General features: G+C 40.0%; 4 protein-coding genes and 1 long non-coding RNA gene across 7 annotated transcripts in view; 3 read left to right on the top strand and 2 right to left on the bottom strand.

Annotated features, from left to right (window-relative positions):
* The first annotated feature begins 13,981 nt into the window (after window positions 1–13,981).
* Window positions 13,982–37,403, top strand: cables1 (Cdk5 and Abl enzyme substrate 1). Of its 2 annotated transcripts, XM_022191138.2 has the most exons (10): window positions 13,982–14,701; window positions 23,396–23,467; window positions 23,622–23,714; window positions 24,939–25,016; window positions 29,347–29,452; window positions 31,295–31,451; window positions 31,568–31,671; window positions 34,262–34,368; window positions 34,526–34,733; window positions 35,529–37,403. In XM_022191138.2, the coding sequence occupies exons 1-10, from the start codon at window positions 14,142–14,144 to the stop codon at window positions 35,667–35,669; spliced, it is 1,626 nt and encodes a 541-aa protein (XP_022046830.2). In that variant the 5' UTR covers window positions 13,982–14,141; the 3' UTR covers window positions 35,670–37,403. The 2 variants fall into 2 exon arrangements, with proteins under 2 accessions (XP_022046830.2, XP_022046831.2); XM_022191139.2 differs by lacking the exon at window positions 24,939–25,016.
* Window positions 37,404–47,036: 9,633 nt separating this feature from the next.
* npc1 (Niemann-Pick disease, type C1) lies at window positions 47,037–66,212 on the bottom strand. Its single transcript, XM_022191119.2, has 25 exons — window positions 66,051–66,212; window positions 63,639–63,767; window positions 63,367–63,473; window positions 62,765–62,925; window positions 62,321–62,488; window positions 61,942–62,191; window positions 61,711–61,793; window positions 61,232–61,602; window positions 60,785–61,011; window positions 60,269–60,369; window positions 59,333–59,435; window positions 59,040–59,229; window positions 58,612–58,794; window positions 58,279–58,393; window positions 56,124–56,251; window positions 55,650–55,784; window positions 55,429–55,518; window positions 54,957–55,147; window positions 54,606–54,721; window positions 54,041–54,170; window positions 53,693–53,878; window positions 50,166–50,397; window positions 49,675–49,788; window positions 49,253–49,415; window positions 47,037–49,161 (listed from the first exon to the last, which is right to left on the bottom strand). The coding sequence occupies exons 1-25, from the start codon at window positions 66,126–66,128 to the stop codon at window positions 49,079–49,081; spliced, it is 3,834 nt and encodes a 1,277-aa protein (XP_022046811.2). The 5' UTR covers window positions 66,129–66,212; the 3' UTR covers window positions 47,037–49,078.
* A 14,456-nt stretch (window positions 66,213–80,668) lies between these two features.
* On the bottom strand, window positions 80,669–129,916 carry egfra (epidermal growth factor receptor a (erythroblastic leukemia viral (v-erb-b) oncogene homolog, avian)). The gene is given in 34 exon segments (XM_051953436.1): window positions 80,669–82,674; window positions 85,410–85,503; window positions 85,628–85,675; window positions 88,845–89,012; window positions 89,100–89,197; window positions 89,785–89,931; window positions 90,783–90,858; window positions 92,343–92,498; window positions 92,960–93,145; window positions 94,377–94,475; window positions 95,109–95,231; window positions 95,388–95,547; window positions 95,691–95,729; window positions 100,430–100,587; window positions 101,297–101,387; window positions 101,818–101,950; window positions 102,101–102,300; window positions 102,444–102,531; window positions 102,613–102,686; window positions 102,793–102,921; window positions 104,919–104,955; window positions 104,958–105,032; window positions 105,627–105,686; window positions 105,689–105,713; window positions 105,715–105,732; window positions 105,734–105,772; window positions 106,140–106,199; window positions 106,202–106,237; window positions 106,239–106,261; window positions 106,956–107,024; window positions 107,150–107,281; window positions 107,357–107,543; window positions 108,488–108,639; window positions 129,642–129,916. Coding segments are annotated over 34 exon segments (3,597 nt in total). The 5' UTR covers window positions 129,715–129,916; the 3' UTR covers window positions 80,669–82,330.
* On the top strand, window positions 96,416–99,442 carry LOC110949232 (uncharacterized). Its single transcript, XR_002595572.2, has 2 exons — window positions 96,416–97,265; window positions 97,568–99,442. It is a non-coding gene; the product is annotated as an uncharacterized LOC110949232 (long non-coding RNA).
* Window positions 129,917–140,163: 10,247 nt separating the features above from the next.
* Window positions 140,164–144,179, top strand: part of mmp16b (matrix metallopeptidase 16b (membrane-inserted)) — a 17,774-nt gene continuing 13,758 nt past the window's right edge. Inside the window, exons 1-4 of one of the 2 annotated variants that reach the window (XM_022191144.2) lie at window positions 140,164–140,623; window positions 142,609–142,757; window positions 143,019–143,033; window positions 143,386–143,502. In XM_022191144.2, coding sequence (XP_022046836.1) covers window positions 140,495–140,623; window positions 142,609–142,757; window positions 143,019–143,033; window positions 143,386–143,502 — 410 coding nt within the window. In that variant the 5' untranslated portion in view covers window positions 140,164–140,494. The remainder of the gene's footprint in view (window positions 140,624–142,608; window positions 142,758–143,018; window positions 143,034–143,385; window positions 143,503–144,179) is intronic. The other variant, XM_022191145.2, reaches the window with a different exon arrangement.

The following is a 144,179-nucleotide window of genomic DNA, read 5'->3' as shown; positions in this document are numbered from 1 at the left end:
GTTCTTTGGTATAACACTCTCGAATGTAGAAATCAAATGGTCATTGTTCCCAGTCACCATGTTTACATTCTTCAGCATCATAAAACACATCGTAAAGAAGAAAGGGAAGACATGACACAGTATTTTTATGAGGACTTTACAAGGTATCCTAGTTTTGCAAAGTGCCTCCAATGATGTCCTAAAGTTCCCACACAAACAATTTCTCTGTAAAACTAGGCAGCAAAAAAAGGAGCAATACTGAAAGACGAATCCTCTGGTTTCATGAGGAATTGCTGATGAGATTTCCTAGAAGAGGTGTCAGTAGGAGTCAGACTCAGCATGTGAACAGACCTGGTTGCTCTTTGCACAACGTCTTCATCCCTCCCTCCCACTGGAATCTGATGACAAACTAGGTTTAACCTCGCAGCTATGAGGAGCTGGGTTCAGCTTCTTATTGCTCCATGTGGAGGAGTAGCTTGTCTGGTGAAGAGATGAATTCTAGTGGTAGGCTGTGATTCAGGGCAGAAGGAAGTTGATATTCCTTCCAGCATAAGATGATTTGAGTCACAAGCAGGCTTAATTTTCCTAACAGACGTGTTAGCGACTTCACAAATTTTAGAAGTGAACTTAAACCCCCAAATGAAATAGTTTTTCTTACTAAATATGGGTGCAGTGTCCTGAAGAACATACAAATCCTCTTTTGGAAGTGAAATCTGCATGAATTGCTTTTGTTTTGGTCACTTTAGGGTAGCTGAGGAGGCTGCAAACAGACCACTGATATGGTGATCAACAAACATGTCACTAAAAAAGACACAATCAAGCACAAATTGTACATATATACACTGGTGCTTTGTGAGGTTGGTGCAGCACAATGTCATGTTGTCAGTCCGTCTGTCTGTCTGTCTGTTGGTCTGTCACATTAAAAAGCTTAAGAAAAATACTCAGGATCTCATGTAAAATTTCAGTTGAAAGATGTATTTAAAATATGGAAAGTTACTGTATTTTATGAGATTTTTTTTGGTGCCTGGCTGCCAGAATATAGACCTTTTTTTCTTACAGTGTATCTATATTATATGAAAGTCAATTTAAAGAACTTTGCATCCATCAGAGTTTTTCTTATTTTTATTTCCTCTTTATTTGCCATTGTTCAGGGTCGTTAAAACTTGTGTAAACCATGTGTAATGGCTGCGACATGCAAACCACTGCTAAAAGTGCAGCATTCATTATTTGTTGTTGTTTACAGAGCTGCGGCCACTCATTCGCTTGCAAAATCTAAATGATGCTGGCCAGAGCACGCTGGTTTAAATATAGTCTCAGCAGGAGATAAAAGCTAGTGAAAGCTCAATTATGTGTACTTCAAAGCAGCCAAATTGTCAATACTTTCCCATGGTAATTCAAGTTGTGCCAGTTCTTTCATCTTTGTCTATGGTCCTTGAGGACCAGGCACTTAGATGGAGTCAGGAAGTCATTGGTACTAGCTGGCATTCTGAGATGTAGGAGGACTGGGAGAGTACTGCATGGTATATAGAAACAACCATGCTCAGTGGAGCATTTACTCTATGATCTAATGTTTTTTTTTTTGTCAGAGGTAACTCTCCTCTCAGCTTCACTGACTCTCTGAATTAATGTCTTCAGACAACAGTAAATCCTGCTGTACATTATCACTGCCAGGGGATAAAACCCTGACTATACAAAAACCTAAGCAGCTTTTTCTCACAGTCACCACTCGGTGCCATGAGCTACACTTTCACATGACAGATCATTCACGTTTCCAGCCTAGGTGTTTCCTCTGAAACCATTTCAGGAACAAAAGAAACACAAAAGTGCTGATGTAGCATGAAGGATGGTGTTTTCATAAGTGGTTCGGCGTCCCTGTCACAAAGCCTGCCACACACCACCATCCATTATCTTTCTGTGGGACAGGGGAAGTTATCTTGGGGACCTATTGTGCGTTTGCTGTGGCTTTGACTGTGTTTAAGTGTGTTGGTGGCTCCTCTACAGTGCAGTTGTGGAGAACAGGCCTGCAGTCTCAGATCCCAGAGGGAAGTTGTGGCTCCAGGGGGCCCGTCCTCCCCTCTGTCCCATCCTGGGCTGCTGGGGAAACCAGGCGTGGAGACAGTAGGATGGAGGTGGGGGGCAGCATGGAAGCAAACGAGAAGAGGAGGTGCGGGGCTGGCTCTTGCCCTCTCACTGACAGGATCTGGTCAATGTCCTGCCGCCGAGGGTCGCGGCCCAGCTTACGCACACAAACTTATCTCCAGTGCATCTGCTGGGCCGCCTGCGCAGTCAGGCTGTCTCCATTGCGGGCCACGAGCGTTTTCCTGCTGGGGGGTGAGAGAAGCATGGTGGGAGGATAAAGAAAGGGTGGGGGGGGATGCAGGGGTGAGAGTGGAGACTGAAGCAGGGAGGAAGAGGGGGGCTCAATGTGAAACTGCCCCTGCAGAGGCCTGCCAAGTCGCTGAGCTATATGGAAAACACGAGCCGCCTCCAGGGTAACAGGACCACTTCTGAATTTCTACAAACAAAAATAGCTCTGATGTCTGGCTACGACCTCTCTGTACTCTGGCCCTCGTCGCTCTCTGTGTGTCTGTCACATTCGAATTCCCACACCAAGACCAAGCTCATGTTCGAACCTAAACAGCCCTCGAGAACAACTTCATTTACTGTTGAGGGGAGAAAATAACACAGAAATTTAATAATTGTGTGGAGCCATGCGTATTTATCATTCCTTCTCTTCTCTCGGATGGAGATGACCTCGTGGTGACCAATCGCGTGGACCTCAATTGAGGTCCCTTTGGTGAACCATTTCATCATTTAAACAGCACAAGTTCCAATTCTCATGACCTAATGCATTGTAGAATGCCTGAAATCTGCTGCTTGTGTTTTCTCTTCTCTCCCTCAACTCTTTCTCATCAACAGCAGCAGGGATAACAGGACAAAGTGGTTGGCAGCTCTGAATTGTTGGGACAAGGTGATGAGGCATAACATGTAACAAAGATCCCCAACTACAACCCAACTCTGCATGGTCTCTTTATGAAATGCATCTTAACCACTGAGCATCCAGGAAATCCCTAAATTTAAATCTTTAAATGATACGTTTGGTTAATTATGTTTGCATCTTATTTTTTTATCACTTTGGTCTTGATTCTATGGATAACAGTGATGTTGTACTTGACAACAATGGTGCAATAAGGTTAAGGATACAACAGGAGCACTCATACAGCTAAAGGGTCTAAAGAAGCCCACAGTGTGACCAGATTATCTACTTTTTAAAAAGCATAACTGAAAGTGAACACACCCTTTGGGTCTGTAATTAACTTGCACATAACAAGAAGACTGTATGCTGGCAATTAGTCAAAGTTGAACAAAGACATAGATATTTAGAAAACGACAGAAAAAAATGCCTGTCAATCCACTTTCAGCAAATTCTATTTTTGTGTAATGAAATTTGATGCTGTTTGAACAATAATACCAGGAACTATTAAGGATAAAAGTTTGAAATGTTCACTGTTATTGATTTAGAGTCTGCAATATTAGATTAGATCACATTATGTCTGATTATCAGTTTGCATGGAAAGTAAGTAAATACCATTTTTGAGCACACGATAAAAAAAATGATGATGCTGAGGTCAACTTGTGACATTTTCTGAACAACACGTAGTTCCATGTCACAATAATTTAAAAACAAAACATACGCAATAGTTGTGGATGTTAGATACTTGATCGCGAAAATAGATTAAAGGGTATTTTTGCTGAACTTTCAAAGCTGATTGAGAAGATGTGACAAATTCTACTGAAAAACACTAAACTCTGGAATATACAGAGGGTAATTTTAAGCAAAAATCTCTGAAAGTGCTTGACAGAAAAATCTAAAAATTTAAAAATAGCATTTTAAATATCCGTAGTTTATGATTTTAAAAGAAAGTTTAACTCCAACACAGATAGTCAAACATACAGCCCCTGGTAATCTGACATAGAATAACCCATTTGTCTTCCAGACTATTGTCGATGCTTTGGTTAAAACACCACCCCCTACATTAGAATGGAACACTGAATAAGGATTTTTCTGGGTTGAGTGTTAATGTTACCAGGAATGATGGCTAAAAGTTCAGAGCCAAAATTCTAATAAAGTAGAATTATCTTCTTACAGTTGCCAGAAATTTACACGGCGCAGATCCTACATTTCAGAAGTGTTCTAATGGAACAGTCAGACTGACCTTTTGGTAGTCTTTCTTGGCTCTGCATTCTTCTGCGGTTTGTGGGTCAGTTACGTTTAAGGATAATGTTTCACATTTTGGCAGTAAAACAGAGCATTATTCCCCCCCATACTAATCCTAAACTCCCAAGACCTGCAATAGATCCTCTGAGTCCCACACGACAGCACACCTGACACTGACACATGCACACCTATAACCCTTACGCACACAACTCCCCTCATCTGCTACTCATTGGGTTCACTGTTAAAGCAGGACCTTTAACACAAAGGTAAAACCCTCCAATGGGTGTTTACAAGGCAAAGTTTAGCCATGTGACCTCCAGCGCTGTTTGACGGTGACTGAAGGAGGAAGGGCGCAGCAGGGCGAGGGCTTGATTATGGCGAAGTGCTCTTCAACCTTTAAACGCTCCCGATGTTAAGACGCAAACCGTAAAATGGTAGCAACGTCAGCTGCATCATAATTGTCTTGATGCAGATCCTCTCTGGGTTTCTCTGACATGCGTGCAGCAAGACGGAACAAAGTTGCACAAAATGAGGAAGATCTTTTAGGGAACTTTTTAGACTCTCTGTACAGTTAGGATGGAGTTTGCAGGAAGAGAAATAAGAAGAAAAGGGGAGGAGAGATGACCTCCTTAATGTACATTCTGTTCTGCTTTGGCTGTGATTCCCAAGGTTGCCTGTCTAGTGTGTGTGTGTGTGTCTGTGTGTGTGTGTGTGTGTCTGTGTGTGTGTGTGTGTCTGTGCCAGGCACAGCGTCTCCTCTGGCTCACACAGTGTTGACCCTGCCCTGTACTCTCCTCCTACTATGGGCGAGGCTTGGCGGTGCAGCACGTAGCAACACTGTGCTAATACTGATATGTGCATACACAGTAAGGCGTGTGCACTCAGGCCCACAGACAGACAAACACAAACATACACGCCTACACCCAGTCAGAGAATAAGGATTGTGATATTTACTCACTGAATAAGTACATTCAAAGTTCAGAATCTGCTTCTCATGATACTGCGGCTTTAACGCAAAAGCGTGCTTGCGGTCCCTCATCATGCTCACTGTTATCTATGAACAAGACAATGACTGCCACTCAAAACAACGTGGTAGGTTTAATAATGATGAGCTGTAAAAAAAAAAAAAGGTTCTATGCTTTGTAGTTATTATGGATTGACTGCTTTTGAAGAAAAGAAGAAATCAAATAAAAGTCATTTTTTCCCCTTCATCTTACTCCATTAACATCACCAGACACTCTCACCACTGATTTTATAAGTGAGACAAATATTCCCATGTGAAATGAACTGCAAGGTATGTGAAGCTACATTCCTGGGAATGTTTTACCCTGATTTAAGGCCTTCTTAGCTCATTTAAAACCTACACGTTCGTATGAAAGAGGCCACGCCATCCCCAGTTCCAGCGCCTGATTGTATCTTGCCACCAGCCCACTTTGTCTCTCACCCACTCAGTTCCAAATGAATATAAATGAGTGTTTTCATTGTGAGACAGACCAAAAACAGCAAAGTATGTTACCGAAAACACAGGCTAATACTCTTAAAAGGAGCAAACTCGTGTAAAAGGAAAACAAAAGTCGGAAATCGTTCCAAAAAAATGGAGCTAAATAGTTTTTCGTGTCTGCATTTAGTGCAAACTGCAGAACAGCTGGTAGACAAGAGGGACTTGAGGAAGACAGTTGCACTAAAACAGGACAAATTCATAACAGCAAATGTTCACAGTATTATCCACACGAAACTCTACACATTCGAGTTTGTCTGCTGCATTTAGCTGGTCAATTTTCCAAAGTATGTTCGCAAAAGTGCAACAGTGAAACCAGCCTGCATTCCTCCACCAAAAACATTACAAAGTGACTAATAGGGAGGGAGTGCAAAGGTCAAAGCAACAGGAACAAGTCACTGGATGTGACATAAATTTGTACAAAAGCGGTTCAAATTTTCACGTACATGATTAACTATAGATCCCAGCTTACCATTTAAAAAGGAAACAGGAAAAAATAATGTTCCCAAAAAGCGATTTCGTCATTGCTGTGGAATCCTGAAAGATGCCAGAAACATGTCAGAAATATAAAGGAGGTTTTGAATAACTCTGCCGGCCTTAGTGTCTGACAGAAAGTATGTGCTAATGTGATTATAGTGCTAGATGATATTACTGTACATTTTCCACAATGTATACATGTAGAGACCCCTAATTTATCAGTCGTGATATGAGTGTCAGCGAGACAACTGCTAACTGAAGTTAAGGCACAGAGGTTGAAACGTCTTCTTCTGGGTCTTAAGGTTGTCTCGGTTTAAATCTCTCAGTTCAGGACCTGGACTGACCCTCAGAGTTAGTCTTTGTTTGGCAGACGCCTTGGCCTCCTTTAATCTAGTCAAGAGATAAATCCTTTGATGGACCTGCTCTGACTCAGTTGAAAGTGCTGCCCAGCCATCTCCATAGATCAACATAATACGGCATGTTTGATGTTGGGGGGCTGTGGCACATGGGTGGGCTTTCTCTCTGCGACCTGTAACAGAGTCATCAATCCTGGGACACAGTCACAGATCCCACCGCCACCTCTCCATGCCTCTGACCGCCTCCTCCTCCCTCCTTCTCCTCCTCTAACCGTGTACCCGACCACAGCCAGCTCTGCCCTCTTGACCACAGAGCATTAACACTCAACCAGGATAGCATATCTCTGTGTGTCAGGCACAAACAGGCAGACTGCGAGACGGCAAGCTTCTGACATACAGACACACATTCCTGATTCCATATAATCACCCTTTGATGGAATAGCGCAACTTTTTGGGGCATACGCTTATCTACTGTCATGCTCAGAGTTAGAGAAGTAGTTGCCCGTCAACTTCATGGCGGCAAGATGACTGCACCAGGACAAGAAATAATCCGGAGCACAATCCTCTGTAAAACCAGTCTTTATGCACTTCTGCTTAAATAAACACAATATTTGTATAAATTGCAGAGCTTTTTGGATGTTGGTTTGTAGCTTTTTTTTTTTCATATCCATGGACAGAGTGCTTGGACTGCTTCTGTTTTTTGTTTTTTTGGGTGTGTCTCAATTTAGATGGCTGCATCTTCACATCTTTTGAAGAATAAATTTGAAAACTAAATGCATCACAATGACACAACCCGCCCCATTGATATTGCATATATTGTGCAACATCCTTTATTTATTATGTAGATCTCATTCTTAACACCCACTTCTGTTTATAGTATTCATTCCGCGTATCTTTTACTCTGTTGCACATTTTATTGTGTGTTTGCAGTGCATCGTAGTTTCGTCCTGTGATAGCATCTGTGATGAGTACTGAAGGACAATAAAGGAATCTGAATCAAAATTTTCAATACTCTCTCAAATTCAGCTCACAAGCTTCTTTTCCCAGGCATCGAAGGATTCCAGGCACAACCTATCCAGAGATTTGCTCCACGCAATTGGATTTTTCTCAAATATAGTTGATTTCCAAAATGAAGCAGTGATCAAAGAGTCCCAATTTTCAAAATCAAATGGCTAATGAAAGCTGACAGGTGGCAGGAGTGGCATGATGAAGGGGTTATGGCGGTGATGCTAAACAGAAGCCCTGTAGGCCAATCATCGGTCTATAAAAGGCTGCCACATTTAGACAAGCATTGGTGCTCGGCTGAGTGAATTGTAAGCTGGTTCTAGTTTCGTACTTACAATACAAATTTATACACATTTTCCCACCAAAAGTCCAACCATTAGCCTAATATTTGTAATGATTCTCCCACATAATGTTCCTCAGAGATCCATTTTCATTCTCTAAATAAGTGAAAACATACATTTTTCATCTATATGTCACAAAAATTATTCCCCATGATCCTTGCCCTTGTGAAAGTGAATGGTCCTCACCCCTATATTCACTTAGCTATGTAAGTGTCACCCATAAGCTTGCGTTAAACTGAGGTGAACTTCAGTGAGCTCTTTAGATTCCTCTGATAAGTCGGCGGTCCCATTAAGACGGGTCGTCCCTGTTTGAGAGCTCAGTCGGCCTCACACACTCACTCTTAACTAAGTCCTTCATCAGCGCACACCTAAACTGATCACAACTGTTAACGTTGATAGATTTGAGCATCCACTGGGAATATAGGATAATTAAATATCAAAAATCACTTCATAACAAACCATTTCTGTTGCAGATCAGATTAAGTCTTGTGCTTTGTCAATTTAAATGCATTTGGCGTTCATAGTTGTTTTTTTTTTGTTGTTTTTTTTGGCTTGATAGCACTGTAGAGGTGATTCTGACACGATTTCTTGCCTCTGTGTGTGTGTGACGTATACATGTTAAGAGTGTGTCCCAGCAAGGCCAACTAAGGCAACCACCGACGTTAGCACCCCTGAAATAGCTTGGCAGGCATTTTAATTGCTTTACCCTGCAATGCCTCAAAATATTACTGCAGTAAAAAAACAAAAGGGTGAAACCTTTCTCAAGCATAGACCTGTACCAAAAACACTAAGGACAGGACCTTTCTCCCAACGAGAGCTAAATTCCACGATTTTAATAGAACAATAAATATCTGGATGACTACATTTTATATCTCTATTGTTGTCTCGGATCTTTGCCCTCTTCCTTCCACATTCTGCCCTGTCACCTTAATCCCATTTCTCTTCCAGGCCTCTCCTTTCATTATTGGGGCCATAATTATTATACTACTGAACAATGCCGGTTCCATTACGAGTCAACAGTGCCGTGTTCCTACCTCTCCGGGCAGGCAGAGAAAATGTATGATAGGTGCTGGCATGTTTGTCTTTAATCATGAAAGTAATAGCAGAGCCATGTGCCTGAAGCCTCACAATGAGGTGCTGAAGTACTTCATGAGTAGGAAGCTTCACACAAACACAGGAAGCTCGGTGTTTCTCACCAAGGGCAGGAGTCTTTTGCTGTGGCGCTGCAGGGCCTGATGGGCTGCTCAGATTAACTGGGGCCAAAGAACCTGCAGTTCCTACTCGTTATTATTGCCCACACTGTCTAAGGAAAGACACCAGATCTGTAGGGTAATCTTAACAAGAGCTAAATGTTAAATGTAAATGCACTGGCTACTGTAATATAGCAATTTGGTTTTGCATGTTGGGAACACATTTATTTTTCTTACTATAAAAAGTATTTAAGAGAAAGGTTTTGGTGAGCACAGCTGAATAAAAATAGCTCTATTAATAAATGAAGAGGTGTGATCATTAATCACGTCTCCGTATGCGCCATTACCATACACTAGCAGGATGAGTGATTCAAAACACTAAAGAGTCAATATAATCAAAATCAGTGCCTCTAGCCTTCAAAATCTGCTTATTTCAGAAATAAAATACACTGCCAGAGGTTCAGTAATGATGTTATGATATACATCCACCCACAGGCTTCATAAATATCAGTTACTATGTGCTCTTTTATGAAATGCAGCACTGAAAACATGCAGCACAATGCAGCTCTGAGGTGCAATAGAGACCTCTAGTGGTAATGAATTCACACCTCCAGTATGTCTATTTTAAATTACTGGTATTTAATGAAGGTGAATGCAACATATTTTCCTTTTTTTTTTTTTTGAGTATCAATCGTGGGAAGAAAGTTTTTGTGACGTACACATGAAAAATAAGCTGACTTAGAGAGTGACAATGGATCTCTACTAATATTAGTACGGTTGTTTGACTTTTTAGCAAACGCACTTATTTAATTTAATGCTATGTTAGACGAGAATACTTGCAACCAAAATGTAAAACTGCTGAAGTCATACAGATACAGGTTTAGACGTCAGTCGTTTAACATTTTGACTGCAAGTGTTCTATACCAGAGCATTTACTCACAAATTGTGCATACTGTAAACTGAAGATAGACTTGAGGTTTGGGCACAATATCACAATATAAATAGTAAATTATCCCAATAATGTTGGCTGAATTCAGCTTGGTGGTTCAATGTCCCAGTGTCGAGGCTTCCTGAGACTCTCGAACAGAAGTCAGAGTCATTGCTAACCTTATAAGAAACACCCATTCTTTTTGAAAAAGATCTTTTGTTACCTTTTTTAACCTCAGCAGTCAAGTAGGTTATCAGCTCCTGAACTAACATGACTCAGCTCTACTGACAGCTTCCATTCAACAGGGTTATAAATGACAGAACTTGGATTCTTGACAAATCAAATTGTAGCAATGTTAACAGATGCACACATTATGCACTGCATTATGTTGACGTCAGATTCCTCAGATATCCCTACAAGATTACACTAACCTATGTTTGCCTGCAAAATAGTGCAGAACAACAAAATGAATGTGGCAGCTTTTAGTTTTAATGATCGAAGCCTTTGGAAGAGTCTGCTAGAAGGTAGTAGAAGAGCTTAAAGGAGAGGAGAGGAATGTTGTTACCTTTAAAGCCTTTGTTTTTAGCCAAGCTTTTAACTAGAGAGCTTTGCGGACATTACATTGATTTATTGCGTTCATGTCAAGGCCGACCAGTTCCTGGACTGGCCAATTATCACATCTCATATCCAGCATTTTTTTCAGTTAACTGTATCATTATTTCTTTCAAACTGATTTCCATCCATCCATCCAGTATCTATACACACTTAATCCTCACTGATGTCATGAGGGGCTGGAGTCCATCCAGCTGACTTAGGGTGAAGGCAGAAGACACTCTGGACATTTCATCAGTCTATCGTGGGGCTACATATAAAGACAAACAATCACACCTACGGACTATTTAGAATCACCAGTTAACCTCGGCATGTTTGTTGGACTGTGGGAGGAAGCCAGAGTGCCCAGAGAAAACCCACACATGCACAGAGAGAACATACAAACTCTATGCAGAAACATCCCGTTCCCAGGCTGGGACATGAACCAAGGATCTTCCAGCTGCAAGGCAACAGTGCAAACCACCGTTCCATTGTGCAGCTCAAACTGATTTCCAACAAAGTTGATTAATTTGAAGAATTTGGTTCTGATGCAGCTGCCTTTCCCTGTCTGTGGTCACTATGTGCTCTCCAACAATATCCCGCCCACAGCGCGATCTGATTGGTTACACATCATAAGTAACAGCCTATGAACAATAACCAACTTATGTTCAAAAGTTCTATTTTAATCAAACATATATAAAACATGTGACCAAATAAACTAATTTTTATCGGATTTTTATCGGTTTTACATCTCGGTTTCCAGGCTCCTTATTCAAAATCATATTATCCCCATTGAAAAGACCACATTGGTTGACCCCTATGTTCGTATTTCAATACTTGCTGTGTGTTCATTTTATTCTATCTTCTTCTACATATACAAATCAAGTTGTCAAGTTCTATTTTATATGTTTTATCATTTAGTTGTCATTTATTTTAGTGAGCTTTTGAATTAATATTAGTGTCACTGAACAGCTTGTCTGTAAAGCACTTTGAACTATAACCTGTGGCCATAATAGCTGTTCAAATCATAAAGCTAAATTCTGCTTTGACATTTGACAAAGCTCAGCTCACTTTGCCTGGGATTTCCACAGGGACATAAAATTCATCAGGCTGGTTGCTGCAGAGATGAAGAGGTGCATGACATGAGGTTAGTAATGTTATCTGTAGTGTTTGTGCTGATGTTGCTCAGAGGTCCCTGTATTCTCGGTGCTGTCCTCCTCTGATTGCAGCTACCAATAACTGGTCAAAGTCAGGAGGGAGATTGTGATGATTCTGGGAAACGAGCATCCCTGGAAAATGAGATTAAATCCCACATTGTTAAATGAGGATCGCAAATAAGGCTGCATTACAAGCCACAAAGGCCTAAGGACCTCTCGGTAATTACATGAATGGCAGATTTGTTTGGAAATTAGCATCAGTGGAGCTGCTTGTTACTGGCATTAATCATGTTGTGAGTTTTATGTGGTTTTAAGGCCAGATGTTTTAATACCTTTAGGGCACATTGCTCTCACATGATTCCTGATCCTCAAAAAATTTGTGTGAACATCAAAATACAATAAAGTATTTGGCTCATTGAAAATCCCATCCACCCCTTCCTATCACTTATTCAAATACATGGCTGCAGTATTAAGAAAAATCTGTTTGAGTTATTGAGACAAACTATTTCAGTTATTATTTTTGGATGGGTTGTACTGACATAATAATCTTGGCACCTGCAACAACTTAACATTGTGCTTAATTTAAACTTAAATTTCTGCATGGGTTGACTTAAAACTAAATCCAAATTTAAGTAACATCATAAAATTGGCTAGATAATTACATTTTTCTTAACTTTGAATGTAGAATTTAAAATCTCTTCCACTATATGAACATGTCTAGACAATTTCATTTGGTTAAGAAAAGCCGATTCCCATATCTCAGTGTCATTTGTTAGTTGAACAAAATTTCAATAAAAGTTGTCATAGCTCAAGAAGATTGTTTCAAAGTGCTGTATTAGCTTTCTGTTGAGCCCAAACATTTTTTTTTTACAGTGTATTGTAGTGGCACTGCTTGCATTCTGAGTGTAGAATGAGAAAGCTGTTGTGCTACATGCATGGCACTTGGTCTGACACAATAGAGTGTATCATCATGTGTTTTATTTAAAACCCCTGAGAGCACACATTTTCAGTGGTGCAGACAATAACTGCAGACACGCTTAACATCAAACATTGATAAAAGAAGAACACGTGTTGAAGTCAAATTACGTTCAACACTGCTTTAAAAAAAGTGCAGGAATTAACAGAGACAAAAAAACGTGAAGATTGTTCTTTTAAAAATGAAAGCATGACAGTAGCAAATCAACCTTTATCAATGGGGTCAAGTTTTTTTGGCGCATATTTTATGTTCGCTGAGTGTATAACCAAAAAGCACATTGGATTAACAGTTCAGTCTGACCTTGGCAGAGTTTATTTCAAGAGCATAGACAGGACAAGCCACAGACATGTTTTCTCAGTGCTGTGACTTCTTATTTGTATGTTCTGCTCAAATGCAAGTCTTTTATAACACAAATATCTATTGAACCGGATAACTTGCCCATGAGGTGCAAATCTGAGGCATGCAGAACATATATACATATATACTTTATTATCTTCAGTTAAATCACCAAATCATGTCTTTTTTAAACTAATATTGTTTGGCTTTATTAGACAGGTTATTTGAGGGGCAGACAGGAAATTAGAGGACCTTCTAAATGCCATGAGCTGGAAATGAACACAGACTGCTGCATCGTGGACTATATCTATTATTCAACCGGGTAAACTACCTGGGCACCCAATCCTGTCTTTTTAGAGCTCGTCTTCAAAATATGCTGACTTCCTTGCATAGACTGCTAAGACTCGCCTAAAAAACGCCCGCGAGATGGCATATCTAATGGGGCTGTGGCCAAAAACAGCATACGTAATACATGTCAAGCAGACAGATGGCGCAATTCCCTCAGAGATGCTGACTCGGACGGTTCACAAAAATGATCTATTTTCTGAAAACAAACAGAGCCAGGCCCCATTCTGTCAGCGGCCACTGCGCGTAACATTTGTGTCTTTTGCGCACTGAAGAGGCGACGAGCACAACATTAGAGTGGAATCTTTAAGTATGAAAAAAGCTGATGTGAAAGTTTCCACGCCACTACATTAAACACGTTTTGTTATAAAATGATGCATGAGAAAGGAAAAGTTGCTGGTAGGTTATAATCACGCACAGCTCCAGAGGCAGCGTGTGGGTTTATGTAATTTGGGCAATGCACTGTCACAGGAGGTAGTGGAGGCTTCAGCATTCAGGAAAAGGTAAAAAAAAAAAAAAAAAAAGGAAAAAAACACACATGTATTCCCGACAGCTCATTGGTCCACATTTTCCCTGTGCTGCCACAATACTGCGCACACGTGACCTGCCTGTTTTCCCCCAGTTAAACGCATGTACTTAAAAGACGGCCACCACCATTCAGCAGCACAAGCACGATTAGCTCGTTATTAATGTGGACGAGCTGAGATCGCTGCTGCGGGGACTCGGATCACGGGAGGTGGACCATGGCGGCTGCCACGAGCAGCAACACATCCACGGCCACGCTTCAGATAAAGCACTCCAGCATTGAGCATACGCGGAAACGCATAGACCCGAGGAGGAGGCAAGCGGCGCTGTCTTTTCTCAGCAACATTTCTCTGGATGGGCGACCCGTGCAAGACGATGCAGACAATCAGAACGAGGAGGATAACTCGCTGGAGGCTCGGACTAGACACAGCCTGGTTTACCCGGAGCGCTCTGCGTACGGAGCCGCCGGAGCAGCTGCTGCTGCGGCCGCGGCGGCGGCGACGGCGACCACCACGGCCGCCCAGGCGCTCGCCTTCGCAAACCAGGCTCTCCTCGCCAGCAGCCGGGCCAGCCTCGGGACGGGTCCCACAGCTGGCTCAGACACAGAGGGCGACGCTTTCATGCCCTCCACGTTCAGCTCGCCTTTCTCCGCGGTGCCAGCCTCGACCAGAGGGAGGCTGCAGACGTACACTCAGGGAATCCTACCTGCCCCCTACTCCAGGCAGTCCTCCCAGAACTACTGTCTGGAGGGCGGACAGATAGAGCTGCAGAGGTCAAGGTAACGGTGTGGTTTGGCTTCTCTGTGCTGTTGGGAACATCAAGTCCAGTGCTGGGTGGTGAAATGCAGGGTGAAGGTTCACGTGTGTCTCTGCAGGATCTGCACAGTCAGGTCAATAAACTGCACACTGGTGGGATCAGTGGAGGCAAACAAAAAAAATGTGTTTGGCTCTCTCAAAATTATAAAAGCATGCCAGTGCATGGACGCACAGGAGCAGTCAGTCCTGCAGGCACTTCTTTCAGTATGTGTTGAATATTTCAATAAACTGGCACTGAATACTAGCAAATTCGCAGATTTCCTTGAGGATGTTAACACAGTTATGACATTAAAGGGAAAAAAACTTTCAAGTGTTTTGTTTCTTGTTCAGCAAGAGGCCTAAATGAATGAAAACTATGAGCAGTTTTTTTTTTATAGTCAACTGTTTCAGTTCTAAGCAACACCATCAGCTTGGACACAACAACACACAGCAGGAGGAGAAAGTTCAGCCGTTTGTATATTTACTCCGTGCAGGTGGTTCCACCGTCCTGACTCACCAGGTCCTGATATGATATATATGATCTCCTGGATAACAACTATCTAGTTTCCCCTCAAAGAGAATCCAGCTGAGCTCACCTGATGTTTCCTTTTCAGTTTTTTCATTCTCTTTGTATTGCTTTCTGTGATTGGTACATAAATGTTCCTCGGCACTTGCTCTGATTTACTCCACCTCCAATTATTTTTAGTGAATGTCATTCCAAAACTTGGCACACACCTGTTTTCTCCTCCTGCTGTGTGTGTAACGTGCACATCCTGTAACTGTACACCTCTGTTCAGCTCCGCATGCAACAGGGCCTATGCTATTTCGTGTCTTTTATTTGCCGTCTTTGTCTGCTTCATCTTCCCACCGGAGCCCTGCGAGGAGCGTTGGGAGGGTCTCACCTCTCAGCGGGACGGCTGTCAGAAACAGTCGTCTCATGGGTTTCTCACCGTCAGAACCTGCTGTCAAATCCTCTCTGCTTTCCATTCAGAGAGCCTCTCTTACCCAAATCCTCTCCTCCCTCCCACGAAGCTTTGCCTCATGGTGAAATACTCAATGAGTGTCTAGTTCCGCTTCTCGGCCTCCTCAAAGCTGCGCTGCCACACTAGCAGCTTCTGACAGCTTTAGTCTGTGCTTTTTTTTTTAAGCTGAAAAAGGTGCAACCTAATACTCTATAAATCATTTTGCCCTCGAGAGAGCCACAGAAAATAATCAAAACACACACTCTAGCATCTAGTAGAGTATGATTGACTGCAGCTTTAAAAATAACTGCATTATATCTATACACAGCGTCACAATAAAGTGGACATTATAAAACAAGCAGCCATAAAATAAAATGTAATTAAAAGTGGAAGAATTGTAACTTAAATTAAAGCTGACCTGTAAAAGCTGGCAGCGGCTGCTTGTCAGCTTGGACGACTTGTCAGTTTTCAATATTTTGTACTAAGGACACATTCCAGTTGGCACTAAAAACAAACGCCTGAGGTTCTATACTCAGCCACAGTGTTGCATGTCTGGCATCCCGTTGCTGCTCAGCCGTCCGGCTAGTAAATACAGTATGAAGTTGTTAAACCCTGCCTGTACCCTGTCTTTGGTATGTGCTTGGAGGACGTCCACATAAAATGAACTCTAACGTTGAGAAATAAGCAACCTGCTGATGGAGCGAGGCCATGTTCCTCCGCCGTGCAGACAGACGAGCGCTCCGCACAGTGCCTGGTTTGTTTTCGGAGGGCAGCTGGTGGAAACGTGTCCAGAGGTCCCTGGCTGGGAGAGGCAGGATGCCCAGGCTTTCTGAGAAGCAGCCTGGCTCTGCGCTCTGTATTTTCTGTCCTCCACTTCCTCTCCCAGGGGCATCAGAGACACACTCTCCCCTCAGACTTTTTGGCCTTCAGTGCTGCTCCCATTCAGGAAGTCGCAGAGCCTCTGATGTGCCGCCAGAACAGACTCTCAGAGGCCAAAGCTGCTTTAGACCGTGTCCTCATCAGACTCAAATGCATGAAAATGATGGATAATTTCACATTCAGTTTTGTTTCCGCTTCTCAGCGCTCGTTCATCATGAATCAGCACACCAAGAGCTGTGCTTTAAATATAGCATACCTATTACCATCTGGGCCTGTCTGCCTGAGGTGTAGAGCCATTTTTATTCCCTTCCCCCCTTAAAACACCAACAAGCTAAGTCTTCTCATGCCCTCTTTTTAGTTATGTTACAATCACCGTTCTGCGTCCAGAAATATGCACTTTACAGTCCTTTAACGTAACGAGGCAGCAAAGACTGTGGCCGGAAAACAAGCGGCACAAGCCAAATTAATGGTCCTCTGGAGTTTTGTGCGATTGGGTCACATACTTCTGGTTATGAGGTTGATTGTTGTTCGCTGAGGTCATTGTTGGCATAATCGCAGGATTATATAAGAATGCTTCATTTTCCTTCACAGAGGCTTTCGATGTTAAAGCTGTCAGCAAATTCCTAGAAAAGCCCACAAGCTTTGACTGGCAAAGAAAAATTCTACAAGTTTGAGATGAGAGTAACAAGGCTCAGCATGTGTTTAACTGTATACAGTTTCAAATTGGCCCCCAGATTTAAATTTCCACATTATCACTTGTTGTGTTTCTGCCTCTGAACAGGCAGCAGGGCCATATGTTGCTGTTACACACACAAGAACTGTTTTGTTAGTGTTTATCTCTCCTTTTTTCCCCTCATTTATTTTTCAAATCTGCTGATACATCCCATTTGTGCTCCTGGTGCCTTTGAGCCTCAGAGGATCAGAGAGGCTGAACCACCCTGACTGTTGTTGCTGTTTTTTTTAAAATCACATTTCCGTTTGTCTGGACCATATTTGTGTGAAGAAGCCCAGAACATTACATTTATTTTGGCTCAGCGACTCTGCCGCAAAATGGAAGACTGTGTCCTGTGGCGAGCTGCCAATGGGTGGTACGTGTGAAACTGTTTAATCTCCACATCTAAATAGTCCACTTGACTTTTATGGCTTCGTAGCATGGCACTGCTGGGCAGGATTATCAATAGCTTTTTGAAATATTGTTATGGCACATGGATGCGTATTTTGTTTGCAGTAGAAATAGCTTAATGCTGTGTGAACTGCATTCATAAATGTGCTAAAACTAAATCACTGGAGGCAGTGATAGTAGGAATTGTTGCAGCGACACTGAGGGATGCTTGTTGTTGCTGATTTATACTGAGGCCTCTTTGAAGCTTCTAACTGGGCCCCGTTAATGTCAAACTGGACAGAAACTGGATTGTTCTAACCCTAGTTGGTAGAGTGGTGTCTGAGGTGAATGAGTGGCCTGGCCTGTGTTATTGTTTCCAAGGTTTTGTACCGAAGTGGAAAACATCTTTTGCATTAAAAGCACGTCCCGCTGCTGCTGTTCATCTACAGAGGATGGATCAAAGTCCTCATGAGAACAGTTCAGTTGTGTCCTTATAAACTAGAAACATGCCCCACAGCTAACTGTTGGATGACTTGTTGAAGGAAAAACTCATTGAGAATTGAGATGGAAAATGACAGAGTGGAGACAGATAGAGGTCAAGGAGTTTAAGAATAGGTTTGTCTGTTCTAAGTAGTTTTACATGCACTGTAACTGTCAATAGAAGGGACATTAGGGGTTCAAAATTTGTGAAAAATGAACCTTCTCTTTTACAATTTTCTGCCCCATATTCATCAATAATAGGTAAAAAACTACCAAAGGCTTGATTGGCTCAGCTTACACATCAATGGCACCATTTTTATTCCATGTTTTATTTGTTGTTTGCTAACCGTACTCTAATCACAGTAACAAGGTTGCTAATCCATGCTAATGTTAGCTTTTTCTCAGGAGTAGAAGCTAGATATTTAGCTAGCTGTTACTGCTGACCAAGAAGACAAATGTACTGTTTTTTAAAAAAAGTAAAAAAATAATTAGTCTTATCCTGATAATATGCATAACAGGGTTGCATGAAGTCGAGTGAGACATTCAATCAAGGCTGACAATGTTACAAAAATATGAAAAATAGAAGAGAAGACATAGCTTTGCACTACCCATTCTATTGGAAAACTGTGATGTTGTTAATTCCAGCGTATCATGTGATTCACTGTCATGGTTATGCTAATGGGAGTTGTTGTGGGACACACATTATAAGAATTATTATTAAAAATGTTAAGATGGTTAAAAAATGCCCTCCATAATTACAAGATATGTCAATGAAAAATAATTAGATGAAAAAAGGAGGTTTAGATTTCATTTTAACAGTCAAATTTGGTCATCAGAGAGATGAGGAAAAATGTCACTTTAGGGGAAACTCCCGACTAATTTGGTATATTTCCAAACATTCTTTTATTCTAGTTTTTTAGATCTGGTCTCAGGACAAGTAAATTTACACAGCAACTGCACGTTTTAGTGTTTTGTACGTGGATTATTTGAAATTTGTTGGCTGGGATGTAAAATGTCCTCCTATTCTGGAATGAGCCATAAGCTGTAACACCATCATTCTACAACAAAATCTATAGTCCTGTAAAACCTGAATATGTTCAAATATCACGCTCCTAAAGTTGGTGGCTTTTTAATGTGATCTTTGTGCCACTGTTGGCCTGCAGCTCTACAAGGAAACACTGTCTGGCGAAACATGAAGAGGGTTCTTTGTGCTAAAAATTAGTGATACACGATGATATCGGCATGCTGTTGGTGACGTTTAAATGAAATACTGACATTAGCCCAAAATGAGCAGTGACGGGCAGATAAGATGATGCTGACTAATGCTCAGCGCTGGTTCCTGGCACGTGGGTGTGCGTGTGGACAAAGATTACGTTTATTTACTTGTTTTGCAACTTGTGAAGTAGGTCACATTTGCCCTGGTTGTGGAGATTCTATGGAATTTCTCATAGAGAGCATCACCCAAGCCTTTTAAAGTAGGATAAAGTTTAGTTTGTACATGTATCAATAAAATATGGCATGCTCTGAAAAGCATTATGTAATTTATGTCTGGCCTTGCCAGTGCACTTTTTCGATAGGAATTGGGATAATAATGTGCTAGTTCCATTACAGGAGAGACCTGATGTTTCCTGAAATTAGAGGAAGAAATATGTGCATATATCTGCATCAGCAATGAGCCAAAATGAGTTGAGAAATCTGAGCATATTTGATATCGGCAGCAATCCAACATCTGGCAACCCTGTTGAAGAGTCTAACTTTGAAAGAGGCCTGCTAACTCAAGAATAAGGCAAGGCAAGTTTATTTGTTTAGCACAATTCATACCCCAGGCAAATCAAGGTTCTTTACAATGGCAAAGAAATACATTCTGAAAAATGATTTAAAGGTAGACATACAAAGAAAAAACAATAAGTAGACATTAGGATCAGAAAAGTGCATTAAAAGACAAGAAAATAGATTGGCCATCCAAGAGAAAGCTGCAGTAAACAATATGGTTTTCAGGCCTCATTTGAAATAATAATAATAAAAAAAAACAAAGTCTAACTTTACAGTGATCTATTGATGTGTGGATTTTCTCTTTTTCTGTCTTTATGTATTTATCTACACTATTGTTGAAAAGTTTGGAATCACTTAGAAATGTCCTTATTTTTGAAAGAAACATTTTTTTTCAATGAAGATAACATTAAATGAATCAAAAATCCAGTCTAGACATTTTTAATGTGGTAAATGACTATTCTAGCTGGAAACGGCTGATTTGTAATGGAATATCTCCATAGGGGTACAGAGGAACATTTCCAGCAGCCATCACTCCTGTGTTCTAATGCTACACTCTGTTAGCTAATGGTGTTGAGAGGCTCATTGATGATTGGAAAACCCTTGTGCAGTTATGTTGACACATGAATAAAACTGTGAGCTTTCATGGAAAACATTAAATTTTCTGGGTGACCCCAAACTTTTGAATGGTAGTGTATAAAATTATACTGGTTTAAACATACCAGATGTCAAATACGAAATAAGGAAATGTTTGTTGAGAGACCTTAATAGGAAGGAATGTTTTTTGACTGCTTCTAGTACTAGACACTAGTAGACATGAAGACTTCTCAGTAACGTATGTGGTTCCTTAGTTGCTAAATGTTGCCTGCTGAAGTTCAAAAATGATGTTGATGGAAGTGGTGAGTGTGAAGCAGAGCACTCATTTGTGGGCTGTGAAACCAAAACAAAGAGCTGAAAAACACTCTGGGAGGGAACTGCACTGCCGGCTGATCCTTCTCTGCAGCTTCATTAATATAAGATGCCTTTCATTTTGCACATAGTCATCTGAGTCATTGCTCATATAAAGCTTGAAGTCAAGTCTTCAGTTAGAAGCATAAAATTCTAAATATTAAGATTAAGTTTTCTGCTCTCTCAGTTATAGTCTAACGTCCCATTTCACAGCTAAATACATCAATATATGGAGGCGAGACACCATTGAGATGTTTTCCTCTAACCAGAAGTGCTCTCAGTGCTTCAAGTAGCATAAAGTAGTTTAATCAATGAAGTGATGCACCATCAGAAAAGGGGAAAAAAAAGACACAAGAGGCGTCTTGTCCTCTGAGAAAACCTGTAGTCATAGATCCTTATCCAGACAATCCGTCTCTCAGTGTTGTCTCTGAAGCAGACCATAAATCACATGATTCCACTTGTCTGACCTTCAGGCAGAGGTCAGGCCAGACCCTTCATCATGGTCCTTTCAACTCCCACAAGCAGAGACACAGCTGATATCAGTTACTAATTGTTCTAATTGCCTTGACTCAGAACTTTATTGTTTGTGCCTTCTATCAAAGCTTGACGTTCTCCACTCCTGTTTATGGTCATAAGGGTCATAACACACAGTTAGTGCTCTCGGTGTCTTGTCTGCTTCAGTGCTCTGGCTGCTCATGTAAACACTTAACTCATCTCATCTCCTCAGGTGTACAGTGCTCACTCGGCCTGTGTTGTTTTAAACTCGGGGAGATCGTCAAGGACAGAGTCATCTTGTGTTAATTTGTCCTCATGCTCTGTCGTTTATTAACCAGACACTTCACTTTACTGTCTCTGCCTTTGGCTGAAACGCTGAGTGAAGGAGGGGTGGGTCGACTTAAGTGTCCTCAGCTTATCTTATTGCTGCAGGGTCGAAAACATCAGAGTATGTTTGAATTTGTGAAGAGAATCAGATCGTGCACGGCCACATGTAGCATCCACAGAGTCGCTTGTTTGCCCACTTCCCTGTATTTTCCAAGTAGTGACACTGCTGCAGGTTTTTGTTTATTTCTGGCTGACGGATAGGCCCTTTGGGAGAATGTGTCAGCTTTGTGTTATTTGACCACTAATGTGTTAATTGTCTACCACTTTGTACGGCTGACTAATGAGTTGGATTATGCTGTTATTGTGGTGCTAAACGTGCCATTATAACCTAATTTTGGAACAGCTCAGGCATACTTAAATAAAACATGTGGGTTTGTTTCCGAAACTGGCAGCTGATCGTATAAAAGTGGTCCAGCAGAATTAGCCTGTTGAGTTGAGCAGCTAAAGTGTGAAATAAAGGCCATGTGTGACAAAATGTGTTACACAAAGTGCTCGCAGAGCCAAATCGTTATCCTCTTAGCAGCTCTGATCCTGGAAAATTCTCTGTGATCTGTGCAAGACTGAGGAGTGGTCAGTGATCACACAGGCACGCTGTGTTGTAGATCGATGGCAGTCATAACTGTACCGTCCAAAGCTAGTTTTTGTACGTTAACCACAGAACAGATCCAGACAGGTGTCAATTTGACAGCATTGTCTGACTTTTGTTCTGAGGCCTTCAGTGAACACACGCATACTTGGTTCTATAGCTGAGTATCAAACCTTAAATCTTTTAAATACTGACTGAAATATAACCGATGAAGATACTGGGGTCTTAAAATGTTATTCTTTTTGCATGATTAAGGGCTGTGAATTAATTGGTGTGCTTCAGTAGACTTTTAAGATCTGAAATACTCTGTATCTGCAGCATCAAGTATCAAAAACTGATTTTTAAGGGCATGTTTTTTTGTTTAAAAAAAAATGAACATTATATGATTTATCCCAGACAGAGACTAAACAAAAATAAATCTTCCAATTTCCACTTTCCAATAGGCCTTCAATGATGTGCGGTTAATTGGGATTTTAAGCTTAGATTTATTAATTCACTTTATTGTACATGTCTCATTTAAAAATAAGTCAGAAATAAACCATTTGCTCTGACCAGAATGGCTTTAAGAAGAAGAAAAGCAAACTGAATTCTGCACAGTTTAGCGCAAATTTAAATTGAAGAAGCTTTCCACTAAAGAGCTATGTTTTCAAAAAGCTGATAGGAGACATGTATAGAAGCAAACTGAAAATCTAATAGTGAAATATCTGTAGTGTGTACAGTCCCTTTTTTTTTCTTTTTCCCCCCAGTATTGATATCACCTGTGGGTGCTTGGAAACTTTTGTACACGTTCATTCCATGATTTTGTTTTGTGTGTTTTTTTTTTGTTTTTTTTTAAATGTCAATAAATTTTCAAAAAAGTTCAACTTCTTTACATGTGCTACCGGTCAAAAGTTTTGTACATAACCAAGAAAAGCTGGGACACCTGTAGGATTTGGTAGCACCGACTTTCAAGGCTTGATCAACCACCGGTTTTGCAAAATGACAGTTGGTCCGGGGAGGTTTTTGGTGTGATCACAATGTTTCTTCACATCCCCCTAACTTCCAACTTCCCCTCTGTCTGTCCTCCCAGACGAAGACTCATCTCGCAGCGCTCTTCGCTCGAAACTCTGGAGGACATAGAAGAAAACGCTCCTCTGCGCAGGTAGTAAACGGCACAGAAACGCCCCCTCATTCACACAGCTGCTATACTTCTGTGTCTAAAATAAGACATTCAGCTCAGTGTAATGCATCCCAGTTGGCACAGTTTGTCTGTTTTTTTCAAGGTGCTGATGCTTCACGTTTGCTTTTCGTTTCAGGTGCCGAACCCTATCGGGTTCACCCCGACCAAAGAGCTTCAAGAAGGTCCACTTCATAAAGAACATGAGGCAACATGATATGCGCAATGGAAGGTATGAAGGCAAACAACGGCATCCTAACAAGTCCTCACTGAATAATGGCAGGCTGCCCCAGTCAATGAACTGCTGTTTGGATGTTTCTCACATTACAGCCACATTGCAGGCGAGCAGGCCTGGCCCATCCACAGCATGCATTCTGACCTATAGAGAGAGGTCTATTTACACACAGGATAATCTGATACATGTTTTTTTTTTCTTCATTTGAACACAGTTGAAATTTTGCAATCACACCACAAATCACTCACTCCTAAATTCTACATCACACATCGTTGTGTCACAGGTTACATAAGCATGTGTGTAGCGCACAAATCCCTGATGACAAACCAGTTTTGTTGTGTTTAAAGGTGAAGTACTGATTATTGTGTAGTCCAGACAAGGTGATGGATGGAGTGTTTCTGAATAATAAAGATCTGGTGACTTTGATTATTATCACTGTCACATTTTTTTTTTTTTAGATTTGAAAGGTAATTCAGTTAGCTTTTTTTCTATGATAGTTTATCTCTGGCTCTTTGTGGTGGATTTAGTCATTTTGGCTTTTTTTTTAAAAAAATGTAGCCATATTAATCTTTACTTTCCTCTTTATTATTCAGCATTTGGTTGATAATGAAATATAGATCTCTTGTGTAAGTTAATGCAGCATTTCTTGTGTAGACATCAGCGTAGCATCTTGAAAAGTTTCACTCTTTAATAAGGTCACTTGGAGTCATTTTTTTCTCATATCCAGGTTTCATTAACTGACGCTGGAACAGACAGCGTTTCATGACTTGTGGTGTTTATGTCTTGATGTTGATTTTGGCCGAGTATTTAGATTCATCATGTTTCTGTGAGGTAGAGCTGTTAAAAGAAGCAATTACGAGGTTGTTGTAGTGCAGCTTGAAGTCAGAGCCGTTCTGCCCTCTGTGCTGTTGACATCTGGCGACTGGAAAACCTCTCTGAACAGATATTGTTTGGTTTCTACTCAAGTACAAGGCAGTCTAATTTAAAATAGCACATACTATCTTAAGTTATTAGAAAAACAGTCTTATAACAAAAATGCATCATTGTTTCCCACCAACCACTGACTGTCTTCGCTACACAACTACAACACAACACATGCTCACACTGAAGTTTCAGTTCATTCTCTTCACTCTCAATTTTTACTGCAAACTCTCCATCTTTAACCTGTGGATCCTGTCAGATAGATGTTGATTGGCTTGTTTGCCATTTTTGTTTTCATAGGATAGTCCTTATCAGTGGCAGAAGATCCTTCTATAGTGTATTTTCTGTCCTGCCCTATCGAGATTGTAGCCAAGCAGGGTATGTATCCTACAGCATGCCAAACTTCGTCCAACCTGTGCTCCCTCTTTCCCTTTGTTTTCTCATCCCTCTTTTTCTGTGGACACACTCTTCCCTTGAAGGTTTTGTTTTGGTGGATGCATTTTTCGTAATAGGTTAAAAAATACCTGAGGACTGGGCTGTAAGGGGCTTTATAGGCTTAATTTTGTGTATAGCAGGGCTAGACTGTAGCCCTAATGCTTGTTGCTTGCATTGCTTTTTCCATTATGGCTCTGGTGGCTTTTGGGCACTCATCCTTTTTCGTTCAATTCAACTCATTTTTGTCTGTTGCGACTGTTGCTGGCTTTGCTGTTTAGCGTTTAATATCCACCTCTCCTGAGGGACTCACTCTTAAATGTAGAAATTTAAACCCTGAAATTATTTGGCAGACTAGAGTTTCTGTTGCTTGCACAGTTATGACATGTTATTAACCATTTTTGTTCTCAGTCTGTGCCAGGGTTTACATTTCTTACTGCCCGATAAAGAATAATCTCTGGCTTATCTGTAGACAATGTCCGTTTCCTTTTTGAAAGCGACATAAAGCTCTTTGTAAAGGGGACCCACCTGGCTTGCATGAGGACCGCTGTGGTATGGCCTTGGTCCTGACCCTCCCCCTCTCCCACCAACCCACAGTCACATGAAATGGTGTGTTTTGGAGGAAGTGAAAGGGAAAGGGCACAGATAAACAACGGGGGATACAATGCGCAGAAAGAAAAGCTCCATACCAGGGCTTAGTGAAGAGCATGAAAGGCTCAGTCCGTTTGTGGAATTTCCTAAGCCAGCCAATCAGTGCCAGGTCAAGGGTTAATTAAACCCCCCAGGGATATCCAATAAGCACATTTGACTGCTCATTGCTGCTAATTGACAGTTTACAGTTAGACTTTGGCTGACTCAGTCAAGTGTTGCAACTGCAGAAGAACATTTCACTCGTCACAAACGGCTGATTGCATGCAGTTGTTTTTCTTCCCATCCTCCTCTCTCCTCTGTCTTTATTCTTATGGTCACTACTGCTGCATGAGCTAAAGCTGTACGCAGCAGACTGGCACGGTCCCAAACAAGTTTCTTCTTCTCATACCACTGTTGTATCTGTCTGGTACATCAGGGTATATTTAGCGTAGCTTAGCATAAAGACTGGAACTAAAATAGCATGTCTTTGTCTAAAGGTAAAATATCTGCCTACAAGCAACTCTGAAATCAAACTCACAATTTTCCCTCTTAAACAAGTTGAAACACAATAATTATTGCGCTTTAGAGAGGCTGATTGGCTGATATTTCAGCCTCTGTTTATGATTTGGTTCTGGGGTCAAACCTGTCAGTTTTTTTGTGGACTTTGCATGTTCTTCCTGTGCTGGTAGTCTAACACAAGCACATGTACACTAGCAGTCAACAGTTTGGACACAACTTTGCATTTAATGTTTTTTCTTTATTTTCAGGCATAAAAACTATGAATGAACACAGATGGAATTATGTAGTTTAAAAAAAAAGTGTGAAATAAGTCAAGACATGTTTTTTTATTTTTAGATTCCTCAAGACAGCCACCCTTTGCTTTGATTACTGCTTTGCACACTCATGGTATGCTCTACATGAGCTTCACGAGGCAGTCACCTGAAATGATTTTCACTTCACAGGTGTGTCTTGTCAAGGTTCATTTGTGGAATTTCTTGCCTTCTTAATGGGGTTGGGACCATCAGTTGTGTTGTGCAAAAGTCAGTTTGGTACACAGTTGACAGCCCTATTTGATAACTGTTAGAATCCATTTTATGGTAAGAACCAGTTGGCTAAGTAAAGAGAAACAACAGTCCATCATTACATTAAGAACTAAAGGTCAGTCACCCTGGAAAATTGCAAAAACTTTGAATGTATCCCCAAATGCAGTTTCAAAAACCGAAAACGCTACGATGAAACTGGCTCCCATGAGGACCGTCCTTGGAAAGGAAGAGCAAGAGTCACCTCTGCTGCTGAGGATAAGTTAATCCGAGTCGTCAGCCTCAGAAATGTCAAGTTAACAGCACCTCAGATCAGAGAACAGATAAATGCATTTATCTCTACATCAACTGCTCAGAGGAGACTGCACCAATCAGGCCTTTATGGTCAAATAGCTGCTAAGAAACCACTACTAAGGGAAAACAAGAAGCAGAAGAGATTTGTTTGGGCCAAGAAACACAAGGAATGGACATTAGACCAGTGGAAATCTGTGCTTTGGTCTGATGAGTCCAAATTTAAGATCTTTGGTTCCACCTGCCGTGTCTTTGTGTGATGCAGAAAAGATGAATGGATGGTCTCTACATGCATGCTCATGGAGAGAAAACCAAGAGTGTGCAAAGAAGTAATCAAAGCAAAGGGTGGCTATCTTGAAGAATCTAAAACATGAAACATGTTTTGACTTATTTCACACTTTTTTGTTTATTACTTAGTTCCATATGTGTTCATTCATAGTTTTGATGCCTTCAGTGAGAATCAACAATGTAAATAAGTCATGAAAACAAAGAAAAACCATTAAATGAGAAGGTGTGTCCAAACTTTTGACTGGTAGTGTCTGTTAGATAATACTCCTGGCATTAAAATGTGTTAGAAGTTGGTTCTTGGGTGGAAATATTACTTGTGTCAAATGCAGAGAACAAATTTCCTCTCTGGGATTAGTAAACTAAAAACTTACAGATGCTCATAAGTTCAGTGTAATAGGTAGAGTTGGGCAAGACTGCAAGGGAATATTATTACAAGGCAGTCAACCCGACTCTGAACTGTTTATGTGAGCTGTAAAGTATTTAGTACTAAAGCAGCCCACAGAGGTCGAGATTCTTTTAGTCATGTTAATATTTATTCTCAGCTTCCCTAATGTTACATTTAGAACCTTTTGGTAACACCACTAACACAGAGATTAAACAAGCTCTCATTCATGCATGTTACTAAGCTTGTCCTGTTGTTTCCTTTCATATTCTTAGCAGAATGAAGTCTTATTTTCTGAATGGCTTTAAAGAAGAGCTGTCTATAGAAAGCTTTCCGTCTCCTCTGTTTTCCCTGTTTGGTTTTTTTTTTTATTGTTGTTTTCCACTGTTCTCTAAGACATCCGCTGCCTGAGGATCTTAGTGTCTGTGATGCATCTGTCAACATTGTGTCCTGATGTGCCCGTCTGCCAGATAGCACTGTTTTTATTACAACGGGTGGGGCCAGAATGTCACCAAAACACTGAGAGAGTCATGTGAAGACTCCCTGTGTCGTTTATTTCATCAGTCTGAACATCAGAAAAGCAAGAGCAGTCACTGTAAATTTCACTACCAACATCAATATAAAACCAAAGTTATTCTACCCCTTAAACATGTGGTTATTTGAATGTCTTTATTAGCACTATCTCACTGCTGTTTCAGCACATAGAAATGAGGGCAGACTGATTTCTAAGTTTGGAAATGTGAATATCAGCTTTGCCTTTTTGCTTTGAGCGTTTTCATTTTCCGGCAATTTTTTTTTAATCACAAATTTTAATTGGCTGGAAAGTACTAGACTTCAGCTTGTCATTACATGCTTGCTATCAGTTATTTGTTATGACAGACTGTGACTAAATCGACCTGCAAGCATGAAATCTTCTCTGTCAGTGGAAACACGGTAAATTAGACCTAAGTGACAGTTACGTAAAACCATCAAGTGAAGTTAAATCAGAGCGGTAACCTATGTTTGGTAGTGAAGTGTGTACATCCTGCTGCTGCTGTTCTGGTGGATATTGGAGTTTCATCCTCGTATCCAAATATTAAATGCCAATTAAATTTGACTTCATGGACACACAGTTTAATTCTGCTTGTGTCGTCCCGAGTGTGCTGTAAGTTTACTGCAGCAAACATGAAAAACAGAAATATTTGGCCCGTAGAAGTGTGTGTGCAGTCCAGAGCTGCCCACCGTTTGCTCCACTGACACAATTTACTCTCCAGCCGTCTGTTTTGTGCTTCAGGAGAACATTTGACCTCCTGCAAATCTCCCACAGCAGTGTGGCATTTCAGGCATTGGTGAGGCAGCAGCTGAGAGTCTGGCCTGCTAGAACGAAATTATACTCTCCTCCATCCTCGCTCCCTCCGTCCCTCCCTCCCAAGGGCGCACTTTATTTCGGATTGCCCTGAGAAGGACCCAAAGGCACAGGCAATTACAGAAACTAGGCCAGCTGATGAGTGCAGATCGATACAGGGTCTATATCTGTTGAGTAGAGTGTGTGCGTGGAGAGATCAGCTAGAACAGGCCTCAGCAAGACTGTTTAGGGAATGTGTGGGAGTTTCAAGAAGCTGTAGCATAATTTGTATGAACGTTCTAAAAGTCTTGTGCTCATTAGGGAAGTGAAGCTGGAAGGAGGCCGCCAGCGGCATCCGTCAGGAGGCGTGAGTGCCAAAGAGATGGTGATTGGGCTGGAGGGAGTGGAGCTGGGAGCTGATGGAAAGGTGAGGAACAAGAAAAATGTCAATGTCCCTGTCTTCATTGTATATAACATGAATGAAAGTTGGATGGTATGTTAGTGTGGCTATTAAAAGTGTCTGAAAATGCAAAAGTACTACTAATGTGTATTTAAATGAGGAAGTGTCCATGTTTTAGCTTTTAATGTGCAATGTACAACAGAAAAAGACAAAAAAAAAATCCCCGAACTGGCTACAGCAAAACTTTGGACACGACAGTCTTTGAACTACCCATCTGTCACATATGTTGAATTTAAATACTAAACTTTTATGTTCTCCATAGACAGTTTTATTTTTTTTATTTTTATTTTTTTCATTAGACAACCACAGAGTAAACGACTTGTGTGTTTAAATCTCTGAACCCTAGACAGCTTACTGAGCATCCTATTGTCATATTTTTAGTCGTTGTGGTCTGGTACTGCAATATAAAGTCCTGCATCTCTATGGAAACAGCATAACCATAGCCACAAGTAGAGAGAACTCAAACATGTCTGAATTAATTGAAAGACCGTTATAGTGCCATAATCATAAAAAAATGAAAGTTACATTTTATAAAAATTGACAAAAAACAAAATTGGAATCACAATCGTCATTTTTCCAATTGGCCATAGGTGACTCTACGTACTATAGATTTTTTTTTTTTTAAACCTTTTTTTATTCTTAATCTGTTTCCATACTGGGCTGCACAGTGCCTCAGTGTTTAGCACTGACACCTTGCAGCTAGAAGATCCCCGGTTCGCGTCCCAGTCTGGGATCTTTCTGTGTGGAGTTTGCATGTTCTCCCTGTTCATGCATGGGTTTTCTCTGGGTACTCTGACTTCTTCCCACAGTCCAAAAACATGCTGAGGTTAATTGGTAACTCTAAATTGCCTGTAGGTGTGAAAGTGAGTGTGCTTTCTGTCTCTGTATGTAGTCCTGTGATAGACTGGTGACCTGTCCAGGGTGTCTCCTGTTTTCACCCTAAGTCAGCTGGGATAGACTCCAGTCCCTCTAACAACCCTAATGAGGATTAGACAATGGATGGATGGATAAACGTTTCTATACGTGCCACCTTTCTGCTGTGTATAAACACAGACTGCATTTCAGCCCAATTCACCTGAAAAGTGCTTGAATTTTGTAATGTTACTGTTGGTCATAGCTGTGTCAATGATAGCTTTATACTTGTACCAAGCAGCACAAACCTTTCTGCTTTTTACAGAGTCTGGTTACAGAAAATAGTATATTTTAAACAGATTTTTAAATGAGATATATACAAGAAGGAGATTTAAAAAAAAAAAAAATTAAAAAAAAAAAAGGAAGCATGATTTGGTTTAGTGTCCGAGATGTGAAGGGTGATTAAAGAATCAAAATCTATTAACCTATTTTTGTTGTTGTTGTTGCTACAGTTGAAAAACAGTGATAAATGGTGTCATTTTGGTATTTTTTAATGACCTGCTTTTCAAGCCTGCTAATGGGTTTTTGGGTTCCAGAGGGTTCATGTTTTGTATTTAATAAGGTAATTTCTACAGATGAACACACTTTTTAATGCATTTGAATTACATGCAGTGAGCTATATTTTCACATGTCTGGGCAGCAGGAAAACTGCAGGTATATTTAACAGCATTATTAACAACTACATTCCTCTTAGCCCAGTCAGTTCCAGTCTCCTCTTATTGTTCTCACTGGCTCACTGGGATGATAAACTGGAACGCTGTTGCCAAAGTTATCGGTGTGTTCCCTGCTTTGACAGCATGTTGCTGATCTCTTAATATTACCAGGGTGAACAGGTGTAATGTAAAAGCAGAGGTTTCAGACGAACAACAAACATTCTAACTACACCTGTGTTTGCAGACTGTGTCCTACACCCAGTTCCTGTATCCCACTAATGTGCTGGGTGGTCGGAGGAACACCATCGACTCCACGTCATCCTTCTCTCAGTCTCGTAATGCGAGTCACCGCAGCCTCAGCCTGGGCCGGGCCAACAGCAACCAGAGCAGCTTAGACACAGGTCAGTCGACTGCCGGCAAGTATTTGTTCTAAATGTTTGTAATCTTCACTCTGTTTTTCATTCTCTAGTATATTAAAAATGGAAAAGAAAACAGTTGTTGTTTGTGACGGTGACAGGGAATGATTTGGGGGACTTTCGCGAGTATGACCCCAATCTGCTGGATGACCCACAGTGGCCTTGTGGAAAACACAAGAGAGTCCTCATCTTCCCCTCCTACATGGTGAGAAAACTCTGACACACAACCACCAGCAGCTGCAGCCTTGTCCTCTCCACAGCAGAATGGATAGGTTGTTTTCATCAGGCAAAATTTGCCGAAAGAGATTCATCTCTCTTTTGACGTGTTTTGTTGAAATGTCCTGCGTTATCTCATTTTAGAGGTTATTTTTCTGCCATAATGCTTCTTTTATACTCAGCTTTCCCACCACAGTCAACAGTAATAACATCGGAAAGATCTGTCTCCAGTTTCTTCCTAACAGAAAAAGCCTCCTGACTTTTATCAGCTGTTTTTGAAAAGGGGCCAAGCGGACAGTTTAATCAGCGAGGTCACTGGACCAGTCTCTCTCCCACCTTTCTGAGCCTAAATGAATACACATACTTTATCCCTGTGTAGTGGGCAGAAGATATTAAACAGCCTCATGTTTGTGCCTCAGCACTTATCATTCTCACACTTTTCCGGAGCAGAATGGATGTTTTATTGTGGTTGGGGGGAAAAGAGGGGGGGGAAAAAACAACTAAACTCCCACCTCATTCTTTCCTAGGCTCTGTTTTTGCTACGGAGACTGGCAGAATACACAACAAGGACTGACATAGTTGAAATGTTAGTCAAGGCCAGGGTAGTGTTTTTTTTTTTGTGTGTGTTCTCTTCCTCCAATTACAAAACCTAGCATCCGACAACAATAGCCATTGTGTTTACTGGAACCAGTACATTCTCAGCATTTCAGGAGTTCTACACAGTCTGCCTGGAAGTTGAACTTTCAAGTTCAAGCAGGGGATAATATTAGCACTCGCCGTGCAATTGAGGAAACGTGACCAAGAATAGAAATATGGCACAAGGAAAACTTCCCTAAAGTCATTGTGTGGGTTAAAGAAGCATTTGTGAAACTGTATTTTCATGGCAAATCATAGAATAGTGAAATGTTTTATGTGGTGCCATGTTTAAGACTAGACTAGACCAGGTTTTCTGTCCTTTTTAATGTTAATTTGTAAGGGCTGCAAATTATTTATAGGCGCTTCTTCTCCTTCATGCTTCATGCTCATGGTGTTCAGGGTGGATTACATTATTCACAGACTGCACAGTGAAGGCAATACCATACATGCATGTTAGGAGTCATCTTTATATTTTTAGCTACACGGCATAGTGTGTCCTTATTGCCTTGTAGTTAGTGTACACTTAAAGTACAGTTCTTTTTTCACATATTTGGTCTTATTTTTGTTCTTTAGGCATCATTTCTATAGATTCTAAAAAAACCCTATTTGTTCGCCTAAATCTTCAACTCACTATTTATTTTATTAACTGCTAATCTCCACATTAATAGAAAGGAATCTAAAGGCTCTTATTCCAACTCCAAACTCTGAGCTTGACATTCAGCTCTCCTAATGTGGCTCACCCACCTAATTCTCGAAGCATGCTGGGGCAAGCAGTAAGGATCGTTTAACCCTCTGAAGCCCAAAAACTGCAGGTTTGAAGGCATGTTGTGTTTACACAGTCACTAAATGCACCGTTTTTTTAGATCTAGAAACTGTAAAAACGGAAGAGAAAATTGCTGGATTTTTAACTTTCCAGCAGTCCTTGAATCACTCATCTGTGACGGCCATTTAGGCTTGACCCTTAAATGCGTAAACATTGTGATAATTCTACAAAATCACTTTGTTCTTTTTTTCCTTTTCTTTTTTGTCATACATGTGTTATTTGGAAACAGTGACATGTAGCAATACTGTACATGCGTTGAGCTCTGTATTTCCAATTATTCATATATATGTGTGTGTGTGTGTGTGTGTGTGTAGCTATATACACGAATGAAACAAATGGTCAATTACCATTCACCAAGTGGTCCAATAACCCCCCCCGAACATAGCGTACCCTCCCTAGAAGGCACAATACAATCCGGTTTATATTAGCACTGTTACTAAACAACAAAATAAAAGGTAGTCAAGGTCAGTGGATATGAAAAACCATATTTAAGCATAGAAGGGTTAGGCTATACACACTTGCAAAGGAAAGGATATTAGATTTAAAAACTTAGAAAGACTAGATATAAAGAAAGTATACAAAATTGGAATAATTGGAAAACTTTCTATGCACGCAGTCATGATTCACAAGAGTTAATGTAATGGTTGAAAAGCTCAAATAGTGTCAGGTACGGTTCTGAGTTTGCTGCAATTTATGAAGGTCGGATCCCAGATAAAATAAAATTTGTGTTTGGACCCTCTATCTTTATCTTTTCCAACTCTAATGACATGTATCAAGTCACTCAACCACAGAGACGCTTTCGGGGTATTCGTTGATTTCCAATGTAGTAAAATTCTTCGGTGTGCCAAAGTATTATTCATGTATGTTTACTGATACTTTACTTATTGTGTTGCAGAAGAATAGGTTTGGGTTTGACTACACACACTAGTAATTCATTGTTGGATTTGGTCTTTTCAAGGGATTTGTCACACCTATCCTTAAAGCTACACGGGTAACACCAGCACTCAGTGAGCCTTATTATGAGACTGTGGAATCCAACACTGGGGTGTGAGGATCCAGCCACTTTACTCAGTGATGGAAGTGTTGTCATCCTGACACCACCTCTGGTTTTCTCTTCCAGACTACAGTCATCGAATACGTCAAACCCTCTGACCTCAAGAAGGACATGAACGAGACCTTCAAGGAGAAATTCCCACACATAAGGCTAACACTCAGCAAGATAAGGAGGTAAAACGGACAGAAAAGTATTGGCTTTGTCTAATTTAAGGTGAAATTTAACCCTGACATGAGCTGTTTTACGTGTTTTCTTCTGACTGCGTTCTCCTGGTCTCGCCTTGTCTCCTCTTATTCCTCATTCTTTCCCCCCCCCCCCCACTCTATACAGTTTGAAAAGGGAGATAAGAAAGCTGGCGCAAGATGAATGTGGGTATGAGGAACCGACAGTCGCCATGGCTTTTGTCTACTTTGAAAAACTTGTTCTTCAAGGCAAACTAAACAAACAGAATCGTAAACTCTGCGCTGGAGCTTGTGTCCTTCTGGCGGCAAAGATTGGCGGTGATCTCAAGAAACATGAAGTTAAGCTTCTCATAGATGTAAGTTTCCTCATGCACACCTCTCAAATCACTGCTTTGTGTCCATGACATTTCTAATTAAGCAACCAGATTAAAGGGTCAGCTAATTCGAGACTTTACACAATTGTCCATTGTGAAGTATCCGTTTCAGTACTGTGAGTGCCACCAACAAAATTCCACTAAGATTGGTGAAAGACTAATCAATGCAATTTGTCTGACTAGATAGAAAACAAGTGATTATTTAGGAAATCCAATCTTTTTATGCGACAACTTTCAAATAAAAGAATTTTCACACATTGTTTTCAGATCTTGAAAACCTGATTCAGAAGATATCAGGCACATCTGTTAATAAAGCTGATTTATACACTACCCTTCAAAAGTTTGGGGTCACTTAGAAATGTCCTTATTTTTGAAAGAAAAGCATTTTTTTTTCAATGAAGATCACATTAAATTAATCAGAAATACAGTCTATAAATTGTTAATGTGCTAAATGACTATTCTAGCTGGAAACGCATGATTTTTAATGGAATATCTACATAGGGGTACAGAGGAACATTTCCAGCAACCATCACTGCTGTGTCCTTATGCTACATTGTGTTAGCTAATGGTGTTGAAAGGCTAACTGATGAAAATTCTTGTGCTGACACGATTACACAAGAAATCCCTTGTGCAGTTATGTCAGTACATGAATAAAAGTCACTTTTCTGGCTGCTGTGAGCAGAGCAGAGCTGACTTATGAAATTCAGGTTTAAAAATGTGGGTGTGGTTTTTAGGAGCTTCTATTGTTTCATTCAAACTTTTATTTTTTTTTGGCAGAAACTGGAGGAGAGGTTCAGAGTGAACCGCAGAGAGCTGATTGCCTTTGAGTTTCCCGTCCTGGTGGCGCTGGAGTTCAACCTGCACCTGCCCGAACACGAGATCATGCCCCACTACAGACGCCTGCTGCAGACCTCCTAGCATTAGTGACCCATCAGGAGGATGACCACCGGGCTCCTCCTGATCCTCTGCTGTCCATCCTCCAGCTTCTCCTTCTCTGCATTGGACCACTTCAAGGTACGGCCGGCTGCCACTGAGCTGCAGCCGTTCATCACTACTGACAACACTCTCCCCCCCTCTCATAGAAGTGAGATCAGCCAAAGGGACACACATTTTTAAACAAACTTTTCTCCATTGTTTGACTTCTACATCCATCATCACGACATGGACTTCTGAAAGAAAGGGTTCAACTGTCCGCAAACAAGTCGTTTTTCTAGTTTGCATGTTTCACATCTCCTTATCCTCATCACTTTGTATATTTTACTCCTCTCTTGTTGATTAAGAGAGCTCTTTCCTTTCAAATCTGATGGTGAACTTTTTTCTCGGTTAAAACAACCAGTGATTGTAACATTTTTATCATGTCTTTTCATTAATCTCCTTCTTGTAAACTTTGGTATGATTGGTTGCCTCATGACCTGCATACAATTTAAACAAAGGCCTTTTAAGTGGCTGGTTTTGGCTGGACTGTTATTCCTCAGCGTGACTCATTTTCTCGCAAGTCATCGTCTCAAAAGTGCACTTTTGAATATTGCAAGACATGTTGGCAGGGGGACACTTTTTCAAACTAATGAGCTTGGGAACTAACCGTGAAAAATAAGCTGTGTTCATAAAGCACCATAAGTCATTTTGAATGCACCTTTGATTTGTTTTTCCTCTCTCATGGTTTCTTGACACTTTTTCTAGCCACAACTATGTGCATGAAAAGTGACGATTGTTTGTACACAGGTACTTGCAGAAAAGAAGTGATTTCCTATTTTCACTGCAGTATTCCATTCATTTTCTACCAGTCAAATGCTTGCTATGGACGTCTGGACACCAGACCTACTTTTATCAGTGTCGAATTTCCTGTGCTCTATGTTAGAGTGTATTGCTAGCACATTTACAGTGCTTTACTAGGGTCAAGATGGTTGATCTGAAGAGTTGTTCACGATCGCAAACATGCCATGAAGCAGTTATCAGTATCAGCATCAGGAGTGGCAGCAGGGTGCTCAAGGGTTGAGAGAAAATGCCTTCCGCCTGAAAGATATGGGTTACGACCCTGTGCCAGTAATTATCTTCCCTGCTGAAGTGTCCTTGAGCAAGACACTGAGACTGTACACACTTCTCTTAGCAAACCCTGACCTCTATGAGGAGAGGAAGAATCAAAACAAGATCCCAGTGGGGATCAAATCACAGATCAAATGTTTGCATATAACTTGAATTACCATTTGTTGATTTTTAAATCTACATTGTTTAATAAAAATGGAGAAAATTAACAACTGCAGATGTGACCACTTAGAAAATATATAGTCCGTTTATTCGGCTCAAATCTCAACCTTGATTTGTTTTATTTCCTTGAAATTGTCTCACACACTACCACAGAGTATTGAGGCCACCAAGTCAGAGACCTACAGTAGGCCTACTTGAAATTAGTATGTGATGCTGCTCCCACATATTGATGGATTTGAGTTGATGCGATCACAAGACTAAACCAAATTGTCATAAGGAAAGCATGGATTGTGTTGATTAAGGTGAAACAATACTGAGCTTATTTCTGTTTGCAAGCCCAAAGATTTTGCCGTAGATGCACACTACTCTGTGAGGAAAGACTCATGGCGACACTTAATACCTGTGTATGTTTGTAAATAAATTGCTTTGCTTGTTCAATCAAAACAAGACTCAGACTCTTTTATTATTATTAGTAGTAGTAGTATTTTAGCTTACCTGAATCTAGACTATACTAATTGAACAGAAATTGATATGCTAATTTTAGGCTACATGTGGCTCTGTTAGTCCACCACTTGGACAAAACTGAAATATCTACAGTCAGTAATGGTTCCCAGAGGATGCAGTGGATGATATTGATGATACCTTGATTTTAACCTCTTTGGGAGAATCTTCAGATTGGTTTGTACAAATGTATACATTCATGGTCACCAGGGGGGCGCACTAATGACTTTGATGATCCACAGGTTCAAGGTTCAAGGAATCTGTATTGTCCCCGTGGGCTAATCACTATACAGCAGCAGAGCAAGTCGACCAGCATTGCAGAGTACCAGTTACATAAAGCCTGACAATAACAATAGATAGCACGAACAGGTTAATCAGTCACTTGTTTAGCAGGACAATTGCAGCAGGGACAAAGGAATGCTTAAGTCTTATTTGTCCTGCATCTTGGCAGATGTACCTGTGGCCGAGGGCTGTACTACAAAGTGAGGTTAGAGGTACACTACCAGTCAAAAGTTTGGACACAGCCTTCTCAATTTAATGTTTTTCTTTATTTTCATGACTGTTTACATGTTAGATTTCTCACTGAAGCATCAAAACCATGGATGAACACATATGAAATTATGTAGTAAACTAAAAAGTGTGAGATTTGTCAAAACATGTTTTTTTATTTCAGATTCTTCAAAATAGCCACCCTTTGCTTTGATTACTGCTTTGCACCACTCTTGGCATTCTCTGGATGAGCTTCATGAGGTAGTCACCTGAAATGATTTCACTTCACAGGTGTGCCTTGTTAAGGTTCATTTGTGGAATTTCTTGCCTTCTTAATGGGGTTGGGACCATCAGTTGTGTTGTGCAGAAGTCAGGTTGGTTCACAGTTGTCAGACCTGATATGACAACTGTTAGAATCCATATTGTGGCAAGAACCAATCAGCTGAGTAAAGAGAAACGCCAATCCATCATTACTTAAAGAACTGAAGGTCAGTCAGTCTGGAAATTGCAAAAACTCTGAATGTATCCCCAAGTGCAGTGCAAAACCATCGCGATGAAACTGGCTCCCCATGAGGACCGTCCTTGGAAGGAAGAGCAAGAGTCACCCTCTGTTGCTGAGGATAAGTTCATCTGAGTCACCAGCCTCAGAATGGCAGTTAACAGCACCTCACATTAGAGCCCAGATAAATGTCACACAGAGTTCGAGTACAGACAACATTTCTACATCAACTGTTCAGAGGAGACTGCACCAATCAAGCCTGTATGGTCAATAGTAAAAGAGATTAATTTGGACCAAGAAACACCAGGAATGGACATTAGACCAGTGGAAATCTGTGCTTTTGGTCTGATGAGTTCAAATTTGAGATCTTTGGTTCCACCTGCCATGTCTTTGTGGTACACAGAAAAAGTGAATGGATGGTCTCTACTTGCATGATTCTGACTGTGAAGCATGGAGAAGGAGGTGTGATGGTGTATGGGTGCTTTGCTGGTGAACCACTGTTGGGGATTTATTCAAAACTGAAGGCATACTGAGCCAACATGGCTACCACAGCATCCTGCAAGTGACCTGCCATCCCATCTGGTTTGCGTTTAGTTGGACAGTCATTTATTTTTCAACAGGACAATGATTCCAAACACACCTCCTACTTTACATTATTTCATCAATGGCGTGTTTTTACGACATGTTGGAAAAAATTTTTTTCGACATAGTATACTATGGCGCTTTGTTTGGACAGAATTCATGATTTTTTTTTTTTTTTTTAAATGCTCTATAGTGTTTTTCACGGCCTAGTTTACATCATTTCTTCAAATGGCGTGTTTTAAGACATGTTGAAAAATGTCATTTTTTTCGACATAGTATAGTATGGCGTTTTTTTTTTTTTTGGACAAATTCATGGTGATTATTTTTAAAGAAAACTGCTCTGTAGTGTTTTTCATGGCCTAGTTTACATTATTTCTTCAAATGACGTGTTTTTACGACATGTTGAAAAAAATGTCATTTATTTTCGACATAGTATACTATGGCGTTGTTTTTGGACAAAATTCATGATGATTTGTTTTTTCCAAAAAAGTGCTCTATAGTGTTTTCACGGCCTACGTTACATTATTTCTTCAAATGGCATGTTTTTACGACATGTTGAAAAAATGTCATTTTTTTCGACATAGTATACTATGGCATCATGGAGACTGCATCGGACCAGACGAGTGTGCATAGATATGAATCAGTAGATAGGACACGCCCTTTGAGCTGCGTGCTACGGAGACGTTAAGTTCGTTGAAGCAAAGTTTCAGTGCATTCCGTGGATGTAGACAGCGTGAAAATGGAAACGAGTATGCCGTCTCACTGTGCTGCATACAATTGCATACTACATCGTATGATCGAAGGTCATCGAAGGTTCACACTCTTCACCCCGAATCTCTCTACACTATAGCTGTACATGACCTCTCTGATCATGTCCAGCTTTCTTTCCACACACCCTTTTCAGACCTTCTAGGAGATGGACGAGGTCTGTTTCAGTGGTTCCCACTCCTTTTTCTGGCAGGATTTCTGCCACAAGATTAGGGGCTTTCGCCCATTCATCTTCCTCTCTACTGCTGTCTGTGCCTGGATGGGCTCAGGCCTCATGTCCGTTGGTGGATCTGTGCTTGTTTGAGTTTCATCTGGGGTTCTGCTACCTGTGGACTGTGGTGAATGTCCTGCCACTGGGCTTCACTCGACTGATTTGCCTACCTCTACGGAAGTAATGGTCAATGCGAGGCCGAAGAATGACATCGTATGGCCTGTAGTCATAGTATAGCATGTCAGCAAAAAAAAAAACAGATTATTATGTGGTTCAAAAAGTGCAAAATGATAGGATGTTGCCTAAAACTGTCATGTATGATATGTGGTTCAAAAAATGTCATAGTGCAGTATGTTGTCAAAATAGTCATTCAAGAAAACATCAGAGTATAATATGTCATCTAAAAATGTCATAGAATAATAGTTCATTGCACAAGTAAAAGTATAGTCACTTTTAAACCTGTTCAAATTCTTATATGTTGCTAACAAACAACAACAAAAAATAAATAAAACAAAAAATGTCATAGTAATATGTCAATTAAAAAAGCCTACAGTATAGCCTTGGTTCACAAAATGTCCATAGTATAGCAGGTCGTCCAAAAAACATCATAGTATAGCCTGTCACTCTAAAAACATCATGGTATAGTATTTGGTCCACAAAACGTTGTTGTGTCCCGGCTGTCTGAAGTAGGTGAGGAGCACACAAACACAGTCCAAGTACTGGTTTCCAGAGGGTTAGACGAGAATTTATTTGAAAAAGTAAGTTTACAACAACACAACATGGAAGCAAATGGGTGTTAGTAAAATAAAAATAAATCAACAAAACTAAAAGTAAACTTCACGTTGATATGATGGGCATTCCAACCAGGAACAAAGTAAAAGATCATCAATACAAAAAAACCTCTTCCTGTTCACCTCTTAAAACCCAAGAACACATCCCAGTAGCACCCTAAACTAAAACTATCAAATGGGTTCCCTGTTTTCCTTTCTGAACACTTCAAGGTCCCTCTCTATCTCCCCACACATCTACCAACCACTGGAACACATCTCCAAAGTTCTGCTGAAGCTCAGCTTCCCCTCAGAAGAAGTGATGCCAGACGATGGAGCCTTTTGAGAGTTAGCTGGCATCGTGACTGGACTGTACTTTGGTCTGTTCCAATCTAGCTTCAGCTCCAGATACGGCAGGTGGGATGAGTCAACAGAGGGCGGGTGGACGAAAACATGCAGCTGAGTACAATCCAGAAAACAACAGAGGAGGAGTGCAGCGGCCCAGGGAACTCACTTCAGCAGAGTCCGAAGCTTTCCCACTTGATTTCCCGGGAGAACTTCAAACGTCTTTTAAACACGATGGAAAATCATCTTTTAGGACTTGTTCTTCGTGTTTTTGCATTTTAACTTCATTGCTCGGTGCTTTGCACATCCATGTTAATGCCTATGTTGTGTTTTGTCATGACCCTATTTGTCTGGAACTCAGTGTTGTATTGTCTAGTATAGGTCCCTAGTGTTGTTTGTCAGTGACTCAATGTTGTGTTGTTATGCTATTTAAGGACAGGTCACTCTTGAGAATGAGACTCAGTATCTCAATGAGATTACCTGTATAAATTAAGGCTAGATAAATAAAATAAAAACAGAGTAGCATAGTATGTCTCTTAGAAAACATCATAGTACAGCTTTTTGTATGAAAAAATGCCATCAACTCCAAGATTTGAAATACTTTCATTTATTACAAATGAATATCCTCTTCAAATGTCTCACCAATAATCATTATCAGCCTTAAAAACCCACAAAACACCCCTCTATACTTGACCACACTTAGCACAGTCCGGTTCCCCTTCTATAAATCTGCTTGGAATCTTCCACTTCCTGTTTGTCAAAGTGGTCTTCTACCTGGACAGGTTTTGTTGGAGCTCATGCAACAAACATTTTGGGTAACTGCTCTTTAATATGGATGAATGACACTGAATTAGAGTCTGTTTTAATGAGACTGAGTTCAGATATGTAGCTCTGTCATTAAATAGGACATTATTTCTCAGAATTCACAGAGAAAAGTCTGAAATGTTTGCTAGGTTAGTGTCCCACATGTTCTTTGGCTCAGCTAAAGCTAACTCCCTCCAACTTCTGGATCTCTTCAGTTGCTTGTTAAAATATGTTGCTCGAGGCGCTGAAGCTCAGAAAGTCTGAGATGTTTGTTCAAAATAAGCTCATTCTCAAGTCTTATCTGAACTGTCCTCTTTTGTTTGAACTTTCCCTAAACTTAGGAGTTAATGACAGAGCAGCACAGTCTCATTTATGTAGAGATTAAACTTCGGTGTCATTCATTGATGTTACAGTGCAGCTTGTCAAATGTTTGTTGCACATGCTCCCGACCATCCATTCATTCTCTATACACCGCTTTATCCTCATTAGGGTCGCGGGGGTGCTGGAGCCTATCCCAGGTGACTTGGGCGAAGGCAGGGGACACCCTGGACAGGTCACCAGTCTGTTGCAGGGCTACATATACAGACACACAATCACACTCACACATACGGGCAATTTAGAATAGTCAATTAACCTCAGCATATTTTGAACTGTGGGAGGAAGTACCCAGAGAAAACCCACGCATGCACCGGGAGAACATGCAAACTCCATGCAGAAAGATCTTTTCGGTGCCCCCCACTAAAATTAATCTGGATCCGCCCCTGCCATGCAGTTACTGTATGCAAACTGTATGTGTCATGTTGCCACGGGAACCGACATGCATTCAGTTGGGGATGCAGAAAAAGCAAACGTGTGTTTTAAATGCTCGGTCCTGATTTTTTGCCAAATCCGATCACACAGCTGATAGTGCAGCTAATAGCACAGAATAACACAGATTAACAAACTGATTAGTGGATTGGTATTTATCACAGAGAATATTCCATCTATAACATTAATTTCAGTTCAATGTGATCAAAAACTAAAGTGATGTTCATGTATCATTCATTATGGGACAGTGTCAGATCTAAATGCTTTTTTTGTTGCTGAGTATAACGTTGAAAGAATAGAAGTTTAGAGTTTAAAAGCTCTAATGTGCAACTGTCAGTTAGAAATAAAGCATTGAAAGTTCACGGAGTGGTAATATATACATATTAACTTGGATCATCAACAACTTTCTGAAAGCATTTCTCTGTAATGTTTCACAGTACAGGCCTCAGTTATTGGTCATGCTAGTTTTCAGGCTCTTTGCTTCAGTTTGAACCAGTGTTGTCGATCCATCTGCAGGACTAAAACGGTGTTTTTGTTTTTTTTAAAAAACTTTCTTTCCTTTGATTGCGATAAAATGAACGACATGTTTGGGTCTTCATTGATGCTTAAAAGCCATTTAATGTCCTGCTGTTCCTATACATTAGCTTCCATCACACACGACACTGTACAAAGAAGCATGGCACTCAAAGCTCAGGAACAAACTGAACAACAGATGAGTTCAGAGCGGCTGCACTACTTATGCCAGAATTTGCTCACTGCTGCTCTTTGGCTCCGCAGTTGCAGTGGTTTTGCTTGCTTTTGTTTCATTATTTATTCTGCACTTCATACATTTTAATATCGTATGCTCCTCAGCCAGACTTTTGTCTTCACATCTCCTTTTTATTGTCTTTTCTTTTGAACTTGATGCCTTCAGTCTGTGTTTTTAGAAACAACTTAGTCAAGACAATAGTTTCTCAATATGTCTCTCTGAGCCACATTTATGAAACAACCCCTATGTCTTACAAGTGCATGGCTCAGGTTTTTTTTTTTTAGTGCCAGGACCAATCACTTCAGTACATTAAACCCTGTTTGACTTCGGGAGCTTTGCCTGGAAATGACTGCACCTGTTGCTCTGATGCAATCTGGGAGGTCAGTTTGTCATCAAGTGGGAACTGTCCTCTGCCTGACACATATACAACGTAAACAAGGCCTGCAGTCACGCCAGTCTCGTGCTGCCATCAAAACAAACAGGTCAGGCCTGAGTGTGGGCACATGGCATACATGGCTTAGTCCCCTCCATTGAAGGCCTAATTCCCCCCTCACCATCTCATAAAGGGGTCTATTGACAGCCCTTCCTGAGCCCTGCTCACACATAAGTGACCCTCATTGTGAAAATATGTGTACCATCGTTTGGGGCAAGCAGCGGTCTATTGCCCTTCCCTTTAAAATAACAACATTTGGCTGAAACTGCATTTTGCCCCTTTCCTGTCATGCTACTGTGACTCAGGGCTTTTCCACTATTTACAGTTTGTAAACAAGGAAGTAGAGAACAGTGGTGATTGCGGCGTACTTAGTGCTAAAATAGCTGATTTTCTAAACCTTGAGGTCGAATTAGTGTCAAGTTTAGGTGTGCTTGCTTGACTTTTGTGTGAGTTTATATACACAAAGCACAGACAGATTTATAGTGTCCATCAGCTCACATCCAACAACTTGTTTCTTCACTAACTACAATGTTGTGTTTTTTCCTACTTTGGTCAGTGGTCGGGGGGGGGGAGCGCTGCAGGCGACTTGAAAATCCGATCCTCATTTCGTGTTTGACGAGGCTACCTAATCCCATTTGTTCCACCCCAAGAGTCCATTTCAGAGACAACTGAGCCCACTGTAATAGAAAACCAGTGACGCAAAGCAGGACATTAAACACTTCTTACACTTATTTATTGATGGATGTTTGAAAAATACACAGATCAACTTTTTAAGTAGTGGAAGTCCCAATGTGAATTCAAGGATACTATGCTGTATAGACCGCACATAGCATTAGATGTTGTACCAGTATTTGGAAGCAGAGCTGTTTTTGCACTTCTGTAGCAAACATCATTCAAGCTGAAGAGTGTGTGGTTGTTGATATACACACTACTACTCAAAGGTTTGGAGTCACTTACAAATGTCCTTATTGTTGAAAGAAAAGCATTGTTTTTTTTCAATGAAGATAACATTAATTAATCAGAAATGCAGTCTAGACATTGTTAATGTGGCAAATGACTATTCTACCTGGAAACAAATGTTTTTTTTAAAGTGCATGGGGTACAGAGGAACATTTCCAGCAACCATCAGCCCTGTGTGCTAATGCTACATTGTGTTAGCTAATGGTGTTATGCAGTTATGTTGGCACGTGACTAAAAGTGTGAGTGTTCATGGAAAACATGAAATTGTCTGGGTGACCCCAAACTTTTGAACAGAAGTGTATATCTTTATAAAAGTGCACCTTTCTCTTTCTGTCATATCTGTCACTTTGTGTTTCTGTGGAACATTTAGTCGTGGTTTGCTCTTGAGCTGTATTTGTGAACAGATTATTTTCCAGATTAGTTCAGTTATCTAAGGAGGACAAACAAATTAGATTCCAGGGATTGATAATCCAGGGTCACCGTCATTCAGACAACAGATATTAGGTGGGAGGGAGGCATATCAGTACACATTATTACACAATGAGATGCTCTTTGGTAACAAAATCATCCAGAGTGGTTTTGTATGTGGGAGATTACACATTATTCTGCAACCTTTTCACATAATTAAACCTGCTTTGAGGGCATATACTTATATATATATATATTTGAGGGCATATAAATGATGTGTGTCATGATGCACAAGTACGAGGCTAAGTTAAGACTCCACAATAATTTGTCCTACCTTACCTGGTAAAACATAATGCTAATAAAACAGTATACAAAGGCTTTACAATCTTCACTATATCTGCTGAGTTTAGCTCATAAATCCATAAAAATGTGGATTACTTTATCATTATCATTATTACTGCAATTTAATTTAGGTTAATTCTCTCCTGTTGTGCTCCTAGCATGTTCCTCATGCCTTACTGAGCTACAAAGCCCTGGCTGTGCAGCTCTTCTGTGTCATAATGAAAGATGGGGACAGGTCAGGCTAGTGAGAGGCGAGCCCTGCACATCTTACGCAACAGCACTCTGACAACCTGTATATCCTCCCCTGCAGACAGCACAGCAGACCTGCAGAGGAAATTAATATTTTAATCTCTCGGCCAGATTCAAAGAACAGCTCCCGTTCTCACAGGGCAGCGGATAAATAAGTCATGAGCTGGAGGTTTGTGTGACAACAGGGCTGGACAGACAGTCACAACAACACATGCTGGGAGGAAGCAGACAGCTCTGGGTTTGGCAGCTACTCACAAATGGGATGTGAGTGACTGATGGCCTCTGAAGTTTTAGTGTAAATATCCGAAAGCTGCCAATTTCGATGGTGAACAAACACGTCACTTCAGATGTTTTAGTTAACATGCTCTGTTCATTTTGTGTTTGAAACATGACGCGCTGCAGATACATTCATTCACTGACAGAGTGAAAGCAACACAAGGCTGCTTCTCTTGAAATCATAAAATTAGGTCACTCCCACTACATTACTACCACGGAGCATGATGCAGACGGAGCTTTGTTAATGGATTCAGGCGCCACGCTGTGGTCAGTCTGAACAATCGCAGCTACTATTCCATGTACAGTTTCTGTAGAAAGCACAGAATTTCTTCATAAATAAAAACAATTACTGCACATTTTGCTCCAGGAAGTCCTTTTCAGGCAGGAGGTGAAAAGTAGTGAGGCTAATTAATCGGTTTCTTATTCCAACAACACTACTTCAGATTAATAAAACATCTGCAAATACCTTTAAAAAAAGCCCAAAAAATCGAGTATGGATTCATGGAGGTACACCGCTGTTAAAGTTTGGGCTCATTTAGAACCTTTTTTTTCAAGTGAAGCTAACATTAAATTAATCATAAATACAGTCTAAGCATTGTTAATGTGGTAAATGACTATTCTAGATGGAAACAAATGATTTTTAAAGGAATATCTACATAGGGGCACAGATGAACATTTCCTACAACCATCACTCCTCTGTTCCAATGCTGCATTTTGTTAGTTAATGGTGTTTAATGGCTAATTGCTGATTAGAAAACTTGTGTCATTATGTTAGCACATGAATGAAAGTGTGAGTTTTGATGGAAAACATGAAATTGTCTGAGTGACCCCAAACCTTTGAACAGTAAAGTATATTCTTTGAGAAATAAGGGGGAAAAAATAGACACTGCATTTGTTTTGAAGTACTATTTAATATTTAATAAAATTGTTAAAACCTAAAGTATCAGAATGCTTTGTTCAGTCTCCACAATGATATTCTTCCATGTCGGATAGGATTTTTCCTTGTCAATGCACAGCACTGTTAACAAGCACAATTCTTTGTGATTCATGTTATAGCTGTTGTGTGTAAGTTTTCTTCCACGTCCAAGTTTAAAGTCTGCTTTGACAGAGTGCATTCTTACATTCCAGAAAACATCACTGCATCGGAGGGGAAAAATGCATCAGGAAATTACAAATCAGGAATGTTAGGAGTCTCTTAAGGTCCCAGCAGAACACACCTTGGGGAAAATGTTCACATCCTCTACCTGTGATGCCAAAAACCCAATCAAAATTTAACTAGTGAGCACACCACCTCTATCCATAGATACAATCTTAGATATGGTGATACATGTGTGATGTAAGTGAATAAAAAGTTGTTTTTTCTGGAGAACCAAGTGATTCTTTGAAGGGACTCTTGAGAGGACACTAGAGGGAGTTTACGAATATCAATACATGGTAACAATGTTAATAGTTCACAAAATAAAAACAACAATAAATTACAGGTGAAGGAATGAAAAACTCAGGACTGTACCTTTATGCAGTCAATTCCACAGAGTTCTGCATCAACATACTCCAGATGACCGAGTTCTGTGCAGTCCTGTATAAGCTACTTACAGTTTTACATAAAGCTTTGTCACTCTACCTCTTTATGCCACATTTTGTTCAGTAACTGCAAAATGTCTCATTTAAACTCCATTGTAAGACCATTATTAGCACCGCGGCATCTTCAACACCTGGCATCAACGTGTATCTTAACTTTTGTTGGACTAGTTTAAAATGGCTTTACAATCCAGTCCTGCAAACACCTTGAAAGGACACTTAAGAAAAATTAGCTAGCTCTAAATTACACGTGGCACTGGATATTAAACACAGCATCCACAGTGGACATAAAAGAATTCAGAAAAGGCTGGAAGCAGCTTGGTAAGAAGTGAACAAGACGTAGAATGCAGATTGAAGGTACATTAAACATTTTGGCTTTGTGTCCCAGTATCCTGATTTTCAAATAAAACAACTACTGTGAGGTTAATGGGTTTATATTCATGTCCACAAAGAAACCGTAATCATATTATACAGCCAATCAAAGGTAGAGCAGGCAGCTGTTCTTGCACTGCCCTGAAGTGGACACACCCAAAAACCCATTTAGACGGCACTTGAACCTCAACGTCTTTGTTAGCTTTCAAATCCAGTGCACTGGGGACAAAGTATGACTGTCCAATTAGTCATAAGCTGTGGAGGACAAGCCCTGCAAAAATGCAAAATCAGCTGACTGAGTTATAATGTAGCATGGAGACATAGTCCAGGATGTGACTCATGTTAATGCCAGGCATTGTAAAAGCCAGGGATGCTGTTACTGTTATCCATTGGTTCCAGTGTGTGCTCTGTTCCAGTCAGCAAATGATTCATAATAGCAAATAGTTACACAAAACGGCCACTTTCATATTATCATATTCAAAAAAAAAATCCTATTTAATATTTGTTTTTTGATCTAAATATATTTGTTTGTTTATGTATAAAAACTGACCAGTTTTACCCTTTTGAGTTTTCCCAAATTAAAATAGCTCACTCTGACTGATAGTAACTGATAGGTTTGTCTGTAAACTCAGGTTTAGAGTGACGTTTCTCCCACTGCCACGCTGTCAGTGTGACTGTTCTGTGGTATGTTGCTCATGCTTCAAATACTGAAGGTATGCTTGTCCTGTAGTGTGAGGAGGAGGAAGAGAAAGAGGAGGACTGGTAGGGGTCCAAAGTCTTCTGAGGAAAAGCCGTACGTACGCAGTTGGACAAGGCCTCCCTCTGGCACTCCTATTCCCAAGTATTTTCCTGAGTTAAGTTCATGCATAGTAGCGGCAATGACGATGAGTGTGTGAGCGATGACAGAAACAGCTTGCTCTCTCACCCACGCAGTCACTCCCAGACAAACAGTTAGTTCATTGTTCACTGTCCCAAAAAGCTCTCTAGTAGATGAGAAGGCTCTCCCTTTCTGTACCGGCGTGGTGATTGTTAGCAGCAAACACCTTGGCTTTGTTCACTGATGGACCTTTGAAAGGAGTCAAAACATATTCTAATCAGTATAAACTAGCTTTAGATTGATGTTTAAATCTTATATGGTAACAGTTTTCTTTACTCACCAATATAGCTGAGCAGTACAGGTAGGAAGATGAGGCCGTGCGTCGCCCCCAGCAGCACTATGGCCAGGTACATCCTAAAGTAGAAGACCTGGAAGATCTGTGACTTGGAAAGCGCCAGGATTAAGATACCTCCAAACTTTGTTAATGTGATCCCACTGAATACCTGCAGAAAGGAAACGCTGTTGATAAATGTCACGTCATACATAAATGTATGATACCTTGAATTAAACTTATTGTACAACTGATTTTACATCAAAAAAGTATCAGACTTGACCTTTGTTATTTACTGCAGACATGCAAATTCTGACTATCTTATCTACATTACTGGCATGTCAAAATTAGTTTACACACAACAGGTCTAGATTTATTTAGCTACTTCCTCGTATGCGTTTCCTCTTGTGGATGTGCTAAAGCAAACTTACAGAGCTTCCCATGTGAGCCAGTGCCTCCTCTGCCCGCTCCACTCTGTTCTTCTTCACACTGATGGAAAAAGCTCGCACAATGTGACTGCAGAACTCCACTGAGATACCACAGCTCTGCAACAGAGGACAGGAAAAGTGAAAACTGGGAACTGAAAGCCAACACAACTTGAGTATTTTATCGGTGGTATTAGGGGATTTTTTTTATGAACTTGCAATTTATTGCTAGTTATTATGACAACATATTACCACTGACAACATTCAGGGACACTCTGACTTTTCTAGAACAAAGTCCCTCAAGTGAGGAGATATACAGCCAGACACAATGCAAACACATCCCAAATTACATTTGGTAAAAGTTATTTACTGACAACACGATGAAGTTTGTCAGCTGTTGCTTCTTGTATTGATGCTGCCAGACTGACAATTAAAACTGCAACTAAAATGTTGTCAGAAACTTGAATTTTCGTAAACCCCAAACCGGTTGCTCTTACCATAACTAGGTTCACAAGGGATACTGCATTGAGGCTGATGCTCCACAGCCACATAACGCCGAACATGTTGACCAGGATCATGGCGATGGTAATGCTGATCATCACAGCTGACCACAGCTCGAAGCCCAGCAGCACCGTCGTCACCACGAATATGGATGCCAGCGACACGCTCAGGTTCAAAGCTGTGTCGTACGCAATGGTGAGGTACTGCTCGTAAAACACATAGAAGACGCTGTGAAGGAGGAAAATATGTATTAGTGGACATCTGTTCAGAAAAGTGACAGCTGTTGTCCGGCTGCTGTTTTAAAACAGACAGAACAGAATGAGATTAATGTGTACTAATCTGCTACTTCATGCATTTTAACTGAAAACTCTGAAACACAGCATTTCTAATACTGCATCTATAAATCATATATCTGCTGAAAATTGAGTTCTACTTTCACATCTAAGGTTGTGATCTACATTAGTGGTGGTAAAACTGTTCTGTTACACAGGCTGCAGGAGACAGAAACATTGGTTCAGTACTTGGAGTCAAACATCAGCCACATTGCCATTTATAATGTCTTCTTTGCTGGTGCTTATCTGTGACCTACTTTTCCTCAGTGATACCCTTGAACCTTGAGTTCAAAACAAGCAAATGCTCAGATAAATGTATGAACTTGCACAGAGCACCCTAAAGCAAACACTGCTTCATTTAAAACCAGCTCTATTTCACAAATATACAATTATTTATGCAACATAAATCCCTTGAGATTAAAAACCTGCTGATGGGTTTTAAAAGGCATGTTATACCTTTAAAAAAATCCAAAATCACATTTGTAAGAGTTACAAAGTACAAAAACTGAAAGAATCATCACATTTGGTCCTTAAATAAATTATGTGTGATGTGCTGTCTGATCAGAAAACTTAACAAAATCTGTGTTCAAAGTCATGAACCTGATCCTGGAAAATTCTCTGTGATCTGCACAAGGCTGAGGAGTGATCATTGACCACACAGGAACACTTTGTTCTTGACTGACGGCAGTCATAACTCAACCATTCAAAACCTGTTTTGCAAGATAACCACAAAACAAATCAGACAGGTGACACTTTGACATCACTGTTTGACTTTTGTTGTAAGGTCTTCAGTGAACACACACAATTAGTTCGACGGCTGAATATTGAGCCTTAATGCTTTTGAGTTAAGTTAAAATATAAAGTTTAGCCCGTTTGAACAACTGAAGTCTGGAACCGATCAAGACTGAATCAATCACTGTGGTCCAGTCCCCCTTTGTGATCTTAAGGACAGTATATTTTCATTATAAAACAGCAAAGTCAGAGGTAAGAAAATTTGGAATCAAATGCCCGGTCAAGTTTTTAGGCTTGCTGAGATGTTTTTGAAAAGATGTTTCCGAATTTACAGTGTAAACAATTTTTTATTTTTTAAGACCAGGCTTAAAACGTTCCTTTTTGACAAATCTTATAGTGAGGGCTGACTGGGTGACCCACAGGGGTTCGGCTTGTGTCTTCATTTGCACAGCTGACTCCCTCTTGGACGTCCCTTCGTTCTGCCCCTAGTCATGCTGCTATAGGCCTAGGCTGCTGGGGGACTTTTCTTGACGGACCGAGCCCTTCTCTATCTATCTTTACATTTAATATGTATACCGTTATTGCAGTACATTCACTCTGTTTCCCCCTGTGCTATTTCTCTGAGTGTCCCTGGTCCCAGAGCTGGATGCTTCAGATCTGCGGTTGATGTTCCACCAGCTGGTCCAGTCTCCACCATGTCCACTGTGGGATGCTGCTGCTGACCTTCCTTCAGCCCTCCGCTTCCAGCTCCCCTTTTCCACCAGTCAACTCTGCATTGCCTTCACTATACTTGTTATGCTAACTTACATACTGTTTGAATTTACTGCTAGCTATATATGGAGTATGTTTAATGTCAGAGCCGTACATCATAAGAGTAAATTATGAGTCAGTTTTCAATGTTAGCTTATACTTTGTCTGTGTCACATATTTTGTCATACATGTATCCAAATGTGTGTTGTACTTTCCTTGCTTTCCCACCCCTCCCTCTCCTCCCATCCCTTCCCCTTGCCCTCCTCTGTCCCTCTCAACCCGCCCGGCCAGCAGGCAGATGGGTCCCCCTTATATAGAGCCGGGTTCTGCTCGAGGTTTCTTCCTTGTTAAAAGGGTGTTTTTCCTTGCCACTGTCGCCTTTGGGCTTGCTCTGGGGTCAGGCATATGGGTTCTGTAAAGCGTCTTGAGACAATTTGACTGTAATTGACGCTATATACCGTAAATAAAATTGAATTGAATTGAATTTTGCTAAAAGTAAAAATATTTTTGAATCCTCCGAGCTCAAAAACTTGCCAACTGGTTTAAAAACATGTTCTCAAAATAAACAAATAAATAAATACAATACAATATCAAGCAATTTAAGAGAGCAGAAAAACTGTGAAAACAGAAATAATTGTAGGATTTTAGACAGTCCCAAAAATAATAATCTGAGTCTTGTCAGGAAACTTGACCAGATCTAAACTTAAAATTCCGATATTTAATCAAAACTACTTTACATGTCTGGTGTAGACATTTTTTAACATAAACAGTTTGCTCTAACCAGATTCAGCAAAAAAAGAAAAAAAATAATTAAAAAAATTCTATGTTGCTTCATGTAACCAACACGGCATTACTGACTCAGCTGCGATCAACATTCACATGACAAAAATTCAGGAACTGTGACTGAATTGCAACGTATGCTTATGCAATGCAGATAGGAAACATTCAACAAGAAAAGCCCTCAGAGAGCGCAGTAGAAGGCCTCCCGGTCGTTGTATGATTTCTGATGGATGAAGTTTTTAAACAATTCGGGATCCGCAGTGGTCAATTTGTAATAAGATCGCAATCATGTGATCGTCAGCAGGGAACTGACGTAGTGTTCACTTGTTGTCATAGTTACAGTGACACCGTGCTGCTACCTCGCAATGATACAGAAATCTGTAACACATCTGTGGATCCAGACTACAAGCCACATCACTGCCAAAATCTAATCACTTGGTTCTTGTGTCATTTCTGACCTTCCCTGAAGATTGAATCCAAATCCGTTATTCCGCTTTTTGAATAATGTTACTCACAGACAAACCAACGCATATCGTCACATAACTCTGCCACGCTTCTTGGCGGAATAACAATCAAGTAAAAATGTAAGTAGTGAAATGTCTGTAGTATGCAGAGCCATTTTTTCTAGTGCTGGTAACAGCTGTGAGTGCTTGGAAACATGCTGTACACACCGATTCTGGGTTTGTTCAGTCTTTGCAAAATGAGTAATTAAAAAAAACGTAACTTTGGCTTTTTTTCCCTCATTTTGTGAATTATGGCATAATAAATGTACCATACTGCACAAAAAGAGTTGTGGATGTCTTTCTGCTTCTACCTATGCCTATAATGTTTTCAGAGATGTGAAAGGAGCAAAAAAATGCAAAGAAGCTGCTTGGGGATGAGTGTTATGCAAAAGCAAACGCGCTCTAAGCAGCACAAGCAGGACTTACCTATAGGCAAACACTTTATGGTCGATGGACTGACTGATATTCTTAGCCAGGACTCGAGCCATTTTCAAAGCATCTATAAAATCTGGGGACTCCTTTAGGATGGTGTGGTACGTCATGAAGTAAGTGGCTCCGACCCCTGCGTTGTTCGGATACAGCTCAACTGCCGTGGCGTAAGCTGCATGGCCACTGAAAGAGATGAGGAACATTACAAACCACAACAAAACTGGTACACAGTGATGGGTTAATTTCAAGCGCATGGAAATGCAGAAGTAAAAGGATTCAATGACATGTCATGTGTTTTAAATAACAGCCTCAAACAGGAAGATTTGCACAGAGCTATGACATTACCCTTTCCCACACTTGACGTTGGGATTGTCTGACAGGAACATGGGGAGAAACCGCATGAAGTCTTCTCCTTCAGGTCTCTGCTTTCCACTGGGAGTCATAGGCCGACAGGACACACAGGAGGAGTTCACCACTGGAAAAAAAAAGATCAGGCATCCATTTTATCAATACGTTTTGAGCAGAAAACAGCAAAAATAATGAATAAATAGCATAATTTAAAAAAAAAAGAAAGAAAATCAAAGTAGCACGATAAGTCCGAATTAAATACTGAAGCAACATATTTAACATATTGGTAACTAAGATAATGTATGTCTCCACAATGCCCTTTAATAATTATTAACTATACTGATTACTGCTACAATAATGTGATACTGTTAAACTTACATTACTTTCATATGATGATTCCCGTGAATATTAATTTATACACTTGAATTTCAGTAAACTTTAACCACTGTAAAATGTTGTTTCCTATCGCCATATTTCTGCTATTTTCACACACATTTTCCAATTAGTGTTATAGTTTTACTGCATTTTGCATATGAAGAACTTGACATTGGGGAAAACGTACCTGAGGCATTGCAGAAGATCTCAGTGTTGTTGTAGTACCGACAGCAGGTGGACTGAGGCTTCACCCAGTCAAAGTAGTCATCCAGCCAGGAGGATGGTGTGTAGGCAATGGAGGTACTTGGAGCAGGAAAAAAAAAGGTGAATTTAGTAGATTATACAATCACATTAGATATTTGGACAGACTTATCATTTTATGACCACTGCCTTATCTAAGGAAGTCTTAGGTTGCCACGTATCACTGCCACAGACTGACATGTATGAAGATGGTTTATTGCAATTTCAATTACATAACTTGTAAACAGCTTCTCAGTTATGTTCAAATAGGGTTGTTTTGTTTCGAGCTGAGACTTACTAGTTGCTTATGAGTGAGGCCATGTAGACCTGCTGGACCAGCGAGTCATTGTTACAGCCCACTCCTCCACACACAACATTCTGGCCCTCTGGACTACTATAGTTGAGACCTTCCTCTACCACAAAGTACACTGGAGCTCCGGTGTGGAGGTACTTGCTCATGTTCTTGAAGTAGTCCAGCACATATGAGTCCTAGATGGAGGGACAAACTGTCAGAACTTCAACAGGAAGTGGAACGCAAGCTGCAGCTATTAAACATGTCGTACAACAAGAGTGCCGTAGAAATAAAATGTTAGGGGAATTCAGTAACCACACCCCATGACGTGCAGTTAATTTGGATTCCTGGATGACTGACAAAGCACTTAAATCCAGTGCAAAAAAACAGACAACACACATTAAATGTTACTACAAATATTCAAAATATAACAATTCTGACTGTCGACATCTGTGAAAAAGGCTCAAGTTACACTTACATCAGGCATGGATAATTTCTGGTCCAGTCCGATCTCAACTTTATTCACCACCGCGATACTGAAGGAGAGCATTCCTACAAACACTGCCACCTATACAGAACAACATGATAATGACATGCCAACACAGAGCAATATTCTGTTGGATCAAGTCCAAACAAGTCCATCAGCACATTACCAACAGGCGGATGTGCATGACTGCCAAAGGACATTGAGGTACTTACTACGATCGGTCGCACCCACTCTTGAAGGATGAATGGAGCATAGACTTTCTTGAAAAAACGGAAGAGGCAGCCATCTGTCTTGGTTTCCTGGCCTTCTGGCAGTTTCACACAGCAGCAGATGTCAATTCGATTCCCCTTTTAAACACGAGAGACAGCAGAGCATTTGAAAAGTGTCTGATTATTAGTTGCTAAAACTGTAACTAAGTTGAAGGTAAAATCAATTACGTTGTGTTCTCAATCGTATGTCGTTAAAGCTCAACGGCATTCCAAACATTCACTGAACTTGGAAAATTCAACTATTTGCAATCAACTAGAGAGGAGAACTGATGGCTTAAATTAGATAGTGCAGTGATTGGCAGCATTAAAACTTGCAGCTGTTACATCCGTACAAAATGTCTTCTAGTCACCCTCACAGTGTGTGAACATCTGTAACTCCTCCATCATGAATGTCACAACCATTTCCCTCAGTCTCACCTCCTGCCTTTTGGCATCCAAGCCAAGCAAGCTGACAAAGCAACTGATCTGTAACAGGAAATCAATAAAAATAGCCAGGCCAGCGAACATAGAGAAGGTCCTCACTGCAGGCATGTTGGACAGGGCTCCTAGATAAGAAAAAGAAAAGAAGTATCAGCATGTGACTCACCAGGGCACTGTGGTACATTTTGGGCCACTGTGTCAATCATATGTGCACAAGCACAGCTGATGAGATTAAAAGGCATGTTAAATGCATGTGGCTGAAGGTGAACCAGTCTTGTGACCACTGACCTTAAACTTCTTTGTGTACACTTTGTAATGCCCTTTTATTGTGACCTATTGTCCTTTTATTGTGATCTATTTCCCTATGTTTTACTGTACATTTCACTGTTATGTTTTGTGTACTTTCTGCAATGTGCTTTTATTATGACTTAAAGCTCGTGTCCGGAGTTTGAATCGCAGCGTCTCCCAAAACACTGTTGGTCCCACCCTCCCTCTGATTTCGTCCCTTTATTTGTGCACGCGCGCAGTACCTGAGAGGAGTGCCCGGAGTGCTGCAGCATCTTGCCTGTTTTGCTGTTTTCCACTCCTCTACATTTAGTACATTTAGTAAATAATAAAGGAATTACGTTAGAATTCTGTATTGAGTCTAACTTGTCCTAATACCAAAATAACATGAATCTGCTAGGACGAACGAGTAAAGTTTCAATATGTGATTACACTCATGTATCCCTCTCGATGACGTTGTTTATCAAACTTTGTGTGTTTACGCGTGTATATGTGTTACATTGTTTATTTATTTCTATCTAGAGTTCAGAATTCCACGACTCCTCTGACGAAGAGTACGTCCCAGACGCCCCAACATCTTCCTCCAGAGATCAGGCATCTAAACGAAGCCGTCAGGCGGGCTATGGAGGCCGTGGTCGGAGAGCGACGCGAGCACCCCGAGCCAAAAAAACGTCCTGCAGTCTCTTGGCCTGACAAGCCGTGGGATTGGTAACTTTTCTGGAAGTTGCTGATCCCTGATGCTCTCTCCTCCACAAGCAAAACAAATGTGCGCGCGGTTGCGTAGTGCGTAGCTCGCCCACCTCTGGCGCGTAACCGTTGATTGACAGCATGACAAAGCTGAAGCTCGAACTTGATTGGTCGGCAGCGACTGGCGCTTTTTGGAATAACATGGGGGTCTATGAGAGGAAGGCGGAGCTCAGGAATAAATTTTCATATCGCGTCATACTAACATTATATTATAGTATCAAACTAGACTAACACATTTAAGCTTTGTTAAACAATGATACATAAATTGAAAACAAACGGAAATTCTGGACACGAGCTTTAATGTCCTACATATTCACTGGTATGTCTTTTTCAGTTTTTTTTCCTTTTTGCCTAGGGACTGCGGATGTAAATTAGCATTGTTGGTACAATTTTGCATATGTACGTCCATTGCTGAATAAATAGACGTTTATTAATGAGCACTGTCTCTACCAAATAAAGAAAGAAATTAAAACAAACAAAAAAAAAATCATTTATCAGAGCCTGAAACTGAAAAAACAGAAAGAATCATCGTATTCTCGAACTACTCAACTAAGATGTATAGTTTTGTTGGGAAAATTAAAGAAATCCAAGTGAAATTCAAATATTTACAAAAAACAACTGGCACTAACCAGATGCTGTTTCAAAAAAATCTAGGATTTTTCCACTGAACTGGACTGAACTGCATGCTGTGTTTACACAGAGCAGATCGGAGACAAGTAGGGAAATAAATACAAACAAAAACAAATAATGATATGCATCATATGTAAATAGTAAAATCTCTATAGAAACTAGGCACCATTGTTTTCCCACTATTGGTAACACTTGTGGACACTTGGAAAAATTTTAAACGGTTCATTGCATTGTTCTTTTATATTTTTGAAAAATAAATATTCAACAACTCAATTTATTTTATTTTCTAAAAATGAGTTATAGCATCCTGACTTTATTTTATTGAACAAATGACACTTTTCAGATCTCTCTACAACTACCTATGGCTGTGCTGATGCAGGACTTAATACTGCAGCGGAGGAAAAAAAAAAGTGCAGTTAAGAGGATTGTGATTAAATGTGTGTGTGCATCGTGTACATACACAGTGCATTAAATAACTGATTTATTTTACCCAGGAAGAAGGCCACAGTCTCAGAGAAGGAGGAGAGAAACAAGCTCGGGGCTATGTCTCCAAGAATGCGACCAATCTGCTGATGAATTTCTTCCTGTGGCATCCGCTCATCCCTCTGTTTAAAAATGCAAATGGAAAACTAATTTAGGAAGCTTAACAGGTAAGTGGCAGAATACAAAGAAGGCAATCTCTCTAAAATCTTTTTAAATACAAGTTTTCTGAGACAAAAATGTCACGATTCAAGTAAATATATAAATTATAGGTACTAATAATTTACATGACATATCAATGAGTCCGTTTACCACTTTACTGGACTGGGATGAAAGAAGTTACCTGGTATGTCTGCACTATGATAAAGATGTTGTCCACTCCGACAGCCAGCACAAGGAAGGGAATGACCTCAATCACAATGAGTGTGAGTGGGATACCAGCATAGCTAAAGAGCCCCAGTGAGGACGCCACAGAGCTCAGCACAATCAGGATACCTGCTATACCCAAAGAAATCTTTGAGTCCACCTGTATGGGCAGAAACATAGAAGATCTGTCATCTTAAGCCCGTAAGTGCCACGTTTTACACATGAGTACGCTAAAGCTGTCAAACTGGTCGTTCCAGTTTTGTTGCAGCTCAGAAATTCTGAATGCTCTTGCGTCACAAACAAAACGAAAACCATTTCAGGCACGGATGACGCTGCTTGGAAAAAAATGCACCAACACATTGGATAAAAATGTTAATGACACTGAGTTATGACTCCATCTATTACCAGCAGTCTCCTGAAGCTGTGGATGTGACCCAGGGCCAGAGAGATGTAGACGAACATAATGACATAGCTGATGACTATAGTGGAGATGTCGCTGTTGCTCTCTCTGTCGATTTCATCTTCAATGCTCCTCTCTGCAGAGAAGGCTATGGTCAGGTTGGGGTTGTTGAAATTCTTCATAAACCTGATGAATCTGAAATGAACACAAAAAGCACAGTTTGTACACACAATGACGACAACAACATGAACAGTAACTCTTGGCCTTTTGCTAGCTTGTGGATTGATTGTTGTCTCACTCTTTTTCCCATGCCAGAGTTTTGCCTTGTCTGACGCTGTCATTCAGGTAGTTGTTTAGTGGAAACGTGATCACAAGAGCTGTGGCATTGTTGAAGTTTGAGTCTGTAGTGAGAAAATAAAACGCATGTATTAAGTGTAGAAGTGAAACAGTCCTCATTTATCAACCAAATCAATTAAGACTATTGAACCGGTGTGTATTTTTCTAAGTATTTCTTTAAAAACAGCACATGCACAAATTCTACGGTCAAGCGTGGTTCCTCTTTCTAAATAAAAAATCGTTCCAGTTGGTTGCATCTCTTGCAATTACTAGAGAGAGATGTGTGATTGTCCTCATTTTGGTTTCATTTACAGGCAACATTTCAAACAGCACATGCATCTTTCTGCTGCATTAAAGCAAATACATTAAATCTACCTTTTAGAGATATGTATTGGAATAAATACTTGGCTGATGTAAAAATGATTACTAGCCGTTTTAACGCAGTACTTTAAATTTAAAAAGGCAGTTATTACAGATGGTTAATATACAGATGGTGAGGGACTAAAAAAAAAGAATATAAAAGTTTCTTTAGTGCAATACAATTAACAAATGATTGTAAGCTAATTATGTAACTGCTACAAAAAAAACAACTATTTTTTTTTCAATTTCTGCGCCCGCCTGGAAATGTTAAAGCATTCATACCAGACATCTTTGTGCAATCAGTTTTGAGACAATAACAATAAAAATACTCCTGCATAAAACAATCTAATAGGATTTTTGCATTCACCAAAAAGAAATCCAGATTCTGAAAATATGTAAACAGTTTAAATTTTAAAAGTTTCACTACTGGACACAAAATGGCTTCCCAGCTAATTTGGATTCAAAAACTTGTGCATGTAAAATCCATACTCTCAGATTTGAATTTAGCAGAGATTAAAACAGCCACTTGAAAACTCACCATCATAACCTCCAAGTGCCAGCCAAGGGAAGACAGGACCACCGAAGGTGCCCAAACAGGGATCATGAAGGAGAGTGGTGTCATTGAGGGATGCTGGTGCACTGCAGAAGGAAAAGACAAACTGAGTTAAAAGCCTGAGAAGTCATTGCTAGAACAAAGCAGTCATCAGGAAGAGTTTTTGCCACAAGCTGTATCTTGTATTACATTTAAAAAGAACGGATAAAAAACCACTTGACACATGACAGTTTTTGAGGAAGTTTGAATGCACTATTTTGGGAAGACACTTTCCCCAAAGCATTTCTGAAGAAGCAGTCGAGCAGCACAAAATACATTCTCGTGAGGTGCAGGTGTTTCATTTAACCACTGATTCTCATTTGGTTTTCAACTTTGTACTATAAAAGTTCCTACACCTCTGTGAGAATTGAGATATGTCTACAAAGAATGTCAAACCACATGAGTGCCAACTTATTTGTAAACATAAAACAATGGAAAGTGAGGAAACTTTAGAAAAATCACCTGACACAGTAGAGGAAGTGGCTGTGAAAGTCAGCATAGACATAAAACTCGTCTCCTTTCATGTGATCCAGTACAGCATGGCTGTTCTGGAAGTAGTTTAGGACACTCAAGATGGTACAGTTGTCATTGTAAGGGGCCAGCGGAGCCAAGCAGAGGTCCTTCAGAGTGACGTTTTGGCCCTCGTATGTGGCTACAAGGCCTTCGATTTCAAGTTGCAGATCGAGCACCTGGTTGGTTGAGGTTAAAAAAAAATAACAGAGTAGAAAAAGAAAGAAGAACCTTTAACCACAGTTTCAGAGATACAGCTGCTCATCACAATCAGATTTTCCATATTATCTGGTAGAAGAAAAACTAGTTCATTGTACAGAACACACAGCAGCTCTAATGACAGCAGGCTATTCAACACAACCTATGATTTTCACAAATTTACATCTCTCACTAACGTACCTGGTGCAGGATGTTTATGTCCAGAATGGCTCCGAATGGGACGTCTGATCCTCCAAAGTATGGGGAGTACAGGAAGGTGTCATTGAGTGGAGTGGTTATAATGAGTTGTGCGGTTCTAAAGAAAGGTACGAAGTGGCTGTCAAAGTAGTTCTTCTCTTCACGAGCTTGGCTAGTGGGAGATGACCACAACTCGACAGGGTCAGTGGTGATGCGCATGTAGACCAGGCCCGCAGAGGAGGCCCCGATCACAATCAGGCTGCTCAGTATGACCAGAAACGGATGCCGCACACAGAAGGAACCCCAGGAGCTGAAGAGGATCCGCAGGCTATTCTCAAAGCGTTCACCCAGCGTTTCACAGCATGATGCATCGACTGAGAGGAGAAAAATACAGGAAGTTCATTTAGATCTCATGACAATCATAGAAGATGCTTCCATTACGATGAAAGTGCAACGCAGCTGTATGTCATGCACAGCTGTACCTTGGTCAGGATCATCACTGTTGAGAGACAGTGGGTTATTGCTGCTGGTAATGGGCTCATACTCAGACATGATTGTCCTTTTCCTGCAAACACACAGAAGCACACTAGGCAGTTAGATACTAACCTAAATAAAGCAAAATTTAGAGCCTAAATATTTTATTATTGTAAATACACTATGTGCTGTATGATACAGGTCAAAGTAGTGCATGTTCCAAGCAAAAAGTCCATTACCTGTAACACCAAGCTCCGAGTACAACTCCAATAAAGATAAGCAGGAAGGCTGTGTAAGAGATCCACATGATGACAGCCATGGCATCAAAACCAAGGATCGTCCAGGGTGGGGGGAGAGGAGGAGGTACAGGTGTGGGGCCACAGGCCTTTGTGCAGTCCTGACAGGAGCAAGGACCTGAACCATCCTCTAAACCCTCAGTGCAGTCGTATGTTTTGTTGTTCATGGGAGTGTACCCTGACGCCGGATCATCTAGAGTAAATAAAGAGCAAAACACAGAAAAACAGATGAACTAAAGAGCAACAGATGAAGCAAAGTTCTTAGTCAAAAATGTCGATCCACCTTTTACTACAATAAAGAAAGTACTAAAAAACAATTTACCAGAGAATATTGGGATGATGGGAAAGGGAGTCTGTCCATTGTCGATACTGAACATGTACTGGATCCAGTTAGTAGCATTGCAGTCCTTTGCATCCTTCCCACACACAAACGATAAGGCCTTCACATTGCTAGATGGTGCCTGGACATCCTTACAGGCGTTGTACATGGCTGGGGAAAGTCAAATTAGATTCTTTCAGGACCATAAAGTAAAACTACCCAGTCTCCATTTTTTATTGCCTCAGAGCATAGCAGTTATGACCATCAGTTACCCACAAAATTGCAAAACTGACCGCATGACTTTATGTTTACGTAGGGAACTTATGAAGTTTACTCAGCAGATTTTCTTTTGCAAGCAAAATTTGACAGTTATTCACATCTGATCTCAGTTCTACATCCAGTGAAGTCATGTAAAAAGTTAGACAAAGATGAAGTGGATGAACTCACCGTTGGCAAATGTTTGACCGATATAGTACTGCACTTCCACTACGTTAGTGGCATTGGGTGCAGTGGCATTGAACTTGGTGGCATTGACAAACTGACTCTGGTGCGGACTGCATGTCAGCTCACAGAAGAGGTTCATCAGGTTGAAGAAACAAGCCGGACACCTGCATGAAGAAACAGAGCGTCAAAACCGGAATTGAAAGAAAAAAAGAGAAGAAAAAGCAAAATGACATTACAGCATAACTTGCAGAATAACAAAACGAGTTAAATTTTAAAAGTTGCAAAGAAAAACACAAGGCAATAACAAATATGGTGAAATAAAAGAAACCTACAAAGATAAGAAAATAGGCCACCTTGGCAAATCACATTATTTTGGTCTTTGGCTTTTGAGTTATTCCATCGCTAACTCATTATTTGAAACAAGCAACGCTCAGACTTGCATGTTACAACAACATTAACAGTAACACCTTACTGGCACGTGGTGGCAGATGGAAAAGCTCAGATAGTCCAACGTTTGTGTTCAGAAATTCAGAAAAGGGGGATGATAACGCGCCTCTAAGTATGTCATGTGCTTCATTAGTTAATGTTATAACCTCATTGCATACCGAGACAAAAACTGAAGGGGCAGCTGGAGACTGCCTTTGAGGGTGCGCAACTGGTCACCGTCACAGCAGAGACTTCGGTTCCCATAGTCATATCCAGGACAAAGCTCCTGCACATAAAAAAAGAATAACGTCACTAAAAGTGTAACTTTTATAGATTCTTCCACAGTGGAAAATAAAGTACAGCTGTAAAGAATAAATAAGTTACAGGAGGTTGGTTTGAGTATCAAATGTCAGCGATAACAGGGGAAAAAGCATGAAGATATTGTCTGTACCGTGAGGAGCTGGTAATCTTCAGAATCCAGCGGTTTAGGGGGACCAGTGTAGTCGCAGTTGTACTTTTTTTCAGGCACCTTTATCGACGCTCCACACTCACCGTACCACACACAGTGCTGGGCCTCAACCTGATAGTAAGACAAGAAAAACACAGATCATTTGTGCTGTGTTCACACAGCAAGTTCATTTGACCTTTAAACTTCCCTATGCTGGTCTGCCTACAGTTTATTCGTTTCTTCTGTAGAGTCTTGTTGAATCATGTGGAGTTTTTTACTCATATAAGCCCACTTCTATTTTTATCTAGTGAGAATGACGACAAAGCCAACAAATGAAAGACAGACTGTCCAAACACACCAACTTCCTTTAAAGGCTACAGTGGATCCTGTGACTTGGTTTGAGCTGCTAAAAGGATGAATAATGCTGATGCTAAAGATGTATATCTTTGATCTGAAGGGTTTGTACGAGTTGCATTTCTTTTGTTTCTAGCATTTTGTGCTTTCAAAGTCTGAAAATAAGATTTTCACTTCTGCATCAATGTTTCTTTGAGGAAAAAGCTTCAAACAGAGAAGCCGTTAGTTCAGTAATTGTTCTTGATCAACATAGATGGAACATGGAACAAAAGCGAAAGCAAAAAAATATATTTTTATCTGTCTGTTCAGCATCAGTGCTCTCACGTGCTCTTTCATGGGGAGGGCTGACCTAAGGAAGTTAATTCACTTACTCTCCAAACAGTTTTTTAGAGGAAGCCCAGTGGCACACTTTGTCCTACTTGTGCCTTGTGGGACTGAGTTCGCAGACAGGATTCAGATGTCATTATTTCCTCAGCTGGAGATTTATAAAGCTGCAGGCATGGCAACCATCTAACTGTGACAAGTTTATCGAGGAAAACAACCAGAACTCTGCAGGGTTTGTTTAAAATGGCCTAGTAATCCACATATGACTGTGACCATACAGAAGACACATGCAGACTCACAGTTTTTTTGTACAATTCTTTCTGCTAATCCACAGCAATCTCAGAATAATCAGTCTTTACTGATTGTCACATTCTTGCTGTTTCTATTAGGACACAGATAGCTTATCCTGAAAGAGTAATGATTAATCAGATTCAGATGTTTTAGCAAGGTTTCAGCATAGTTCTGTGCACTGCAGTGGACTGACCTGATTACATCATGAACAAAGAGTTGGAGGCTAATCAATGAAAAGAGAGCACTATCTATCCGATTAAATCAAAGTAAAACTGATGGAGTATGGACCAATTTTACATATTTATTTGCCTATTTCTGCAATACTCTAAAAGTGACTGGAACACATTGAAGACTGTGATCCATGTAAAAATAAATTGATTTTTACATTTGAACTCAGTGCCTCAGATAATCTTTGGACAGCCCAGCATTGTCATAATTTTGTTTTCATCATTGGACTACTGACTATACTCTCGATGAGCACCCAACTTCCCATTTTTTTCACCTTTAAACCACCAACTTCACTGCTTCTGACTCAGTGAAGCACTCCCTATTTGTTCTCCATCTTTTATGGTATCGCCGTGATGGCAAGAAAAGCATTCTCCACTAGGACTGCAACAGGACAGCTTTAAAATATATTTAAAACTTTTACCTTGTATGTTTATGACACCTTTTTACAAATTATTTGCTTAATGTGAACCTTTAGTGGGGCTGTGAACATCAATAGAATGAAGGATTTAGTTGCGTCTCTTTTTAAGTGCTCACTTTGCTTCTTTTATTATTACTAATATAGTTCTTACCCTTATCCTTCGACGTTTTCACCCATTGACTAGCTACATGATACACTGCCTGGGTAAAACAAAATAAACAGTGAATGCCACTGCAGCTTGACATGGAAAGTAATAGTCAAATTTATTCGGCTTGCTAAGTGGAAACCATCAAACTTGCCTAACATGTCTGCTAGCTGAATAATTTGCTAACGCTGCAAACTAAACTACTAACGTTAGTGTTTCTGACTCCACTTTAAAGACCACACAGCGAAACTGGGTAAAGGCAAGGCTTGCAACAATCAAACCACTGACTGGAATACATTTTTTACATTTACTGTACTACATAGCGTCGTGTTTTCCGGTTGCCATGACACGAAAGTTGTTTCGGCTCCAGCTTTTAAGTCCACGATAAAACCTGTACCCGCACTGTCAGGCTAGATGTCTAGTGTGACCCATTATTGTTTTCCACTAACATACCGAGGCTGGCGTTGTGTATTAGCATTGACTCTAGCTGTATATTTAGGCCAGTATTTAGCCAATTAGTAGTTAACGCTGTCTTCAATCTAAATAGTTAGCAGCTAAACCGAGTTTCGCTAGCCGCCTCAAATAAACATCACAATAGCAACGGCAGCTGAGTCACGTAATAGTCACGAGAACGCGGACGTTAAGTTACACTCACCCATCGAAAATATCCCTCCGACAGCAGCACAAAGAAGAAAAGTGTAGATAAAATGCTTCTCCCTGCTAAGAGTCCCATCCCTCTTAGTGAAATGATCAAATCGAAGTGACAGTCCAGGTAAAGTTTCGCATATCTAATGATTCTTCTTCGTCTGAGCGTTTCTTTGAGGCGGAGACGAGCTGTCGCCTCAGTGCTGCTACCAGGCGAACATAGGACACACTGCACCCAAACACCCTGCAGCTTTACCTTCTCTACAATAGAGGTAGCAGTTGTTAGTGATTTGTTCAGGAAATATAACACACCCAACTTTTTCATGGAAATTTAAACAAGCTAATCCTTTCACAGGAAGAATATGTGATGAAAATCATGGAGAAATTACCTTTATTTTGAAAAATAATGTGTGGGATAAACAACAGCAACAAAATAATAATGCAACAGTTTGCATTACTTCTTTTGCATTATGACAACTTCCAATTAAATTATTGTCATGAAACACACTACACTTAGTTGAGGGAATTGTGTTTTCCTCTACAATCAATTGCATTTTTAATTACTTAATGACTGGTAGCATAAATGCAGAAGTTTTTAACATTAGTGTTCTTAAAAATCAAGTTGTGTCAACAAGTATTTCCATGTTATTTGATTTTTAAAAAAGTGCTATGGACTTAAATACCATCACCATCAAATTTTTATGTTAGAAAAGGGGACTTGAAAACCTGATCTTGAGGTGAAGAAAAATAGTTATCATGACAAATTCATGAAGTTACATTAAACTGAATTTAGTTTTAATCAACTAATGCCAAAACTTTAGTTTAAATTACACACAGTGTTAATTCGATAACATCATTATGTCACCCCATCCAATTAAGAATAGTACTTGCAACTTAAAAGGTTTATCTACATGAGTAAATAAGAATTTTAATCTCTCAACCATGCATTTGACTGGTGGAAATAAGGCCCCTAAATTACTTTTAGGTTAAAAAGGCCCAAGAGAGTCAGGGGACGTTTATGTCGAAACTTTTGCGTGAAATAAATGTTACTATTTCACACTTTAAAGTAAAAAAAAAACTTTACTACTGCATTGGCATTAAACCTGAATGGTGCAGAGCCTATACAATATCATTACATTATAACAGTAAAGTAAAATCAGTAGTACAAATTTAAACAGAACAGCATAAAACTCTCATTTAAAGACAATAAAAATGCAGTTTAGACTATCATTTACCATCTTCTGCACTATCTTATCTCAGGATTTAACCTCGCCTTGATACAAGAGCTAATTACTTTCTTCAGTACACAGGGAGGAATCACGTTTGGTAAACGAGCTATCATGTTTTAACCATGAACTTTCCCCTACTTATAAATACGATACAATAAGATTTTAAAAAGGAAGTTATAAAAGCAATAAAAAGGAAACAAAACAGCTGAGTATTTACAACTGAAATCATACTAGCAATACTTCATTCAATATTAGTAATATAGTTACTATTCAAATAAATTCATCCGCATGATAATGATACTGGTACAACGCCAGGTCCACTGTTAAAAATTCATTAACGAAGGACAGCTTTTAATGATTAACCTGTGCTCTTTTATGATGTTTTCATGTGAAGTGTCCTTGAGTTACATATGTCTATCTAATACACTTAAGACTTTCGATTAAGCATTTCAAGTATTTATACCCAAGCTAAAACAAAATATTTAAGTCTAATGTACAAACCATAGCATTTAAAACCTCATCAAACAAGATAAAGGTTGACCTGAAGTAAACAATGAAAGCCTGACCCTCACCTATGCCATAAATCATTTGGAAAACAAACCCTACTTCCTACAAATGACCTTGGAGGGAGCATGTTGCCCTTTTACAAAATCCTTGATCTGAGGTGGAATCTGCTGTAGATATCGTTGCTATGACCTATATGCCTCACTTTATTTACTATTTGTCTTGTGCTGCTTTTAGGTATGTGATTTTTGGATTTTTCCGTGCCTTACATAAAATAATGTGACCCGGATTCCTTGGATGAAAAGCTGTAGTATCTTAATGGGAGCTTAAATAAATAAAGGAAAGATATATAAAAATGTCTAATAAATAATCTAATAATCTCTTTTTGATAACATAACACCTTTTAATTTAGCATACATTACAGATAATGCTATGTAATAATTATGTTCTCCCATGCTGAAATTGAAAGAAATAAAACAAAAACTGCTTTTCTTTTAGCAATCTGTCTCTTCAGAATCTCTAGAATTACACTACCGGTCAAAAGCAGAAGTGTTCAGAGCACCCCAATTTTTCAAGTTTTTTATTGGAAATTATGCGTGTTAATGTCTCACTGCACTCTGAAATGAAAGCACTTAACAAACAAACAAATTAAGTTAAAAAATCAATCCAGAAACCAAAATGTATTCTAAACATTTGACACATCAAAGTAGCCAGTTTTGGCAGATATACAGTGACAGCTGAACACACTCGTGGCATTCTTTCCACAATGGAGGTCAAATATTCTTCAGAAAAGTCTTGCCAACTCTGTTGCAGAAGTTCCCATAAATGTGTGGCACTTGTAGGTTGCTTTGCTTTCACTCTTCTGTCCAGTTCATCCCAACCCAGCTCCATAAGGTTTAAATCTGGAGATTGTGCTGCCATTCCATGTTTTCAAGCTTACCATCTTGTTCTTTTTTCCTAAGGTAGTTCTGGCATAGCTTGGACTTATATTTTGGGTCATTATCTTGCTGTAGGATGAACTCCTGACCAACTAGGAACAAACCAGAGGGTACTGCATGGTGCTGCTGAATACTGTGGTAGTTGTTTTGGTTCAGGGTTTCTCTCACGCTGTACAAGTCACTGACCCTGGATCCAGTAAAACAGTTCCAGACCATCATGCTTCCTCCTCCATGTTTGACAGTTGATGTCATACTGAGGAACCATCCTTTCACCACTCAACAACATACAAAACATGATGAACCAAAGATTTCAAATTTGGATTCATCAGTCCATAATACGTTCTTCCAGTCTTCAGTAGTCCATTGGTGGTGTTTCATAACCCAGGCAAGCCTCTCTTTCTAATTCTGACGTCTTAGCAATGGCTTTCTTGCTACAACTTGACCTGTCAAACCTTCATTCCAGGACTTCTCTTCCCCGTTGAAACTGAGATTTGCTCACTACGACCACCGTTAAGCTGTGCTTGAAGCTGTTGTCCTGTGAGCTGCCTTATCACCAAGCTGTTGACTCTCAGAAACTTGTCTTCTGATTTTGTTGTGGCTTTGGGTCTTACAGACCTCCCATGTCTTTTTCCCTGAAAAAGGTCCTTTTGAATAATTCTGAAATGTAAATTAATTTTCAGTTTTAGGTAACCTTTTTTTTAAACCTCTGGCAGTTCATCACTTACCTCATCACTTAATGACTTGAAATGTACCATTTCAAGTCATTCACTGGACTTTAACTACTTGAATTTGAATACAAAACAGGAAAAATTATGGCATTCTTAAACTTCTGACCAGTTGTGTAGGAGTGCTAAAATATAGCTGCTACCTGTGGGAAGTAATCACAGGGCTGGAAAATATTGCCCTTTGCACGTATACTAATATTACAGACTGACAAAGCCTTCAGAGGTCAGCTAAGTTTATGAGTTCACCTAAGTCTGCTTCATGTTACAGGAGAACCACAGGCCTCAAGCTAAACAACACAGCAGCATCAATATGACCTCATTCACATCTGCTGTATTATATCACAGCCTCCACACTGTGAGGGTGTTTTCACACATCAGGAGATACAGGGAGAAACTCTACTCTCTGTCTCCAACCTGAAAGAGACAACAAAGTCAAACTGGTCCTGCATGAAGACAACACTGGAAAAAATGCTCCTCTCAAAATGAGAAAAAAAACTTATTTCAAGGAATTTTACCTTGAAATAAGTGAAAAAAATCTGCCAATAGAACAAGTGAAAAATGGCTTGGTAAGATTTTTTGAAATAAGATATGATATTTAGAATCTTAAGATCTCAAACTTAGATGGGAACACTTATTTTAAGAAATATTTTAACAAGATTGTCAAGCTTAGGTGTCTTAAAATAAGCCAGATAGGCTTAAAAAAGCAGTTTTTCACTCATGTAACTTTCATGTAACTTCCTAATTTGAGATGTATTAACCCTTGTGCTGTCTTCTTTTACAGGCACCAAAAATATTGTTTCCTTGTCTGAAAAAAATCCAAAAAATCTGCAAAAAAATTCCCCAAATTTCTGAAAAGTTGCAAAACCTTCAGAAAGAAAATTCCAGTGATTTCTTAAAAAATTCCCTTAAAAGTTTTATTTTAAAAATCCCCCAAATTTGGCAAGAAAATTCTTGTAAATATTTTCAAAAAATGAATAAAAATCTTCCCAAAACAAATCCTAAAGTGATTACAAATATATCAGTAAAACGTCTAATATTTTCTTTAAGAACATTCACAAAAAAATCAAAATTGGCTGGATTTTGGTTGATTTTTTCGTGAATGTTCTTGAGAAACATTTTTAACATTTCCTTTCGTTCCACCAAAAATGTTCAAAGATTTCCCAAAAATGTTAAAAATGTGGAAATCAGAAGTCAGTTGTGAAAATATATATTTTTTCCCACTTTACTTTAAAATTGGTCAATTTTGACCCGTAGACAACACAAGGGTTAAACTTATTTTAAGTTTTCTTGTAAAATTCAACTCAAAACAAGATAATTTCAAGATTGTTTGACTTAACAAGATATTTAAGATACGTTGTCTTAAAACAAGTCCCTCCATCTTGCTGAAATGTCACTTGTTAAGTGAATTTATCTTAAATCAAGTGGGATGAGACATTTTGGCTAAAACTAAGACAAACAGACTTGGTAAGATTTTGAGTTTTTGCAGTGAAGAACAACACATTGCAACAGCATTCTCACAGAACCTTGAGATAGATAGATAGATAGATAGATAGATAGATAGATAGATAGATAGATAGATAGATAGATAGATAGATAGATAGATAGATAGATAGATAGATAGATAATTGATCCCACAACAGGAAATTTTCGGTGTTACAACAGCAAATACAAAAAACAGAACAAGAAAAGATTAAAGCTGCAAGCAGCGATGGACGGGTCCTCGCATTCACGCTGGACGGCGAATCCAGGTGGCACTGTGACTGAGAGTGTATGTTGGCCTCTGAATCGCATCTGGACCAGAGTCTGATCACACATGTAAAATTTCAGCCAGATTGGAGCATGTTCAGAGCAGTTATAGAGCATTTCCTGGCCATCCACCAGGTGGCGCTGCGACTGAGAGTGTATTTCAAACAGCGGATGTGATGAGGGTTGGACTCTGATCAGTCATGTAAAGTTTCAGGCTGATTGGAACATGTACAGGCTACTTATAAAACATTTCCTGTCCATCCAACAGGTGGTGCCGCGACTGAGAGTGTATGTTGGCCTATGGATGTGGTCAGGATTGGAGTGTGATTACACATTTAAAGTCTGAGGCAGATTGGAGCATGCAGAGGATAGTTGTACAGCAGTTGATGTTTCATGGCGAAGCATCAAAACTCTGATGGTCGCCATGGCCACGACATTTGGTTTCTGGTTAAAATTTTGATAACTTTTCATCACCAAGTCCTGCTGTGTGGACTGACAAAATTTCAGGTCTCCTGGAGTTCCCCTCTAGGAGGCGCTATAGCATGTGCAGTGTCGAGATGCATACGGTGTCGTTCCTTGGGTTGATGGTGATGTGTGCGGTAGTTTTAGTGAGCGTTGGAGTATTCCTAACCTGTCAAACAGCACTTTGTTTTGCATGGCAATATTTGGTCTGTGTGAGGAATGTGGCGCGACAGACCCAGGCAACGCTGTGTACATATCAACTAATACTAAAAAGTAGGCAATCAATACTATTTTTTGGCGTTTTATCCGACGTTTACTGGGTTTTACAGTTTCTCTGAAGTAGCAGCCACCAGGGAGAACATGCCTCGCAGACGACAGAGACACATGGCTGGGAGTGGTTCAGATGGAACCAAAGACTCGGACTCCTCCGCTGAAAGAGAACAGACCAATAGTTCAGAAAGTGATGGAAACATGCCCAAGAGCTAGGAGCAGCTAGGACCTTCTTGGAGTCTCTGGGTGGTGTCCTGGAAGGGGTACCACTTGGGAACTTCAACGCTCACGTGGGTAACGATGGAGAGACCTGGATGGGGGTGATTGGAAGGAACGGCCTGCCCGACCTGAACCCGAGTGGTTAAAACTTAAAAGAATAACTTATAAAAGAAATAAAAAGTGACAATACAATAAAAATTGATATAACGAATAAAAATTGAAAACACAATAAAAATGTATAAAATAAACAAAAATTTACAGTACAAATTGATAAAAGAAATAAAAAATAACAATAAACAATAAATTAATGCAATAAATAAAAATTAACAAACAAATACACCGTTATTTCCCAAGTCTCCATGGAGTCTCGCGGACTTCAGAAAATCAGTAATTTACGCAGACTCGTTTGTTTGAAGAAAAGGAAAAAACTGTCTCTCTCAAAATTTCTATTAAACCAATGCATTAGGTGTAAAAATTAATAAAATAGTGAAAATCAATAAAATAAATAAAAATTAACAATACAATAAAATTAATGAAATAAATACAAATTAACAATACAACAAAAAATTATTTAAAAAATTAACAACAATGTATAAAATAAATAAAAAATAGCAATACAAATCAACAAAATAAATATGAATTAACACAATAAAAAATAAGATAAATGTATTTAACAATAATAATTCACTCAATAATGTTTTCCCTCAACAGTGTCTCCATAGCTTCAACACATTGTCAGTAGAACGTTCTACTTTTGTTTATATATCACAATAGAGGAACATTTTATTAATCGCCTCAATAGCAATTGGAAAACACTCTTTAAATGTTGTTTTGAGAACGTTCCTACTTGGTAATCATTGAACATAGTTCATGTTCTTGACATCTTCTGAATGTTGATGCTAAAGGAATCATATTAACTTTACAGGAACATTCCTGCAGTTTAAACATTAGACTAAAACATCATTACAACCTGTTACTAATGTTATCCAGAGTTGTGGGAATGTTATCCTGTGGACCTTCAGTACTTCACCCTTCATTGTGTTTCATGTTTCAGAATGGGAAGCTCCTTTCCATAGACGTGGCAGGAGGAGTATTCGAGCCGATCCTGGTTATGGAGAGACTGGTTCCCTCCGGAGGGCAGCGGAGGTTTGCTGGAGGAGGCGGAGGCCAAGGTAGGCTGTTGGGAGAATCCTGTTTCTGGGGTTTCACACCAAAGGAGAACATTCTAAACTATTTATCAGCAATTTACCAAACCTTAGATCCTTGTAGATGTTTAAAGTATGCATGGTACCATCATGCTTTATTTACGCTATGCAGACGTACTTTTATCGTATTAAGTCAAGTTTTACAGTATACGTCAAACTGCCATCGTACCAAGTCTGAATGAATTTTGGTGGATTTGGAAAATTATTAGATTTATGTAGTCGTGTCTCTCCAAGGCCGCATTAACTCTCACAGACTTGGGGAGACAAAAGAGTTTCAGTCAGACCCTCATGTATTAGTCAATGCAGAAAGAACAAGCCGTTGTCTTCCCAAGTCTACATGAAGTCTTGTAGACTTTGGGAGGTGACGAAGTCTAAGAATTCTCAAGTACTTGTCGATGTTGAGGGTATACGTCGTACCATCATATTCCAAAGTCGGTGCATATTCAGCAGACTTTGGAAGATGATGAAATTTATGTTTCACAGACTTGCTTGCAGGAAGGTTTATGTTGTAACGCAATCTTTCCATGTCTGTGTGGACTCTCGGTTATTTATTGAGAATTGAAAAGTGTATCTCATGTAACCTTACAGACTCGACAATGCGGAAAGTATAAGTCGTGCCGTCATTGAAATTTGCGTCACTCCGTCCCTATTGTACTCGCGTTTCAGAAAAGTAGAAGTTGTATCTTGATCTTCTCAGGTCTGCATTGACTCTGGGAGACTTTGAAAGTTGCCAGAACATTCCAAACCGAACATACATACCGATGTTTAATGTATATGTCATGTAGAATTGGCAATTCTCCTAGTAGAGATGCCAATTGCAATCTCTACTAGGATAACTGCCAGTTCTCCTAGTAGACATTGCGATTGCTAACCCTAACCAATACAGTAGAATTGGCAATTTTCCTAGTAGAGATTGCGATTGGCATCTCTCCTAGGGGAGATTGCGATTGGCATCTCTACTAGGAGAATTGCCAATTCTACTGAATTGCCATCTCTACTGTGACATACACACGTGGACAAAATTGTTGGTACCCCTCAGTTAAAGAAGGAAAAACCCACAATTCTCACTGAAATCACTTGAAACTCACAAAAGTAACAATAAATAAAAATTTATTGAAAATGAAATAATCAAAATCAGCTATCACTTTTGAATTGTTGATTAACATAATTATTTAAAAAAACAAACTAATAAAATAGGGCTGGACAAAAATGATGGTACCCATAACTTAATATTTTGTTGCACAACCTTTTGAGGCAATCACTGCAATTAAACGATTTCTGTATTTGTCAATGAGCATTCTGCAGCTGTCAACAGGTATTTTGGCCCACTCCTCATGAGCAAACAGCTCCAGTTGTCTCAGGTTTGATGGGTGTCTTCTCCAAATGGCATGTTTCAGCTCCTTCCACATATGTTCAATGGGATTCAGATCTGGGCTCATAGAAGGCCACTTTAGAATAGTCCAACGCTTTTCTCTCAGCCATTCTTGGGTGTTTTTGGCTGTGTGTTTTGGATCGTTGTCCTGTTGGAAGACCCATGACCTGCGACTGAGACCAAGCTTTCTGACACTAGGCAGCACATTTCTCTCCAGAATGCCTTGATAGTCTTGAGATTTCATCGTACCTTGCACACTTTCAAGACACCCTGTGCCAGATGCAGCAAAGCAGCCCCAAAAAATTACTGAGCCTCCTCCATGTTTCACCGTAGGGACAGTGTTCTTTTCTTCGTATGCTTGGTTTTTGAGTCTATGAACATAGAGTTGATGTGCCTTACCAAAAAGCTCCAGTTTGGTCTCATCTGTCCAAAGGACATTCTCCCAGAAGCTTTGTGGCTTGTCAACATGCATTTTTGCAAATTCCAGTCTGGCTTTTTTATGAGTTTTTTTCAACAGTGGTGTCCTCCTTGGTCGTCTCCCATGAAGTCCACTTTGGCTCAAACAACGACGAATGGTGCGATCTGACACTGATGTACCTTGGCCTTGGAGCTCACCTTTAATTTCTTTGGAGGTTGCTCTGGGCTCTTTGGATACAATTCGAACGATCCGTCTCTTCAATTTGTCATCAATTTTCCTCTTGCGGCCACGTCCAGGGAGGTTGGCTACTGTCCCGTGGGTCTTGAACTTCTGAATAATATGAGCCACTGTTGTCACAGGAACTTCAAGCTGTTTAGAGATGGTCTTATAGCCTTTACCTTTAAGATGTTTGTCTATAATTTTTTTTCGGATGTCCTGGGACAATTCTCTCCTTCGCTTTCTGTTGTCCATGTTCAGTGTGGTACACACCTTTTCACCAAACAGCAGGGTGACTACTTGTCTCCCTTTAAATAGGCAGACTGACTGATTATGAGTTTGGAAACACCTGTGATGTCAATTAAATGACACACCTGAGTTAATCATGTCACTCTGGTCAAATAGTTTTCAATCTTTTATAGAGGTACCATCATTTTTGTCCAGGCCTGTTTCATTAGTTTGTTTTTTTAAATAATTATGTTAATCAACAATTCAAAAGTAATGGCTGTTTTTGATTATTTAATTTTCAATAAATTTTTATTTATTGTTACTTTTGTGAGTTTCAAGTGATTTCAGTGAGAATTGTGGGTTTTTCCTTCTTTAACTGAGGGGTACCAACAATTTTGTCCACGTGTGTATATCTCTCCAAATCTGCACAAAGTCTTGTGGACCTTGGAAAATAACCAAAGTTACATTTCATAGACTCGTTTGTACTTTTAGATGCTGAAAGTCTAAAAGTCGTACTGTCATCTCCTTAAGTCTATAAGGGTAAGCATCATCATTTTCCAAAATGTATGTTTTACATACTCACCAATACAGGAAGTATAAGTTGTCTGTCACTGACATTTCCGTCACACCGGACCTCACATCCTCTCAGACGTAGAAGATAAAAAACCAGTGTTAGAATTTACTCGTTCACATGGATCCTCCACAGAGACAGGAGTAGAATCAACATGTAATGCTGCTCTAATGCTGTTTTCTGTCCAACCAGAAGAACTCATGTTGTTTTTTCTTCCGTCTCTCCTGCAGCCTCCTGTCAGCCGTCTGTGGAAAGGGGATCTCTCTTTGAATTGCCTTTCCCGAGGTTTCTTCCCATGAGGGACTTTTTCCTCATCTTCATAGAGAGCTTGGGCTGGCTCCAGACCTCCTCAAAAGCAAAACTTCATTATAATAAAACAAAATCATTTATAGATTGCTTGGTTACATTTTCAGGTACATCCTGGTTAACGAGTTATTTACACAAAGCAGCAAATTTAAACACAAGTTTCAGCTTTAATTTGAATCACGATTGGTTCTGAAGATGTGGAGAAATTAAATGTTATCAAGACTTGTAAAAGACATCACCTGCACATTTTAGAGGGCAACATACATTTTACATTTACTATAGAGCTGCTTTACAGATTAATAATTCAAAATACAACCAATAAACAGCAGGCGATATAAAGTAAATACAAATGAAAACCAGCCTTAGCTTTACCAGCTGCAAAAGTCATCTGCAGGTTAATGCTTAAAGAGTATAATCCAGTTCTATAAAATACACTCTTAAAAGTTAATTAAATTAGTTTAAAAGATTAAATGTCCAGTGTATTGATGTAGCTCAACCTTTTAACCTGCATTTATTTACGTTTCTGCTGTTTTGACATAATGTTTCACCAACTTCATGTTGTGAGTTTTTTAAATCTGATTTTAGTTGATTTAACAATAAATTCAAGTTGAAGTAACTTCATGGACCTGGTTTTATAACTGAATTTTCCTTTACTTTGAGTTCAGGATTTCAGGTAAATTCCTCTACCTCCTAAACATTGGAGAAACTTTTTAAAAAAAACTTGTGTTATGATTAATTATGGTGATTAAGTACACAGTACACATAGACACCCTTTAAATAACATGTAAACACTCTTTAAAAAAAACTATTTTTTTTTGGATTACCCACCTTAAAATCGTGTGTTTATGCCACCAATCACTGAAAATATCAAAAATTCCAGCGATTGTCGAAGAAAATCTAATTCCTTAAACTCACTGCAGTTTGTTCATTGAACATAATTTTATTAGAAGTTGTCTGAACTCAAAAACAGTCATGCAAACTATTGTCAGGTGTTTGATGAGTCCAAACATTATGTTTTAAAGTCTCCATTAATTCTTTCATGGATCCTTCAGCACAGCAAATTCTTCCATTTGGTACTATATATTTTCCATCATTTTGAAAGCAGGACTTTTACTGTTTTTACACCATTACTACTTTAACTTAAGTAAAATATCCTAAAGCTAAACTTTATTTTAGCAAAAATACTAAAACTTGCTGTTCAAATGTGTTTTTTTTTTTTTTGCCTCCACACTTTATTTTTCTTTGTTGTTCCTACACTGTGTTTTTATTTCATTTTACTTAACCAGGAATGGTCTAAAACTAACAGCTAAAATTACAATTCAGAACACTGAATAGAATAAATCTGGACAGTTCGGTGAATGTAAGTGAAGGTTGCAACATTGTGTCTAAGTTTACATCTTTGCGTGTGTTTTTTTTTAACATTTTGCATTTCTTCATGTTGTTTTTCATTCCATTTTGGTCATTTTGTGTCTTAATTTTGGGTATTTTTCACCTACTTTTGCTATTTTCATTCCTTTATGGTCATTTAATGTCTAATTTGGGTACATTTCCAACTCATGTTGTTTTTTGTACGGTTTTGGTCATGGTATGGCTCATTTTGGTGATTGTGTGCATCTTTAAGGTGAATTTAGCTAATCAAAGTTTTAACTTACAGTTAAATCTGTAATCCATTCAGTCTCCTTCTACACAGCCCGATGAGGTTTTCCTTCTGTTAGCTTCACTAATTTAGGTCAGGTTAAGTCTTTTGTTCTGTTTTTAAACATTTTGAATCTCTTCATGTTGTTTTTCGTTCATTTCCGGTCATTTTGTGTCTTCATTTTCGTTATTTTGCGTCTCCTTTTAACTGTTTACTTGTTTTTCCAATGCTCACAAATTCAGAAGCACACTTCAAGGTGTAAAAATTCAAACACAAAAATTCAAGCAGTCAAATGTCAATATTCAGCAAACAAAACAGTCGCTCTGCTCAGTATTGACAGCCAGTAAATCAGCTCGTCTGTGCTGCAATTTAAATGTAAAAACTGTAGTGTTATTCATGACTTTGGTCATGTTCTGGGAGTTTTAGTTTTCCCATCTACACTGTAGTATGAAGTACTACAATGCTGGACTTCTATGTACATTTTCTGTCTCATTGTTCATCTTATAATATATTTTGGTCCTTTTCTGTCTCATTTTGTTCAACTTGTTTCATTTTGTCTGTCATATTGTTCATTTTGAGTCTAATTTGATAATTAACCCTAACCTAACACGTCAATCAGTCATTAAACAATGTAAACATTAGAGACTCAGTAGATATTCCCATGTAGAACTGGAGTCTATAGTACCAGAGCTTTTTGGTGCAGGCCCCTGGCAGACGGTGTGCTGTTGCAAGTTTTTGACACTTGGGATAGGCTAGCTGAGCTGCTAGCTGAGCTGCTAAGCTGCCTGCCTGGCTAAATACTGGAGCTATGTTGAAAATTCATTTCTGCATCACTCACTTGTATGAAATGACATATGAAAACAGACCCCAGGTTGAAAAAAAACGAAGTTCCACTTTAAATTCCTCTCTGTTGTAAAGTTAAACAAATACTAAATCGCAAAGTATTGTAAAACAGTAAAATGTTCTGCCTGTAATTCATGTCTTTGTTGTTGTAACGTTAAGGGACCAAAAAGAAGCTATTTTATTCATTATATATTTTCTAAATTAATCAGCCGATTGATCGGTTATCGGATTTTTAAATTTTTTTTTTTTTTTCCAAATATTTGCATCGACCTCAAAAATATCCATATGGGTCAGCCCCTAATGAATAACTTTTTCAATCCATTTCAAGAGCACCATTTGTTTTTGTTTTTTTTCCGGGGTCTAAATAGGAAAGCAATGTGACAATAAGGGTCAACAAAGGCCCACCAACAATTTAACAAAGCAGGTATTTCAGTGCATGACACCAGCAGACTAAAAGGAAGCCTTATCCAGTCCTGGTTAGTGCTAATGATTTGTTTCTCTATCTAAAGTTTGGATCCTGTCGGTGTAATCTGATCAGATCACTCACACTGCCCTGATGGAGATTAGCTGAATGTTTGTATTAAAATATTGATTTATTAAATAACAGTATTTGTTCTTTTTCATCTAACTTTATTGATGCCTAAGTTACTCATGTAACAAGGCCCTTAATCTTAACCTCTAACCAAAAGCTAAATTAACTCCAGTCTGTAACTTTCAACACCACAAAGCCTAATGCTAACCTGTGAGACAAATGTGATCATGATGGGAACGATCCATCCTAAAGTTTCAAATAATTTCCTATCTGCTGTGGAGGTGCTTCTCTGTATTTCCAGCTCCTTATAATCACTGTTTATTATTGTAATCCTTCCCTCAGGTCAACATTTTAATTTCAAGTTGTTTTTTTCCCTTGGCTGTTACCATATCTTAAAAGAAATCCTTTGTTTATTTACTGTAATGACTCAGATTCCCTATATTTTCCTAATTTAGAAGAGGCTTGAACTCCTTTGTTAGCAGTTAAATAATATAAATAGTTATGTGAGGGCAGATTAAGTAACATAAATTTTACTTTTAATCTCTTTTAAATGTGTCACAGTCCTGCCCTGGTTCCCTGTCTGTCTGCCTTTCCCCCTCGTGTCCTCTCTCTCCCTCCTTTTCTCCTCACCTCCCTCTTCTTCATCTTCTTTCCCCTGCTCTCTTTCTCCCGTCTCCTGCCGTGTCTCTCAGCTCCGCCCCCTCTGAGCTGCACCTTTGTCTGTGCTGGTGATCAAGACTTATTGACACCAGCTGCGGTGGGTGCACACCTGGGCCAGATAAACAATCAGGGACAGATAAAGCCTGACTTGCCCCGTCACTCCCCGTCAGTTCATTGTTGCTTCTGACTCCCGTTCAGTCACCCTGCCTGGGCTCTGGTCTGCTGCTCCCCTCGCTCGAAGTCATATTTGTAAGTCGAGCTTTTTGTTTGTTTAATAAACTCTTATTTTGAACTCCAGTCTGCCTCCTGTAGTGCCTACTTTTTAGGTTCAAGTCTACCTGCCCCATGACAAAATTATTGCCATTATTTTAGTCTACAATCTACATTACATGCTATATATACAATGCTAATTCTTTTTAGTTCCTCATCAGAAGTCATGCCAGTCATTGTGGCCTGGTGTAACACAGATGAATAAATCAACATGCTCTCTCTTTTCCTACCTATATATCGTCCCTGAAGCTGTGGAAAAAAAACAAAAACAAATGCACTGTATTCCCATAGAAAGATTTATTCATGTTCACTTTTGAATGAAATAATCACAATTCAGGAATAAGTGCATATTCATGTATGATATGACAAAACTGTGTACTGAATATAAATTATAGTTGTATATTTTGGGGTATATTACAGCACAATCACTGTTTTCCTGTACATGTACCTGTGTAAAATCTGCAAAGGTAGGCTTACAGGCCGCTACAATAGTATATTCCTTTAAAACTAGGAATAGTATTTGCAAAGTTAATGCTCTTGCAAAACTAAAACACTTTAAAGCTACGAACAGATTCATAGATCTCTTTGAGAAACAACAGTCTACACTTTTGCTAAAAAAACAAAAACATAACACAAAAGTCTCCTGGTGATATTAATAGATCACAGACATCAAAAGCATCATTAGTTTCAGACACAGAGCCGTTTAAAAATAGTCTCTAAAATATGTCACAGGGAAATGCGACTAAAATTTAAACAAGTTATTCATGTGGCCTAAAACAGTTCAACCAGCATCTTTCAAGGAAGTTACAAAATGGGGAGGAAATAACACTACGCGAAAGGGACTATTGTTTACTTTTTTGATCATGTTTTTGTCAAATTAATGTGCCGAGCAGAAAAAACTTGATAAGCTGGGAGTACAGTCAAGAGTGTTGGGGAAATATCAGTCACAGTTTCCTGTGTGCACACACCAGTATGCCACACTGATAAACTCCTTAGAGTTTCGCTAACTTTGCAGGTCTACACAAATATGCTTCACGTTACAAAAGCGCTGCGGTATTTGCTGTCACATTCTTGACATAGTTGCTGTGAAATCATGTATCAGGGTGAACAAGGAATTCTGCACTCTTGTTTCAAGCTGGGAGACAGAAGTGTTTTAGAACATAGAACTGTTTTAGAACATGAAGGTAACCTGTTTAAATGAAACAGTTCACCAGTATTCCCCTTTACACTGACTATACATTCTATACATTGCAAGATTTTGTTTCCTCATTGATTGGTCCTTCAGGAAGAGTGTCGTCGGGCCTCTGAGGAACTCAACACCTGAACCAGCCACTTTCTCCTAAAAACTCTCTCTATTCTTCTTGATTTCACCACAGACAAATCTTCTGTCGGTTTTAACTAGCAAGTCTGCAACACATGTACCTCAGGTTGTGTTTTGGGTTGAGCTGCCAATTTCTGTTTTATGCAACAGAGCTTCTGCCTCCTAAAAATTGGAGGCGCTTACATCCTTTTAATAGCATTCCTCTGCCGACACATTTGAATCACATTAGGTATTTTGTGCATAACATTTGAAGGTGTTCCACTACCGACACTTTAAGAGATCAGATTTACAGGTTACATCGGGGTAGAGTGTAACTAGTCCAGCAACTCTAAGGTCAACTGAGTCATATACAACTCAGCTTTCGTCCTGCTTTCATCAAGAAAAAGTCATTCGTAGTTTGGTAGTGGGAAAAAACTCTTTGGAATGAGACCAATTTAACGCAAAGGCATGCAAACAATGCAAGGATTGGCACAACGTATCACCTGGTTCCATCAGACAGGACACAACATATAGGATAATGGATGGTACCACTTATCTATGCTTTCCAACCACGATTTCAGTGCCTTTCTTCATGGAACAGAAAACAGTCTCTTATTTGTTGTCTGATTCCACTAAATCCTCAGTCGGGGCCCAGGTACTCTGCGTTCTCCGCTGCCGGTATGTGTCCGTTAGCATGGGTTTTGAAGGTGGGAGTGAAATCTTGTTGGTAATCGGGGTTGTCTATGCTATTCTGGGGATGGTATTTCTGAATGCTGTGGACTACGCCGTTTGAGGTGAGCGGGAGGATGGCGGGGGTCGGGACTTCATTGAGGTATTCGGGTCCGTTGGTCCCGTTCTTAAAGCAGTTCAGGTACTCGGTCTCTGTATCGTCAGAAGAGATGGTGGGAAGAATGGTGCGAGGTGGACCTGGATGCTGGTAGTTAGGATTCGCCACATCTGAGACTCCGTTCTGGTTCATGTAGTCTGTAAGAAAGCCAAATACATTAACCAGGGCACTAGACAAAATTAAATGTTCCTCAGGTTAGATAGAAAACCCAAGGGATCATAATTACGGTTTTCCATATTTTTCATTACGTTTAAGGGAATTGTTTGCATTTCGATAAACATTACTGCTGCCCTTTTCCCACTTTCCAAATCTTTGTCTTAACCTTTTAACACTCACTAGCTTGAACAAACCAAGTGAAAGGATTAGCTGCAGTATTTTGTTTGGCATTAGCCAGTTTCTGAATCATCCTTTTGAGAGCACAAGGCCTCACGATTCCAAAAGCGGAAACCATTTAAGACTACACTAACAGCAGCTGCTGTAGTTCGTTTGCTTGCAGGAAGAGGATATACACAGCAAATCGTTAGTTTCGTGCCTTTTCTGTCATCTATAGATGCACATACACTACTGTTCTTAAGTTTGGGGTCACTTACAAATGTCCTTATTTTTGAAAGAAAAGCAGTTTTTTTTCAATACCAGTCTACCTGGTATTGAAAAAAAACAGGTAGACTGGCTAAGTGATAACATTAAGTGAATCAGAAATACAGTCTAGACATTGTTAATGTGATAAATGACTATTCTAGCTGGAAAAGGCTGATTCTTAATGGAATATCTACATAGGAGTACAGAGGAACATTTCCAGCAACCATCACTCCTGTGTTCTAATGCTATATTGTGTTAGCTAATGGTGTTGAAAGGCTAACTGATGATTATAAAACCCTTGTGATTATGTTTGTACATGAATAAAAGTGTGAGTTTTGATGGAAAACATGAAATTGTCTGCGTGACCTCAAACTTTTAAACGGTAGTGTACATGATGAATCGCTATATGCTGGTCACGATTTTCAGTTTAGGAGTGCAACAAACAAAATGCTTTTAAACTTTGTTTTTTTTTGTAAAAAGGAGTTGAATGTCAAGGGGTTAAACTCTGGTGCTCTATTAAATACTCCACTAATGTCACTATAGACAGGAAACCTTTAACACTAAGAATATTGTTTGTTAGATTTTTTAAATCAGAACTGCATTCATCATGTTGTAATGCAGTTGTGAGCAAGGACTGTTTCTTACTGATGCAGTAAGAAGAAGAAGCTTTTACTGGTGCCTCTGAACACTTTAAATTTTTCATATTCTGCATGGATCAACCTCAAACAACAAATGCAACCAAAGACAAAAATCGGGGTTATAACCCAACCACTGACACCACTGTGCATCCATCCATCCATCCATCCATTCTCTATACACCGCTTTATCCTCACTAGGGTCGCGGGGGGTGCTGGAGTCTATCCCAGCTGACTCGGGCGAAGGCAGGGGACACCCTGGACAGGACACCAGTCTGTCGCAGGGCTACATATACAGACAAACAATCACACTCACATTCACACATACAGGCAATTTAGAGTTATCAATTATCCATCCATCCATCCTCTATACACCGCTTTATCCTCACTAGGGTCGCGGGGGGTGCTGGAGCCTATCCCAGCTGACTCGGGGGAAGGCAGGGGACACCCAGGACAGATCGCCAGTCTGTCACAGGGCTACATATACAGACAAACAATCACACTCACATTCACACCTACGGGCAATTTAGAGTACTCAATTAACCTCAGCATATTTTTGGACTGTGGGAGGAAGCCGGAGTACCCGGAGAAAACCCACGCATGCACAGGGAGAACATGCAAACTCCATGCAGAAAGATCCAAGCCCAGGATTTGAACCAGGGATCTTCTTGCTGCAAGGGCGAAAGTGCTAACCACTACGACACTGTACAGCCCACCACTGTGCAGTATCACTAAAAAAAATACCACAGCAAGCCGGCACATGTTGTCCATGTGGCTAGTTATTGAATCACAATGGCAGGTGGACACTCTCTGGAAACAAAGGGTGGAGGAAAGATATGTAGGGCAAAAAAAAAATCTTTGCATTCCCCCAAGATGAAAATCTGTTACTATTGAACGATGTTAGCAACAAAACAATGAGAGATAATCCATGCTACATGCAAGTGCTTTGATCACTTCTTTGGAATTAAGTTTGTTTTCTTTCTTTTAAGGCATTTTCCTAAATTAGTTTATCTTATTACATTACTTTTATTGTTTATACTCATTGTGTTTTAATGTGCTTAAGGCACTAAAGACAATTTTTCCACTTTGTTCGATAATGAAATTGCATTCTGCAATGGGAATTCAATAATTTCTTTAGTGTGTGTATAAATTGCTGTTGAGGAACATTTTAGTAAAGATACTTACACACACACACACACACACACACACACACACACACACACACACACACACACACACACACACACACACACACACACACACACACACACACACACACACACACACACACACAGTTCAGAAGTCTAATAAAGCTTTTAGGGGACATCCACATGGAGATAATATTTGATTTTCTTGGCCCTAATGCTAACTGTTTTCTTTTTAAATCCCCCACTTAAACTTCTTACAGTAAAAAATAAGTACCAATTATACTGTATAACCTTTAGCAGAAAGAATTCATCCAATAGTATACGGCAACGATATTCAGCTGGGACTGCATTGATGCACACAACGAACACAACAGCATGATTGTTGTCCACTAGATGTCCCTCTTCCTCACCGAATCAAACAGAGGCCTGAGAGTCAACCTCAACGGAGATTTTTCAAGCGACATTAAATTGCAATGTCACTGAGGGATTAGAAAGCTGAAGGATACTTGCCTGGAGCGGGCTGGAAGGCATTGTCTAAAATTTTGTCTGTGGGGTCAGGAATGTATCGGAGCACCATGCTTCCATCTCTGCTCGGGTATCCGTTCTGTAAAAAAGGACAGAGGCTTTTAGGGCTGTGACACTCCCTGTGAAGAATAATGCTAAAAGCTCAAGGGGAAGAGGGAAGTCCTTCTCCTGAAGTGTTTATTAAAGGCTTGATTTTATCTCACCATAAAACCATTTCTGCCGTGGCATGTTCCAATGCTGCTGGTGAGGCTCTGAAAAAAGATAGTATCAACTTTAGTCATTTACAGTCATAACACAACTTGATATTCACCTATGAAGCACGAAACCTGGCATTAAATGAAAAAGTTTAAAATGGTACTAAGTGGGCACTTCCAGTACAATGCACAAAACAGAACCCAGAGAAAACCCACACATGCAGATTTCATGCAGAATGATCCCAGGCCCAGGCCGGGACGTGGACCGGGGTGCTGCAAGGCGACAGTGCTAACCACCAAACTACTGTGCAGCCCATGCACAAAACAACTCTGCTGAATTTCTGATTTGGAAAAATTACTGTTGGTTATCATTCTCTTTTTTTTCTTTAAATCTGATTATCTTTTATTTACTTTTTTAAAAGAGTGTGTGTTTCTTTTGGCTGCTGTGATTTCTTTTAAAGCCTCTCAGGAGACACTAAGTTCCCTTTGAGTTGTGATGGTAATGTGTTTTTATGGTGCCCGAGAAGAAGTTACAGCTGCCATCCTCCGTACAAGCTGATGGGGATCGAAATAAACATCCAGCAAGCAGATTCATATTCATTTAGGCATTCTGACGCGCTTTGTTGTTTCTGTCAGACTCTCCAGTCAAAGGACTGCGGATGGCATAAAACCATGAAAACCCAGCAAATAGAGAGAACTGACTGACAGCTGTGGCAAGGCAATTACTTTCAACAAGAAAAGGAAATTAAACACGCTGAAAGAGCGACCAGCTGTAAAATAAATAAATAAATAAATAAATAAATCTCGACCCCTAGTAAGCTATGCCCCCACAGTGATATTACAAAAGCAGGCCTTTTCTGAGCTTTTATTGGACAAAGATTTGAAACAGTGTGCCTGGTTGCCTGTAAAGGTAATCAAATTTAAAGGCTCCTATGGGCTAACTAGGCTGTCAGTGGCCGGCAACGATCCCAGGTAGAAGAGCCAGACCTACGCACGGCCTTCACTGAACCTGAGGTAGAAGAGTTCTCCTTAGTCAGCTCTCATCAATCCAAGTTCAAGTGGGAGGAAACGTGGGTGATGGGCTGATGAAGGAGGGTGATTCAATAGGGTCAGGACAGGACAGGTAAGCAGAATGAGGCCAGCTGTGAGCGTCAGAGGGGTTCAGTCCAGGTAACACTGGTCCTTTAGACTCATGTCAGGACAATTAGCTCCCTGCACTGTGCCATCACCCAGATTCAGTTTAGCAGCTGTACTTCTGTCACCGCTGACTGAAGTGAGAGCTGATTGTTTTCAACAAGCTAAAAAATGACTGTGTTTATTTCCATTCTGACTCACAGGGTAATGATTTATGCAGAAATCCCATTTCCCAAAACACGGTTAAAATAGCACAATTAAATTTTCAAACAGCTGACTGCATGGTGGTAAAGTGTGCACTGTGGTGACATTTCCTCTAACTCTTCTTCAATTAAAGCTGCTTTTTCTGGGAAATCTCCGTCTTGTCTCCAAAGCAGCTGTTTTTTCTCTTTCACTGTTTGGACAATGAAGGTCAATTTGACTGAATCTGGTGCGTGTGTGTGTGTGGTAAAGGTATCATTAGATGTACTTTTTTCAACCCTTAATGAGTTCAGCTGACTCAATTGCGACTGAAAGTTCACAGCATTAAATACACTGACAATGTTTTGGCTGTGAACCTCAGATTTGTGTAAAAAGATCTTATGATTAGTAGAAACTATGATGGAACAGGTCAACAACAGCTGTTTTAGTTTAAATGAAATTAAATGCAGCCCAGTAGTTTCCAGTTTAGCAGCAGTGTTAGACCTTTTGTTGATGTAAGAATAGTGATATATTATATATGCTAGAAGGTATATCATATCTGATGATTCTTTCTCTGTCTGTACTATACTCATGCAGTTTGGCATATCTTAATATTTGTCAATTTTTAAATCTTACATGGTAAAAGAAGGGCTGCACAGTGGCTTGGTGGTTAGTACTGGCTAGCTAAAAGATCCCCAGTTTGCGTCTCGGCCTTCCTGGGATCTTTCTGCATGGAGTTTGGATGTTCTCCCTGTGCATGTGTGGGCTTTCTCTGGATACTCTGGCTTTCTCCAACAGTCCAACAACATGCCCAGGTTAATTGGTAAACTAAATTGTCCACAGGTGTGGATGTGAGTGTGATTGTTTTTCTCTGTGATAGACTGGTGAGAGTGTCTCCTGCCTTCACCCTCGGTCAGCTGGGACAGGCTCCAGTCCCCCTGTGATCCTACTGAGGATTAAACAGTATATATATATATATATAATGGATGGGTGGATGGTTAAGGAGTCATGGCGCTACTATCTTGAAGCTTTTGACTATTAATCACAGGACACCAATAGCACAGTCAGTGCAATTTGAAACAATACTGTAGGTGGAAAATCGTACCATAAGTTGTGATGTTCACAAGTACACTAGAATGAGTCTTCAGAAAAAGTACACCACCTTGTGGCAATATGACATATAAAGGGGGTAGTCGGTCTTCACAGACTCAGAAATTGTGTCAGACAGCATTGCATGAGACATAATCTTAAACTGGATGGATGTATCTGACTACGTGTTCCTGTTATTCATTCCCCAAGCAGCGCCAACAAGCTCATTAACTTTGTATGTCACAAATGTGTGCCACTATACAATGCAAAGGGTGTAACACTAGTTTCTGACTTGTGATTTCTGGTCTATGTCCCCACTCTCTAGCTGCCTATTATCATTTACAGTATAGTGCAGACTTGGTTGTTTCATGGTGTCTAGTCTGTCTCACTTATTCCCATAAGTTATAAAAATTTTATATGATTTGATAATAAGTCACTGTTTCTATTTTTGTTAAGTACATCTGATAACATCATTGCACTTTTTGCTTTGACTTTCATTTTAAACTGGACCATTGGTGTGGCAGTGCGGGCGTTTTTTAAAGTTAGAAATGCTGTGTTTAAATTATAGTGTTCTGTTTTTATCTTACACGCCTGCCCACAAAGTAGAAATGAGTCACCCTTCCAAGATTTTCTGAAATATCAGCAGTGGTATTGAAGAAAAAACATTTTCTTTATTGTTCTAGTGCCAGAATGCATAACTTCTTAGCTTTAGCCAAAATCAAAGCTGTGGTAACACAAAGGTTACCTCTGAGACACAGATGGCCAGACAGACCAGATCTAAAACCCTCTGATTGCTTTTCTTTTTTTGTATGAAGGAGCTTACTGTGGAGTGAAGCAGTGGGGTGTGGGAGGTGCTTGGGCTGCTGAAGAAGCCATGCTGTGGCACCAGGTATTCATCTGCATCCACAGCATCCTCCATGTCCTCCCCGCTGATCAGGCTGCGGTACAATTTAGCATCTGTGGGACTGGGTAGGTGCATGCGGTCATCACCCTGAAATAGAAATATTTGCCCGAGTCATCAAATGGACAGCAGGTCTGAACAGTTTATTTTTAAGGAAGGACTGGGGTAAAAGTATACCTGGATGACAAGATAACGGGATGGATCACGAGCCATCTTTGTAAATTCAGCTATTAGTTCTCGGAAACGAGGCCGGCTGTCTGCATCGATCATCCAACCTGGGCATCAACAGAGATCATCACGATAAGTGGACACAGTGAGATAAAATGTAAATATTCCTTGCAAAGATATTAGCAGAAATTGACAGAAATAGCAAAAACAGGAAGATTTAAGAGATTCTAAAAACACAAATAAGGAAAATGGCTTGATTAAATACAGCACATATTAAAAACAGACAAAAAGTAATGCTGCAACTAATGAATATTTTTTATCACAGATTCATTTGCCGTTCATTTTCTTGATTAACTGATTAATTGTTTGGTCTACAAAACACTAGAAAACAGTGGGGAAAAAGCTCCAGTCACAACATCACAGAGTCCAAGGTGGAAAACTAAAGATATTCAATTGTTTTATAATATAAAACAATGAAAAGCAACAAATTCTAATGTTTGAGGATTTGCAACCATCAAATTTGTGCACCTTTCCTTAAAAAAATGACTTAAGCGATTAATATAATAGTACAATAATTGTTGGTATTTTTTTGTTGTTGTTGGTGCAGCTCCAATATTAAGTACTAAATGTCTACAAGTTATGTAAATTATATGTACACTGATCAGATTAGCTAGAAGCCTTCCACCAAGCTTACATTTCACCATGATCATGTAGACATCTATAGTACATATTGGTGGTTGAGGCAGGCGCTCTCCTTTCTCCAGGACCCCAGCTATTTCACTGGCTGGAATCCCATCATATGGTTTGGTCCCAAATGTCATCAGCTCCCAGACTGTTACACCTACAGAGCAGAAAGGAGGACAGATGGTAAATGTCAGTTTGATGAGCTGTCTTTCACTTTGTTTTGCTCCCAATAAAAGGGAAGAAATGACAGTGACAGGATGTACGCTTCTCAAATATCACACAGTATCAAAATAGCTATGTTGACAAATTGGCTCTGCCTGCAGGAGTGGGAGTTAGCAGGATGCATTTCTGTGCTGGAGGAACTGAAGACGGGAAAAGGAGGAAAGGAAGCCCGCCACTTCTGCCAGGGTCTGCTGATGCTTTTGCCATATTGAGCGGAAGGCTTGATCAAACCCTCGGGAAAAGAAGATTTGGAAGCTGGCCCACTCAAAAAGACTGTGCTGTGCTTGGTTTCAGTGTGTGTGTGTGTGTGTGTGTGTGTGTGTGCAGGCATCTGTGCATGTGCGTGCTCCTGGGCTGGAAGAACTGTTTATGTGGGTTGAGGCAACAATCTCTTCTGACGTGAAATTGTCCATCTGAGACTGCTGGTGTGTAGGTGTCTGCTACCTGTGTCCTAAAATCGCAGATGCGAGCAAGATGTTCCCCCTTTTCATTTTCTGCTTTAAAATGTTGACAAGCTTTATTAAATCCAAAAACAACATCCGATCTGAAGCTTTAGAATGACTGTCCTCCCTCTGCCTCGCTTGCTGGTAAAACACTTTATTTAGCAGTGAATAAATATTTCTCCAGTGAGACCGTCACCAATACTCAGGAGTACAGAGACCCAGATGATTTACATATCTGAAGTTAAACAAGGATTGAAGCTCAATCTGGGACACTGCATGCTGGGATCTGTCTTACTGGGTCAGAGGTATAGCATGTATTCTCAACATAAAGCTTGTGGCTTACCGTAACTCCATACATCACTCTGGTGTGTGTAGGTTCTGTTCAGAATAGATTCAAGCGCCATCCATTTAATTGGTACCTGCAGAAGAAAAATGAGTATTGCAATTCACAAATCCAGTGCAAATTCCACACCCAAATGTTTAAAACGTAGAGTGAATATAATGTTTTCTTGAGCATGTTTTTACAAATGCAGCCATTTGCACTAACTACTGTGTTTCACATGTTTTAGTAGGTCATTTTTGCCATCACATGCCTGTGCTTGCAAAGGTGTTCAACAACTAATAGCTATGAGCTCTTTGAGACGGCAGCCCCGACTTTGTAGACTCTCTGAAGGGCAATATCTGTAGTGGCTTCTTAAAAGACGTGAGAATTTAATTTAGATCTTACTGACATATAGACAAATTTTGGATCTGTATTCAAAGCACTGTAGCACTTTCATAGATTGAAATCCAGTACAGTCTTTGCCTCATTCAGTGTAGAATGTAACTGTACTGTCACCTAGTGGTGGAAAAATGCAATAGTCACACATCCAAAAATGAACATTTTATTATGAAGTTACTAAAATTATTATTATTATATGTAATATGGATTTTAATTTTAAAAATGTTGACAATGTTTTGGGATTTCATTTCATTTCATTTCATTTATTCTTTGGATCAAGTGGATCAAGTCCACTTCCAAACTAAATGTGTTTTTCAATCAATTAATATCTCCTCATTCGTTGTACTACAAGACCAGAGCTAATTTCTTTTTGAAAACTGTTCTGTAATCTTTAATTAACAGAATATTTCAGTGCAGCAAAAGCATATGACTACAGTGACTGAAGGATGTCTTAGCAGTGGTGGATTTCTGTGTTTGAACTTTGTCCAGATTTGTTTCCAAGAACTGGATAGTCCTCACATCTGTCCCTCTGGTGTTGACAGGCAATAAAGATATCTGGGAAGAAACTAAATATTTTATTATAGTTGAATAACCCAGATGTAACAGAGCTCTGCTAATATAACAGGGCAGTACATCAATACAGATCTGTAAATATGTTGCTCCAAGCACTTTCTATTATGTTACTGGATTGCTGACAGAGTTAAACCAAGAAAAAACCAAAACAAATATTTGGGAATCATCATGACACAAAGTGTATAGGTTGCCCTGCAGCTACAGGCAAATACAAGCACTACGTGTTTTGGTAGTCAGGAAGAATAGTCCTTCCAGTGGCACAAAGAAACAATGATAAGAAAAAAAACTTATCTGATTTGTCATTTCTCTTAGAACTCAGTTCACTGACAGGAACTATTTATATAGCACGCCACTTACATAAGAAACAATCTGGAGCAAAACTAAGTGCAAAAATGCCATCTTTTATGGATTGTAGCTTATTTATCTACAGGAAATCATCCGTCTCCCAACCACCTGATTAGGAACTGGCTATAAATCCATGAGTAATGTTGGTAATATTTAGGCAACAACTGTGACTATAAATTTTAAAAAATGTTCAAGGTCTAGATCACAACCTTTATCTTTATATCCTGGTTAAAAAAGATTCTTTCAAGCCAAACTCCAACCAACCTTTCCTCCATCTGCGTGATACTCTTTCTCGTCCGAACTGAGGAGTTTGGCCAGACCGAAGTCGGTAATCTTGACGTGTTGGGGAGTCTTCACCAGGACATTTCTCGCTGCCAAGTCACGATGCACCAAGTGGCGCTCCTCCAGGTAGTTCATACCCTTTTGTCAAACAAATGATGAAAGCTATTACATAAGAGTCGTGCTTTCACGAGCCGTCTGATACAGCTGGAAATACAGAAACATTGCGTGATCAGACACAATTAAATAAAAATGGAACAGCGCTGATGTAGTTGTCATCATCGCCCGATTAATCAATCAACAAAATTTCTTGTGTACTGTTTAACAGCAGCTGTAACAACAAAAACAACTGGACTTGTTCTGCAGAAATGCAAGTTGCTTTTGTGTCTATCACACACCCTGAATGCCTTAAAACCCCACAAAGACATGGGATAAACACTATTGTTGCTGAAAATAAATGACACTGAAAGACATTACTGATGTATTTATTGCCTAATATCTACTGTAGGTGTGTAAAACAATAATTATAGCCCCACGCAGGTGCAACCTACTCAACAGACCATGTCATGCAACTTGGTAACTTGAAGAGCTTTCTCTCGTACCTTGGCGATCTGCACACACCAGTTGAGCAGGTGCTGGGAGCCGATATTGTCCTTGTTCTCTTTGACATAGTCCAGCAGGCAGCCGTAGGGCATCAGCTGGGTTATGAGCTGCACCGTGGAGGTTAGGCAGATGCCCAGCAGACGACACACATGGGGGTGCTCCACACTCGCCATCACATAGGCTTCCTGCAAAAATACATTCAGAGAGAGAAGAGTTTTTGTCTTGATTTTGCCAACGTTGGGATGCATGGGAAATAGAAAAAGGCATAATTCCCACTGATGGAGTAAAGGTTCAAAGGCACAAAAAGGCAATATCTGTTTGATCAGAAAGTCTCACAGTGTATTCCATCTTTTACATAAATATTGGTAGAGGCGTCCATGTTTATCCTGGCAGCTGAGTGATTGGAAAACAGATGTGGAGATACGCAGTGTAGAACGACGAGTTACTTAGCAGCAGTCATTCACAGCCAATTCTATTTCACTGCCTGAGAGTGGAAACTCTCAGTCATCACAAGCGAAAAGCGGCTTTGAGAAAAAAACATGGGGATAATCGGAACTGGCCAATAAAAATGGCTTCCTGCAAGGAGACCAGTGCAAATAGCACTTCAAACTGAGCTATATTTAGTAAGTTTCCTGTCCTGAGCATATCAATTGGACCCTAAATGTTTTTAATATGCCTATTACAGTATCAACATTGTTCAGTAAATAAGCGCTTCTCTGCAAGGATCTCTGTAATTTTTGACAGTCTGATGACAAAGATGTTAGTGGGGTTTTTTTTCACTTAAAACACAAGACTGAACTCAAGTCATGAAGTTCAGAGGACGTGCGTGTCCACCACAGAGTGCAGATGTACAGTGACGGAGCAGCACGACCACAAAATCACAGGATCTGAGATGCACATTTGTCTGGTTGCATAATGCTTTCAGAGCAGGCTGTTCTCTCAGTGCGGCTTCACGACTGCATTCTTTTCCACAACACCTCAGCTTTGGATTACACACCGACGCCCACACGTTGCCTTCCAGTGAATTAATCCCATTTCCTACTGGCCCATGTGACAGTTGTAACATGACACATTCTCCATTACAAGGAAAACATGTGGCCACTGGTTTCAAACACAGTTACATACGCTATAAATTACAGGATACATTACTCTTAAACTGACATCTGGAGGGCAATAACTGTCACTCACTTTGTGTAACACACCGAGACACTTCTGAACCTTTAAAGTCAAGTCAAAATATTGTGATACTTCCTACAAAATTACCATAAAATTGCTAGTTTTTTATTTTTAACTAAGAGCATGCACGTAATTGAATGAGACTGGGAAGTAACATTTGAAATGGATTCCCATTTTAGTTCTGACTCAGTATTACAGTAAGCATAGTCCAAAATTGACCACATAAATCAGTGAACTTACGTCCAAGATCTCCTTGTTTGCTTTTGGTGATGTGGCCTCTCTTAAAACCTTGATGGCCACAGGGATCTTCACATCCTCTCCCTCTGGAACCCACAGACCCTGTATGGACACAAGTTTCTTGTTTTACAGGCTGCAATTACACCTGAATCATCAAGTCACGCAAGCATACACTTACAGTACAATCATAAAGATGTACAAGCACTGGTTGAGTACGGCCCACCATAAACACATACAGTATACAGTGCATTTGTGTTCTATTGGTAGGCTCTACTTTGCTTATGTCCTATCAAGGTCTAAAAGTGAAAATTGTCCTTACAGAGGCAGAAACCCAAGAGCACACTTGTTTTTGTACAAAGGAACATCGACCTGACTTACATTCTTTCTCTGGAGAGTTATTCTAACCTGAAACCAACCCTAAAATAGACAGTTAACCTAGAGGAGACCAGCTTTTTGTCCCTATATGGAAGATGAGTTCCCACAATGTCATTGCGCAAGCACACATTCCCACATTAATAAGAGCGAGAGTGAAGTCACTCATGCGTGATCTGGCGAGTTCAAAATGTGTGCTTTAATTGAAAAATTGACAACACATGTAGATGAGTGAAAACACTGACGGGTGTTGGTTCTTGGCACAAACAGCACTACAGAGCTCCAGCCTCAGTAAAGCTCAGCACTAAAATTCAGTTTTGACAATAAGTTGGTTTGAGACACAACCCTGAGGCATTCTGTTACCTTGTAAACTGTACCAAACGCTCCTGATCCCAGCACTTTGATTTTCTTAAATTCAGGTTCCTTCAGGATCCGCAGCAGAGCCTGGTTTGGCGCCTCTCCGCTTGGAGTAAGAGGTTCAACCAACTGCAAAGACGGATCGAATGTCTTGAATGCTCAATATGTTAATACTAAAAAAAAATCAAAAAATGTAGCATATGAAAAGCAAAACACGGAATCTCTTTCTGTCTAAACATCTTGGTGTGTTCCTCCAAGTGTGGTGACTCAGTTCCCTCATCTTACCTCTCTCTCTTGGAGCAGTCTGCGCATGGTTCTCTTCCTCTTGATGTGGCGTCGGCGGAGCAACACAAAGACAGACAGGCCTGCAATAAGAACAGCCAGCAGCCCACCAACTACACCAGCCGCAATCATGGAAAGACCAGGTGGGCTGAAAGACAGCGAGCTGATTTAAGAATGCAGATAGAAAACAGAGCACAGCTGTAAATTTCATTCAACATGGAAGGACATGATGGGCACACCAAACTTAGACAAAGCCGGTGTGCCCTTAAAGAATGAAGATCAGATCAGTGCACTGAATTTACCCACCTTTTAATATGGCAGCCGCTGAGGCCAGGCCCAATGCACCTGTGGATAAATCAATGAAGAGAATTTAATGTAACTATGCTGTGAGTGTTCTTTCCTCCTGCAAATTCACCAAGACAGCAGAGAGCCCTTGCTTTCCTGTGAAGCAATCACTGTCCATCAAAAACAATTCACTGTTGTCCTACTTGTATGCTTCACAACATATCTGATTTCATTTCTGCCACTGAAAGCATCCAAGTTCTCTGTAATTTGCTACAAGTCTACAAGACTAAATAGTTTGAATGGATGCATCAATCACTGGGGTCAACTGGGGACTGTTTATTTCCATGTAGACCAGTGATGTATTTATGAAATGCCAAGCTATTGAAAAGTTATGGAAACAAATATCGTATTTTTCTCCATAGAAAGTTACACAAGGCCGTTACAGAGGTTCATCAAAGTGACTGCTTTCAGCGGTTTAATTCCAGAACCACTTCCCTTGTTACTCATTTGTATACCACCATGGCTGAATGCTGATTGTATATAACTGTGAAAATTAGGTCTGCTTTCAGTAGGAGCCATTATTGTTTTGTTCTTAAATGTACTGCAGACCTCTAAAACTTGATACTGAAACAAAGACAAACCAATGGCAGACTGGAAGGTACAAAAAAGTTTACAGAAGTTCACAAACTATAGTATGCCTCACACACAAATAATGTCAAGCATATGTTATTTGTTGTTAATGGGGAAATTTGCAAAAAATCACTGTAAAACATGTCAATTTAGATTTTGTCTTTAGCTGTAAAATGTTAGATTTTGAACTCGGCTATTCTAGTTTTTGCAGCTTAAATTTACTTCAGATTCAGATTGACTGGACTTGCTTCATCAAGTTATCAGTTGAAAACAGAAATAAAAGAAATATCGCAGGAATGAAGGTCTGAGAGCATGAGAAAACGTACTTGGTTCTGAATTTGAATTTACCTCCATAAACTAATGTTAAGATTGAAGAACATAGATAAACAACTTGTTATATTCTGGAGATATGTCATGTTTTCATTTGGACTAAAACACAGACATGTTTTGGTCAATGAGAGGACTACTCCTGCTGGCGGAGGGATTCTATGCACCTGCAAAGGCAATCCAAATAAGGCGGATTAATATGTGAACCTACTGTCTGAATAAGTGGACTGTTAAAACGCGTGCGATTTTATTCCTGCTGAAAGACACACTGGAGGTGAGTGTACATGAGTTTAAAATCTATTTGCCCTTAACTTTGAAGTTGTAACATAAAGATAAAAGAGTTAACTTTGTACATCATGCTTATAAATAATTTTTGATAGAAGGTTAAAAATGTGAAAGTATAGGAACATTGGTTTGTTTTAATCTGGTGCAATATTTGTTTTTCTTTAATAAACAACTGAAGTTTGTCATTGGACTTTGACTTTAAGTTAGCTAGCTTCAGTCAACATTAGCAACGTTAGTTGTTGGCTTGGTGAGGGCAAAGATGGTGGTGGTCTGACAGTCAGCGGGGAGAAATGGCAGAGCTGCAGCTCCACTTGGTTTATTATGGAATAACCAACGTTTCTTATCATGATGATGGTAAGTGTTGTTTAATTAATTTTTCGAACCTCACGTTGCTAAAACTACTCCATGACAAATTACACTGATAAACAACTAATTCATTTTACTATGAAAACTCTGCATTAAAAAGGTGAACCTGAACACTGTAAATTTAATTATTAATCACCCCAAGCATCGTTTTCTCCTTTGTAATCTTTAAAACCAACTTCTTATTTATTTATTTGTTTATATCTCAGCTGATGTGACAACATAAATGCTGGTACCAATATATCTGTGATAGGCCAATATCAAGGTAATAGAAATGCATTTTTCTGTTACAGGCCTGAGCAAGCATTTCCAGTTCACGAAGTGGAAATGTAAGTTTTGTGCATTCTCCCAAGTTGCCAAGGAAGAACAATGAAACATTATAGACATGGGCATCATAGAAGATATTCAGATAATGATGGCTGCTGCATGCACTGAAGTTTTTGTAAATAAAAGCACGAGACGAGAGGAAAACTGCAAGTCAGTCCAAATAAAGAGAGATCCACTACCTGCCAGAGCTGCCTGATGGACAGACTACTGTTAAATCAGAGGATACTGAGTCTGCGCTTGGGGGAAATGCAGAAGAGGGACCCAGATTCATAGGTTCTGGACAAACTGATGCTTGCAACATTCTCACAGTGGAGAAAGGAGATCGTTGGTGGTGAGCCACTCATCTCTGCTGTCATGGACAGATGGCCTGCATTGTTTTGCAAGAGACAAGTCCTTTGCCAGTTGAGTACAGTTTACTTGGTACAATTTAGAAATTATTTAGTACTTGTATTTTATTGGAATTTTCAAGTTTGAAGACTTGTTTACTTCTACGCCACTGGATCTCTACTGTAAAACGTTGTACTTTTCACTCCACTACATACGTCTGACTTACTTTCCGAGCAAACTTATAACAATCAGTCAGTATAACTTATACATCAGAGTTGAAACTTCAGCTAAAAACAATAAAGACGAAAGATTTTACTGCAATGTGACTGCAGAATGCTGACCTTGCTCTTTGCCCTGTATTTAATTCATTTGTACTTTGATAAGTTTAAGCCATAAAATTACATTTGAAATGTAACATAAAGTAAGGTGTGTGTGTGTGTGTGTGTGTGTTTGTCATGGTAATCTCATGGAGAAACCCTTGATGTGATCATGAAAGGAATGCAGATTGGACTGCTGACTGGACACCTCTGATTGACGCATTTCCTCTGGAAGCCTTAAATGTGGTTGTGGTGGTGGAGGAGACCGTCATCCTGCAGGAGCTCAGAGAGGTGCCCACAGGTCTTGCCATGCTAATGGGACATCGCATGTAAACAAATGAATGTGCATCATGCTCCTGGTAGAAAGGAGTAGTTGTTTTGGACTCTTGCTTGTTCTGCACATTGTTCTTGTTTTTTGACAGTGTCGTTTGTACAGCTCTGGTCAGGTATGAAAAGAGGAGAGAATTAAGGTGGAAAACCTAATGCTGTTCTGAACTGTATTGATTGTTTATATTTTTTCAGAGGAAGTAACTTTCATGATGAACCAACTAAGTTATTTTAGAATTATTTTCAATGATTATTCTACCTAGTCAAGGAAGTTAATTATATGGTTCATAAAAGCTCTCATTAGCCCTTACTTCTCTTTCTTCATGTGTTATACTGTCAGTTACAGTTTTGGCAGTATTTGGTAAATATTTTACAATGTACTCTGTTTTTCATATTCAGTATATTGAAATTATTAGACTGTTGGAAAATGTGGGACCAATGTGTAAACGCTCAAGTGTCTTGATGTGGGTATGTGTAATTAAGAGCAACATTGTTTCCGTTGATCTTATGATATTGATCATCTGTGTTGTGACGCAGGTTTGAGATCATAGTTTATGTATAACACTGTTTTTCTAAATACATTTCTGACAACACATGCACTGCAACTATTAACTATGATTAATAAATATAGGAAACTTGCAACAATCAGTCACTACAACTTATGCATAGAAGTTGAAACATATTTAAAATGCAAATCTTCTTAACTTGAAATGGAAAGTTATATAACTATAGAACCTGAAGGTGTGAGTTCTACGAATATCAAAATGTGAGCTTGTTTGACTTGTTAAATAAGGTTTTCTCGCACTGAGGATGTAAGGTTAGTGTTTATTGTCTGAGGACAAAGTTAAATAAACTTACACAACTTAAAAACAATGTTGAGCAACTAGAACTTTGTAGTTATATCAAGGAGATGAACTTTATTGAGTTCAAACAAAGGTTGAGTTGATTTGCGTTTTCAAGGCAGCAGGTCAACTTTCATTTGCAAGTTGAAACAAGAAAAGCATTTAGAGAATGCAGTACAACGCCAAGGCTGCTCAGTTGTATCATTTAAGGCGGATGAAATGTTGAAAAAACTTGTGGCACAAATCGCGACACTATAGAATGTGACTATTTAATATAGATGTACCCACAAACAAAATAATCCTGTGCTGAGCACAGGCGTGTGTTATGTAAGTGTACATTTTGTACGTTACACTAAATCACGTGACCTAAATATGTAGCCGGCGACAGGAATTGATGGTACTTGGAAACACCCCACAATTTAATCAATTGTTCCTTGTATTATTCCCAATAGATAGGTCCTGATAAGTCCGCAGCGGTTGATTTATAGTAGGATTGCAATCATGTGATCGTCAGCAGGCAGCTGATGTTGTCATAGCAACAGTGACACTGTCCTGCTGTCTCGCAATGACACAGAAATCTTTAGCAAATCTTTGGATCCAGTCTATAAGCCACATCACTGCCAGAATGTAATCACTTGGTCCTTGTATCATTTCTGATTTTCCCTGAAAATTTCATCCAAATCTTTTAGTCCGTTTTTGAGTAATGTTGCTAACAGACAGACGGACAAGCATACGCTGATCGTCACAGAACTCCACCCTGTTCCTTGGCGGAGTAATAACATTAAATGTCTTAAAATATCATTTTTCAGTCTGTCCTAAATTGTCTGATTTCAATCATCTCAGCAAGAATTGCCTCACTTTTAACAGCGACCTTACTCTAGAATGTGTGCCAACACAACCCCAGCTGAACCTTCAGGCCTGGAAATCATTTCTGCATCACTATTACGACAGGCAAATGTTTGCAACACAGAGAAAAGTAGTGCCAGTTCTCAGTTCGACTGAACAATGCTTTTACCCTTGAGTGCAGTTTTTGTGGCAGAGCTGGCACACTTTCATCTCGTCTGCATATTTCCACACTAGCATGTCGTCCTCCCCTGGCACGCCTTGGGGACAGCGGGAGACACAGAACAGTCCATCTTGGAAGTTGGCACACTTAGTGCAGTTTCCAGAACCCTGGAAGTAAAAAAAAAAAAAGACTCATGATGTTTACAACTCTATTGGAGTAGTTGTAAATATTATGTTAACCGCACTGTCTCATAGTAATAATTTCTCAAAGGGAGCTGCATCATTCTTCCTCATAAAGAAGCAAATGTTTGGCAATGGAAACCCACAGAGTCGTGTTAGACACTTCAAAGTCAGGCCAGTGAAAAGACAAGTTTGATAACAATTCAGTCATCTGATACAGGAGCTGTCATTTATTACTTTCCTTAAATCCACCTCAGCCTTTGGAGCAGCATCTAACACAGCAGTTCCATTTGGGGTGAATACAATTCAGTCTTATCTTACTTCAACTTAGACATTAATTTTTGATAATAATGCCAGTTATTTCCCAAAAAGGAGCCTGAACTCGTTTTTAATCAAAGATGGGATTATGAGCTTATAAAAGAAGACAGTTATATCACACAGCCACACCCCTTATTCAAAACACAGCATGTCTTGTGGCTGAACTGCATTGTGGTCTATTAAGGCTGTTGTGAATGGAGAAATGAGCAAGCAGCAGCACTTCTGGAACAGATTTCATGATGCTCAAATATTCATTAGTGACACTCTTTGATTCCAAGTGACTGACACAAAAATGCAAGATTTTAAATTCATAAATGGTTTAACAAGACTATAATTGTTTTGTTTGTCGTATTAGTTCAGTGTTTGGTGACACACATACAGGCGCGCTGCAGGTCACAGTCCCATTCATGCGCCGACACTCCGGGTGACATTCCATGCAGGTTTTTTTCACGACCACCTCCCGTGGTTCTCTGCAAAAACAATAACAGAGCTGACAAACTCTCACCGCCAGCACGCCTCATTTCAAACAGTTACATGTGAAGTGAAATTCTTCATCCCTTCTTTGAGGGCAGAAGTTAATTGTAAGCCTGTCAAGATTCAATGTTTGACAGAGATCTCCAAAGATAAACACATGTGAGTGAATGCACCATTTCTGCTGCACTGTTTGTCTTACATCTACTGGAGATTTAACTTCAAAATACCTCAGATCATATTTGGTCTTAGCATTTCTTTCAATAATCCCCAAACTCATCAAATGTCACAGTCGGTATATGCTCATGGTACGAAAATAGACTTTGAAGGAGTGAACTGTTGAGTACACAGATCTGATGTTTAGACGCTTGTTTGTCTAAAATAAGGAGCGCAGCTTAAAAGGCAGTCAGTCCCAGATTCCTCCCTTACCCCTCCAGGATGTTGCAGGAGTCAACACAGCTCCCATCACGGCTGTAGTCACGGCAGGCAAAACACATGTCTGGGCCTGGACCCCAGCAGCCGTCTGTGGTACACTTCCTGTCACACGTGTTGTTTCTCAGAGCTGTAACCAAACATACAATCTCAAGGAGAGCTCTTGCACACACAATTATCCAATTTTGATATTAAGCCCCACTGATTAAATCTGGATTACGTAATGAAAAGCTACAAAAACATGGATCTAACTGAATTTGGTTTTGGAAACTCAATTTACCGCACGTGGCAGCATCAGCATTTTCTTCTATCATGGCACTTTGGCTGTCTGATTTAAAGAGCCTCTTCCATTGGCTGATGTTGGTGTAGCAGAGGTCCCGGTTCCTAATGATGGCCACGTCTCCATCACTGATTTCTTTGAGGGATTTAAGGCCCAGATAGTTGATACCGAGCTGAGTCATAACCACACTGCGGCTCCCACTACACAAAGTGGAAGAGAATGACAAGAAGAAAAAAATAAGAATTTATGACAGCCTTGAATAATAGTCAACGCCTGAAAAACTAATTTCTTCCTTGTGATCCAGCGCTTGTGAATCTACGGGGGGTCTTTACAAGGAACATACCGTTTAGTTCTTCCTCGAATGATCTCCAGATTCTCAAAAGGACTAAGTGAGCTCATGCTTGTTGGCCACGTCTGAATCCACAAGTATCCTGAAGCAACAAATGGTTTGTTAATTGTGAAACTCTGCATTTTATGGTGCCATGCATTAGTCATGTCTTACGTCGTCTTACCAGTAATTTCCTTAACTGTCTTAAACACATCAAGCTGGGCAGGATCCATCTTGGGTGTTTTGGTAAATGTATCCCTACAAATAATACAAATAATTGGGTTTTGGTTGAGATGCCCAGCAATCTATTACAGCTGATGTTGATTGGCATGGAAACCGTATACAATTAATATCATCAACTTACCCATAAATCGATGGGTGCATGATGGCAATGTTACCATTGATTTTGGTGCAGTTTTTAAAGGAGTCGATGTTTGTGGCATTAATGGACAAAGCATGAGTCAGGTCTCCTGTTCCAAGTCCATTGCACACTGTAAACAATTAAGGAAACAAATAAACTGTGTTAGAAGGAGTATTCAGATGTGTAATAGAAGCAAGATCTTAATGGAAGTACAGTAAAAAGTATCATTATCAGTAAAACCCATTTAAAAAGTTTTAGAAATGGTCAAGCATGCTCATTACGCTGACAGTATGCTCCCATTTTGCATCAGCATGTAGATGTCAAATGCGTTGCTAATCCCATTAGCTAACTGTATACTATTAGCTTTTCTACAACAATATTCTGTTTATCACAGAATGATATGGTTTTTGAGTTAAAGAGAAAGTTTAGCATTTTGTAACATACTTTCATTTGTTTTCTCGCCACAAACTGAAAAGACTACACATTGCAGTTTCACTTAGCATAAAGCTGTTTAGCCTAGCAAAACACTTGACTTTCCTCAAGGGGATGAATAAAGTATCTGTCTGCTATATTTTGGAAAAGAGATTTTTAATCTCAAGGGACTTCTTGGTAAAATAAAGGTTAAATAAAAGTGACCCTGTGAACTCTGATTGTTTTTTTGCTCCTGTCACAATTTTCCTGTCTGTGAGCTCATTTTTCACCCCAATATTAAGTCATGCACCTCCACAAATACATGCCAACCATGGCTAGAAGAAGACAGAACTCAATGTGTTCTGTGCAGTATAGCATAGAAAACGGCAAATTTATCTGCTTATTTCCAAAATTTTACAAAAAAAAAAAAACATTTTACAAAAACTGACATGTACAATAGTGTACAAGTGGCCACAAGATGTGGTAAGTCTACATACTACTGATATGTTACTATTTAAAATTGGTCTTTTGTTTCCATTCTTGCCTCTTATCCGCCTGTAGTTCAGCTCAGTTTAGCTGAAAAATCTCAGAATTTTTGTCTTGTGGTTGGTTGCAGCTGAGATACAAATAGCTTCTTAGTTGCACCAAGGAGAACAGAGTTTTTTTGTTTGTTTTTTACAAAACCCTGTAAGTGACAATGGTCTGTTTTAAACTGAGACATGTAGAATAAAGTGATTGTGATGACATGTCAAGATTTAGATTTGGACAATCTTCCCAACAAGCTGCTTTTCGTACATAATTAGTTTAAGGATAGTCAGAGAGTTGTAAATCTCCTGATTCTTGAGGGTTTTTTAAATTTCAGGCTCTGATAAACGGTGAAATGCTGGTCTTTTTTGTTAAAACAAAACATGTCTTTTTAACCTGTTGGCTGGCAATAAGAGAGGTGTCAATCTCCCCAGCAAGTAAGCAAATAAAGCATATTTCTCAAAATGCCAAACAGATTCTTTAAAACCATATTTTAAATCATATCTTCTATATAAAGTGATGGAGTAGAAAGCATAGGTAACATCTGACTCAAGACTGACGTGACCTGATCATGAAGGCGTCTTTATAAATGTTTATGACTGTTATGACAATTTTCAATAGGGTTATTTCATGTGGATATTATTTGAGGTGGCCATAAAGCTGTCCATAAACAGGCATCGACCTTAAGGAAAGCTATTCAGCTTCATGTGTTTTACATTGCAATAAACTGTTCATATGTGACTAGTGCTGACATTTGTTGTCATGAGACCATTCTAATTGTGTCATTATGTTTTCCCTGATCTCAGGAGTGGTTGAATTCAAACTAGCCATTAAACCCTCCTTATACAACCCTAACCTTGATAACTGTCAAGTTGTCATAACAAGGACATCTTATATTATGTCCATTTTTTATTAAAAAGGCATAATTGACCAAATAGTATTTAACAACAGTCATAAATATTCGTAAACCTTCTTACGTGCTCATGGCAGGTGTCCGGTCAGTTCTATGCACAAATAAAGAAGCACCAAACTCCAATATATGCCTCACTTGTGTACCTCTGAATTGTGCCAAAGCATTTTCCTTAAGAAAATGGCCTTAGTGTGTTAATTATGATCCACCACTACAAAACTGTGTTTTGTTTGTTGTCAGAAATATGTCTCCAGGTTGCACAGAAACAGCTTAACCTCCCACCTTTGGACACAGTCCATCACATTTGGCGCATTTCCTATTCCTCCTTCATCCACCTCGTATGTGTTACCGCTGCACGTCCGCACACAGGCTCCATGATCAGTCACAACATAATTATCTGGGGTGATTGCAAAATATAGGAGGTTCACTTTCAAAATCATGTCAGATTCATCACAAACAGATTGATATTACAAAGCGTCTGGACAAAGAAGGCCAAAAGTAAAACAAATAAAAGTCTGAATGTTCCTTTCAGCAATAATAGCTTGTAGCAGTTACACCACCAGCAGGACTAGAGGTAGATAATGTAGGTCACACAATATAGATTGGGTAATACGGAGCCAGACCAGTGTAAGTTAAACTTATGAAGAAAGGTTGTTGCATTAACACACCCTGAAACTCAATCAATTTTCTTTTCCTGTTTATACAGTTTATAATTAAACTTGGACTAACTGTAACCACTGAATGTTTAACAACCCTGAAGGACAACCTGGGCACTTGTTCAGCCATACCACAATGTGAAAAAAAGCTCCCAGTCATGCATGGTGTGTTTCATATTGCCAAATGAAGCCCACAACTTTGCTTTTATTTACCTTGACTGTGGAAACAACAGCTACGCTATGTGCTTTTATGTAGGGTAACAAATATATCCACGTCTAGAAGGACTGAAAGTTTAACAAGAAATTGGCTAAAGCGCAAGAAAAGTTTCTCTTACGTGTGGCAGCTTTTTGACACAGGTGGCCCCCGAAGTTGTACTTTCCATGTGGGTTAGGACCAGCTGGTGCAGGTTGGGATCGTAGCGGCATGAGGCCTGGGCAGGAAGTCCTTACACACCCCATCATCCTGGAAGTCTCGACAGGCCTGCAGCACAAACAACAGTCATCGGGACCAAAACAGAGCCCCCACACTAATGATAACACTGCATTCCTCTATCACAGCCTCGGCTTAATCCTGCAGAGCTGCATAGAGAGGGAGAGCAGACGCTGATACTCAGGCACTGCCAAATGAAAGATTTATCAGCAGTTACATGTCTCATTGGTACTGAAAACCAATAACAATATTTCTGATCATAAAAACAGATGCTGCTGAGAGAAGAGCTTTGTTGTGCTGGAGAGTTCTTGTGCAGATATCATGGAGTAAGTATGAATATTCAGCATGTTTTTGCTGTTTAAGCGTTTTGTCTTTATTCATGTTGTTTCCTGCCACATGAAGGTGTCGTTTGTCTCACCAGACAGTCGGTCCGTCTGGGTCCTGTGCATCCTGCGGCACAATGCTCATTGCAGCAGTCCACTTGGTGAAAGGTCCTTTGCATCTCTTAGAGCACTGCCTGTGCACAGTTCAGCTTTGTTACTGGAGATGGAAACAACACAAATTTGGTGTAGTGACCAGCACCAGCAACTCATTTTTCTGTTTTTGTTTCTGAGGCCATTTCAAAACGGTACATTAGAGGATTTTAACACGTTCAAATGATGGTGAAAATGAGCAGGTGCACAAATTAGTCTCATCTTGTTGTTGTCTGTATGTAGTTTAAAATTAAATTAGCCTATCATGCGTGAGTGCAGAGAAGCCCAGTGTTTCTAATTAATATAATATGGAGAGACCATTCAGTGTTTTAGGATATGTACAGTGGCTGCACAGTGGACGGTGGTTAGCAATGTTGCCTTGGCAGCTAGAAGATCTTTAGTTCGTGCCCTGGCCTGGGATCTTTCTGCATTGAGTTTGCATGTTCTTTCTGTGCATGCGTGGATTTTCTCTGGGTTTTCCAGCTTCCTCTCACAGTCCAAAAACATGCTGAGGTTAACTGATGATTCTACATTGTCCGTAGGTGTGAATGTGAGTGTGATTGTTTGTCTCTCTGTGAAGTCCTGTGATAGACTGGTGACCTGTCCCCTGCCTTCGACCTAAGTCAGCTGGGATAGACCCTAGGTAATGGATGGATGGATTAACAGATGGATGGGTGGATGAATACAGTATGTACAGTTCCTGTGTTATCACTTGGTATTGTTACATGATCAAAAAACTGAAATATAAATGTAGAGCTTACAAGTCTGGCAATTTTGAGGACCAGATGCCCAACATGAACCATTGAAGCAGCTCGAGTCACATCTTCTACCTGTAAAGGTGGTTGAAAAGATACATTGCAAAATGTTGAACTCACCTCACCCTTAAAACACACAAAACACAGACAGATTAACTTATTTTGTTTTGTTGTCTTCTGTTGTGAAATGTAATACTTACAAAGTGGGTTGTTGCTAGCAATTGGGAGCTCCATCTTGGGTTTGTTGTCGTCACTGACAATGTCATACCACTGGATCGTTTCCACATTGCATAGCTGGTTTTTCCCAAAGGTTACACCTCCTTTTAGGATTTCTGCAAAAGTAGCCACGATGTGAATTTGATGAACCTGATGAATTTTTGCAGTTTTAAAAAACTACTGAGATTTACCTGTTAGGCTGTTTAGATGAAGCTGATTGGTGCCCTTTTCTATGTCTTTGTCATAATTGGCGAGCACAGCAAGTGCAAAGTCTCCCTCATAGAGGGTATGTCCTCGGATGATGCGCAGGTTCTCCAGAGAAATCTTGGATGCTGAGTTAAGGGCAATCAGGACATATCCACCCACTTCTTCAATAGACTGCAGAAAAAAGAGAATATTTGTCTGTGAATTAAAGAATGTGCAAAGTTACTGGTTTTCTAACTGTGAGAGCAAAACAAATCAGCATTAAAATTTGAGCCTGTGTCATTTTCTTTATTTACATCATTTATGTATATCAGAATATAGTGAAATAGGTAATCCATGGTAATGACAGACTAAAGCAACAAAAGCACTGTCTTTTGCTCTTTCATATTTTAATTGATTTAAAAATTAGAATATAAATAATTTTAGAAGACCTTTAGAACTCATTATGTTTTTTCTCTCAAAATATGCATTTGAGTGACTGCATGAGTAGTTTTTTAGTTCCGACTATTGTCTGTAGGTCTTTCTCACTGGTTTCAACAATGACATGGTTGGGGTTTTATGTATGTAGCTCGGGGGAAAAAAAGCCATGAGGGAGGCATCCATTAGAATATTGACTCAACTCAGAGCTTCCAGCATCTGGATTATGACAGCTGGACAGAGGTTACAGTTTAGAGAGAAAAATGACAGTGACATGAAGGGGATTTTTTTTTTTAAAGTGATATGTCTACTCTTTTTTATGATAAACTAAACTCTTGGAACTGCTGCATCATGTCTGCTGACTGTATGTTATTCTATGTTTGTGTGCTAGTCTGTATGTAAGTGTGTGTGTGTGGTCCTTTATCACGTCTGCCCAGCGTTCACAACCGTCTTTACAGCTGGTGTTGAAGCAAAGCTCCAACCAGAACATTATAAACACAGTGTCTCATCATAAGTTCTCACTCTCCACTAATTTTAGCTATCTGAGGCGAGATGAGCGGTGAAGATCTGCAGCGATCCAGGACAGACTGCTTGGCAGACTGGCTTCAGACCACCAAAGAGACAACTTAAAATAATAGTAACCTTCACCAGTCTGTTATGTGCGTGTTCAGCCTCAACATCTAACTGTTTGCAGTTTTTACCCTGAGGAAGGACAGGTCACGATGCTCCTCCATGTGGGTGACCTCCAGGTTCTCCAGGACCACGGTGCAGTTACTGAAGGTCTTCACCATGTTCAGGTAGTGGTCGTCTTTAGAACCCAGGAGGTTTAAACGGTTGCTGATACCTTGGCATACTGCAGGAAAGACGAGATGCAAGTGGAGAAGCGATTCATTTGGATGCTACTTCAAACTGTTAATCATCTGCAAGTGCAGTGCAGTGTCACAAAAGCTTTAATCCAAGGCCCACAGTGCAAGAAAGACACATCCACTGCTTATATAACACACTGGCTCAATTTATGACTTGCTGTGTGTCTTTGTTCGTGAATTTGGTCTGTGCAGTCATAACTTGGCCAGCTTTCATGTGAAAATAAGCGAGCTGGGTTGCATCTTCAACAGAAATCAAATCTCAGTGACGAGGCAAGCTCTTGTTGTGAGTCAAATTGAGTTAACTGTATTTATACTGGCAAAGACCTCAGTGTTTCCACTGTTATGCAGTCCTGTTAAAAAGTCCCTACGACCAGCATCTCCACTGTGGTATTTCAGAGAAATGATGTGGTGTGTCACAGATTTCAGAAGAATTGTGAGAGCTTTTCTTGGGAACAATTCAGATCTGTAAATCTGATAATTAACAACAGTCCCAATAGCTTCAGCCAAGTTTAAACATATCTGATTTTAGGGCAATTTTTTTGGAATGACAAAAAAATAACTTTGGGCTTAAATCAAATGCTGGTCAATGGACTTTTTTGGTTGAGTTTTTCGCCCTTTCAACAACATAGGAATTGACAGGGAGATACACAGGACAGCAGTTATGTCGTTGCTTAGTGTTACACAATATAATGTCTCGATAGGGAAGGCAGTAATACTGACAGACAAAGAAGACACAAAAGGCTTTTTCTGAATGAATGCAGTTTTAAAGGAAGAATGAGTGTCTCGAGAGAACAGGTCATCTTCCTCTGTGCAGGTTCAGTCATCCTGAGCAGGTCAGACAGGTTCTGACTGGCAATAAAGAGGGAGTCTATGGTGATAAAAACTAAGCCACCCATCCATACATGCACACAAACTCTCTGCATGCACACATCATAAGCAAGTATTTGATTTTTTTTAATACCTTTTCAGTCATAATTATGGCTTAACTTGAGCAATATGTTCAGAAAAACAAAAGATTATTCCTCCTGTTTATTAGAAATGATGGTGCTGGAGTAATGTCTCGGTCACATTCCACAACATGTCAGGTCTTGACTGCAAGGAAAGCCAAACCATGCACTCCAAATTCTAAGACACACCTCACGACGCATACACAACAGTTCAAATAACTGTACTGAGCCATATCTGATTGGAAGAAAAAGAAACATAGCATCCTTCAGCTCATTTAAACTTGCATCAGAAGCCAATGTTGTGTTTTTCCCCACTTCCACTGTGTATTTTACTCTTTGTGCTGTGTTGAATTCACACACTACCACTAAAAGGAACCTAATCAGTGAGAATTAGGCACAAACAGCTGTCTGCTGCCCTCCCTCTTCTTCCTCCTCATTAGTTTGTCCCTGAGGGATCTCCCTGACATGAACTCTGCAGTCCAGCAGCCTAACGCCCAAGCAGCAGAGGCAGAAGAGCAAAAGCAAGCTGACTGTTTTAATTAGACGAGCCATGCGAGATGTAATTAGCCTCCTAATTATTACTCAGACTGCAAAACCAAACTGTAATAAACAAAAGGGTGTCATAATTTTGCTGCTCTGAATATTAATAAACCTGATTTGAGCAACACAAATGGTAGTTTGCAAACCGAGTTGGAGATAGGATTCATTTGTTTGTCATTAGACCATATATTATCAATATGTGTGTGTGTGTGTGTGTGTGTGTGTGTGTGTGTGTGTGTGTGTGTGTGTGTGTGTGTGTGTGTGTGTGTGTGTGCGCACGCGTTTGTGTGTGTGTTCCGTATGCGTACATACAGGCTGCTCCCTGCCTGAATGTTTTCTTCTGTTAATAGTTATGATAAGCAGGATGAGGCAGGTGACCAAAGGTTCAACAAACTTCCTGCAACTGAAGCTCAGACTCTGAGTGCCAAACTAGGATTGCTCAAGCGAGCAGGCGAATAGCCACAGTAAACACTCTCCTTGTCCAGTTGTTGATTTCATAACTCTGGTGCAGGTGGTAAATGACCTGATGTTCCACGGCCATAAACTGACTTCCTCATCAGGCTGCTCCAAGAGGAAAAAAACTAGGTCAGGTTGGAGCAACACCAGAAGTTAAATCCGATAGCTGGCTTCGTAATTCTGCTCTCATTACTAATTTATTCCCTAAAAACACAACCTTCTTCAACTGAAAATGACTCTCAAGTGAGTTAGATGTGTCATAAAAGTTTGCACAACATGTAAACTACCTTTGTGAGAGACAGACAGGTTAGTGAGTAAAAGAATGTGCACATTGCAAATGACTTCAGATCGTGCTTTCCATATAAGCTGACTCAACGTTAAATTTTCCAGCTTTCTTAAACGCAACTCACTACCTGTAGATTAATAAGATGCAAGGGCAAGGGTGGGGTTTTCGGTGATGTAACTGATACTGTGACAAAGACTAATTACTGATTGCTTCACTTACACCAGCTGTATTGTCGTCACAAAATGTCCAGAAGGTAACTGTAAGAGAAAGGAGTGGCAGGTCTGGTATATCTCTTCCTCAGTGTGTGTGTGTGTGGGTGGGTGTATTGGCATGAGTGTAAGTGTGCGACAGTGTGAGCAGTACAAGACACTGCCTGGAAGTGAGCTGCGTTGATCAGCACCCAGTCAGAGCTAGACAAAAGACTCGATAAACCCGATCATTAGTCATCTAAGCTGGTTGCAATGTGCGGTCACATATCGCTCTTTTGATGTTTACTTGGGGACTAGTGTTGGAAGTCAAGGGTGTGTGGGTAGATATTTGTTTCTTGAGGCTATGGGATCTGCACGACTAAAGAAAAAGACACTGCCTAAGCTCATTATGTGACATAATTAGCTCATTGTTCCAGTCCAAAGTAAGTGTTTACCCACAAAGAGAATGTACTATATCACACCAGGTGCATTCCTCTCTGTCTTTCGAAGAAATTACAGACTCAGGCTGAGCATTCACATGCATGTCATGTAGCTGGGAAACTAGTATTTTTCTTTAAGAGCAGGAAATTGAAGTTATACGTGCAAATCTTACCATATTATTCTTTGAAGCGTGTGTCTACTTTATTGTAGACACTGTATAAGTGAAGTGTAATATCAAAAAGAATCCTACAATATGCAAAACACACACTAAAAAACTGTCATACTTCTTTATGGTCCTTTGTCAACACATTTAAAGCTGTGAATTATGAATATTATGTACATTTAAAAGAAACTTTGCACAGTATTGATTTTCTACATATACAAGAGCCTGTGCAATGTATGTCTGCTCATGAAAGAATCTCTGCAATACCAATTAAACATATCTAAACATTGTTAATAAAGGCTTACTGTTATTGCCATGATGCAATTCAATACAATACATATTTTTGTGGAATTTGTATTGAAACAACATCCCTCTGAGGATATGTTTCAACCCCATTTGAACTTAAAGAAGCAGTTTAAATTTAAATTTTGTGTTTTATACATGCATGTTTTCTAAAATATGCTAGTTTCCTTGTTGCATTTACTGAAGCCCTGCTGTACTGGATTGCACTAATGCTATTGTATGTGTTAGGACGTCTATCTTCTTAATTACGAAAGCAGTGCTGGCACCAAACAGTGCAAAGTAAACCTCTTCTTTCAACTTTGAAGATGAGAAACTTATTTTACGGAGAAAATATGTACAAATAGAGCAGGATATATAACCAAAGTCACTGCAGACAACTTACAGTAAACATTTGAGACACATTAACTAAACATGGCAAGATCAAGTGTACGACGCTAAGGACCAAAACCAGCAAAGGAAAAAAAGTCAAAGTCTGCCATAAATTCACTTTCTGAGGTCTCATTTACATGTTTGGATGAAACTTTGTAATTTTTTTCCCCTTTAGTAGAAATAGTTCTACAACTTTCCTGAGAGATCTAATGGTTTCCTTTAGCACAGTGAGCCATTTTCTATACATTTACTAGGGCTGGACCCCAATATCCCGAATATCCGAATATTCGTTCGCTACCGCGGTATCCGGATATTAATTTTGGTATCCGAATATTCGTTCCCGCCCCTCCATCGGACGTTACCAGGCAGAACGAATATTCGGCTTTACTGTCTTCCCTCCGCCTTCGGCCCACATCGGCTCATATCGGCTCATCCCGTCATGTGATCACATAAACATATACACATATATCTATGACATATACATATATGTCTATGTGATCACCCTCTCCTCCCCCCAGACGATAATAGGAATATTCGGAGCTCGTCTCTTCCCTTCGCCTTCGGCCCACTTCGGCTCATCCCGCCGTGTTCGGCTCATCTCGACTCATCCATTCGTGTTTGTAAACACCACCCGAATGGCCAGATGGCTGCCAACTCTGACGTCACGCTTCACTTCGTTGTATAAACACAAGACAAGATGCCGAAGACCTCTGCTGTTTGGGAATTGTTCAGTTTAACTGAAGACAAAACGAAACCAGTGTGCAAAATTTGCGTCCAGATGAATGGATCCGAATATTCGGGCCGTCTCTGTGTATGGTAGGAGGACAGTGATAGGAAGGAGAAAAAAGACACAATCTGCTTTAATCAGCCTCCACTTAAAGTCAGGGCTCCTTGGGGTTGCAGTGATCTAAGTTTCCAACCCTTCAGATTTGGGGGGAAGCATAAATCTCTCAAAGCCCACTATCAGTGAATGAATGGAAAAAAGCCACTTCCTTGATTCTTTCAGTGCATTCAGCTCATACTTCCTCCTCATATATTCCCTGACTGGTTGAGATTCTGGAGGATATAAGGGATCAGATGTCACGCAAAGACAAAAGCAGGAGTACTAGTCGCCATATATGCTTTTTGTGGTGGTGTGATAAGTTCCTACAAACACGCTTTGTAGTAAGGACTTAAAAATTCCTGATATCCTGCTCTCTGTTCAGGGGAAACACAGTCTTCCTTTGCGTGGGAGATGCATCAATCCCTTGGAGAAAACATCTTGGGGCCTCTGAAAAGAAGGGGCCAGTAAAGACTGGAGGATACCCCCCCACTCCATTCTAACACACACGCACACTTTCCTTCCCCATCCCAAGTGAATGCAACAACACAAGCCCCTTTGACATCTCAGGAAGTTAATCTTTGCACAGGGTGAGTTCAGATGGCCACCCTGCGATGTTCAACCAGATGGTAGCTGATTATTGTCTCCAGGGGAGGACGGCATGAGGAGAGTTTAAATCAAAGTAAATGTACTATTTGAGAAGGAGGGCCCATGGAAAGGAAGTGAGAGAGAGAGAGAGAGAGAGAGAGAGAGAGAGAGAGAGAGAGAGAGAGAGAGAGAGAGAGAGAGAGAGAGAGAGAGAGACGAGAGTCAGGAGTGGTTTGTGGTTTAGTTAACCAAATGTAGATGTGGGACATAGCAGTGGGCTGTGGGGTCAAACTGTGGAAAGGGGGTGTAAAGCTTCGCACTTGACGTATGAACATGGATGACCTTTCCCTGATGGCTAACAAAAGGGACAAAAACATGGGAGTGGTCAGCTGCAGAACACAAGAAAGTGAAGAATCCTACTGAGCACGTCACATGTCCTCTAAAGAGTTCCATCCCTCTGACTACACTTGCTGGCCCGGCCTGACTTTGAGCACAGCCAGTGTAGTTTAGTCTGGTGAAAGCTCAGCAAAGTGACCAAATAAAGGCCAAAAAGGCTAATGTTTACTCTCTGCTCCTGACGACTGCTCACTACCAGTCAGTGAGACACTCCAGATACCTGTGGTCGGGCCATCATATTGTTTACTCTCCACCTCAGCATGAGGAAATCATGGACTTACGTTCTGCACAAACACAGGAAAACAGTATGTATACTCACAATCTTGCATACTGTGATGAGCAGCATTTCCCAGACCTTAAAGGCAGCCTCCGATCATGTCTTATTTAAGAACAAGAGCCAGTGCAGATTTAAGAGCAGAGACAACTCATTACAATGCAGATAAAATGAATTTTTGTCTGCATTTTAATATTACTGAACAGTTTACAAATTTTAAGTAAAAGACTGTGTCTGCATATGATGCACAGTAACATAGACATTGCACTGGGAAAATCTGTTTTTTTCCCTCATTTTAAAGGTGCAGTAATCAGTATTTTTATATTAACAACAGACCAGATCACTATGTGTGACAAGTACTTGAAAAGAAATATCATCCAACTCTGCAGCTCTCTTCATATTAACTCTGGAGAGCTGTAAAGCATCTTTCAGCTCATTTTTCAGGTTTCCTGGCCTATACTTAAGCCTATGCTGTTCCATTTTAATCTGATTATCAGAGTTTTATTTTTTTTCCAGAAAAAGCTGTGGTAAGCTTACTGGACACTACCTGCCAAGCACAAAAGAATAGACAGAAAAAGTTAGCATGTAAGCAATGAGCTCAGTGTAGCATTTAGCTGCCGAAGAGCAAAATACTCACGGATAGAGAAAACATACACTACCGTTCAAAAGTTTAGGGTCACCTAGGTAATTCCACGATTTCCATTAAAATTCACACTTTTATTCATGTGCTAACATAACTGCACAAGGGTTTTCTAATCATCAATGAGCCTTTCAACACCATTAACTAACACAATGTAGCATTAGAACACAGGAGTGATGGTTGCTGGAAATGTTCCTCTGTACCCCTATGTAGATATTCCATTAAAAATCATCTGTTTCCAGCTAAAATAGTTATTTACCACATTAACAATGTCAAGACTGGATTTCTGATTCATTTAATGTTATCTTCATTAAGAAACAACGTTTTTCTTTCAAAATAAGGACCTTTCTAAGTGACCCGAAACTTTTGAACATTGTGTACATTTCAAAGAGGAAATATAAATATAGAGCTAAAAAGAGCTATATTTTCCTCGTTGCCTGAAACACAATATCCAATAAATGCTAAGGTCAACCTGTATGTATAAACAGAGTTTTGCTGACTATTCACCACACCAATGTATAATGGTGATAACATCTCACTTGTGTTGCCAGCTTGTTGTATTGCTCTTAAGAGCAATGTAGAGTTATGTTTTTGGGGGTTTTTTTGTTTTTTTTTACCAAACGCGCCATAATGGCGTGGAGGCAACAATCTCAAAAACAAAGATACAGAACAGTGCAAATAAAATCAAACATGTTTGTAAGGGGAAAGTGAGAGTTTTTCTTTTTTTTTTTTTTTTTTTGGGGGGGGGTTGTTTTGCAATTTTAGTGGGCCAACTTTTTGATTTTGAAAATAATCATTATATAGTTACTGACCTACCAGACAGTCTTTTATTGCATTCGTGCTAGTTATTGTTTGAGCCACTGCTGTGAATAATCAACATACTGCATATTTACGTCCATAGTCAGTGATGTATTCATTACCCAGTAGTGATAGAGGACACACGGCAAAAGGCATAAATTACTGGGCACCGAACTGATTCAGTGGAATTAGTGAGACACAGTGTTGTTCCTTGTACTCTCAAACTGAAACATACTTATGAAGGGCCCAAATAATGAAGGCATAATTTTAATCAGTCAATCCTCCCTTATGTCCTGTTGGAAAGTCCATTAGTGCTCTGCAAAGGTACCAAACAATCCCACTGCTGTTACTCAAAACTCACACAAGTCCAGGCCCATTTAAATTCCAATAATGCACCCACCATTCCCCAAGAATGTTCCAACATTCAACCCACTTCCTCTTTAACATCCAGACATTCCCCCTATTGAAACTCATTCTAGCCAAGACAACCCCCCCCCCCCCCCCTTTTTTTCCCCTCTCCTTCCCTGTTAAAGTCATACTCCTCTTCAATCCCACAGGAAGCCTGAGAGGAAGAGTGGAGAGGGAGTGGGCGTCGAGCATGCTGCTGCTAACTCACTGCTCGGTGCCTCACCTCACCCCCCAACCCTCCATCCACCAGCCATCACTGAGCCATGCCTGGAAAAGAAGAGTAGAGGAAGAGAGAGCCAGAGAAAGAAAGCAAGCAAGAAAGAAAAACAACAACCACAAGCGAAGAAACCCACACATTTCACACATCATTCCAGCAAGAGAAAGCAGCTGTGATTTGGGAATCCCCAGTTGGTTTAAGCATTCCCGACTCAGAACAGCAGGCCCAGGTTGGAGCACCTCAACACAGAAGGCAGATAACCTTCACTGACTGGAGTCCTCACTTAGTCCAAACAAAGCAGATAGGCGCTCTTTGAGGCAGCCTTTCTGCTTAAGGACGTCTTATTTTTAGCCCGATCACTGACGGGCTCATTTCTGTGTAGATCTAACCGCTCTTTCGCAGTGTTGCCTGCCAACAACTCTGTTACTGCCTTAGTCATGTCTCTAGCAACTCAGGCCCACTGCAGTCTTCACAGAGAGTGACCCCATAAAAGGAATATTCTACAAAAGCCCCAGGGTTTGAGTTAGTAAGCTTTACTCTGTTGCTCAGCCCTTACTCACCATTTCAGCCTCAGCTTTACACATCGGCAGGCCCTTAAATCCACTGATGAGTAGTTTCTTCCTCATCCACACTGGCAGAGGGCAAGAGTCAGGGACAAATGGAGCTCTGGGAATTCATTTGTACAGCCGAGGAACTCTCATAATTTTAAGGCTGTGAAATGGTATTTTGTTACATGTTGTGTTGTACTCGCCAAAAGCATGACCAATTTAATTTGCACAGGATAGCTCGGAAGAATTTCGCTACGTCTTCCTGATGACACATCAAACTGAAATGTTTGAAATGCTATGGGGTACCATTGCCAAGTACTCGGGGCCTGGGAGTGCTCCGTTAAAATTTTCAGAGTGCTTTCAAAGCCATTCTGTCTCCACAATGCTAGTGTGAACAGCGAGGGCTGACATAAAATGGTGCTAGATTTTCATCAAGCACCTCTCCCCAAAGCCCACGGCTCAGATTTCATCCATTGTTAGCGTGTGGGGCGTTATCCTGTTCCTGACAGAAAAAGCACATCACACATGGTTAGCACAGCTCCAAAACAATGTCCAAAGCTTGCTTAGGATGATTATGACTGAGGAGGGTGGTTGTTTCAAGGCCGCCCCCTCACTACAGAAACACAGAGGGGCTTTTGCACAACCTAAGGCCTGGCTGCTCTGCGTCACTCATCAAAGGCCTGATACTTGGCAGACTAGATCTTTTTCTCGCTATCAGCTACACTGCTGAACACAAGGACACCGGCTCAGAAGCACTGTGTAGGAAATGCACTGCAGACTCTCATGACTACTCCAGAGTGGACAATCAGTGTGAAAGCCAGGACACAAAACCTTTCCAGCACTGAAACTATCTAATGTCCAGTCCAGGGAAAAAAGCAAAAACTCTCGTAAAATGTGACCAACCTTAATGTACTGTATTTAATATTGGTGAGAAACATTTCAATTTATTGCTATTGCAAGGATTTTGAGACTGAAAGTTCAATACTGATCTTGGAAACAGTAACTGACAGAGAAACCTCCTCACAATGTCTATTTAAAAGCTTTACATTTCCATCTCATCATACAGTCCTCTTCTCTTTGCTTTGAGATTGTTTCCAAGGTCTAGAATAACTTCCATTGTCAGCTTTTAAACCAAAATTAATGAGAAGCCCTACAAATGACCAATAAGATGAAAATCTCCTCATGTGCAAACGTGTTTGATATGACTGAAAGCGCCAGAGTGGCTACAAAATGTACCCTGATGTCATACAAATCTGGACATTTCCCATTCAATCTTTCCAGAATAATGGTGTGATATGATCAACAGCTCCACTGCTGCTTCTCAGTGAGCACATGGCAAGATTGTTATGTCCATTAAAAGCATAATTTAAACAGCTCAGCAGATGTAATGATGTTTTCAGCTCCATATCCTGGATCCCATTCCGGATGTTTTTCAATTGACCAACAGATGCCAACCATTTATAATACAGGGCAGATCTTGGACACTGCAGATCCCAGTTCCGTATAAGAAGCATCCAAAGCGTTCCACACCAAGCCAGAATACACACAAAAAAGAAAGAAAGAAAGAAAGAAAGAAAGAAAGAAAGAAAGAAAGAAAGAAAAAAGAAAGAAAGAAAGAAAGAAAGAAAGAAAGAAAGAAAGAAAGAAAGAAAGAAGGCATAGGCAAATTCTAGTGTCTGTCTAACGTACAGACAAATTAACGGAAAAACCTGAACCCTTCACCACTACAGTGAGGGGATCTGGTAGCTCTACAGTTTGCTGGGAGGGTTCGGACCCACTTGTCCCTTTTGACTGCAAATTAAAACGCAGTTTTTCTGAGTGATCACCTTTAATCATATGATAAAACATTTCCATCCTGAAGGGAGCCTCTATTCCAGAAAGACAATGCTCCCAGCCGTAGGGTCTCAAAGTGGTTCATTACCCACTCTGTGGCCACTGAATGCTTCATTTATGATAGAAAGTGATGTGAATCTTTTACGATGACCTCCACAGTCACCACATCTCAACCCAAGAGAACACCTAGTGGAGGCTTTGGCTCAACATTTACAACAGCACTCTCCACCACCATCATCAAATCACCAGATAAAAGAAAAGCTTTTAGAATAATGATCCTTCTAGAGTTACACAGACTTGAAGAATCACTGGCAAGGTAAAGCTATTGTGGTGGCACTCGGTGGCCTAATGAATTACTAAGAGACTTTAAGTTGGCTTTTCCTTTTATTATTCATCCATCTGTACATTCAGTTTGAGATTCCAGTTTGACTGTTTAAAGAAATCAAATGCAGTTGGTTGTTTACATGTACTTTGACCTGAAAACCCAATTAGGTCCCGAGTATTTTTAATCTACTGTAAATCTCCTCTGTGCCTGATTATCACAATAATACTTAGATAAAAACTAAACAAGTCGATTCATATTAAAAAATCTCAGCCTGCTGCCTAATCAGCTCAGGAAGAGGTTGTTGATGTGGTGGATATACTGCAGGTCCAGAGGGCTAATCCTTGCTTCCTGGCTCTGGTCCAGCTATGCACTCCAGGGTATTTCTCCACTACCCATTCTCCGCTGAGCCCCACAGCTATCAAGCTGAAGTGTTTTGTTATGAAAATGAAAGGAGAAGAGTAGATATTGATCATTTATCAGCGATGAGGCTGTTATGTGATATAGTGCAAGAGTATACATTTGAAATATGTGCCTACATTAATGATTTAGTGGACAATCTGGCAATAACAGGGTCACTTTAACCATTTTATGAAAGGAAATGCTGCAATTGAAGCAAGCAGAATTCTTTCTTTTTTTTAAAATTTTTTACAAGCCTCTGGCTTCAATTATGAAAACACGCAGTAATAGAGATGTTCCGCTCAAAGTCCCACCAGGAAATTAATTCCGAGCTCAATGAAACATTGGTGTTGTTGAAACTTACTAAGTAATTAGAAAAGGTACTATACAAGGGGTGTGGGGCATATTATGTTTTAGTGCTGTAGGAGTTAAACAAATCACAGATTGACTCAGCAGCCAAGCCTTGCCTTTGTGACAATACAATGAACAACACTGCTGGCCCACCTGTAAATGGCTGGTATGAAATACATTTTACAATGCTGATGAAATCTCTGAGAGGCAATGCAAGCTTGTAAAATGCAGGAACCAAAGTATGAGAGGTGACATCTTCTTCTGCTCCTCTAACACACCCATCCACAGAACTCTGCCAGCAGCCCTATCATCATTGCTGTCGTAATTCAGACTTTGTCATGAGGAGGAACATTTGTTATTGACTTGCCAGAATTATACTTAGCTGGCTGTCAGATGGTTTCTTGTTGGAATCTATATATTACAGTGTTCTTGTAATTTTGGAGATAAATCTTCAGGCAAATACAAAACTACCTGATCAAGCATTTATCACTATTTTGACCTCAGCTGCAGGCATTTCTATGTATGGCAGCGTCAATGAGCTGATTTGCTGGTTGTTTTGGCCACTTTTGTTCATTTGTTGGAGTCAAGCTTGGTGGAGATATCCATGACGCCCAGAGGATGAATCCTAATTCACGTCTTCCAATACCACCAGCAGGTTAAAGTTTTATGCAATAAAATTCACAAATTAAATTAGAAACTTCCATTAGTGTCGTAATGAGATGGTGTGGAGGAAAATGTCTCAAAAACTACTGGATAGATTTTCATAAAATGTGGTGCAGCTACTCATGTTCCCCTTAAAATTGTAAGAATTTTGTAGATCCTGAAGCAGCAATGTGAAAGTCACTATCTCCTACCACTTAAGGTGACGCAATGACGATTGAGTCTTTCACTAACTAATTAAATTATGTGATAGTCCTCACATTCATAGGTGCTGACAGACACCATGGCACATTGTGTTCCATCACGATGCAGTTATCTTCCTACCAGTCGCTCTTCAGCTACTTGTGTGTGAAGTGTTGTACTGGTTTTTTCCACTGCAGTTTCTTTCCTCATCTCAGACCCCTTTTTGCTTTCAGGCATGCGGACCTGAAATTGTAATGCAGGCGTGGCCTAGGTGCCAAATACCAACTAAATGAAGACGTCACAGAGGCGAGACTGTTTGGATCTCTGGGAATGAGGTTCAAAAACCCTCCAGCACTTACTGCTAATTGCCATAGGTACCACTGAAAAAAACAAAATGGAGGTCACCAGAAACACTACACCTGCTAAACATCCATATTTTAACATTCTCATTGAGAATATGGAAGCAACCAACTCAAAATACAGCTACAGTGTTCCACTTAAGAAATTTTAGTCCTGTTAGCATTTTGAGGCAAAACCTCCATTGATATATAGTACTTGATGCCCCAATTCAACATAAATTAAATGGATTTTGTTACCCTGTCTGAGCCTTTTCGCCAACAGAGACGCCTTTCTCCTCTCTGTTGACACAAGGCTGTAAAGTCATGTCTACATGGCAAGTTAAGGTCAGGGAAGACAGATAAGCCTGTGTCACAGAAGACAACAAAGTCCTGCACAAAGGAGCTTTTGTCCACAGACTTGGGGTTTCTACATTCGTTCGTATAATTTGTCTCATTTACTTTTCCTTTTCTTTGTATTTCTCAGTATGCATGTCCTCCCATTATCTTATTTGGAAGCCAGTCACAAACCTACTAAATATGTGTAGTATTGACTGATATTCATCGTTAAGGGTCTGTGGGAGGCGCTCCTGTCAGGGAAGCTCACCACAACAGACACTCAGTAAGTTGAGAGCACACTTTGGACACTTGCATCTTGTCATTACCAGGAGCATTTAAAGATGTGACGCACAGTCTAGACAAGAAACATCCTGGAGGTAATACAGGTTACCAGTTAACAAGTCATTCAGCATGTCTGTAGATGTTTAGTTTATGTTTGAGAAAGTCTTTTCTATTAAGCAAGTTTTCCATTTTTATGTACCTTGACTCAAACGCATGAAGTGAGTGAGCCATTTTTCTCTGACTGCTGGCGTCTAAGTGCAGTTGAATGTAAGATAGAAGATTATAACATCACTGAAGCTTTTCAGTAATTACTGGAGAGTTACATAGTGTATGTAGGTCCTGATTGACACTCCACCCAACCCTTGCAGTGAAGCATGTAATGCCTTAATAGCATTTGCAAAGAAAACACCCTTTTTCATAGGTAGTTAAGTGATGAAAACTTGCATCCACACGAGCCAGATCAGGATTCCCTTGAAAGGCATAAATAATTATGTTTTCTACAAATTCAGCAGATACAGCACGATTTGATGTCAGTCAGTTGCATGAAGTAAGTTCAAGGTAATTCAAGCAAAGCTGTTTGACATCAATATCTGTCATAGAATCTCCATTGTTTATATATCTAAACAGGGAAAAAGCTGAACCTTTAAGCAATGCCGAGGCAAGCCAACGGAAAATATCCTCATGCTTTAGGTTAAAGGTGTTAACGAGCTCCAACATCCTCTAAATCAGGATGAGAAGCAGGAAGGCCCCTGATTTTACATGACAAAGGGGAAAACAAAATAAACATCCAAGACTTTTATCTCACTTGCTTTAGTCAAATCCAGGGATTCATATACAAAAACTCGACAAATTAACCAAAAAGTACTAAAAGCTCCAAACCACTTGCAGTGAGTCACAGTCTAAAATGCACCATTTAGTTCACTATGCTAATGGACCACACAGGAAAAAGGCTAAATGCTATTAGGGAAGCAAGTTTCACAGATCCGCCACCACCCTTCAAACAATGCGTTCTTCTGAAATTATTCTGAGATGGAGATTTGTTTGTGGAGCTATTGTTCTGCTCCCTGTAGGGGATTCCTCTTTAGGGCGAGCACTGTTTGAGGCTCCTCACGTTGACCTGCAGGTCATTAGAGAAGATGACACACCTATAGGAGCTCTGTAGGACAACAGTGAGAAACTAAACTGATGCAGAAGCAGCAACTACATAGAGCAGATTCAGGCCTCCTTGATGAACAATTAAAAGAGGGAATAAATTCCAAAGATCTCCCCCCATCCTTCTAAAGCTTGTTTGTGTTTCCCCGCCTTTCCCGTTTTTCTTCGCTGCTGTGATTCTGCCTTTGATCCGTGCACCACCCCTGTCCATCTCATTGACATCTCCTACATTTGCATAGTGACATGAAGATCCATAGAATCCAGTACTGAATACAAAACAGAAACTTATTTGTTTGTAACGAAAAAATGTCTCAAAGTAGGTCTGCTTGCTGTCTTTCAGAACTGAACTGAGCTGCAAAATTCTCTTGAGCGGAATACGCAGTGTGTGAGAGCCGTGGCTTTCATCCAGGCTGAAAGCCTCCAGGATGGAAACGTGTTCCGTGCCCACTTTCCATCTTTACCTTCTCCACAAAAGCTGACTTACTGTTTCAGCAGTTTCAGTGAAACAAGACACATTTGAAATTGTTCTGTCAAGACAGAAAATTCCTCTACAACAGAAATTAATTGGTAAGACATTTTGAGGACTTGCACTATATCCAGTACTGTCTTTTAAATGGTTGAGCTTTCTAGACACGCCTGTCTCAATGGAAGTGGTATATAGGGCTGCAGCTTTCAATTCTGATTGACCTGCTGATTGTTTTCTCAGTTATTTGTTGGATTTTTTTTCAGAAAATAGTGAAAAATTCCCGTCCTCATTTCCTAAAGCTAGTGGTACTATCATAAAATTCAGTTACGTTCAACCAACTGTCCTAAACTCAAAGATACTTAACTTGGTAACGTGTAACACGAGACAAACAAATACAGCAAGTCATCAAAAATAAGAAGCTCTATGATGGTTTATTCTTTTTCCAATGTAAGAGACACTTCTAGAAAAACGATGTTGTTGAATCATAACACTGCGTCCTTGAGAAAATGAGAACCATCCATGAGCTTTGTTTACTATATGGTCATTTTTTTAGTCTGACAAGAGCTTTCAACTTTACTCCAAAAGGCAAAAGTATGAAACCAGAAAAAGTTATGACTCCTTGTCCACATTGCCTCACATTCTTTGAGACACAGACATACAAATGTCTATACTGCATAACAGCTCGACTGGAGCTGTGGCCTCTTTCCCTTTTAACACGACACTGCACCTGATGAGATGGAAGATAGCAGAAGGCCTTTTTTCCAGCCTCAGTATCTGGGTCTCTTTCCACTGGTTTCTTCATGCACAACCAGTGGATCATGGAAAGGCCATAAATGCAGTGGATGACTTTGTCGCCATGTACAAACAAAGGATGCAAATCTGTTCAATGAGTAACCACACGTGTACTCACTTATTCCATTCATGCTGGATGTATACAAACTACAGAGGTGGAACCTAACGCATCGTTAAAACTTAGAGAAGTGCAGTACATCCTTGATTTTCTAGGGTGACACAATAGATTTACTGTGTTCTTATATGCTTCTACACTTAAAAGAAGAACAAAAGCTGCTTCACTTCTGGGTTCCCCCTTGATGACATACATGTCTAGCCTCGGGTGCGTCTGCTGCACGGTTCAGATCTTAGTTGCTCTACAGAAGCATCAGTGCTGCCAGATAACCTGCCCTTGACAGAGGCACTATTGTCCTCGAGTGAAACCGAAATCCTGCACCTCGTCAGTAGTTCTCTAGAATCTCCACCACTCAGACACGGTGCAGTTTATCAAAGCAAGCAGAGAGGGCGGCAAGAAATTACACTCCAGATCCCACGGCTCAAACCAAAAAAAAAAATCCAAAAAAAACGTCTTTCCGACAATGGCTGCAGCAGATGGACGTCTGGGAAGATCGTCAGAGGACCAGCAAGACGTAGCAGCAGCAGAGCAGGGGCAGTAGTAGCAGGACCACTGCAGACCATAAAACGCAGACTCCAAGTTCTAGGATTACACAGAATCATAACCTATATTTCACTAACAACATCCATCCAGTCTCAGAGAGTGGGCTTTAATGAAAAGAAAAGGCACGGCACTCTGAAAGTGATGGAAAAAAACAGATGACTGATGAGGGAAGCTGGCTTGTTAGATCACAACTCCATGCACAGGGAAAAGCACTTACTCAGGATGCAGAAATGCACTGCAGGACTGCAATTTTGTCATGATTCAGCCCAAATTTTGCAGGTGGGCAAGCACATTTCATGGCAAAAATGATGAAGGTGGACTTCACCTACAGCAGATGCAGTATATTATCTTTCAGTCGGATTCTGTGAAGAGCTCGAATAACTCATTAACTCTATCAAAGCATATTGATATAAGCGGGTTATCGAGAGCCCAAAGCAAGCCTGGTAGGCTCGTATTAAGGATTAAGGATTTAGCTGTTGACAGGCTCCTGTGATTAATTTGATCTTGCACAGGTTAATAATAGGCCAGACAGAGGCCAGTCTGAGGGCCAGGTTCACTGCACATAAACACCTCTGGCAGTATTCTACAAGAAAAAGAAGAGGTGTTTAGAAATATTAAGTGTACAATAAGATATGTAATCATCATCTCTCCAGTACAACTCCAGCCACAAATAGAACGAGACCACTTTAATTCGAGATCATTTAGCATTTCATGTGGGAAATAAATCACCGCCGTTATTACTTGTGGTTGGCTGTGGGCATTATTTGCAACCTCCCCACAGATGATGACAGTTAATAAACTGAGCATGCCACTGTGGGGGACGAGGAGCTTTTCTATTATTCAGCAAGTCTTGTCCGACTCCCACAGAAGCCATCAAACCGTGGCAGGCTGTCGCTGAGCTCAGGACTGACAGGTGGGCTTCCTGTGGGAGAGGCTGCTCTCTGCCAGGTACATTATCAGATCTCACATTCACTTCCAGCTGGCCCTAATGTCCATCCCATCACAGACCTGCAACTAGAGGAGGGCTGGATGCTGGAGCAAAGTGTAGCTGGATACGCTTAACATTTAACAACTTTCATCTTCACCTGGAGAAAGGCTATTGAGGCGTTTTAATTTGATTTCATCACGTACTGCTATTTCCGACAGACATTTTTAGATGTTGCTGCTAACGTACCAAAGTCCTTATTAACGGATCCTGGCTGATCCTGCACAGACAATAAGCAGTGATGTAACACTCAAAATTCTTTCTAATTTTTAAACACTGATTTCTGGCAGAAGTCGACAAAAGCTTCTCCTTTCTTGCCAATGATAATCAGATGGATATTTGATATTACAGCTTTCACTGCTAGTGTACTGAACTAATGTTAGCTTCATGAGTTTGTTTAAAAAAAACATCTCCAGCTGCCAGTGGATACATAAACTGAAGCTAAATCTGCAAGTCCTAGTCAACTAAATCAAATAGTTAGTTTTAAAAACAAGATCCGACTCTGTATAAGTATTATTTTTTATATCTTAACTGAAGTTGCTGGAGTGTAAATACCTTTAGAGTGTAAAGTTTATGAATACTTCAGCAAGAAAATTCATCAGATTGAGTTTTTTGGGTGGGGTTGTAATCTGTAATCCCCAATACTAATGCCATTAGATAAAAATGTGTTTCTTGGCTTGGAAGTGACACTAAATTACTCCTGGAAATAACAGACTAGTTAACTAGTTTACATTAGATACTGTTTCTTACACCACTGTTTGGAGCTGGGGTTAAAGTAGCTCCCAAGTGTGCAGTAAGAAACAAATAATCATACATTAACATCATAATTTAGAAAATTTTAAAAAATAAATTATCATTATCCTACCATTCGTATTTCCATTATGTTTTGTTGGGCTTATTTTAATTTTATTCAATGTATTGGTTTAGATAAACATTATTTTTGTGAGTCGTGTTCACATGATAATGTTGGTAATCACACCGACTTACAGTATTATTGTATTGGCTTGATAACTTTTTTTTGCCTTGAGCTCAGGTTTGTGCTACTAATTATTAAGTAATCATTAAAACTATTAACATGGAAGACTAATTCTCCTAACTCAGCCTAGTTTGTTGGTTGAACATAATTTCATAAGAAGTTGTCATAACTCAAAGAAAACAATGCAGACTGTTGCATTAATGTCTTCATGGAGCCTAAAGATTGTTTTTTAAGAGGTCAGCAACTACACCACGATGAATATGTACTTCAAAAAAATGTCTTGAGTGAAGTGTCAATAGAAAAGTGATGAGTGTGTTTGTATTTATACATTTCATTTGTTTGTGACTGTGTCAGTGTAACAAATAGGAGTTTTTCTCTTAAGCTCACTGAACTACATAAAGTAAAAATGTTGGTATTTTACAGGACACTTTAAGAAGACATAAAAATACAGAAGAATACGCACAAAGAGTTTGTTTATTTTCATAATCTCAGTCATTTTTCTGATTTTCTCAGCTTAAAATCTCCTGTGAGTTCCAGGTTTAAACCCCTGACCAGATGCTCCCTAGTGACACAAACACTCTTAAACAGGTCAAACAGACCAAACTAAATTACAATGAATATCAACCCTCCCTGGAAAACTTGTATCTCCTGCTTTGGTGATTTTAAAATAAATCAGAGGATTACATGTTTCTTTATGGATTGAGGAAAATAACCTTCTTAAAGCTTATGAAAACCCTTTCAAACCCCTTTGGATTATCGCAGAAATGTATTGTTACTAAGCTTAGAATGAGGCAGATTTTTTGTTCTGTTTTGATATTTTGGAAATGCAAGACCAAAAGAAAGTATTCAACATTAAGGACTAAATTGTGCTTTATTTGTTTCAGCTAAAGTTAGTAGATAACCCTACTGCAAACTGGCAGGTACAACCACACTGTGGTCCCCTCCAGCTACTCTTTCTTTAATAAATAACAATAATTCATGTCTGCATTCTTTGAGTTTATCAAGATGTACCACAGCCCACATAGCCCAGTATTCATTATTTATCTTCTGCAGTTGTCCATGTTGATGCCAAACGAACATCAGCGCAATCTGACATCTTGTTCCAATCCACTTTAACCGTTACGGACACTGTGTGCTAAGAAAACCTGGTGTGCCACATTGAAACATCTGTCTCAACCTTGAGCCAAAAACAAAAACCGACAACAACAACAACAGCAACTAAAATTGTCAGACCATATGGTGGAGCTCGCATTTCCCTAGAAATGGAAATTGGATTAGTTGTAAAAAAAAAAAGAGTAATTAAACCAAATAGCACTGCATACCATATCTATCATTACAGCTGCTCATTACTAATCTTCTTTAGTCTTAATAAAATTCCAAAATCCTTACTTACTGTGGGAGACTTGCTGTGGCATGAAATGTGCACTGTCTAGTTTTGTTTAGAAGCCCAGAAATATTTAGGGACGCTGTCTTTTTGGCTCACAAACACTTTTGATTTGTTATGGTTCTCTGAAAACCGGCACTGGCTCTTACTTGTTGGACCAGGCAGGAAAGATGCAACGTACACGTGCACTGCTGGCACTGAACACACAAGCTTATCTGCTCATAAGGAGGAACAACACTGCAATGAGTGTGGACAATTATGATTCATGAAAATAGGAAGTTAAAGTCATTAGGGAGGAAAGTGATACTCCTGGTCACTTTCCCACCTGGCATCTGGTCTTTATGATCCCTGAGTCCCACGAAACAATGTGGACTAAATCTAAATTTTTATTACACCTATTTTTTCAGTTTTATTGCGGCACTTTTCTCAGCTTTCAGCTACTGCAATAAGACGACATCATCATTGGCAAAGAAGAAAAACATTAAAGCAACAGTCAAAACATTATCATATCACTGAAAATAAAAACAAAAGAAACATTCCTGTGACCTTTACTTCATGGCCAAAAGAAGAAAAAAAAACTTCAACAAGAAAAGCTCAGAAACAGCATCCTGTGTTTCATCAGTCTCACACTTTCCTCACACTGATGTTTTTCCATTTGTGCAATCAGGATGAAGAGACTGTCTTCACATATTGATCTAATTTCCTTTTGAGGACCATATAAAAGTTGGGCACAAGCTTTTCTTTTACCATGTAAGAGGATGCTCAAATGCATAAAACGCTGAATGTGAGCTGCTGGTTTGGATGCAGGAAAGAAAGGGAAATCTCAAAGGAGAAAATACAACAATGTCAGTCTGGAGAGATCTTAGGGAAAAAAAGTAAGAAACGGCATCAAGTGTACTTTTAGCGTTTCAAGGTGACACCACGTCCCAAGTTTTATTCTGATTTTGCCCACAAATGCGTAATGCGTAAGGAACTCGGAATGCATGATGGAAAAACCCACAGATGATCAGTTTTATAAACCAGGCAGATTAAACCGTTTATATTTAAAAAAAGACTTTAGATGGGCTTGGAAAAACTTGCTCCATCCACATCCTATCTCCACATCATCATGAGTATCAACGTGCCGCACATTTCTAGACTCAGCTCATCGTAACTGTGGCAAAGATGCGTATTTGCGCAATTAACCAACTGATCGATTTATCACAACATTCACACAGCATTCGTTATCAAAACCTGGCACGTACTGATAGTGAAGGCTCAACTTTCTTGAAGCCTTTCTGTAGCTTTAACCAGGTCACAGACTGAGCAGCGAGACTGTGAGAAACTTTTCTCCCATGCTGGATCAAGTTTCTCTGCGGCTTCGTGGCCAGCCTGTGATTTCTGTGTGATTTATGGAAATGTAGGACAAGTAATAAAAAAAAAGTGAGAGAGAGAGAGGCAGAGAGGAAAGGCTGCCTGCGTACTGTTACGGCTCAGCTCCTCTAACGTACCTTTCTTTTCCGCCAGAACGCAGGAGCCCAACCAGAGCAGAGAGGTGATCCACTTGAGAAAAACGCTTGCCATCGTGTTTTTGACGCTCCCGGCGAGAAGGTGTCATTCCATGCCAACAACACGACAAATTCCGCTTGTTCAAAAGTCCCTAAATCCTCGGGTTTTGTCCTCGTTAAGTGAAAGACTTTTCCTTCTGTGGGAAACTTTGACAGCTCCTCCTCCTCGCAGATATCTTCAGCAGTCGGAGCTCCGCCGGAGAGGACAAACTGCTGGCTGTTGTGACGTCAGCAGGAGGAAGGACAGATGTGTCTCACTGCTCAGGTACACACTCTGAAACACTCACACACAGCTGCAAAATCCTTACAAAATGGATTGCAGCATGGAAAAGTGCATACAGTTTCAACTAAAAAGTCACAACATGCAAAATCCCAGATATAATTACTGAAGTTGCTGTCAAACCTGCTGTTCTCAGTGACAGAGAAACTAGAGTAGTTGCAGAATGGCATGATTTTATGATTGAATTCATTACTTGGTGAAGCAAAATGGCCCAGATAATAATAATTATACATTCTGTTTGTAATGCACTTTTCATTTCAGCAAAATCTCAAAGTGCTACATTAAAGATATAAAAAGCATAAAAAAACCAAACAGGTAAAATAATAATAATAATAACACGTAAGAACCCAGCCAATACTGTAATTTATGTGTTTTGTTAGTTTTTTGACCAAAACTCGTATAAAAGTGTGTCAGCAGGGTTTTGTTTGTTTGTGGTTTGTTTTTGCATGAATGCATTTCTTTTTTTTATAAAATTTTCATTTTTTGATGCTAATGATCAAGACAGCACTGACACTGTAAAACCAGCAGGAGGGAGGACAAATACACCTCACACTGCTCAGGTACACACTCTGAAACACTCCCACACTCTTTTACAGCTGCACAATCCTTAAAAAAATGGATTGCATCATGGGAAAGTGTATACAATTTCTATTTAAAAAGCCACAGCTTGCAAAATCCCAGATCCACTAACTTAAGTTGCTGTCAAACCTGTTGTTCTCAGTGACAAAACTAAACAAACAACAGTAGTTGCAGAATGGCACGATTTTATGGTGTAATTCATTATTTTGGTCAAGTAAAATGAGCCAGATAACATTTAAGAACCCAGCCAATACTCCAATTTATGTGTTTTGTTACTCCACCAAGGAACGCAGGGGGGTTTGTGGCAATCAGTGTACGTTTGTCTATCCGTCTGTTAATCTGTCTGTGTACAACATTACTCAAAAATGTATAAACAGATTTGGATGAAATTTTCAGGGAAGGTCAGAAATGACACAAGGACCAAGTGATTAAATTTTGGCAGTGAGTTGGCTTATGGTCTGGATTTGTTAAAGATTGTTGTATCTTTGGGAGACAGCAGCACGGCGTCACTGTAACCATGACAACAAGTGAACGCTACGTCAGCTGCCTGCTGCGATCACATGATTGCAATCCCACTACAAATCCATCACTGCAGACCACAGATTGTTTAGAGACTTTATCCGTCAGAAATCATACGACTGTGTAGCCTTGATGGAGTACTGTGCTCTCTGAGTGCTTCTCGTGTTGGGTTTTTGACCAAGAATGTTTTTTTGTTTATTTGTGCTGTTTTTGTTTGTTTTTGCATGAATGCATTTTTTAAAAAGCTTCATTTTTTGCCAAGTACACTGTAAAACCTGAAAAATGGATTTATTCAGATCAACTCATCTTTTTTGGTTTACTCAATGTAAATATGACACGAATACTGCCCCACCCCCTCTTCCTCACCCTCCCCCCAACTGGATGGCCTTCCCTGAGCCTGGTTCTGTTGGTCCTCTCCTCATTAAATGTATTTATTAGTTTATTTTTTGTTCCTTTTCACCATCCCCAACTGCTTGTTCATAGGGAATCCAAAGTCAATTTTAGAATTTTGGAGTTTCTGTTTAGGATTTATAAGGTCTTCACCTTATTATGTGAAGTGCTATGAGATGACATGTTTTGGAACTGGTGCTATATATGCAAACTTGGACTAAATTTAATTAATTTGAAATTATTTCACCTTACAATGTTTATTTTTATAACTTTTAATTTGACATTAAAAAAAAACACTTCCTAACATCAGTTTTTAAGAAACAAAATAGTCTATAAGATGAATTCAGAGAATAAATTGCGAAAGAGCTAAAACTATCCAGACATAGAAGCCAGGAGAAGACAGACATGGTGAAAACTGACTGTGTATTTTTGTTAAATGAAATTATAGTTGTCAAAACAATTCTAACTAATTCAAGTAAATATTTTGTCTTCTCAAATTCAGTTAGTTTAACTAGGCTTCCACTTTCACAACTCATAAGATGATGAGATGAACTGCAGTTAATATAGTCTTAGAACCCCCTTCACAAACAATATTTATTTTGTTTGAAACTGTATATATTTTGAATATCAATAAAATGTGTGCACGAATTTAAAGGTCATAACCAACTACAACCTCCTACACTTGCATGTTCACATGTTCAAACTAATAGATGACCATCCATATGACTCTCATGGAAACATTTATATGTACATTCTCATATAAAGAAATCTGTCAAAATATTACTTCAACTTACCTTAAAACCACTTTTTTTTTCAGTTCTTCCCACCAGTTAAAGGATTTCAGTGCTATTTAAAGAGCAGACAGTCCCCTCTCACTTCTTACCTTGGAGGCACTTCTTTCCTCAGTTTACTCTACCGAATTAGTGAAACAATATTTGGATTGATGTCTTGTTATGTATCACTCATTTATGGTATTCAAACTGAAACCAGACTCACTGAAAAGTCAGCGTCGTCCCTAAAACCAGACTGATTTATTGGTTTGCTTCTTTTGCATATGTAAACTTACTGTTTGAAACAGCTTGCAATAATGTACTCAAAAACATAGATATTATCTTGAAAAACATCTTTTTTTTCTGTATATACAAAGAAGGGTATTGCAATATAGTTAAATATTAGATGGGTTTCTTTGTTTTGATGCTGCGGTGAGCTGGTGGCATTCTTCTGTTATCTTTGGCTTGATGTTCTGATGATATCTCCGTAGGGCTTATTTCTTTGTTCTTTTGATATGATTTTGGCCCTTTAGCGTATCCCTAAAAAGATAAACAAATCAATGAAAATACCCTGGTTTATTTGCAAGAACGGGAACCAGACCCTTTTTGGGAAAAGTGATTACGTTTTATGAATGACTAACGCTGAGTGATATCAAAGCTCCAGCCAGACTTAGACTTTGATATGTGACTGCAGGGTCATTTTAGAGATTAATATCTTCTTTTTGGTGGAATTTAAAAAAAAAAAAAAACAAAAACAGACCTGCATAAACTCTGATGTCCCAGGAGCTATTTATGGTACAAAAAGTTACCCTGGATGTCAAAGCTAACTTCTGAAGGCTACACTGAATTTGGTCGATAAAAACTTCTGACATCCTATTAGCATTTTGCCCGTATTTATTTCTTGACGTGCGAGCATGAAAGACAGTCGTCAGCATCAGTGTCAGGCAGAGTTTGAATGGAGGAAGCGTCTAGACTGTTGACAGAGTGTCTGTCTTATGGGAGCAAGTCTAATTGGATGTCAAGCTGCTTAAATGTGTTTGTTGCTGTACACATATCAGACTCTATGGGGACAGGAGTGATAGAAATCATTTTTCACGCTGGTGTTTATTTCATTATCGCAGCCTAATGGCTCAGGAAATCGTCTTTGGTTGTTCTGTTGGCGGAAGAGGTTATTGTGTTGGGTGAAATCATAACCATTCTCCTCGAGACGAAATTACCTAATGTGAAGCTAACATTTCACATGAGACAGCCCAGTGAGCTACTTTCTGTGGTGTGGATGTGATGCAACTGTCAGTTTGAGGGTTCTAAGGGCTGTCATTGGCAAACAGAAAGAAAACATCCATGGCCTTTGTCAATGAGGGGAAAATGTTAACTGAGGGAACCCATAAGAAGACATGAGACTTGAAACGCTCAAAGTCTCATAACGAGGATCAGGAGAGGTCACGTATTGCTGTCTTACTTTTAGTGGAAATCAAAATTCAGCCTTCCTTCAGGGTCATACATTTGACTGAAACGTTTTGAAACCGAGGTTTGCCACATATTGCATCGCAGTGGAGGTTTATTTAAGAGGAGAGAGAGGGGGAGAAAGAAATCCCCTCGGCGTCTTACCAGCGGCCAATTTCTACACCACGGGCTCAATTATGAAATGTTTCGGTGAGAAAGAAAGACGTTCCAGTTGTTACTGTGTTTCATTTTGCCATCCACTGCTGTTCTGAGACAAGCAGAGACACTAAACAAACACAGAATGATGGCCAGGCCGCTGGGGATTCAAATGAAAGCAAGATAAAAAAAATAAAAAAAAGAGAGGCAGAATGGAGGAAGAAAATGTCTCGAGTGAGACAAGTGACGATGTCCCACAGTGTAATATTCTTACATTTTCCATCTTGTATGTTAAATGATCGCTGTGCTGGTGTTTAGTACCTGAAGGAGCATTATAGATTAGCAGCATGAGTTAATTACAGCAGCTCACGTTTAATTAATTAAAGAGCCCCTCTGGTGAGAATCAAGATTTTTACCTTGTTAACATGTCCTGATGGTGTTTTTAATATGAATCACTCAAGAAACCAGCTTAAAACAGCAGAGTACTGATGACACTCAGAAACACTGATTCTGACTCACAGGTTTTCATGTGTAACAAATCTAAGAAACTAATCCTGTCGGCTTGCAGAGTGAGACATTCTGTACCATGGTTCTTCCCGAGACTCAGTTTCTGATTTCACCATGTATAATGACTGAATTACTCCAGTATTACAACTTGCCACTGTGCTGCATAGAGTAATTTTAGAGTGAACAGGGCTGAGCTTTTAGAGGTTAAATGAACAATCAGGGAGGGATTTTAGGTGCATTTAATGCCAAACAGTATAAGACACATCTTCTAAGACCATAATGTTTATACAAGGATTCCTATTAAGTGGTTCAGTGAGGCAGAACAGTTATGTGAGGGGTCCTGAAGGTCTCATGTCTGATCTGCATGACAGGACCCAGATGGACCAGCACCAGTGTTTTTCAAAACAGACACAGGAAAGGAACAACCCCCACCACCGCTGTTACCATTATTATTTCCCTGTTCATCTTCTTGTACATGTCTGAGATGAGATGGCGCTGGAGAAGCAAAGAAGTTGAGGATGACATATGGGATCACATAGGATTCACTTTCACTCGAAGGCGCAGCATCTGCTGCATCAACCCAAACAAACATCACACTAGTTGTGTTTCAGACAATAAATGTAGCGACCAACACAGAATAGGCTATTTGAATTGGGCTGTGGAAAACTATGATGGTCTCTGTTTTTTTTTTTACCCTGTAAGAAAAGATGAATAGATGAATTTTAATGACATAAAATAATTCTCATTGCCATCGTGTTTGTTGTTTTAAATGCAACAAGAACTTTTTTTAATCAAAAAAATCTGACTTTAATGACACGACTAAGTAAAGCTAAGAGAAACAGATTTAATTTTAATGAGAAAAATCCCGATAAGCTTTATTTAGAAAGCAGAATTTATTGTTATCTAATTCTCACCTGGAGGAAGATGAGCAAAAATATTAAAAAACTGATGAATCCAAATCAAAACTAATGTGGTTTCCAAAATGACAACATCATTGAACAATACATCTTTGTTTTCAGATTACCTTTCTCTGAATGTCTGCACTATTTCATGTGCTTGCCATGGCTCCCACATATCTGACGTGAGAAAGGCTTGGATTAAATGTGAGAAAACCCATAAAGGCACAAATAATAGCATTCCAAAACCTGTTTCAGCAGTACAGTTGAAGGGCCTCAGGCATTCAGAGCAAACTGTCAACTATCAATTAATTAGGTTTAATTAGAGAAGCCAGTGAGATTACCTTGTATCTCACCATCTGCCCCCCTCAAGGCGAATCTCCTACAGCTAAACTTGCTAAATAAAATAGTAAAGGCAAATATTTGCTAATACACTCTCACGTGTACTTTGATTTTTCTTCATAAAGAATGATAAAATGTGGACATGTGTGTTGTTGGGCTGTGTTTTACTTTCCTGATGAGGCCCCTGATCTTTGGCCCTGAGCCATGCTCACTTGCCAGAGCATGTGGTCTCCATGGCATCCCAATGGGTTACACAGTAAACACCTCAAAGTAAATGAATGAACCTGCTTTAATCCAATAGGAATCCCTTTCCCAACTTCACAACCAGTCGCATCCTGTTTCAGAACATGGAACACCTTGTTCACAGCTATGAGTAATGTGAATAATCTCCTGAAGGGTCTGTGCTCAGGCTCCAGTGGTAATTTAGTTATTTTGCTTTAAAGCTGTAATGCGTGTGGCATGCCATGCACATAATGACAGTGAATAATAGCGCTTATCAAAACCAGCCATGTCTTTACAAAGGCCAGGCCTAGATGAGTGAAGGAATGAGTGAACAATTAAGGTTTATATCAAACAAAAAACAATATCATAGGGACTAACGCTGACACGCTGAGACCCATTAGCTACAACTACTGACAAGTGAAGTGAACTGATGTTCTTAATGATCTTGCTACAGTGCAATGTTCCACAGGGCGGCATTGGGTCTTTGGCATTCATGTAGATGTGGCTTTGTCACCTAGTTATTCTGTGCTGCAGAATGGTCTGACTGCACCTCATCCTCTGCTATTCTGGGGAGGGGGGAGGGGCGGGGGGGGGTCCTTTAAACACCATACAGAAAAACACATGGACACAGGACCTTTTGGAAAGTCCTGTAGTATCAAGACGGTGACAGTGAATCCTGTGAGTCCTGTGGGTTGCAGGGTGAGACCTACCTAGATCAGGCTTATCCTGACACATCCCACAGATGCTCAATAAGATTTGGATCTTGGCAGTGTGGAACCCAGGTGAACATCTTAGCTCTGTTGTGTCCCCCGGGCCACAACTGAGCAGTTTTTGTGGTGTGTTGGGGTGCATTGTCCTGCTGAAGGTGGCAACTGGCATCAAGGACTGCCATGGGGGCGTGGTGGGTTGCTTGACCTGCAGTGTTTAAGTGGTTGGTACATGTCAAACATCCACATGAATGTCAGGACTCAAGGTTTCCCAGCAGAACTTTATAACAAGATGATCAATGTTATTCACTTCGCCCGTCAGTGGTGATAATGTTGTGGCTTATCGCTGCGTTACTGTGTGATTGCTGGCAAAATTTGAAGATTTCCGTATGGCTGGTTGCCAACTGGAGGTTGTTCCTGTTTCCCATAGTGGAGGGGCTTTTGAATAGCTAGAGGAAGCTGTTGGAAATATATAGCCAGTGACAGACTTTTACCCATAGTCTACATCCAGCTATATCAGACAACTTTGCTACAAACCACCCACCTAAACATTGTTCCAGACCAAGCAACATCTCAGTTGGTTGGTTTTGTGTTCATTCCCCAACAGGCCATAGCTGTTTTGTTGGCACGAGGGGGACCTACACAAACACAGGAAGTTTAAATGTCATTGTTGGAGTAGACAAACCTACACTACTGTTCATAAATTTGAGGTCGCCCAGACAATTTTATGTTTTCCATGAAAACTCACACTTTTATTCATTTGCTAACATAACGGCACAAGGGTTGTCTAATCATCAATTAGCCTCTCAACACCATTAGCTAACACAATGTAGCATTAGAACACAGGAGTGATGGCTGCTGGAAATGCTCTGTACCCCTATGGAGATACTCCATTAAAAATCAGCCATTTCCAGCTAGAATAGTCATTTACCACATTAACAATGTCTAGCTGGATTTCTGATTAATTTAATGTTATCTTCATTGAAAAAAATGCCTTTCTTTCAAAAAAAGAGAACATTTTTAAGTGACCCCAAACTTTTGAATGTTAGTCTATACAGAACCCCAGTGGCAACTGAAGTCAAAGGAAAATCATTTTAAACAATGATTTAAAAGAGAATTTCTGTTTTTGCAGTTCTGAGTATAAATAAGTGTATGAAAGATTAAAACATAAATATCTGTGACTGTTATTCTATCTGCAGTAACTATTTTTCGTGGCAAAATCTTTGTGACAGGTAAACGGGCTCTTTGTGAGAGTTTCTTGGGCCTTTTGCTGAATCTAATTAGGGTGACATGCTAATCTGTGGCGTGGCCCTTGTCGTTGCTGGGCTTTAATGTGCCCTGAAGTGTCTCGCTGTGGCACAATTGGACTGAGAGGCTCCATTCCCAAAGCTGGTACCAACTTCCAGTAAGGTGCAGCCCACTCTGTCAGATCCATTCAAAGCAGTGATTAGAAATCACTACAGAAATCTCTGAGTCAGTCACAAGTGTTATTAAAAAACCCAAAACTGTGAGCAAACTGGCTGCAGCGGCGTACATTCTGCACCGGACTGTGTGAGGCCACAAATATGGCAGCTTGGCACATGATGTTCATTCCAACTGTCTATTATGCAAGTGATTGATGGAGTGAGATTGTTGATATAATGAGCACAGATTTCTTTACAGGTAGTCTCACTCCTCCAAGAGGATTCAGAAAGCGCTCCTAGAAGAGACAGTTTAGGTGTCTCTTTCTTTTAAAAGCTCGGTCCACAGAGAGAAAAGATGGATCCAGGACACACTGGGAGGCTTAAATGTTAACCAAACCAGGACACTCAGTTTTCCTTGATGCCTCCACATCATGAATTGTTAAATAGCTTGACGACAAATGTGTGGAAAATGTTACAGCATAATTCCTGAATGTGATGGACTGTAACTGAGTACTTTCACTGAAACACTGTACTTAAATTCACATTTGAGATACTTTTGTGCAGCTTTCCTATTTCACCCTACGGAGGCAAATATACTTTTTACTCCACTACATTTCAGCAACTTTAGTTAGTAGTTATTTAGATTGCAAATTTTCATACCCTTCCATTCCAGTGAAACCATGTATCTCCAAATTTGGTGATGTTGAGTGTTTGTGATAAACTGAAGGATTTGGGTGTCCCTTTATAAAGATACATCAGCTAACTAACTCTTAGACTAGCTGGAAAAATGCCTTCCCACAAAGTTGCTAACAGAGCTGTTTTCCTGAGCTCGTAAAAATGTGACTTTTTGGACGATTCGCAGAAACGTTAACACTGCTCAAGCTTAAACATCTACAGCAGTAAAATGCAACAAATTCAGCAGTCATATTAAAAATATCCCATATAACTGTAAAACATTGACAGGGCCTCTTTAACTGGACTATTTTTTTTTTACTTTATTGTCATATACACCTCAGAAACAGCAATGCAATTCTTTTTTTTTTTGCAAGTTCCATTCACACAACTGAAATAACAAATAAAATAAAATGAAACACAATAGAATATTTAAAAAATAAATGAATAAAAATAGCTTCAAAATGTATTTTTGTGCAAATTTTAGCATCTCGTGCAATACTGTCATATATGAACAGCATTGATATGATATTGTTATTTATAGATATTGCAGGTGAGTCAGTCATTTACTAGTCTGATGGCCTGTGGATAGAAACTGTTTTCCAGTCTGGTGGTTCTTGCTTTCACATTCACAGTGTCTGCTAGACGACAGCAATCTGCTAATAATGCTTACATGCTTTTTTTTAAAGTGAGATTTCAAATGTGGGACTTTCATTTGAAATTATGTATTTCCACAGTGTTTTATTGCTATTTTTGCTTACAGATCTGATAACTTCTTCCACCTCAGCAGAGCAAAATGCGCACACTCCTGAGTCTACTGCATGTAAACACTAAAAAAAAAGTTTAGTGTGATTAAGTTTTTGTCATGAGCTTCCGCTACTCTCTTTCTCATTTTCTGATTACTTTTCCCTGTCATGTAATCACTGTCAGATCATTTTCTCAGCTCATCAGTTCATGTGGGGTGGACTCAGGTTCCAGGGTTTCCTGTGTCCTCAGTGTCCTGAATAACACACACTGCAGCTGGCAGACACGTTCCTCAAGGAAACACTGCCATCTCGTGGCTGTTTTTTTTCTTTGCTTGAAGCAGGTTGATTATTGATAGAGATCATGCCTGTGCTGTTGTGTTGTAGAAGCTGCAAATGTATTGAAAATCTGCCAGGTCTTTTGTTCTGGGCCCTAAAACACATTGAATAGATCAGTTGGGGAAAGTCATTTTTCATTAGATGTCTATTGTGCATGATGGTTATGGAAATTGTGCATGGTTTGTTATTGTAGCAGTTGTTGGTATGTTGCAAATAGGACTATTGCTCAGTTTTGTCAGTGCACCAAGGCTAGTATCTGAGGTCTGCGGGAGCATCAGCAGAGGAATACAACCTGCATCCGTTCACAATCTTCACCAGGGCCTTTATTTCTTCTTAGGAATTTAAGATCAAGTGCACTATATGTGCACTTAAAATTGCACAGAACCGCGGCCTTTGTAATATAAAAGTCAGATGTACAGGCAGTTCTGAAGAATAGCATTTCATCTATCATGCACTCCGTAGGGCAGCTCTCCTGATGCTGCCAAGCAGCGCTGCGCTGTGTGAGAAATCAAAGCGCAGGCGTCGAGTCGGGAGGGAGCCTATCTTGCGCAGACTGGGTACTGTACATGGCCATTGATGCTGCTGGGTAGATGTAGCCCTGATGTAAATAAGAATGGCGAGGGCAGCGGCTCTAACATGCCGAGTTATCTCTGCTTGACATCGGAGCAATTTTATACCACCATCGGGATTTTTTATGAAACGCGGGGTCCTTTTCTTCGTTTTCATCTGAATCTGCCTTGACAGCTCGCCCGATGGTTTTCATTTGACACAAGAGCCAAAGCAGACGGGCGGCTTCTTCCTATAAACACTCGGGAAAAACGGGTCATTATGACCTTAGTATCCTCCAGTAAAAGAAAACCATCGGATTGCTTTTACGCGGCAGCATTCTGCTTGCATTTATTGCTTTGGATTTCGTGTGCCGTGTCCGGAGAGGAGCATCATCAGTTCAGCGTTGAGGTAAGATAAATGGCCTTCCCTTCCCACAGCATCACAAACGACCGAGCTCTCTCCTCCACATCATCTGCCTCAGCGTGAAAAACAGTTCGGTTGTGCTGACTCCCCACGCTATCGGTGGACACAATTACCATAACGCATAACATGGAGACATTGTAAGCCTATCAGGACGGCTCACGCACTGAACGGAGAAAATATCGCGCATTCCTCATTTGTAGGGTGCAATGAAACAGAAGGATGCTCATTTGAGGTTATTACATTGCGGTCCATGAACTGAGCTGATCCTGCATGTGCAGCCCGCATATGATGCTCGGAGAACAGTGTGTTTTAGCAGAGCTGTCTCAGCACCAGCTGCCATTCATCGCCACGTACACTTTTTTTTTTGACAGGTCATCATGAAGTCAGATATGCTTTGGCAGCATTTCTACTGTTGGAGGAGATTAAACATCCACACACACAAGTTGCATAATAGGATTTGCTTTTTTCCTGTACCTTATTAATTGATGCCATTCCCATCCTCACCCCAGACTCCCCTCCCACACTCTGAAGAAATGAAACACTGAGGCTGACAGTAACACACACACATCATTATTCAATTTTATGGCTCACTGAAATCTGCCCGATATATCTCTGGCTGGAATCTGTGCCTTTCAACAAACACAACTCACACAGGAAACACACCCACAGGAGAAAGAGAGAGGGAGAGAGAGAGGGGGGGGGGGGGGGGGAAGGGATAAACAAGGCGTTTAGCTAAGCAGAGAGAGAGGGATGGAGGCAGAAGGGGGAGGGATGGACAGAGGAGACAGCTAGTCAGATTAGCTAGCTGGAACATATCTCATAGGCTGTGTGCTGATAGGGAGGCAGCTGGTTGGCATGTGGACAGCTGTAGATAGCGTGGGCACTTCAAGGCCCTCGGTTTGAGGATGGAGTCCGGCAGTGACCCCCGGATGATGCTCAGCCTCACCTCTCCTCTGGATCAAGTCACATTCTCTGCTTTGTAGGGCAAGTGGAGGCAGGGCCACGGTCCTGCACATGTACACTGGCTGCAAGCCGCAAGACACAAACACTGACTAAGATCACCAGCAGGGATTCAAATGCTGTTTGCATTTGCATTGTTGTGCACGGAGCCCCTCAGCAAACACATTTAAACCTTAACCACAGCTGGACTGACCATTTGAGACTATTGTGTAGTACAGTAAATTCTACTAACGTCGATAAAAAGCTTCTAAACACTTCAGGCACACTGTGATGTTAAATATAACCACAGCAGCTGATTCTGTGTTGTTCTGATAATGAAGGAGTGCTGGAGCAATGGTTCGTCACAGTCTCCTGTGAGATGCAGAATGAATGATGCACTTTCATATTCGTATTGATTTAGTGCTATTGGGCTGGCTGTGCACTAGAGGTTAAAGAAGCAGGTTTGCTGCTGGAATCTTGCCACTCTACTTTTTTCCCAGGAAATTGAATGCACTACTTTCAGGGAAAAACTGGGTGACAAGCAACACTTATTAAACAGCACTGGTACTTTTAAGCAAGGTACTGTAACCACTGTGGTGCAGGAATGACTGGGGTCTGTGTGTGTGTACCAGACAATTCTCCAGAATAGTTCGGAAGATGAATGTGGGACCAAATCTAATCAAACACAGAATGAAGGAGAGTCAAGTTCATAGTGGCAGCTAATGGGAAAGCATGAAAAGAACAGACTCTCTGTTTTATGGCCTTTCACTTTTGATGTATTGCACACACTGCAACAGCTTGGTTGATACATTTTTGTCGTTGTAGGTCATTAACTCATTTATTATCTGAATGAATAGCAGAATGTGCAACATCCCGGTTGTGTCAGACCTTCTTCTGCGCGTCATTTCCTACCATCGTTTCTCCCTCTTTCTTTCAAATGTGAATTTTCTAATAATGGCAAAAAAGTCTGATGAAAGTCTGTACAGCCACTATTTGAAGGTGCAAATCTTTCTCGTTCTTCCTCCTTGCAGGGATGGCTACAGAGGTATGGCTACCTTCCCCGCACAGAACCGGGAATGTCTGTCCTGCGCTCGGCCCAAACCATGCACTCAGCCATCGCTGCCATGCAGCGCGTCTATGGTCTCAATGTCACAGGGACACTGGATGAGAAAACCAAGGAGTGAGTATTAACACATGCTGTGGATGCACTTGTACAAACACAAGCTGAGGAGCATGTGCACTTTCATTAGGCCATTGATGTCATGTTAATGCATATGCTTCACTCATTCATTTAAAATGCAGAAGGAATGCCTATCAATATTTCAATGGATTAGCGAAGGACAGACAAACATGTTTATTTCACCCCCATCACCTCACCTCAAATGACCTGAGGTGAAGGTTTTAACACTTTCCCCTCTTCTCATTTTGCATGATGATGCAGTGATATCACCCTGAGGTGAGAATTAATATTTTGCCTATGTATTGTGTTTGTTCTGTTCTGTTGTGGCATCTGATGTGGTATGAATGAGAAACATTAAGGACTGCAGTTTGGAGTAGTTTAGCAGTGTTTTGCATCCCTTGTTTTCCCGCTGTGATTCTCTGGCACCTGTCAGGAAGAGAACTGCTGAGTTCACTTCATTGTTTTATGTTGTGTTGTGATGCAAACTGTGATCGAAACTTTGAGTTTAGCAGACTTCAGTCAACTTCTCTTCTCTTCTCTTCTCTTCTCTTCTCTTCTCTTCTCTTCTCTTCTCTTCTCTTCTCTTCTCTTCTCTTCTCTTCTCTTCTCTTCCTCATCACTTTTTAAGTTGGATGCAAAAGCCACGCTGTGGAGTTCCGGACAAATTTAAAAGTGCATCAAGGTCACGGAGGCGGAGATATGCACTGACAGGACAGAAGTGGCAGCGTACACATATAACCTACAGGTGAGACAGTGGAGGCAGTTGTCATAGAGACCATTGAATTTTAGCAGTGCTTCGTGTAGAGTTCACATTCAGACGTGCCGGTGTTAATTTTCTCAGCTCTCGTCTGTCTCTCATCTCCTCCTCCTTAACCACCTGGGATCACATGCCCCGTGTTGTCATAGAGACTGAGCAAATACGTCACATATGTGGGGGCTCGCACACAAAAATATAGTGATAATCACACACCCAAAAACACATAGATTAGCACATGAATTAGCCCATGTGTGCTGTGACTATGTTTGCATTCCAGTGTATAAATAGACTGCTGGCAAAATGAAAAACGGGATCAGGCTGTTGTTATTTTAACCCTCTTCCATTTATTCTTTTCCTTTCATAAAACAAAACAATTTTAGTAGAGAAGCATGAAGACTGAAGGCTTTTTCTCTGCCTCATATGAAACTGTTTGAAAATTTCCAGTTAAAATTATCCATAATCTCAGCCAAAATATTCAAACTCTCGTCTTATCTGGCCTGATTAAGCTCACGCGTTTAATAGGTTCTGAGGAGAGCCGATAAACGGGTCTGTGGCACAACTGCAAATTGACAGGTTACTGCAGTAATAGACGATAACACTGTCAATTTATTCAAATCCTTCCTTCCTCCCTGAATTTGAATTGATGAGCCACCTCTCCTAATGGA

Source organism: Acanthochromis polyacanthus, chromosome 9 (assembly GCF_021347895.1).
Source record: "Acanthochromis polyacanthus isolate Apoly-LR-REF ecotype Palm Island chromosome 9, KAUST_Apoly_ChrSc, whole genome shotgun sequence".
Classification (NCBI taxonomy): domain Eukaryota; kingdom Metazoa; phylum Chordata; class Actinopteri; family Pomacentridae; genus Acanthochromis; species Acanthochromis polyacanthus.
The sequence above is the reverse complement of the archived record's forward strand: the minus strand, read 5'-3'. Positions and strand labels throughout refer to the sequence as shown.

Excerpts from the sequence above, each read along its gene's own strand:
- npc1 (XM_022191119.2), bottom strand. The coding sequence starts at position 66,128 with ATGGGACTCTTAGCAGGGAGAAGCATTTTATCTACACTTTTCTTCTTT. Across the intron at positions 59,230-59,332 it reads ACTCTGGCATGGGAAAAAGA|ATTCATCAGGTTTATGAAGA; the intron begins GTGAGACAACAA and ends TGTTCATTTCAG. Across the intron at positions 56,252-58,278 it reads GACTGTGGCCTTCTTCCTGG|GAGCCCTGTCCAACATGCCT; the intron begins GTAAAATAAATC and ends TTTCTTATCTAG.
- cables1 (XM_022191138.2), top strand. The coding sequence starts at position 14,142 with ATGGCGGCTGCCACGAGCAGCAACACATCCACGGCCACGCTTCAGATA. Across the intron at positions 23,715-24,938 it reads CATGATATGCGCAATGGAAG|GATAGTCCTTATCAGTGGCA; the intron begins GTATGAAGGCAA and ends TTGTTTTCATAG. Across the intron at positions 25,017-29,346 it reads CGAGATTGTAGCCAAGCAGG|GGAAGTGAAGCTGGAAGGAG; the intron begins GTATGTATCCTA and ends TGTGCTCATTAG.